Source organism: Trichoplusia ni, chromosome 6, assembly GCF_003590095.1.
Source record: "Trichoplusia ni isolate ovarian cell line Hi5 chromosome 6, tn1, whole genome shotgun sequence".
Taxonomy (NCBI): Eukaryota; Metazoa; Arthropoda; class Insecta; order Lepidoptera; family Noctuidae; genus Trichoplusia; species Trichoplusia ni.
Genome location: NC_039483.1, coordinates 6,846,550 through 6,990,728, shown reverse-complemented (window position 1 = coordinate 6,990,728; position 144,179 = coordinate 6,846,550). Strand labels below are relative to the sequence as shown.

Genomic DNA, 144,179 nt, shown 5'->3' with positions numbered 1-144,179 from the left:
CATGCAAACTACGGCTAAATTGTGTGTTATGCTTATAAAAATATCTACAATTTAGTATCAAATCATTGAAACACCCACAAGCGTAGCAGATCTTGTATCATGTGTACTAGAAAACTCATAAGTTATAAGTAAGGTATTGATATATTTATTTCTAATTCATACATATTTTGTATGAAAAAAGAGAGGCTCAGGACAAATACAATGTGTGCTTCTTAAGTGTGCTCTCGACCTAAACTTTTGTCCTGTTTGGCATTCGAACCCACAACCAAAAACAAGACCAAAAGTCATTCAGTTTTAGTTTGATCGTTGCCTCCTAATAATGACACGGCTTCATAACCAGAATGGCACTTCTCTCTTATCTAAATTTCATGTTGTCAATCTTGTAAGATCTATATCACACTTTGAAACGTAACAGGTGACTTTATTTATACGAGCAACACTTATTCACGATATTTTGATATTCTTTGGGGAACGATGTAAATTAAATATCGATTTGTTTACGCCATTTTGGGAGAATATAGTTGAAGAAATTCCTTTGAGAATGTCGACAGGGAAATGGGTTCGTAAAATTATTTACGTGGTTATTGGGACATTGATATTTTTGTATATATTTGGAGGTACGTATTGGGGTTGGTTGAAACCTGTAGATACCAACTTCTTCTAAAAAGGCTGATATTTCAAATTATCGTCCGATATCTAAAATTTGTTTGTTTTCCAAAATCCTTGAAAGACTGGTTTATAGTAATGTTTATGGTGCTATGAAATGTTCCTTTGGTGATGAACAACACGGTTTCCTAAGAAAACGCTCCACTACATCGAATTTGTTATTATCTCATGACTTTATATCGGATGGCATGGAACAACATGCACAAGTTGACGTGATCTATACTGATTATAGCAAATGCTTTGATCGTATTGATCATCGACTGCTTTTGAGGAAGCTCTTGGCATCCGGTATACATGGAGACTTATATAGATGGTTTTGTTCTTATATTGAGAATCGAACTCAGGCTGTGGTCCTTCAAGGATACACATCGGGTTGGAGCTCTGTGCCTTCAGGTGTACCTCAGGGATCTATTTTGGGACCTCTACTATTCATATTGTTTATTTCCGACGTAAAACATTGTTTTAAACATTCATATATTCTTCTTTATGCTGACGACATGAAAATTCACAAAGTTATTCGTAATATTAATGACACAATTTTATTACAAGACGATCTACATAGATTTGAAGAATATTGTTATAAAAATAAACTTCAATTAAATGTATCCAAATGCTTCTTCATTACTTATACACGTCAAAAAAATATAATTGCTTCTTCTTACACACTTAATAATCAAAACATTGACAAAGTTAATAACATAAGAGACCTTGGTGTAATACTAGACAGTAAGCTTCTTTTTCATCAACATATCGAGCATATTGTCAAAAAGGCATCTAGTGCATTGGGTTTCATTATGCGGCAATCAGCCTGTTTTCGTTCTCTTAAGCCTATAAAGATCTTATATTGTTCGTTCGTTCGCAGCCATTTAGAGTATGCATCACAAGTCTGGAACCCTCAATATGAGATTTACAAAACTCGTATTGAGGGGATCCAGAGGAAGTTTTTGCGATATCTTGATTATAAGGCGCAGCAGTACTCAGACAATTATATTCAACGTTGTAAAAGGTACCACTTTCTACCTCTTTATCAGAGACGTGAAATTAATGATATATGTTTTTTACTAAATATTGCAAATGGTTCTATTGACTGCCCTGAATTATTATCCAAATTAACACTACGTACCAATAAAATAGAACTTCGTCAACGACCATTATTAGATATACCTTTTGCAACGACCAATTATAGACACAATTCCTTCTTCTTGAGAAGTGCTAATAAGTTTAACAGATTGACGCGGGAACTTGATATCGACTTATTCTGTACTAAAATAAACACAGTGAGACGACTTTTGGCTGACTCATTTTTTGTATAACAGCACAAAAAAAAAAAAAATGTTGAAATATGGCACACAACGTTAAATATTATTCATTATTGTAATCGACGTGTGTCTATTATCTGCGGAGGCTTGTCATTAGCGATATGATTACTGTATATTGTTAACTATTTATTGTATTAGTCTGTAAGCCTTCCAAAAACTAAATAAATAAATAAATAAATAAATTTAGAAGTAGAAAGAAGGATCATTTATTAGTCAAACATGCGTGTACATAAACTGGCAAGGCAGAATAGGGATGATGACAATTTTTTTTTGCAGTGTCCGTCTTGTAGTTTTTTGTATAATAATGGATACGTATTTTTTAATTTGTCCCGCAAACATAAATTGACCAAATTACAGCGAATGAAACTTACACGTGACGTCACGATTGAGTATAAATTTTACCATATCGCTACGTCACAAGCCCCCTCTCCTAAATTTTAAAGCAGTTAGGTAATCTTTGTCAATTCTAGTTTTTCTGAAAAAGGTAAAAATACGGGTCTCATACTTTTCAATTATCTAACTGAGGGACTAATGAGATTTTTTCTCTTTATACCCAGTCATCATCCTATTGCAGGTATACAGATATTGATTTAATGAGAAGGTAAATAATTTTCAGCATACTTAAGTACCTAAAGCTGTGCTAAACAGAAGATTCCTCATTCTATGGGTTTACGATTTCGAAATTTTAAGTGACAGCTCACATAAAATTTCGAAAAAAAAATTCAATTGCGAATATTTTCGAAAATACAAGTTGTTCACTCAAACAGAATATCTTCAAGTAAAACAGTCTTTTTATAAATTAAATCAGTCATCAACATCAAAATCTATGATCAAATTACTGAAGAGACCAGTACTCAGGGAATTATGGCTAGCCTTTCAGCTCTCCGGAACCCGTACAGGGTAAAACACGTGGGAGCCTTATAGGGTAGGTAAAGGTGAATTTGATACTTTGGTTTCCCTAGTATCCTATTTCCTATAAACCATATTAATAATGGCCATTATTCGCTATAAAGCATGAAAAATGAAAAAACGATGACCGTAATGCGGTATTTCAACTGCCTAGCTACCACGGTTCATGGTGCCTTGTGATACGCGGCCAGACAAACAGACAGAGCCCCAACACTTTGAATACGAGATTCTTAAAACGACTAATATTTACCACCCCGTTTATTTTACAGTCTTGAGCCCGGGCCGACTCTCTCTATAAGAAAATCTGTACTAGTAGGGTTACGCTATACAGACTCAATCCGCCTCTCTGTATAAGAGGTTCTCCCACCACACGTGCACCTCCGTTCTGGGAGCCCCGAACAGCTGTGAAACCAGCCTAACGCTTCCAGACGGGATTTATACATTTTCCTAAAAGATACGACATATGTTTCTTTTCCCTTCCATTATACCGACACTGATACTTTATGTCGAAACAATAAATATGTGGTGGCTAAATACTGTTTCGGTAGCCCTTATGTTAAGGAAATAAGATTCATTTTGCAATCCTCAGAAGATGGCTGGAGATTTTGGTATGACTGAAATACTTTAAGTGGTTGTAGTTTCGTCTGTGAGGGGGCAATGTGTGAAAGGAGATATTTATGAAAAGAACTCAAGAATAACAAGTTGTTTTTGTTAAGCATCTTTGTAGTTTTGGTAACTAAACTCTTGTTCACATCCTCAATTCTTAAAATTCTTCCAATTCCCTTATTTTAATCTCCGCAGTAATTAGTTACTCATCTAATTGGACTTGCTAAACGATGACTCCGTATTAGCATTTAATTTAATTTCGTGGACTCTTTTCGTAAAAACTTCTTTGTGTTCTATAAAGAAAACGATTAACGCCGAAAGAAATTCCTCATGCTCAAGAGCGCCACGCTAATTAATTTTGTTTTGTCAGAGATTTTATTGTGAATCCGCTTCATCATAGTCAGATGCAGAGGGCAAAACGATTTTTTTTCAACACCAATCAAACACATAAACAATGCAGAAACGCGAAATCCTCTCAGGGTATATTTTGGTTATAGCGCGTCACATTGAACGCTTCTATTTTTCTTTTCCCTATAATTAAATATTTATATAGTTTAATACATATTCACATATACAATACGTCAATAAAGACCACCTCATACATATCTCCCAAACTGAGTTATAGGGCTTCAATCATGAAGTGTCGCTTTTGCCAGTACTGTTGAACATTTTCACAAACATACATTTCTCAAGCTAAAAATTTGTCTCTTGTATCTCAGACAAGAGATAAAGTAGATGATCAAAATCAGAAATTCAATACTAATGAACGGAGTTCACGGCAGACGTTTTTTGGGTTGTTCTGCGATAGCTGGTACTTCGGTTTACAAAATTTTAATTACTTCGACGCCACAACATCCTGATGCGAACTTCATTAATTAGTATTGAATTTCTGATTATTGTGTAATATGAACGATGATATATTCATTTACTGTAGAAAACTATTTTGAATTGAGGATGTGGACAAGAGCTAAATTACTAAATCCTAAACAGTATTTAGTAGTGTGTAAGGGCATGTGAAATCATCTAACAATATTGTAGTGAATTTTTGTGAGGAAAGCTTTTTCCTTAATTTAAGTAACATGTAGTTACCATGGCCTTATGATCATCATCAGGATAATAACACAATTCTCGTTAAATTGTCATTTAACTGAATTCATCTTGTTTAAATCACTGTGCACTTTCTAGCCATCGGGAAGGCTAAAGCTGTTTGCGTCAAAGCATGCGATCAGGTTAGCTATATAGATCTACTAGCTTTTCGCCCGCGGCTTCGCTCGCGTCGAGGTCGGTTATATTGCGTTTCCAAGAGAACTCTTAAAAAATCCGGGATAAAAACTATCCTATGTTCTTTCTCAAGGTCAACTCTATCTCTGTACCAAAATTTCATTTAAATCAGTTCAGTTGTTTAGACGTGAAAGCGTAACAAACAGTCAGATAGACAGACAGATAGACAGAGTTACTTTCGATTTTATAATATTAGTAGGGATTCTAAGATCCAAATCGGTGTTATTCTTTCCCATTATTGAGGTTTAGGGAGCTTGCCACCACCTCTTAAGACTAATATACTTGCATTTGTGGAAGTGAACACCAGTCTACTCCATTATCCACCTACTCGGTATCACAACTGAATAGTTTAACTTTAAGACACGCCAATGTATCTCCCGGCAATATACTCCTCCGTGGAGGAAGAGGGTAGCGTCATGCTCTTACTGATTAAACCTAAACTTTTTAGGTGTATGGTAATACTTAGTAATTTATCACCCCCGAATCTAGTAGTATCTTTATTAAATAATCAGGTCTAGTTAACGGTCACCCTAATGACTTAATTAGTTAGCTAATGGCCTCAAGTTGAGCTAATTCTGGTTACTTACTCGGATTAAACAAGATGACCATACTAATAACTTAAGAATGAAGTGTTTAAGTTCATCGTAGCGATTGTCTTGTAACACTTAATTGACCTGAGTGGGTCGTCTGAGACAATAAATGGGGTTTATGTTTCGTAGAATTGTGGAGGAATGGGTAAGTATTAGTGTAAGTACTGGTAGGGTTAGGAATTTGGTATTTCATGAAAGGCAAAGATAAAAGATGGCAGTGATCGAAGAAATATTTCAACGAGAGTAAATTCTTTTTTTTTATTAAATTCAAAGGTCTTTTTACATACAGCCACAAAACCGTGTAAAGGGTTTGACTTAAAGAAAGGAGTATCTTTGTTACAGTAATAATTGTCTGACGTACAGTATTTTTTTTTAATTCGGAACTTATTTGATTCTTAACTTATTTGACTCAGGTCAAATGTGATTCACGAAAGGACTAAGTGGTCACAATACTATTTTATTGTATTAAAGTCTTTAGATTTCTGCCTTTAATGGTGAAACCACAACACAGGTATCATATTATTGATGAAGAGATAGGAAGCATATAATCAATAAAGGAAGTAGGCAAGTTTTATTCAGATAGTTAACATCCAAACGGCAAAGTCGTGGACTAAAGCTCGTAGAAGATGAGTTATACTATATAGAAAGGATATTTTTATAATATCATCACAACCTACTTGAGGATCCCCAACAAGGAAAGTCAAGAAAAATAAGTTATTATTTTTTCAAATTAGACCAAATATTCAAAAGATTGCCAAGTAGTGCCAAGACACAATAAAAGTCTATTCAAAGGCTTTTAAGATTCCATTACCCATATAATTGAGAACAATGGCGGGAATATTCCAGAGATAATAATAGTAATTAATTCATGTTTATGATGGAGCAGTTCCATATGCTTTATGTAGCATTATAATATTAGTGTTTTGTTTAGGGTTGTGAGTTAGAAATGTGGTGAGAATTTTGTAGAACATCACTTTACGATCTGTAATTTATCTATACTTCTATACTAATATATAAAGCTGAAGAGTTTGTTTTTTTGATTGTTGAGTGCAAAAACGGGGAAAAATATGAATCTTCGAGTGCTTTCGTTCAACTCCTAACTTATATCTTCTAACCACGCGGACGAAGTCGCGGGCAACAGCTAGTCTTTCATATTTTACGACCTGTACTTACTTAATCTAACGGTTCACGATGTACAGTCTGGTGGCAGACTGGTAGTGGATCCTCAGTTATAAGGTTCCGTTTTTACCCTTTGGGTTCGGAACCCTAATAATGAGTGGAATATTATTATCGATAAGTAAAACGTATCAAAGTATTTTCAGACCCAAAAGCAAAACGAACATAATCAATAAATATTTATCTCCTTTTTTCTTTTTAATATCAGTCTTATTATTAAAACAAATAATTTTCAAATAATTATCTATCCCTACTAATATTATAAATGCGAAAGTAACTCTGTCTGTCTGTCAGTTTCGCTTTCACATCTAAACCAACCTGAACTGATTTTAATGAAATTTGGTACAGAGATGGAGTTGACCTTGAGAAAGAACAGGATAGTTTTTAACCCGGACTTTTGAAGAGTTCTCTTGGAAACGCGATATAACCGACATCGGTGCGGGCGAAACCGAGGGCGAAAAGCTAGTACTAATTATTTTTGTGTTGAATAGACCATTTATCAAGGAAGGCTATAGGCTATATAACAACACGCTGCGACTAATAGGAGCGAATACACATTGGAAAGTGTGAAAGAAAACGGGGAAAATTATTCATCTTTGGGGGCTTCCGTTGCGTGCGCTGCGAAAACAAGATCTCCTAACCACGTGGACGAAGTCGCAGGCAACAGCTAGTAATAAATACAATTTTAAACGATTATTGCAGCTAGTTAGAGGCAGCCCTAACCCCTATAATCTAGGACAAACCGGGGAATAAAGACGAGAGCATAATTTCGGTCATTTGGCCACGTTTGGTTACATTTGTAACTGTATAATTCCGCTAGTGTCACACTTAATTATTGGGACGTAGTATTTATTCTGATTTAAACGACCTTGTTGTTTTATTTAAGTGTATGAAAACTACGCAAATATCGTTGTTTGTGTGGTGTTGCCACTGAAAATGAGCAGTTTCAGTAGAAATAGTAATATGATCGGACACTGCGAAAGCATCTCTTACTTATCTTTACGGTTCTACAAACAATATGAAACAAAGAGAAATTAAAGGATTCAGTTTAGTTTAGAAATGTTCCGTTAGTCTTCTTTACTAGAGCTGGATTATTCCTACCTAACCTGTCCAGACGAAGTGGATTTATACCCAATAGAAAAAGCCATAGAACAAATGGAGTGGAAGTAGCAAAGGGTGGCCTTTGCCCTGCAGTAGGACATAATTAAACAGTTAAATAAAAAACAAAACTATACTGTAATATCAAAAAACCTTTCCTGAACAGACCGGTGTAGCAAAATCTTTGAATAGCTTATATATTATCTAAATAAAAATATCTGTTGAAAAATGAAACAAACCTTTTCCGAAATAAAGTGAACACATTTTTTGAAGTATGTAAGATTATTATTCTATCTTTTTTATTTCTGCTTGACAGTGTGTTGATAGATCCAACTGTTATTCACATCGCTTCTTATTAAACGAGGCGCCTAATCAAGCGAAATGCGCGGCAAAAACGCGTGACATTACAAAGACACAAATGCTTTGCAGACGGAAAGATGATTTATGATCATAATCTTCTAAAACAGAACTTACTAACTGGTGAGCTGCTTAAATAAAACTGAGAGACAAGAAGGATACAGAAAACAAAATTTGCAAATCTATTTGTTAACCATCAAATTTGTGACTTCACCATGAGTTGCTTAACCACGATTCCTACTGTCTAGCAATTACTCAATTTGAACAAAAAAATTACATGTTTGTCCTTGTTTACAATAATAAAAATAGAATTAATCATAACATAAAAATCAATAGTGAATATTATGAAATCTTATTAACTTCCATTTTAATGTGGCCTCTCAATTAATTTAATGTTAATAAGTTAAGATCATAATATAAAAGGCAAAGGTCTTTTGATAAAAAAAAAATGAGACACAGCCTGGAGATAGACGGACATACAGATGAACTGAAAGTGATGTCGTTGTTAATAAATTAAAAAGGGCTAAACAGATTAACGTAGGTTGTTTCCAATTTTCAGTTTCATGTGTCACTAAATGTTTTCATCGTGTGGAGTATAAGTATTGAAAAAAGAGTACCCCTCCCTTGTTGGAGCATGAAATATAAATTTCTAAGAATACGAAAACTTTAGGAGCTCAGATTGGCTATTTAAAAACTGGTCAACAGATCAAACTTGTTTTTCTCCAACACACAATTAGGTAACAAGTTTTAAAGTTTGTCTAAAGTAATTAGGTTAGATTGAGAGAGATAGTCCAAAGATTCATTAGCTAGTGTCAGCTAATTATTTCTTCTTCTCTTTTATTTATGATTATTTATGAGTTCATAATTTAAACAGTAGTAGAAGTCCAGTAAGTCTGGTTAACATAACAGCTTTGAGGTTAATTTCGTTAGAATGAAAATAAGTTGTTTGAAAATACTAGAGAGAGACAATCGAACATTAAAAACACATAAAATATTCAATCCTTTTAGAAACAAGAAAAGTAGATAAACTCGTTGGAATAAATAAAAAGTAATAAATTATAAACGTACACACGCACAACATTAAAAGCCAAAGCGTGTTTCCCGCTAATTTTAAAACAAGATGGCGGCACGTTGTTTCGTGATTCGATCATTTGTTACGATGACAGTCAATTACATGGCTGTCGTGTAGAATATAAAGAATATTTTGTAAGGAAACGCTTACAGATATTGTTAGTTTAATTACAAATAGCTACGCGAATGCTTTTGGTATTGCTTTTTTACTATGATAATGTTTATAAATGTTATTTCAGTAGATATTTGGGTATCATGCGACGTTGCTGATGCATCATCATTATCCTAGGCATTTTCCAAAACGGTTTGGGATTGGCTTCCATGGTTTTACAAGAAGCGACTGCCTATCTGATTTCAAGCCAGTTATCTACCTGGGCAATATGACAATCCTAGTAGGACCGATTGTCAATCTTTATAGCTTCTGACTACCGATAAAACTCGGAGGAAATCGTTACTGCTTAGATAGATAGTTACCCATGCATGAACGGATCGTATCAAGCGTAGCTTAACCTGTGATCAATCAACTTGTGCAGTTGCAGTTCAGCCAAAAGCTCCTCACTCATACAAAAGTAACATTCGTTAGCTGCAATTAATGCTGGTGCTGGGAAATTAGACGGCGTATTCCACGTCGTAAAGTGGCACCTCGGTTAAGGAGACGGGGAGCCCTTTAGTTCTCACTTATTCAGTTGTCATATGCTGGACAGGTACCATTAGTCCAGTGAAGCATTCGAGGCTTCGAGCCTTGAGGCTATCTGCGGCAGAACACCAATACAAAAGATCCATAGATTATTAAGACTCCCACATGACCTAGATGTGCTTAGTCCAATACTAAAATATAACACAGTTTAGTAAATGACTCAGTAGTTCAGTACGACAGTCACACATGGAGTGATGTCGTTTAGGAAGTTTATTATGCCATCATTTCTGCCCTGATTGTGACGCGAATTAGACTCGTCTGACCTTTGTTTTATACTTATTTTTGGCTGGGTTTTAGTGTGCGTAGATAATGTTTTTGTTTAACCGGATCTTTGAGTTTTCTACTTGAACGTTACTTTTGTTTTTTTTTAAACGATTCAGGAATTTAATCATTGTGTCGCGTTTCACAAACATTCTAGTCACATGCACAAAGACACCTAGACTTACATAAGCGGTTGTGGATCACGCAAATGCTTGTAATATGCGGGGATCTAACCCACAACATCGCATACAGTGGGTTTTCTTTGGTGACCTAACTTGGCTATCCGTGCAATGCATTTTTTCGAGAAATAGCAAAATGTGGTATAATCTTGCGAATGGGTAATTTAAAAGTCGATTGACTAATTAAGTAGTTATTACAACTAAAGTGTAGTTACCTGTAATGGATTACCAAAAACTTCGAAAATAGTTAATAATATATTTTTAAACTATTTTTTTAGCATATTAATGACCCTCAAGAACTCCTTAATATTACCCGATTGTTATCACAGGATGCCATTATTAAAATAGTTCTTTAATCTAGATTTGTATTCATAATTGTTATTTGTTTTGGATTTACATTAGGTTAAGTTTTGATAAAACATGCAATCTTGTCGTTAGCTAAAGGCAATGCTTAGACAAGTAAGTACCGTTTCGAATCCCTTAGAAAACGTTTGCAAAATTCCAATTCCAGACTTTTGAGATCAATTTCCATCATTTTTTAGGCCTGAGTTGTGTTGTGGTGGACTATGTGGTTAATTAAATCATTATAATATTCCAAAACGTTCACACAACTCCATCTAGTCTCAACTTAATCAAAGCTTGTAGTATAAGTAATACGGAACTGATAAAAATACTTACATATTCCTATGAATTGTGTAAATTACAACCAGACACACAATAAATGATTACATTACAAAAAATTATCCTAAGTGGGATTTGAACCCACGACCTCCGGTATAGCAGTTAGGGCCTGTAACCACTAGACCAACATGTAATTACGTTTTGACTGTTCTTTATTCGCTAAGAGTACAATTGCAACCTTTTTTCCTTTTATGTTTACTTCGGGTAACTGAACCCACGTCACAGTAGTTATTAAGTTCTTAATCCCGAGATACTTGTTACAATTACTAGGTTTATCGTTATCTTTATATCAATCCACCATGTGTGATCGGTGTCAAGTTTATTGGATAGATGATAGATAGTAAAGTAAATTGTTAAGATATCGAACTCCTCTCTTGTGATATTACTAGGAATGTAATAGATGACAGGTGCACTGAAAATAAAATTGTGTTGTTTTGTTGGACAAAATTTGTTCGACATTATTATAAGTTTTTTCACGTGCCTGCCCATTAACATAATATGTGTATTGTATATTATATTTATTAAATACTTCAAGCGTATTCTTGGTATCTATATGAAAAAAAAATCTTTAAAACATGACATTCTAAAAGCGCCATTAATTTTAAATAAGTCTAATTTCGAGACTTAGTACGAAAACATACAGTTGAAATCAGTATTTTTTTAACAATAAGTTATGAAGTGAAGACTTTATAAACTTATTTGACGCTATTCTATTTTGGTTGGTTTGAAAACATGGCAGCAAACGGAGCTTGGAAACCTCACGTTCGAAATTTGAAAACTTTTCCAGCCTGTGTTGTTCGTAAATAATATGTCTTTCTGACATTTGAAAGAGAGTGAAATATTGAAGTTGGTGTTTTCTTGTACAGATGGTTCAGAGCTGGAGAAACTTAAATAGATATTTAAAATAGAAAAATCTTTATTCGAATTTATTCAATTTTTTATAAATAAAATGTTCAGCCATCTATGAGTAGGGGAGAGCGGGGCTGAAAGTGCCGATTTTGACAAATCCTTTTAAGATTCGGATAAAACAAGTGCTATGTCTGAAAGTAGTGGTTCATCCTAAGCCGAATTTAATCTACTTTACGAATTTAACTTTAGATTTTGCACATTTTTAATAGTTTTTATGAAAATGCGATTTTTTTATACAGAGGCGGCAAGGCACTACCAACCCCAATCTGGGGCAAGTTGTGCCGTAGCTGAGGTCGGTTGTGCCGTTGATAATCCTGGGAGTTTTATATGAATGAAAATTAATTAGGAAATTAAAACACATCAGTTTTATAATAATATATTTATTCGTTATATTTTTTAATATAAATCAACAGTTTTTAAAGTTTAATTGTATAATACTAAGTATTATAATAAAAAAAAACAAGGAACCTTCTTATATAATTATTCAAACATAAAAACGTATTTTTAATCAATAGTTTGTACTTATTTTTATGCAAATGAGATCATTTATTAAAAATATCAGTCTATACGGACTAGTAAACTACCTGCTATAAACAGTAAAGATTTCTCTTTTATTACTATGTTCCAAAATTTTTAATCAGTCTCGAGTCTTTTTAAGAAATAAAAAATATACCAAAACTAGTTACTCTCCAGGTGATTGATCAGAATCACAATCAGGACATACAAATGCTTGGTTTTCTTCAATACATTGCAAATGGGCTAAATTCTTCTCTGCATTCAATCCATTGTTCTCCAGGGGCAGAGTTAGAATGGGCACCATAACAAATGATACAGAACCATTCTTGTTCGTCATCAGAACTGTCTTCATCTTGCAATACTCTTCTCTTAGCGGGGTTTTTAGTCGGCTTTTTTGTTTGTTTACCCTTTCCCTTGCATCTTCCCGTCCCTTTTCCCTTAACCTTCTTTTTAGTTTCGCTTTCTTTTTTTCTTCTTTTTACTAGCCTGTTCTTCTGCTAAAGCATTTTTCTCTGGAGTGTCCGTAAGAACAGCTGTCTTTCTTTTACGTGCTTTAGTATGTCCAATTAGTCGGGGAGGTGCTTTAGGCAGTGGTCTTATTAGCTCTGGTGACAAAACTGCTGCATTTTTATCTCCTGAGTTATTATCAACTGATTGAGGAGGCTGGAAACTGCAGCAAGGGATAGGTTCCGGAGAGCACTGACGTGTCTCTTGCTCTTGATTACCTGATGGTGCTCTTGTACACTCAACGCTGCAGTCGCTTGGCCCAGGACAACAATACTGAAACAATATAGGTTGATTAGGGGTTGGTTGTCCGCGGCACAAGCAGCCCCACATGAACGGCACATTTTACCCCGTTTATGATAGTGTGATATTTTGTCTCACATATAAAAATCACTGTACACAAAGCATTAAAATTACACTGCATAACAAACTAGGATAAATAACAAACATTTTACAAAAACTCACATATTAAAAGCACGAAAAATGCTAGCTTGAGACCAAAAAGTATTGAAACAAAAATATTTACTTACGTGGCGCTGGAGGACCCTCACATGCAGTGCGACTCGGTCCGCGTCGCTGATGCGACTAAAATGGCAGCCGCGTGTGCGCAACTGTTAGGCCTTACGCGACACAATACGATCGAATATCTATCTCTTTCCGTTTTTGAGATATTTGCGTCGGCACAATTTACCCCCGGCACTTTCAGCCCCGCTCTCCCCTATACGAACCATTGTTAACCACGATTTTGTTCCTTTTTGTTTTTATAATGGCAACAGAAATACAATAATAATAAAAACAATGGGTCATGGATATGGTACGAACAGAGTTTTAATAATCAGAATCCATTTTTAAACACATGACAAAAATGTTTATGCATCGTGAAAGTCGAACTCCTTGGTTGTCGTTCATAAAAATGTTGTTAAATTCGTATTGATGTAACCACTTAGTCCTTACAAAATATAAGGCAGGGCAACGTCCGGCTAAGGAGGTTCGTTAAACAACGCAGCTCTCAAAAGGACTAGATGTCAGGAAATGAAAGAGCTTGTTACTACATAGTGTCTACCAACATGTCTTAAAGTAATATTGTGATGGTTGGGGGAGTGTGACAGCGCAATACACGGTATAGAGCGCCATCTCTCTTTCACACGCAGGAATATTATTTTAAGATGTGGCGCTAGGCCGCCTGGTCACTGAAAAATGTTGAGCAGAAGGTTTGCTTAAAAAATCTCGTCAAATAAGAGTAGTTTAACGGTAAAGCCAGCCTAAATGCGATACGACTGCACGGATAGCCGAGTGATGAGATCATCACGCTAATCCCACTGAGCCCGACGTGTTGCGGGTTCGATCCCTAAAAATCTCCCCGTGACATAAGCATTAAATGCCTTGAAGGAGTCGTTTTAGTCGTGTGCTAGGCACACGCCTCTCAAAATTTAAGGAATCTTTTAGGCGTTGCTGGCTCACTGTAGGCTAGCGATTTCATATTAGAATATTTGGAGTAATGTTTTCCTCACGATGTTTTCCCTTTACCTTTGTGTGTTTCAACGTTTGTCTGTAGTGTCTTAGAATATTCAGTATCTTATAACTTTGGAAAAGTCGCATTGGTACTTGCTTGAGCCGGGTTTGAACCTGATCTGCGTGCATACAAATTTATACATTGAACTCTGATATGAAATTGTTCTACTTGAAGTATTATTTCAGATATGTGTTTGAACTACTTTCTCCAAAGAGGTAATATGTATTCGTAAAGTAAGTTGATGCAACGGTTTACTCAAGCGTTGTTATCGGGATTTGTTAGCTCATGATTAAGAACTCCGGTTTTGTCCAAACCTAGTCGGGCAATCCCGATAAATACGCGTGAGAATACCATTGCATCGTTAATTAGTAGTATTTGTCTGATTTCATCAGGTTAGGGATATACTTTGTTCGTTAACGCTATTGAGCGAGGGTTGAGATTTGAATGATTGTACAAATATTGGTGACATAAATTGGATTTGTCAAAGAACATGACATTAGATGAATTTTAATAAGATTTTACGAATAGAAGTCTTGTACCAGTAGTACGACTTTCAAAGACTTTTTATTTTCGTGAGCCTGGTAATAATATTTTCATAGACTTTTCGTTGTTTTTTTCGTGGACTTCTGCTAACTAATTTCAATGTGGCCGTATTTGCAATAGTACAAGTTTCAGTGCTGAAAATATAATTTCCTTTTGGGTAAACTTGCGGTTTCTTGCGAGAGTGGTTTAAATTTTTGTGTACTGTATAAAATATTTTTGATTCCGACTCTTACCCATAGTAGATAATAACCTTCCACTAAGGGTCTAATTATTGTCATACAATGACATATCTTGGTTTCTTAAACATAACACCAGATTGTAAACGTGCGGTTACATCCCATATGGAAAATAAACATTTTTTTTTTTTAAATTCGAATTCACTTTTTAACGAGTTTAAGAGAACGCATGTGTCGCGGTTCTATGAATAGATTTGTACGCACGGAGGTGTTGGTTCCATCGCCTACATTAGCCTACGTGGACTAATACATACGTCAGGTTTTCAAAATTATATGTACGTTGTTGATTATTATAAGTCACGACTAACAAAAGATTGTAAGAAGATTGTGAGTAGCAAAATATTGTAACAAAACCTGTATTCCAAATAAAGGTATTTGAAATCGCCAATCCGCACTGAAACAGTTTATGAATCCTGTCCACTGAATATTTGATCAACTGCAAAGATATCGACGAAAATTAACATATAAACGTCTCCAAATCTTCCCTAGCTCAAAAAGGACGAAGTGCCACTAACCTAGTTACAACAGCCAAGATCCCAATAAAAAAGATTAATAAGCCCTTCAAGGTCCACAAAGAATTTAATCAGAGGGTCCAGCGTCCAGTCTTATACGATCAAGGACCTCCTTTGTTGGCCACCATATTGGCTGTAAGTTAAGGCAATAAACTTGAGAAAAGGGTATGTAAATATATTGCGGTAATTTACCGCCACTAAATGATGCAAGTATTACTAATAAGGTGGCCTAAGATGTAAGGACTGTCGAATAAAAGTAGGGTTGGGAGTTTGTAGCGCTGTTTGTTCTCTATAGCTATTGAAGTTTTGTCGGGTCGATATCAGGGTGTTATCCACTGTAATCTTGTCGTAAATTCCAATTCGACATAACCTAATTTTCATCATTCCAAGACTTTTTTAAATAAGGATTTCAGTGATGGACTGTAGAACTGGTTCCTGGATTGAATCTGGGGATGTCAACCCCAAGGTAACATCGATAAAAAGGAGGAAATCGATATAAATTAATCAGCCTTTTCTTATCCTACTAATAATATACTTGCTGTTCCAGCAATCATTGTTGTGTCACACAAATGAGTTAGGAATAAAAAAAATGTGGGTATGAAAAATAGATGTTGTCCGATTTTCAGACTTATGAGCTGTTTCAGAGGAGTTCAATATATACTGTAGAGCTTCTAATGTATTTTATACATAAGATTACTATAACATATAATTTATTGCTTATACGTATTTACATAGCCACTTTTAGGGCATAAATTGTTGGTCTGTCTGACTATCCCGGTTTAGGAACTGCTGACAAAGGCACAAAAAGTTATGTGAGTATCTCATAGTATTTCGTGTTTTCCAGATCAGTAATTGTGTTGTTGACTTGTCCAAAGTTTAGGCTTATTTATTTGGTTTTGCTTGAGATAACTTTGTCTCGAGACGAGACGAAACCTAAACGAAATTTAGGTATGCTCATTTGAGTTATGATTTATGTACATATTTTTTTTCCAAAATGGGCTAGTGCTTTCATGGTATTAGATTTTCTATTTCGAAGGGGCTGCCACCATACAAGTCACATGCATACGACACCCAGACTCAGAACAAGCATACGTGGATCACACAAATGTTTTTCTAAGAAAACGAACTGATCGAAACTAAGACACGATGCGCATAGTGGGTTTGGCGTGATGACCTATACAACTTGACTATCTGTGCAATTTGTATATTGTAGCATTTTTACTTCAAAGTTATAAATAAAAAGCTAAATTGCTCCATCGCAAATCTTAGTTTGAAATCGTTCCTTTATCTGAGATCCAAATCTATTTCCAGTCAGTCCATTAATAAAACGAGACTTATTCAATGAATTCAAAAAAGTTTGAATAAAGAACAAACTTGGTTCTAGGGGACCTACTGTGACTTCTTAAAGTAAGACTGCATTTGTAGAAACAAGACACAACGATATACTTTGCATAGCGCTGTCCCGCTTCTTCTTCTGCAACAGTTTTACTTGTAAAGGTGGTGCTAAGTCACAGATCGGGTTCCGAACTTTCGATTGAGTGTGTTTGGTTAATTGGCTCCATAATGGAAAGCGTCGAGGGTGAAACTGGACCAAATGGGGCCTTACAAAAGTTTCCTAAGCGAATGAATAAAAGGGAAGTCGAATTGATCCTTCGATTTAGTTTGAGACATTGTTTTGGATTCGGGTTTAATGTTTGTATTATAAAAAAGACTTTCAGTTTAACAATAGTGATAGACTTTAAATAATCAGAGATTATAAGGTAAGCTATTGTGTCCAAATCTAAATATGAGAAGTAGAACCTAACCTCTTCGTCGCATTTAAATGCATGATTTTCTTAACAATTTAAAAACAACACTTTGGAGTATGTAAAAAATCTCATTAGCTTTTTGAATGCTAATTCATAAAATGTTATACCTAACTTGGAGTAAACTTATGGCTTCGTCGTGGACGACGAAATTAAAATTACGAACTATCTGCATGTAACACCTTTTACTCGCCATTAATTATTTGATACACTAGTCTTCCCGTTTTGTTTAAATAGGTGCTAGCGTATTGTAATTAAAATAAATGTTAGTAAATCAATTGCATAAAAATAAAACACGTATTTGACTCAAGAGCGACTTTCAGGAGTATTTGTCCAGAAGTTCCTTACTACATTTATTTGCTATTGTTTGTGAATTATAATTCGGCCAATAAAGATAGGATCTTGCTCCTGTCTCCAGGGTCACACTCCGCTGTCTGGACCAGCCTAATTAATCACTGGAAGTGTAGAGGCTGGCAGAATAAATAGATTTTCTCTTGTATCTAGGCTGTTGAATTTTCGTACACGGAATACTAAGTTTGGTAAACTGTTTTGATATTTTGGTTTTTTGTTGTTTGGAATGCATGATTTTTATTTATTGGTGAAATAAAACAACAAAAAAATGGTTTTTGATAGAAAATTGAAAGTTTCTTCCATGATTTTCATGGCATGAAATTCCATAGCATAGCATGCTCAATTCTCGAACCATCCCCACATGGAATGAGGCCTGTGCCCAACAGTGGGACAGTCAAAAGCAAGTAGGTACAAGACCGAAATACACAGATAAATCTACATTAACGCCTGTCAGTTTAATAAGCTACTAGCAACACAATAATCCTGTTTTCCTCTCCCAAATCCAAAAATAGTCCTCAACTATCTTGGAACGTTATCAATAAAACATAATCCGTTTATTGGCACCATTAGTCTTATTTATATCGCTTCGCTAATGCGACAAACAGGACGAGCAGCCATACATCATGGTACTAGACCGTAGATGTTATTCCTTCTAAGAATATAGCTTTGCTATCAACTGCTTTTTTAGGCTTTTGGGCTTTTCTTCTTTAAGTGTTTTGAGTGGTCGACAATTTATTTATATACATTTAGGAAGATTTATAATCGAAATTAATGAACCGTTTAACATTATGGAGGGAGCCGTAAAAACTAGTCGGGTAGTCCAGATAAATATGTGTGAGTAAATCTTAATTTAATAATTAATTACGGAGGGGGTTTTTGGTGTTACAGTATTTTTTTCTAATTTGGACTACATTTTCATAGAGTAAAGTTTTGAGATGTAAGGGCAATCTAATGACGTTAAAATTATACCTGTATTTAAAAGAGTTGAATCAAATATAATAAACATTTATAGGAAAAAAAATGCGGAAGAAGCTACCAAGTGCACGGTAGATGGGCGACCATCTATCCATCATAAGGAATTCCTCCTTGTTTCGGAAGGCACGTTAAATTGTCCTGGCTGTTATTTACACATCTTTAATAGTATTTACGGGTTGTCAGAAGCTAGAAAGTCTGATAAACAGATTTACTTAGTGGTAGCGTGTTGCCCAGGTAACTGGGTTGAGGAGGTCAGATAGGCAGTCGCTCCTTGAAATGCACTGGTAGAAAAATAACAAATGACTGTTAGGTCAAATGCAATCATTTGTTTTTATTAAGCTTGAGCATGATTCCGTTCTTTTTTTTATTTTTATTGTATTTTTTTATGTTTCAAATCTAAGATCTGTGGGACATTGGCACATTTCCCACTGACACACTGACTGTCAAACATACTAGTCGAAACAGATCGTGCCATATCATACAGAATTCTAATGTAAGAGGTATAAGTACCTAAGAGCAAATTCGTTGTCATCTGCAAACCGGCGTGAATGTTAACAAAAGCTCCTATTAATTATAGCAAGCCTACAGTGCCGCCAAATTAATGGTGTCTGGGTAAGACGCCAATCTCCTTCCCAAGAAAACTCTAGATATCTTGAATAAATTATGTTGTTAAAAAATCCTGTTTCATTGCTCTGATCCAAAAACAAAAAACACAAAGCAAATTAATTATTATTTAGAATAATGGTAAAAAAGTCAACAACCACAGATAAATAATTAAGGTGTACTCTGACATCCAATTGATAAAGTCACTATCTGACTTTATCAATTGGATGTCAGAGTCAATAATTAAATTCATGAACCTAGTACTACCAATTCAAAAAATCTCAAAAAATCTTTAACTTCATCACCTTAAACAAACCACGTCATCTCCTTTAAATAAATAAGACGTCCGAAGCTATACCCTAATAAGATATTTATAATTAAATATGTCCGCGAGAGAACATGACAAGTTCATTAAAATTCATCTTGAGGCACTCATCTCGTTGTTGATTTATCTTTAAGGAACGGTTCTGTGAGTAACGATCGGTGGCAGACGCGACAGTCTGGTGCTATTGTCACGTACGGCCTGAAGGAAAGACAGTTTTAATAGAGAATCAGCAAGACTCTTGAAAAAGACTTCTTAGCTTCGGTTAATGCGAAAAATTGTAGTGGTAATGGGATATGGAAATTCGATAATCAAGGTATAAATTACTACATCTCAATTTGTAATTCTGCTAAAGATGATTAATTTTCATCATTTCTCATTTTAATAGAAATTAAAATAGTGATACCGCCGTTGAAATTGATCAAATGTAAGGATGTTTCAAGTGACTTCATAGAAATAAAATGTAATTTCCATAGATTTTAGCTTCTGGGTAAGATTTTATACTTATGAGGAGCAGCTACATAGTGGTGAGGCCGCAGAACGGCCAAGTCAATCTCGAGTTCAATTTTAAGGCGGGAAACAACTTTTCAAAATATAACAAGTTCTGTGTTTCGGAAGGCAAAATGTGGCTCTTCGCCTGATGGCTTTCCGGTCGTTACTTATCGTCCCATTGGGCTATGAGAGTAAGGGAACAGAGGGTGCATATTATTGTCAATGTCTTGTCTCACTGCGATGCACGGAAACATACCTTTAAAGTCATTCAATCTCAGACACACGTCTGAGGTTAATTGTAAGGGATTTCAATTATTATTTTTGACCATCACTTTATAAAGATTGATTTATTTGTAAGGTATTGTTTTATGATTCTTGTCTTATCGGTACTACATTTCATTAATGTTCATTTTACGCTAAACAACTCAAACGGTTTCGATAAAACTTGACTTACATTAAGGTTGATATGCGAAAACATGCCAGTCGATTGCAAGTCGGACTCCCGACACTGAAAGACCGTAAAAATAGGCTAAAAGTGAGAATACTTGTGAAAATTGTAACTATCTGTTTTGCGTAAAAGGGTTGCCATAATAACCTTTTTGTTAATGTTGTTTTTTTTTTGGTGTAACGAATCCCCAACAGAAACAGAGAAGTAAAACTAGTATACCTGTATATTTGAATTGCGCAGACTTTGATCTAAAATAAGTTCATACAATAAGGTCCACGGCATTTGCATGAATCCTTTGTAAAGTTGTTGTGGGACATTTCAATATTTAAAAACTTTCAGTTTTGCTGAATAATACATGAACAGTACGAGACTTCAACATAACACCAGACTGTGAACAAGTTTCCGATACTGAGGGCGCTTTACAAATAGGCTAAGAAAAACAATTGGTTGTATTCGGCGGGTCATAAATTTTAAATTTACATTTTCTAAAACTTAATATACATACAAAATCAACAATGTACATAATTTATAGAGCGTCAAAAAAGACATCTTCATCCCTGCGAAAGTCGGGAAAAGTGCCCAGAAGGTGTTGTATGGCAAGGCTTATTAAAGGCCTTCTGATCATATGTAGAGTCGACCAAACGCTCTGCGAGATCTTTATAAAAAAGTCGTGTACCTGGTTCTCATGTCCCGAACGATTCAACCCCAAACGGCTCAAAAATATAATTACCAACAACGTTATTATATTTCCGCCGTTTTAGGGTTTCCGTGGCTCCAGCAGCAGCACAAGGCGAGACCGCTGAACTTAGAACATGGGATGGCGCGAGGGTGTCGACGGCACCGCGCGCCGGCCGGTTCTTGTCTTTAATGCTAACTTATTTGTACCTGTCTGTGTTGGTGCTCTCAAACTGACTATTTAACGTAGTACAAACGACTTAACCCACTAGTCAGTAGTTAGTGTTCACCTGCCATTGTTGTGGTAAGTTTCATTGAGCGTTTAATTGGCGCAGTAGCATTTAGAGTTAAGAATTCCATTGTATTGGGATGAAGACAATTTATTTATGTCCGTCAGTTTAATGTGTACTATGTTTGATACGGAATTTTTTTTGTCCCCCAAATATAAATTCATCAAATCATAGTGAATTGAACTAACATGTGACACATAGTCGTTACGAATCAAGCTCTACTTAATTAAAAAAAATCACACCCTCAACTTTTTAATAGGTTGTTATCAAAAATATCTAAGAAAACATACAAAACAAACTAAATTGAAATGAAAGACACAAATAGACACTGTGACAGGCAGACTGACAGACAGATAAACCGACGAACACGTTAACACACAACACCCTTCTTTTTACGTCGGGGGTAAATAAATCATTAGAATTTCGCCGACAAATATTTTATCAGAAATATATTGAAAAGACAGGCCGACTCTATATATTGTGTTTAATTAAACGACACGCTATAATAATATCAACACTTAATTAATAAAAAAACAAGCGTAGATATATCGCCAACAGCTGCTATTGTCATATTTAATATGGATTCATTTGTTTTGCGGATTCAGACATAATTGTCGTATTAATTAGTTCGTTATTTTTCATGTGTTGAGACACCTGTTTCAATAAATAAGCATTTTTTAAAAAACCAGCCAGAATTTACTTTAAGATTATTATTATTTATAACAATTTTCTTTAATTTAAGTATAAAGAAAATACACATTTTTATATAAAAAAAACTTATAAGTAGAGCACAACCATGATTAAGAATTCCAATTGGGTAAACCCCCGTTTTACGAAAGTGATTATAATAATCAATTACTTAGGGTTAACCCATAGTGGTGGAGCTTGCGAAAGCGGATCTAATTATTAAGAGATTAGGAAGCAATTTTACATATTCTGATTAATGGTCACAGAGTTAAAATTAAACAGTAATAGTCGTATCTTTCGTCTATCAGTAATGAGCGTGGATTTTTACGAAAATTCTTGAGATATTAAGTAAAAAGTACGTGATCATAAACGCAAATAAAACTGCACTAATACACAATTCGTGCAAAGATAATCACAACAGTTTGGACAATGCCAATTTGACGATCTTTGACAAACATCAGAGTTCCACAGTAATTGTCTATATCGTCACGACTTTATAATAATACTGGTTTCAGTTTGATACTTAAGATTTCATAAAAATCTAAATCTTGACCTAAGTATTCTATAGTAAGATTGGTTGTCAACTCACGAAATCGAAATTGTATTATCTTCTCAAAAATCACCAATAACTTTAATGACCTCCTTTTGGGGTGCCTTATGTGCCGTTACAAAAGGCTCAAAACCCTATTGTTTAGGGTAAGTTTAAATTATATGATTACTTATGCCTATAATAAATGTAAAAAATAGATTTGAAGCAAAGATTGGCTGTCAAAATTAGATGAGGAACTACATTCTTTGCTGAACGGGGTTCCTCTATCTAACCTATTCATCACGAGTCCGATTCGCACACGACCGAATTTTTAGCTTAAGTCGAAATTCTAACCTTAAATTACATAAAATACCTTCTAGCGAATAACTTGTTCAAGATTTTACTCGCGTTTAATGGAGAAAGAACATTAAAGCCAAAACTCTTACCTAGGAAACAGTTCGAAGTGCAGTCTTTAAACTTGTAAAACTTATATATTTTTCAAAGCTTGACCTGTTGAACTCCAACTAAGGTAAGTTTTACTTTTTCACATATTACTTACTCTGTTTTTGCTGGTATAACGTTTTTTGAATTGCACTTATGTAAGTACCTAACACAAAAAAGAGATCAAGAAGGTTTTTACAATTATGAGTTTAAATTAAAAAAAAGATTAAAAGACAATATTGTGTTTTTCAAAGTACTTATTTTCGAATTTCACATTCGGAATTCAAAAATATGAAGTGGCCAGTCACTTGCACGTTGCATTGTTCCCGACCAATTAAATGCACCAAAGCCATAAATTAAAAAAGCAAACTAGGTTAGTAAAAACCTAAAGCTTCCCATTCATCATGTCAGTTATCGCTGACAGCTTTACGACGTTCCCGACAAATTATGACAGGATTTTTTTTTAATTTCCTGAAATTAAACGCTCTAGTCCTATGGGGAAACGATGGGTGATTTATACAACATGATATATGATACGGAATTAGGCGGATTAGTGAGGATTTCGAAGGGTTTGCGGCTTAATGGCTGCCACGTAAATCAATGGAGAGGAAATTTATTCGTTTTCCGAACGCGCCAGCCAGTTGTGTTCTTAATTCAAAATGTTATACAAAGAGCTTTATCAAAGGGACTGTTACGGACTGGCGACTCTTTTTTTTCTTTTGTTTTTTTTTTAATGAATATTCGTAAAAGTTCAAAGATTCGTCGCATGTTTATTATTTTAGCAATTTGTCCTTGTCTAGTGAAGTAATTAGACAGGTTTTTGAATTTGCATTATTTAATAGAATTAGTTATAGTTGCATTTTTGCACAAAAGCGTTTGATTAAAAAAAATGCAATACTAAGTACCATTTTTGTCTGACAATACATGACATGATTGAACACGATATTAGCGTTATTATTTTCTTGCATTAACATGTTTTTAATCTGTGTTTATCTCTTTTACCAAAACGCCAGGATTCACAATTTAAATTACCTTCAGAAAAACAGAGGAACTCGTTATGACGTAAATGTCACTCTTCCACGGAGCTTTAGCTTAACCTGTGATCAACTTGTGCAGTTGTAGTCTAGTCACAATTTCCTCAAAAATAAAATAACAGCGTTGAACAACAAAAATGCAGTCCCCATATTTATAATCAAATCAATATTCTTTTTTTGCTTCGTATGATGAATATTAAGCAGACACCTTTGAATGTCAAGGGAAATCACGTATGACATGATTAAATAAAAACGAGGGAAAATACTGTTTTGTGGTCCTTTTGCAAGCTAACAATATGGCTTTTAGATTTTTATAGCTTAGGTAATAGGAATGACTGAAATGAAAACAGGTGATGGTATGTGAACAACTCTTGAGTGATATTTCTACAGGTTTAATATAATTCTAAGTAATGTATGGAAGAGACCAATTCCACGACTTATCAAAAGGTAATGTTGATTTAAGGTTCTGTAGCCAAAGGATAAATATAGAACCCTATTACAAAATCTGTCCTTCATTCATCAAATGACAGTTAAAATTTTCACCGAAGATCGATTTCTGTTGCCGCAATAACAACAATTTTTTTTTTTAATTATCTTTTCTTGAGTCTATTTGTACAAACCTCTCTGTGTCGGGAATTTAGCTTGCGGATGACCAGCTTTTCAACACGCTTTTTTAAAAATTCGTTTATCGACGTCTGATTTTCAAATTCCGAAATAAGTCGTGCGATCCCTATTAATAAGCGTGAAAACCGTTATAAAATATATGATTATGAATCAAAATATATTTAAATACTAGCTGCTGCCCGCGACTTCGTCCCCGTGGGTAAAAGATATAAGTTATGATTTATACCTGCCCTGTTTTTTTTCACATTTTCCATTGTATCTTCGCTCCTATTTCTTCTCCTACGCCTTCCTCGATGAATGGTCTATTCAATACAAAAATATTTTTTCAATTTGGACCAGTAGTTCCTGAGATTAGCGCGTTCAAACAAACAAACAAACAAACTCTTCAGCTTTATATATTAGTATAGATTATATTAGTTGTTCATCATTGAAATCAACTAATTCAGTTTTCTAACCAATGAAAACATACTAAGCTTACACTTTTATAACAGTGACAATGATAAATACCAGTCTGCTATAACAGTAATTTATACTAGCAGTTTAATGCGGTGTTACTTGATAAATCTATTATTTATTACCGTAAACAATAATAAATGTCGCTTCGTGTAATCTTCTATTTAAAAGAGAACGTCTTTTTATTGGTCGTTTGTCTTTCTACTGAATTTAAATAGGTTAATTCATAGTTCAGTGGTTATAAGCTGTTGAAGCCAGACTATTGGTGAGGTGGAAACGGGACAGCACCACTCGCTCTCACTTCCACAACGGCAATACTGATACTATTAATCTTTTGCAGGGGTACAGGTTAAGGTGATGTTTTAAATTTAGAACTACGAGTTTTTTTGTGTATGAAGTACTGATGAAGGTTGGGAAGAACAGGCTGATCGATTTCTCTCTTTACAATAATTCATTGGCCTAGCCTTTTCCCAACTATGTCGGGGCAGCTACCAGCCTAACCGGTTTCAGCTGAGTACCTGTGTTTTACAAGGAGCGACTGCCTATCTGACCTCCTCAACCCAGTTACCTGGGCAACACGATAGTTAGTTGGACTGGTTGTCAGACTTTTTTAAGCTTCTAACTACCTGTCACGACTGTCAAAGATGTAGGAATAACAGCCGGGACCCACAATATAACGTGCCTTCCGAAATACGGAGGAACTCGTTATGACAATGATGACCCATCTACGGACCAACCGCGTCAAGCATAGCTTAACCTGTGATCGATTCACTTATGCGGTTATAGCTTCTCCCTATACAACTGACTTCAAAACGAAGGAGGTCTGCAATTCGTCTATATTTTTTTTTACTTTGTTACATAAGAACTTCGGCCTGGATGAACCGATTTTGTTGATTCTTTTCTTTTTAATTTAACGTGAAAGTGCTCAAACTATCTGGTTCAAATTGTGGTTTTCGAATTAGATTCCATTCTAAAGTTACGCGTAGCATCGAAAATATTAAATTGATAAAAATCTTCACAAGATTATAAAACTTGTCTTATTTCAATATTTAATCAATGCTGGTACACATATGATTGTCTGTATTTTGATTTGATCGCTTCTTTATTTATCTAGTCCTCTGTATCCCACGGCTGGGCATAAGCCTCTCCCAAATACCTTCCACCATTCTCTACCCTGGGTCTCAGGGCACCAGCCCATGCGGTTAGCGTTTAGATCCGCTTTAATTTCATACGTACCTGTTACAAACTTCTCCCTAATAATTAATATTAAGCTCACCTTTTAGATCCAATTAACGCGCGAACCGCAGTAACCGCCAGTAATTGGGGAGATGACAGGATATGGTAACTAGTAACTACGGTTTTATTTAACTAAATTGTGCCCAAAGTACATGGGAGAGTACGTCAAGAATTAAACTCCTTAAAAAAACTACTCTTTAAAATAAGAAAGAAGAAAAATCTTACTATATATTTATTCCACGAATCATTTAACTCTATAATTATTATACTTTAAAACATTTAACTGTCTTATCCGACTTGATTAAATGGTAGTGTTTTTGTAGCTACATATGTGGCCGTATAAATATTAATTCTTAATGTAAAGTGTTTTACTATATAATCGGCCTTTATGTGAAAAGTAAACGAAAATATTTAAAAGTTTATAATTATAATTTACCTTGATTCAAACTTTATATCAGCCCTAATGATCGACACACGGTTTCATAAGTTTCGTAACACATGAAAGATTTATACAGCGTCCGCTATAAAGGTTTATAAACAAATCAAATGTTACAAAATAACGTTCAGTGAATGCAGACCTTAGAAGCGATAGATAGAACATCATACAAAAGTGATCGAGCAAAATCCTAATGAAAATTAATATTTTTACTTAAAAAAAAAAAAGTCCTGCATTACGAAATTTAATCCTTGTGTCGCGGGTGATAATAATTTACACAGTGACGTTTTGTCATAGACAGCTTTTATTCCAGAACACACATTAGTACAAACAGATCGCACTAGTCAAATATATTTATGGTTTGTTATCACATGCAATGCTAACAGCGGGGGCTTTCATAAACTTTCAAGACGTTTGCACGAGGACACCCAGACTCAGGACAAGTATTTATAGATCACACAAATGCTTGTAATACGCGGGGATCGAACTGGCGACATGTCGTGTTTAGTGTATTAACGTGGTGACCTCAACCACTCGGCTATCCGTGCCTGCAGTCGTGTATAATTGTTGTGTGTTACGTTCTTAAACGAATCTATTGATTTTAAATAAAATTTATAACGTCGTTAGCTTGACCTACAAAAACAGATCTCGGATTTTTTTTTTTTTTTACTATTAATTAAATTAAAGACTGTCGTTTTATAGAGGCAGGTCCTCCAGTACGTACCTGCAAATAACATTGGCAGATCTATTGGCAAAAAAGGCGGTTGCTTCGTTAAATATACATACGGCTGAAATCATAAGCATCTACTGCCTACCCTTACTTTATTTTCACACTAGCCAGATTATTTCACGTATATCTCTATACTTCTATAGGTCTATCATTTAATTACATAAGAAACAAGCAGCTGCTCTTTATCAACAGACGATAAAGTTATATTTCAGCCCTTTGAAGCGAATCAAAATATTATTGTTGCACCAATATTAGTTTTAGCCCTGATTTTCGATACTGTTCATGTTATAGATTAATGGTTGTTTTATTTCCGCCCAAAATGAGGTCAAACGTCTGATGTATTTAAAAAAGTTTGTAATATTGGTATTGTAACATTAGATTGTATTTTAGGGTTGTCACGTTTTATAAAGTTGTAAATAAAATGTTTTATCATGTACTACTAGGTGTTGCGCGCGACTTCGTTCAGGTGGTTATGAAGATATGACGCAATAATTTTTACATAGTTTTAAAGTTATCTTCTAATAGAAGTTATAAATGAATATAAAGTACAATTTATTGCAAACCGGCCTCGTTATGTCGCAACAACAATAATTATTTTGCTGCGGATTTATTTGAGTCTATTTGACTGAAACTATTTGATTTTTATTATAATGCTTAAAATGACACTCCTAAGTCAATAAATTAATCATTCATCATCATCATCATCTCAGCCTACAGCTGTCCACTTCTGGACATAGGCCTCTCCATACGTTCTCCAGCACGACCGGTTCATTGCCACCTGCATCCAACGGCTTTGCGAACTCAGCGGCTTTAACCAGATTAAACATTAGGAAAACACTATTTAACTCCTCTAAGTTCAGCGGTCTCGCCGGGCGCTGCTGCTGGAGCCGCGGAAGCCCTAAAACGGCGGAAATATAATAACCTTGTTGGTAATTATATTTTTTAGCCGGTCGAAACGTTCGGGACATGGGGACCAGGTGCACGAGTTCTTTATAAAGAACTCGCAAAGCGTTTGGTCGACTCTACACGTGATCAGAAGGCTGGACTATATTTTGCCCAAAGAATTACTGCATTGCCATACAACGTGGCAATGCAGCCAGCCTTCTGGGCACGTTTCCCGACTTTGTCAGGGATGAGGATGTCTTTTTTGACGCTTTGTAAATAATGTTTATTTTTCTTTTTATATTGATATAGTTTTAAAAATGTAAATATTAGTTTATGTTAATTTAATGGTATAGTGTATAATGGAATTGTATAATGCATGAAATACTTTAATCATGTAATGTATTTAAATTGATAAGGATATAATATTAGAAAAAAAAATTAAACCTTACTCAAAAATGTTAATGTAATTTTGTATTTACACATAGGAAATTGAAATAAAATTGTAAGTAAATTACAATCCGACATAGTTCACACTTCTAGTCTATCCAACAATTTGACCCTGTCAACAATTGTGAGAACTTTGTAAATCATGTTATTACTTCCACGATGTTCGGTTCGAGGTCAAGAAGGTTCCATCCCCAACGGATAATAGTATGTTATAAATAAAATGTCAACTTATTTGCCAAATAAAGTTATCTACAATAGTAGGCCAATATGAACTTGCGAGTTCAGAAGCTTGTGTGAAAGAACATGGAATGAAATTACAAAAATAAAGAAGGGGAGGATGCGGTATATTTCAATTTGTGTTTGAACGATGTTTTTTTTGTTTTGGGTAAATTGGTTTGTATAAAGACAGTCTTGTTGGTAAATAGTAGTTTATTTATGTATTTGTACTTTTTATGGATGTAAATATGAACGAAGGCGGACTTAGTGCCGCGTGGTAAAATGCCATGCTGCCACAATTGCTTACTTTGGGAGGTTCTGTTTTTTTTTATTAAACTGTTGTTTCTAGTTTCAATTAAAAATAAAAACCCCCAGCAGTAAAAACTTTGAACCCCTATAACTTTACTAATAATGTCTAAAAACACTTACAACTAATTCACCTTTAATATAAAAACAAACTAAATGAAATTCTTTAATTCGTTCGGGAACTACGATGTCACAGACAGACAGAGATGTCAAACTAATAACACCATTCATTTTGCGTCGGGGTTTAAAAAAATAGTTTTTATGGAGCGCGAATTCCTTTTGAATTTTTTTGGGATAGTCCATTTATCTATCGAGGTTCTTCTGCCATCCTATCCGGTATCAAATCCGTTACATGTATTTACCGAACGAACCTCATTCGCGACAGATTGAAGGCTTGTTTATTTAGTGTTACGGTAACCTTCGGTATAGTAAATATGTGTATCCTTCCGTATGTATTACTAAATTTATATATATAGTAAGACTTATACATATGTTTGTATAAGCGACTCAATAATGTTGTTATTGTGAGACAAGTTTATAAACAAAAGTTTTGGCGATGTTTCTATATTAAGGTAAATGAACTAGAACTAGAAGCTCTGACGTAGTCGGGTCTAGCCGACCCTACGACGTAAGAATCTAAATCAGTAGCGAAGTATCTACAATAATTATTATTTACGTACCTACAGCTACAATCATTTCTGTGATTCGAATAGACTAAAAAATCTAAACTTGCTTCAAGAACTATAATGTTCCTTTTAAATTAAATATTTTTTTTATCTAGCCCACTGTGCCCCAAGGCCTCCCCCAAATCTTTCCACGATTCTCTGTCCTGGGCCTGGTGGAATAAATAATAGGGTAAATAAAAATTGGCCCCAAGAAGTTACGTTCAAAATAGAACAATAGATAGTATCTGCCAATAAACGTTCCACTGCTGGGCTTAGGCCTCTTCCAATATAGGGAAGGTTTCAGCATTGATTGGCGATTTCAGATTCCAATATTTGGCAAATTTAATTTTTTACATGTTTTCTATCACTGTTTATTAGAGGAGTCTTAGTATAAGTAACTGGGAAATTACGAACAACCTTTGGAAAATTTGTTGTTGTTCAAGCAGAGGAAAAATTGCAACCAATAGTAAACAAATAAAGGGTGTGTTAACTTATTGGAACACTTTCAAACAGAGCACGGCTGACTGTAAAACTATCAAATATGACCCACTTGAGCGTGGCTCGACGTAGGATGTCTACAAAATGAAAATATACGCGGGGAAAGTCTGTCCATAACCGCCAATGAAACTTTACATCAAGTTTTTGTCATTCATTACTTATTTAACTTGAGAGCTGGATTCGCTCGATTTTGGTTTTACGCACGGATTTCTTTGCTATCTGACTAAGGGGTATCGTGTTGAATAGGAAACTGGGTTCAGGAGGTCAAATAACAAATAGCTGGTATTCAGCAAGCGGTTCTATGCTGCGTTCGGTCTGCATACTGTCCCTAATATAGTTGGGGAGGTCAGATCTACAATTTAACGTGCCTCTCGAACTCACTACCCACATCACCCATAAACGGTATGATCGTATCAAGCGTAGTTTAACCTGTGGTCGATCAACTTGTGCAGCTAAGTGGACCTCCTCTCATAAAAGCTTAAAGACATACACATATTTACTCTGTGCTGAAAAGCAGTGATGCGTCGTAAGACGGGCCTTGTACATCACCTACCTCTTTCCCCTACCACGACACACATTTAAAGCGGTTTCGCTCGCAATATTGTTCCGTATATTTTGCTCAAGTACCATAATACGTTGGTAGGGGAAGGCGTGGGCGATACTACATGTCATTTAGTTAGGTTAATGTAACCGGCTGCTGCAGTGCGTTTGTTCTTTTGAACCTAGTTATCATACGACGATCTCTAACGTACGTTTTTGAAGAGAATGGTTCTGTTTGGTTTATATTAGCAGAAGACGTTGTTATAGATCGAATGTTAATTCGGTGGAAAGTTTATGATACACGGGAAAAGGAATATTTGATTGTCGGTGTTAATGAGGTTGCTTTCTTTAGAGATGACCTGATGATTCGTTCGTTAATTTTTTGCTCGAATTAGGTGGGTAATGAGAGTGTAGCATGCAGCCTTATATGCCCTTCGAAGGCGACACCGACTGACAGTCACTTTTACTTGATGTTATAAGGTTATTAGGTCAAAAGGGATCTCCGTATTCCTGCTCATTGTAATGCAATTTTGCAACAAGTTTCAGATGCAGTTAATGGCTCAGCTGAAATTGACTAGTATAAAGACATTGTGAGTACAAATCGATCTCTTAATATATGATCACTATAATGTGTTTCTAAAAATACAAACCTATAACAGATTTGAAGTTAAACGTTCTAAAGCGAACGCTTAGTTTTTCTCATCCAGTATCACCACACTGACCCCGACACATGTAGCTAGCGAGAGATTAATGACGCTTCCGTTCCACTGCCTTTTTCATACGCCAACCTATTCTGAAAGAAATTTGTAAAATCATGCAAAGCATTTGGGAAATTGAAAACTGTTTTTGTCATGATTTTTTATTCAATTAGTAATATGGGGATATTACACTTAGGAATGAATAAGGCTGCCAGGCTTTTGCTTGTGTTGGTCCCGTTAAAAGCATGGACGGTTACTGTTGGGTAAATATCACCATATAATGGGAACCAGCTGATGGACGGCGACGCCGTTGTCAACCTGGTTTGGCTTGGGCCTGGTTCCACATCTTCCAGGATAGAGAATTGTGAAGAGATTTAGGCTACTGGCCTTTGTTCAGTAAACGGACGCCGTGAACTAGGTAAAAAAGCGTGAAAACATTTAACGATTTGCAAAATCATCATCGGCCTAGCCTTTTCACAACTATGTGGTGGTCGGCTTACAGTTCCGATTTGAAAAATATGATTGAAAATTTGGACAAAGTTATAGTTCAAAAGTTGTGATAGAGAAATTAAGTTGTATATCTTTAGTATTGTGTTTTATAATTCTTTGCTACTTTTGCCCGTTCCTAAAGTAACTACATAAGGATATAGCAGTAAGCAAGCAAGATAGAACATGCAATGAAATCCGAAAAATAAGCGTTGAAAAGGCCGTCACGGGTAGTGATTGGGTCGGACGTGGGATACTAAATATCCGGCGAACATTTAGGCCGGAGCGTCGAATATCCGGTTAGGAAAACCTACGAAAGAATTATATTAGGATACCACACGGCGCAAGACGTAGTATTATCAGCTCTGTTAACTAAAATCTACTACTATGAATATCTTGTAGACAATCATAGCAGTTACGGTCAAACAAGCCAACTTTGCCAATCAAGGTATCTTTGCCCCAAAAGCAATTTATAAGCAAATCCTCTAATATAAGAAACAATTTTAGTTTTATGGCAATATTTATTATTTGGGTGGAAAGTTGATTATAAATGTTACCATAAAACTAAAATTGATTCTTGAGTAACAGCTTTTTGGGTACATTTTTCTAGAAAAACTGTTTTTTTTTTTTAATTTGGTTGTTCAGAAGTCTCAGTATTGCGAGTTCGACTTACAGTTGACAGGTTTTTTTTAATAATATCTTGTCACTTAGTATTCAACATAATACCTATTCAATATGAAATTCAGACATTTTCATTTTAACTATTGTGAGAATGATTAAATATTAAATGATGCAACATAATTTAATAATTTAGATATCGAAAATAGATTCACATTTCATATTAATCCTGAAGTAAGCCCATTACAACTGTTTGTTCTTTAGACGAGGGTTATCGTTAACGATTCTAAGTGCTCATTGCTGTTGCGGTATAATAGGAGATGGTTTAATCCAAATCGTGACCTTTTCATTAGTTCCAGGATTATTTCTGATTTGAAATTATGCTGATACACGTCACAGATGACAGTGAATTTTAGGGCCTATTTAGACGACGCGAGATACATTGCTGGCGATCTTATACCACGTTAAATACCCGAGCTGCGTGCGTACACAATGTATTGCAACTAGCATGGTGTTTTTCGCATCGTCTAACTAGGCCCTTAGAATCGATAAGTATAACAATGGTAAGCATACTATTTTCCGATCAATCTCTACTTTTGATGAAGGGCTCGGTTTTAATTGATGCTGTAAAGATCTATTTCAAGATCAAGGACGAGGGTTATTGGTAAAAGGTGTTTTAGATTGTTTGTTATTTGTATTGTGAAGTAAAAGTCGTATGTTCAGGGTTTGTTTTTTATTTCTACGGATTGACGAGACTGCAAGGAAAGCTGAGTGGTTGAAGTCACAATGCTAAAGCCGCTCTATGCGTTGCGTGTTCGGTCCGAGCTTGTGTTATGAGTACTAGACCACTGATAAACATACTTCTAAATTATATAGTTCTAAATACACAGAACAAATGATCGTGATCATCACAAAAACATTTGTCCTGGGTGGGAATCGAAACCACGACCCTTGGTATAGCAGTCAGGGTCACTAACCACTTGACCAACAGGCTAGTCAAAATGCCCATGAGATACATAGATCTGTAGGTTCTATGTATCTCATGGGCCATGATTTTCCTACCACTAAACTAAAAAAGATAGATTAAATTGCTGCTAAAACATATTTCATTTAATCGCCTCTCAGAATACGGCCTCAAAAGTAATGGAGTAGAGAAGCCGACTAGATATTAAAACGCCTGTCATATCTAGAACATGTAACCGCACAGCTGGGCCCACAAAAATATTTACTATACATTGCCGATATTACTTCAATACTTCATAATGACACACGAAGGAACCGACCTATGTATTCGAGGCAAAGTTTTAGACAGTTATGAAGATTGATTAGTTTGCTCTTACAGTTTTATGGGAAAAATGTAAAATGCATAATAAGTGGAAAGTATAATTAAGTGATATTAACTTTTAAAATTGATTGTTTTAACTGGAATAGGGGGTGGTGGCAGGTTGTTTACTACCGAGCTCGCTGAGCTGGTTATAAGAGTGATCTATTGAGTATCTAATGATCTTTGTCCGGATCTAAGCTGGTTATTTATATAAGGAAATATGTCCAGGACTATATCAAACAGTGTGTACGAAATCTCAGCGAACCTCCTCAATGCAGTGACCTGGGCAACACGATAACCCTTAGTAAGACTGGTTGTCAGACTTTCTACCTACACTACCTACCTGTAGCGACTGCCAAAGTTGTATGAATATCATCCGGGAAGCACAATTTAACGTGCCTTGCCAAATACGGAGGAACTCTTTAAGACTTAGATGGTCACTCATCTACGAGAAGACAGTGTCAAGTTTAGCTTAACCTGTGATCAACTTGTATGCAGTTATAGCTTTACTATGGGTTCCTAACTACCGTATAACGAATAAACCAATTTAAACCATGAAAAGCTTGAACAAAAAGTTTTTAACACATACCAATAGTAAAATACGATGTAATATGACCCATCAGTATATTGACCTTTCTCCCTCATCCTTCATTTTAAATCTAGAATTTCATTTGCGTCATATTTTGCGTCAAACTGCAAATTGGACCTTTTATGACGCAAGCAATCTTTGAATGATGGCTCCGTTACAAGCTTCTGAGGGTGCACTCAACAAATTGAGTTATAGTTACAGATGAAGATATTCGTGAACTGGAACAGAATTGAAATTAAAATAATGAAATGTTTGATTTATATACGTGGAAAGACGGTGGAAGCAATCACTCTCGTTCAAAACTGCAACACTTTTCTTTGTCTCGCACTAAGTAATTTAATCCTTGTGTTTAGGGGGATTTCATTACATTCATTCATATGGGATATCATAACATTTCGTTATCAAACTGTATTATTTTTTATTAAACGTGTCAGGGCTCTATACGGCTGCAAAAAGCAGCAACTCTTTTATATAAATCCATAACACTAATATAAAAGGTTAACAGGTTAAGTTACAGGGCCCCAATACTGCCATTTACTATGGCAGATAAATGAATGAAAATATCTTTAAATTACACTTTTCGAATTCTCTTGGAAATAATAATGATTGGAAAATCAGTAAGGGACAGTACACTCACGGTCAATACAGTGAGTGAAATTTAAATTATTGTGATGGTAAAATGCTTAAGAGTATCGGAATTAATCCAATTGCCATTAATTTATCGGCCATTGTAAATAGCAGAATCGGGGAACAGGACTTTTGGAAAAAATCACTTCTACCACAAACATTCCAACCCTTTTTCTTAGACATATAAAAAGGGAACTACAACGAAATATACTAAAACTCACAAATCCACGTTCCGCGTATAGCTCGACGATGGCACATCGTTATTTCAACAATAACTTCTAAGAAAGCCATCAATACGCCAGCGCTCGCTTTCAGGAAAGACTTGGGATGTTTTAAATACGAGTTTATTATGATTGGACTATTTCTGAGTATTTAATTATGTTGGGGGACTCGTTTAGAGGCAATTGAATTGGTTTTATTTTTTATAATTGGGTCATTATCTATATCTATACTAATATATAAAGATGAAGAATTTGTTTGTTTGAACGCGCTAATCTCAGGAACTACTGGTTCAAATTGTGTTCAATAGACCATTCATAGAGGAAGGTTTTAGGCTATAAACCATCACGCTGCGACTAATAGGAGCGAAGATACAATGAAAAATGTGGAAAAAAAACAGGGCAGATATGAATCATAACTTATATCTTCTAACCACGCGGACGAAGTCGCGGGCAAAAGCTAGTTACATAATATATGGGTAATTAAAGCCAAAAGGTGCAAGGAAATAATTTAGTTCGGTTTTGTATTTTGCTTTTAATTCATTTGTTTAGGACAGAGATGCTTAGTAGATTTTTTAATTGTCATGCTGCATACATGTCTAGAAGTCGAGAATCGAGCGAAACTGATATAATGTATTTATGGTAGTATTGTTAATGCTTGCACTCTTTTTCTTTTGAATAAAAGAAGTACCTAGTTCTGTGTGACTAGCCTGCAAGCTCGAAAATACGTTTCTCTTTCCTACCTCCACTTGTCTCTCGCTTTCTCCCCTTTTTCCTTGTTTTTGGCTATATCTTCACTATGCATACATAATGATAAGCATATTGCATACAAAGACATAAAGACTTAGAATAAGTATTCGTGAATCACACAAATGCTTGTCCTACCTGCGACATGTCGCGCTCTGTTTGTTTGGCGTGCCTTAAAGTCTTGCTCATTACAAAAATATGCCTTAAATCTTAGTCTTAATTAAAAATCGTATTAAGATAGAGACTAATAACTTTCGAATAGAACAAAGCCATTATAAAAATTTACCCGATCGTTAGATTAACGATATTTTAATATATCCCTAATATAATTCAGTTCCAAAATAAACATCAATATAATTATAAATCAAATGAAATATTTTACGTAATGCGCGCATGATTTACGTTGGCCGCACTGAATAAATGAACGTCTACATTGTAATACTAAATGTGATATACAGAAGGTTCACTTTGGTTTGTTTTTAAAACTTAGGATATTTTATGACACACAACATAAGTCAGTTTTAGGAATTGTTGTATCTTGTATAAAACACTAGCTTCTCGTCCGCGGCTTCGCCCGCATCGAGGTCGGTTATATCGCGTTTCCAAGAGAACTCTTCAAAAGTCCGGGATAAAAACTATCCTATGTTCTTTCTCAAGGTCATCTCTATCTCTGTACCAAATTTCATTAAAACCAGTTCAGTGGTTTAAACGTGAAAGCGTAACAGACAGATGGACATAATTACTTTCACATTTTTAATATTAGTAGGGATAAATAAAATGAGCTCTTAATGTCTGTTTTTATCAGTACTGACTGACGATAAAGCGGAAAGGCTTTTTATCTGTTGGTGCAAACTGTATGTTTTATATCCACTACGTCTGTACCGTTATTAGTGTGATTTGTAATAGCGGATAGGCATCTCAGGCTTACTGTACTTTTTTATGATGGAGGATTATAAGTACCATCATTAATAATAACTTTGCAGAAATACTACATACCATTTATACATTAATATTTAAGAGGCTTAACTTTATAAATAAAGCTTCTACATGCCTTTTGTCAGAACAGAACATAAGCCTTTGTCAAAAGATATAGTCAACAAAACTCAATTCGTCAAAGTATTTTAGGTTCGACGAAAGAAATTAATCAATAATTTTTTACTACCTTTACAAAGTTGATCCTCTGATCTTATCTTCATTATAACAACGCGACCAGACATAGCGGCGGCAGGTGCGATAACTGTCTCAAACGGCCTAAAATCAACGAACAGGTGGCATAGACGCATAAAATACACAATACTCCCCCTTACGTCATCATCCATTGCCGTATACGTACCAGATTATTTAAATCTTTGAGCAACAAAAGCGGCAATGTAAAGCGAAGTGCGATAACAGTCGCCAATTGTTTTGTAGTAGGTGGGAAACCGCGGTCGGTGTACAAGCTCACGCGTTGGCACAGTTAACTATAATTCAAATATATTATTTATCGTACTGCCAAAATTATAAAGGTATGGCTTGCTGTATTTATAGTCTGTGATACGACTTTCGTCTTGAAATTAAAGTGTTATTATAGTAATAGTCATTTCTGAATAATTATGGATGCTATTAGTAGTAGCTAGTTTTTGTTACTTCAAACAAAAAGACCGAAAACATTAGAACGAATATTTGAATTGTGGTCAAAAGACAGAGACTAATGAATTCCATTTTTTTATTTTTTTTATAATTGCAAAATTCTGACAGGTGAAGTCTGAATACGGAAGGTGGAGGATCTGGTGTTGTTAGGCAACTTGGGGGAGGCCTCTGTCTCGATAGGCTGAATTGACTAATTAAATTATGAAAAACAAAGAGACCTTTATTAACCTCATGTATAAACATGTCTTTTATGTACAAAATAATAGAAAAACAGTTAACGTGCTAAGGTGTGACAATGCGTATTATTTTGCTAATTATTGAGATTATTTTATCTCAAACTTTATGTCTGTTTACTAATTTACCGTTTCAATCAAGCTATTGGTATAATGATAATCCTACATTATAGAAAAAAAACAGGCCAACCTCCGTAAATGACCCCTAATAAATTATAACAAATATTTATAACCGCCGCTTAACTCCCGTTGTCTCAGGAAAATAACAAATAAAAAATGTTGGCACTTACTTCCCTTTGTATTAAATATGCTCTGTTTTCCTTTAATCCATATATTTCTGCTGAATAACAACTTAATTTCCCGAGTCCAGAAGTAGGTGGTGTTTGTACTTTACATATTTTTCAGGGCATTGTTCTGCACCCAACTTGATGTCTCACTTCTGTACCAGGGCCCCGATTCTGCTATTTTACAATGGCGGGTGAATGATGAATGTCAATTGAATTAAATTTGAAATTATTCCTATTCTCTAAAGCATTTTACCAATACAATAATTGGAGTTCGATTGTATTAACCTTGAGTATAAAATGCTGCACTGAATTTCCAATTATTGTGTAGAAATATGCTTAAGAAAATACGAAAATTGACATTTTAAATCATCAAATTTTTGTTGTAAATAGCAGAATTGGCGCCCTGTTGTCAGCCTGCTTAATTTTGATTTGATCTTAAAATTGTACTACGTAACATTATTAACGTAGATGCATGTCAATGAAGTGCACTTCCAACTTCTGCCACTATGTGAATTAGCGCTAGTGTAGCGTTCCAGAGTATCAACTCGTTCTGAATGATTGAAACAGATCTAAATTCTCGTTAGTAAGCTTTTAGATTTGGGAAATAAATTAAATTCGTTGTGCAACATTGCTTTTTACCGTGTTTATTACTGTACTAAGTAGAAAACCTAACTGATGTAGCTAGGCATACTAAAGGCTGGTAGTTAGAATAGCCAATGAGGCATTCTTGATAATGTTCCCAGTTCAATCCAAGTAAGTGCAAAAGAACTGTTAGTGCTAAGAGTATTCTAGAAAGTATCGAGATGTAATAAAACTATTGACTGCACGGATAACCGAGTGGTTGAGGTCATCACGCCAAACCCATTGTGCGAGACGTGTCGCAGGTTCGATCTCCGCGTAGGACAAGCATTTGGGTGATTCACGAATGACTGTTCCGAGTCTGCGTGCCTTTATGCACGTGATTTGTAGGTTTTTGAAACCCTCGCTTTACATTGGATTCATTATTGAGAGAGCTGTTTTATAAAACAAAATTTAATGTATTGAAAAGGTTTTCAATACATTCAAATCTAATAAAATATCTGATTTTGTCGTTATACATTTCAAGGACCCGTGCTTATTAATCATAGACGAATATTGGTGTAAAGTCTTGTTAAATTCTATTGTTTCTAAACAGAATTGTAAGAAAAAGAGACGGGAAGAATCAAGATATTATCAATTTTCATCTTATTGAAATCCGATCAGCATCTTTACTGAATCAGGTTTCTGTCGCCATCTTTATTCAATTAGGATTATTGATTCTATTGGGGCTCGGGGCTAAAAGCTTAAATTTTGGTCGAGATTTTTATTTCCAAAGCGTATCAGTTTCGTCCTTAATTTTGATTGAATATTACCTTCGTGAAAAGGAACGATGGTCTGGTTTCTTGGCGATAGTGTTTCGAGACATTGTGTAAAATTATACAAATGTGATGATTTTCAATGGTCACTATCCGTGTTTTTTTTTATGTTCAGAAGTCTAAACATTAATTTAGACTTAGTTTTCACCTATTTTTTTAGCTTTTGTCTCTACATTGAAGGTTTGTCGTCGGATATGTAAAGTTGTTTTTAAAGTTTTATTGTTGCAGATTAGTATTTTTATCTGAGGCATCTATAGGTAAACATAAGTGGTAATAATCAATGCTCATTTATGCATTACAAAAGCAAGGAACTTTGCCTTAGATTCTACTTCCCGAAGTTTCGATACTTTTGCAGGTATCATCGGGCAGTCTGCCCGTGACCATGATATTATACATATAGTTTCATTTCAATGTCTAACATTCTCGTAAACCTAAGAAACCACTTTGCCATGTGAACTGAAATTATAATATTCTCCATAATATATGATTTCTCTCTTATGCCTCTCCTCTGCTGTCACCCACAACCAACACAATAACAATATGATCACATTAATCCAACTACCAAACAATAGCAATCCCAGAATCAAGTGTGACGTATAATTGTCGTCACGTATTTCAAACTTAATTAAATGCTACGTGACGCGATGTATTGTTTAATCGTGTTTGACCTACTAATGGCTTCCAATATAATTGTTAGAATAACGATCTTTACCGCTACTACGTAAGGGAGAGTCTTGTCGGTGTGGGAGGAGGGTAGCTTTCTACACTGTTGGTAGTGGCCTCTCGCTTGCACAATGATTTGCGCTCATAAAATTGTTTTAGCAACGAAAACAAGAAGCCTACTTCATATATATGTTTGTGAAACCCCACGTGATACAACTATTACATTTGTTTTTCTTACTGGGGGAGTCGTAAAAAGAAACTTCTGAGCCCAATTTGAAGTAATTTTTCATATATATAAGTTTGACGAATGGGTAATATATAATAATCTTACCCATTCGTCAAATAATCTATACTTCTATACTAATATATAAAGCTGAAGAGTTTGTTTGATTGTTTGTTTGAACGCGCTAATCTCAGGAACTACTGGCTCGAATTGAAAAATTCTTTTTGTGTTGAATAGACCATTAATCGAGGAAGGTTTTAGGCTATAAACCATCACGCTGCAACTAATAGGAGCGAAGATACAATGGAAAATGTGAAAAAAAAATAGGCCAGGTATAAATCATAACTTATATCTTCTACCCACGGGGACGAAGTCGCGGGCAACAGCTAGTTGCAGATATTTCGAGTCAAATGAAAAAAAGAAACAACAAAATCGGTTCATGCAGTCCGAAGTTCTGAGGTAACAAACAAAAAAAAGCGAATTTTGTTTTTCTTTTGTTTTTTTTTGGCGAATTGAGAACCTCCTCCAATTTAAAGTCGGTTGAAATGATCGTAGTACAGATAGTAATGGTGTTATTGGCACTATGGGAAACCCTCTTAATGTAAGTGATTTGCATAACCATTTTGATTAACGATGGCTGTAGTGTCCCTCAATCCATGGAAATGGCGAAGGGTAAATAGGGATGTACCTTTTTGGAGGGAATAGTGAAGGTCGTTAATGAAAACCTAACCTATTGTCTCTGCTAGTCGTTGCTGTTTATCTTGTGAACCGTAGTAGATAGGTATGTATGTATAGGGTTTAAATGAAAGTAAAGATACGTTAAATAGTAGGTAGGTTTTTTGAAGTTTGTTAAGATGTAATAGAGAGTTAGTTTCAGGCTAATTGAGTGACTTTATGTTTGTGATATTTTAAAATTGATGATCATGAATTCTTTCATGATCCCAAGGTGTTTTAGCAATACAGCGATTCCATGTTCGGCTATTAGCTAAAAGAAGTAGAATTTCTGGTTTTGTAAATCATTCTTTTTTTCCTTTAACACAATGCTTGTCTCAAACTACGCAAAGCTTGTATTATGAGTACTGATAAACATACTTATACACTGAATTTATAAAGACCTAAATTCTATATTACCGAATAATTACCAAAAACAGAAAAAAAAACAACGTTCTCATCACAATAACATTTGTCCTGGTTGGAATTTGAACCCACAACCTCCGGTATAGCAGTCAGGTCCTAAAGCCACTAGACCAACAGGCCAGTCAAAATTGTCTTACTTACCAAGTCTTGTGCAAAGAGTTCATATACGGATGTCTAATCACTAAAGTAATGCGAATTGGGATATCATTCGTAAACATTACGACTCATAAAATGTTTTTATTGTAACATTGACCCACAACTTTTATCTGCATTCGGAAACATTGTGGTATGCTTATGACGATTTTACTATAATAGAAAATGGAAATGCTAATGGTATCAATATTGTAGATAATAAATTAAATTAAGAATGAGTTATAAATAAAGAAAAAAGGATCTGAAATTAAATGTATTCTGCAAGAAGAACATATTATCGTCATTTTCAATGTTTTTTTTTGAGAACGCTGAAGTCGACATTTCCTATCAGACTACCCTGAAAAGAAATGTAACAAACTCATTAGTCACAGTCTCTTTTAAAGTCCAGACAATTTCAAAATGCGAGTGAAGTTTATAAAGTAATGCAGAATCTTTTTTCTAAACAGGAATGGCTCCTGTAGTGGAAAAGAAATGGCAAAAAGAAAAAATATAAGTGACGAAAAAAGTTGTAACTAAAATACAGTCCAGGAATAACGAAGAAAAACGAATGAGTACGAAGTTACACGAAAGAATCCGAAAAGGCACGATTAGCTCAACACTGAAGACATTTTCTTGCTTTTTCGATTAGCTTTTCTCAAACCATTTTATTGGCTTCCAGTACTACTATGTATATAAATAAATATTCATATAAATAAAAGCATTTTACATAGAATGTTTACAACGCACACTTTAAAAACACGATTTGAAACGAAATAAACCGATTATGCACGAAGTCTCAGGTTTTTTTTCAGTACGTACATAAATTTGAAATCTCGTCGAAGTTTTATTATGTTTTCATACAGTGCTCATAAAAAATATAAAGATTATAACAATAATGTAACGCAACCTACCACAATAAGAATTCATGCCAAGAATTTGTGTTACGATGAATGACCTAATTGAAACTTTTTGCGCGGCTGTAAAGTATATTTAAAAAGAATGCGTAGAGAGTATATTCAAAGCTTCTAAAAATAAAAATATAACAACCAATTCTGTTCTGCACCAATGCAAGCACAGTACGGAATAATATTTAACTTCCACGTAATTTATAACTTCTACAAATTCCATTCTATTTCTAAAAACTTGTAATTGTTTAACTTTTTTACTTTTTTCATCAGATATTCCCTAGAAGGAGTACATGGAAGAATAATTTGTGGAATGGACAAAGTATCAAAATAATACTTTATGACACAAAATCATAATAAAATATTTTCATTGATAATATAGACATTCAAAATGCTTTAAGGTAATGTAGCGTATTAGGGTTTGGAAGAATTTTATTGCATAAATTAATTTCAAAACCCAAGCACTTTAAAAGACAAAGTTCATATTTAATTCAAATATTTTCCATAATTTTTCGTAACTAAACAGTTTTACGATTATTAAAAACAAAATACTTCTAAATATTATCCTGATTAAAGTTATAATTTTGATATTGAATACATAATTAATAAAAATCTCAAGAAATAAACTATGTTTAGTTTGGACAGATTTACTTTGTTATATAAATAGTTATGGAAATAGAAAGGTTTACAGTTTTCTTAAGAAATGGTAGAAAATGATTTCACAGTTCTGGTTTGACAAGGAAAATATTTCACTGAGTTTTATAAGCTGATACTGACGAAAATCATGAATGTATTTTAGGCTTGCTACATACGATACTGCAGGCCGACAACTCTATAGCAAGTCTTTTATTTCAATTTTTTTTACTCGGAACAAGTCAATACAAATATACACGGTGATTTTTCGCGCGGTCCGAGCCTTGTAACAATGGTGAGGGGCGCGGGCGGCGGCAATTTTATCATTTTTAAGAGTATATTTCAGATTTCTCTTGTTTAATTTTCTTCGTATTTATTATCTTAGTTGATGATAAAAAAATTAAAATCGCGCCTAGGGGTATTTTACGTCGGATACATGAACTGGGCTGCTTTTGTAAGACGACTAAAAAATCACGGTGTATACAGAAGTAAAAAAGTGTTTAAATTAAATTAAATTTAAATCTGTTTGTTCCCATTAAAAAAAAGTAATTCTAATTAATACATAAGTAAGTAGCAAAAATCTATTACAACTAGATTGTAGGCCCTTATGGAGTCACAGTCTTATGAAAATATATTTTTAGTGTATTTTTACAAATAAAATAATATATTTCTTAGTAAATCTTCGTCCGGTCGCCTCTCCTTCAATTTAAAAAGGTACTTTATAGTTTTTAAATGAACAGTGTTATTCACAGATGTTATTAGTAGATCATGACTGATTTACCTTTTCAAACTACAAGCTTAACACAAATATGAACTGCTAAGTTTGTAAACAGCCTAAACAGGCCCAATTTTATGATCGTCTTAAAATAAAATGATTGATGTACGTACAAAACATTAGTTTTCAATATTAAACTGTGAATGAAGGGTAACATGAATACATATGTTATCAATATATTGAAGTTTTCTTTCAATTCGACCCACGGTCGTAGGCTAAATGATTTATTTTCTTGTTAATGGGTTTTCTCACACTGAAATATTTTTTGACCTTGACATATATTCCAATAATAGAACGACGAATAATTGAATTTTTTCATCGATATAGTAATAATAGACAAATAGTTCCTGTACTATGAGAAAGTAAAGAAGATCTCTTATGTCAAAAAGAGACGATCTCGTTCAAATAAATGCTTCGAGTGCTTATAATACACGTGTGAATTATTTTGTAACATCTTATTTTTATCAAGGTACATTATTTTTGTCGTAAAAGTCCATTTTATATTGTCGAGTGCGATGTATCCTGAATTTTTGAACGTCCTTTTCCATAATTTTGTTGATTTTGAAAACGTCTAGGGTTCTTCCAAATATTGTATGAAGGATTACAACGCATTGACATACAATGACACAAAAACGCGGATGACGTTACACGGCTGTTCAGGTTTAGTCACTAAGAGTCTGACACTAACCAATTCCTCCTCCGAGAGAGTGGGTGTCCATGAGGATTCAGCCGCGATACAAAAAAAGGGGTTCTACCAAAACCCCTTGAAGTAAGACGACTATTGCTACAGTGGAAGCAGGACGGGACTACATGGCGTTGAACGTTGTCTCTCTTTAACAACTACAACCTACTCACTATAAGATTTGTAAGTCCTCAGTAGAGTGTTGTAAAGCACACATCGTAACACCATATTACCCTACATTTTCAATCTATATGTAACTTTTTTATGCGTTTCTCTGCATTATCGACTGGTTTTACAGTTCTAGTTTCAAAGGTTGAAAATTAAAACCGATTGAGAAAACTATTTAGTTTCAGAAGCTTTTTAAATGTTTAAATTTAGATGTTTTTTTGTACTGTTGCATTAGCAATGATTGGAGATGCTCAATTGATTGCAATAGATTGATTTGTCATTGATACAACATTGCTATTTTATCAGATGTCAACACTTGTGGATATCCTGTACATAAATCACCTTTAGATATTGGAATGCACATTTTTGATGGAGTTTAAATGATTTTTCTTTAAGAAACATTGAAGAGGATTTTTTTTTCAGGGACTTCCAAAAGTAGTCAAGAAACATCCAGTTGCCCTTTTCATACTTTTCAACATTTACTAATTTACACAAGCGATTACCTACCTGATCTTCGTCACCCATTAACTGGTATACATTTTATTATTTGAACGCCGTTTCGAAAATCGGTCATGACATAATAACGTTCTCTCTAATTCCAATGAACAGATTCAGAAGTGGAAATACAAAAATACCTAGAACATAAACAACGTCCAAGGGAACTCCCACAAAAACTTCACTGCATCCAACATTTAAGTTAATTAAGTTAACAAGTCAGTTGGAACAGTTCAATAATAATCAATCACACTTGTTTGCCCGTAAACAGAATTAATCTACGCATCGATCAAGCTGATATGAACATCAACAAAAGATGTTGTGGGTACGTGTTACTTATGTACAGTTCAATGACTCTTGTAGTGGGGATAAGGAAAGTAAATGTTTTGAAAAGTTTGGTAATATGTATATGTTTAATAGCCGAGTGGGTGAGGTTACCACGCCATACCCACTGTGTGATGAGTCGCGGTTTCGATCCCCGCGTAATACAAGCATCTGTGGGATGGTTGTGAGTCTGGATGTCTTTATACATGTGAAGTCCGAAGATTACTCAACAAAAGTTCTTAATAATTGCTTCTACATGCATAATTATCAATAATCCTACATAATAATTGTAGTACAGAACCAGTTTGACAGGCTGTTTTTTCATTTACTTTGTCAAAAAGAAGTCTAAAATCGGAAAGTCGAGACTAAAAAGGAATTCTACTTCAATCCATGTAAATTTCAATGGTTTCTGCCAGTAAACATTATTTTTTAACAGCAAAACTTCAAGTAAACAATTGAAGCTAAAACAATAAACAAATTCCAGTAAAATCCAGTCCAGGCCAGTTTCATTCAGTTTGATCCGGTTCCGTTTTGACAAGTCTTTCTTTTGTCGTTTGAGTAAACAACTGTGGCCGAATTTATTTTTAATTTATACAAATGACATGTTTTGATGTGCTGATGGCCTAATAAATTTATGAATCAAATAGTACATAAACTATGTGGATTATTGTTGTATTTTTCTTGAAGTTCATGAATGAAATGGTTGAAAAAATATTTGTTTTCAGTTTGAATTTGGATCGACATTAATTTATTTGTGTATTTAGTTTTATTAATTAATTGTATATCCCTCAAAAAATCATTAGATTTGTTCTTTTACACACATATTATGCTGGCAGTTATTATGACTTGGCGAAGCTATGAATCTTCTAGTAAAAAGATATAAGTCCATCACGGGGAAACACTAAAAATGCCAACATTCACACAAAAATTAATACTATCAGGAAACTGTTACCAATAACACAACGTTTCGCGGTAACATCACACATTTATGTATGACAAGTATGATTCTAGGAAATGAAGAGGAAAAACATGTATGCGACGTCATCCGTGTTGTATGGTCGTTTGTATGACTTTCTTAGTAGTTACCCTTGACCCAATAAAACAATGAATGGAATTTTTATTGATGAGTTCGCGTGAAATTTTAAAGTGGTCGAGTATAATGAATGGATCTATTAAGTGTTTCTTTTTATAGAAGAAGAGTGGTCGTTGAGAATGCGGAAAATAACGTAAGCTTTTAAGTTTGCACAATTTTGTTGTTTTTGACGTTTTTGTCGAGTTTGTTTTTTTTTTGTATCAAAAAGTTCTACTCAAAGTTTAGTAAGAGGGTTAAAAGTTTAAAATAACTAATAATAATCAGTTTCAAGACAATTTTTTTTACAATAAATTAAACTAAACTAATATTTACATTAAAAAAAAATACATTACTTACAAAGCGTAAAGTTTTAAAAATGTAAATATTAATTGAGTTTAATTTATTGCAAATTTTTTGTCTTGAAACTGATTATTAAATATGAAATAATACAAAATTGCTCAGAGCTAACGAAAACCAAACTAGTCTAGTTTTAGGAGAAGTTAATTATGTTACATTATCTAAACGTACTTTTATACACAGTTTAACAAAAACAAAAAACATCTATCTACATAAATATTAAAAACTACGCGCGGTACACTATTTTACCGCCAATAATTAGATCTCCTTACAAACACTGAACGCGTCATAGACAATGTTCAACATTTATATCTCGAACGCGGCTTTCCCGCCCTCGACGCGTGATCCAAATGAAAACTCCGTGGGTGTGAAAATTCAGTAGGCCAGTCCGCTAGTTGTCGCGCAACCAGCGTCGAGTGCGGACGTCTCTACGCCGCTCCTCCTCAAGTTTCCCGCGCGAAAGTTTTATCGTAAATACAAGTGATAAATAAAATAATTAAAGAGTGGTTTATCAGTGTTCGTATTTTATTAATTTGTGTGAATGTGTGTTTTCGACGGATGAGCGGGCTTTCGATTTATGTAAGTTTTTTTTTTCGTTTATTTAATTGGTAGCCCTGAAAATAGGTTATTGGGGATGTAGGCAATGAGTGACTTTTAGATGATTTTATTTATTTCTATGGCTTTAATGATAATCTTCAAAGAGCAAAAGTGCCATAAATCCATGGATTTAGGAAGTACTCTAGTTAATGTCCGTGTGTCCGCAATAATGTCAAACAATTTTTTTTCCTAATTTTTATTGATCGCTTTGAAGAAAAATGTTTTACATGTCTAAAGCTCTTTAGCTTTATGTTTAATTTAAATTGTAGGGAATAAATTATTACCCATACATTTATTTTTTTATTTATTTAACACGATTCACTGATCAATTAAGTGCTTCGTCAAAGGTTTTAAATCTCCTCTCCCTTATGACATTTATGATATAAACCTATTTTGTTAAACTTACAATAATAACGTATGGGATAAAAATACCGATAATATAAAATATAAGAAAAATCTCTGATCCAGTAACCATGTATCTCTACATATCTTGTAACATATGTGTGAGTAATTAATTAGTGGAGTCCATATGTAAGTCCCTCTTTCCTTTTATTTTCGTACACACGACACGCCTCCTTTACTCAGAATTGGTATTTTTCTATGTGCCTACTTCGTCAATTTTGTACCTATTGATAGAGCTTTATAGATAAATAAAAAAAAAATAAGAGATTTTTTAATTATATTTATCTCACAATTTAATTCTAAGTAGCAAACTACGTCGCAGTACATTTCAGGAAATAAAAATTAAATATATTTTGATTCATATCACTTCACCATTGATGTGATTAAGAAATACAAGTGATTATTTCTACAAAAAATGTGATGCGTGACGCGTACCGTTTTTGTCTAACGCCGATAAAGAAGTTTCACTTCAAAGAGTCCTTTTGTCATTCATGAATTGACAAGTTTTTATCTGACTCTTCGGCATCTTAGGCCTATCATTGGGACAATGTTACTACCATATATAATACACAAGGTTATTAAGAATACAAAAGCTTGTGATCCGCAAAAAAGTACGATAATATATTTCAAATAATATAATAGAGACAAAAAATTGTTACGTCTGTGAGTCGTTCAAACTACATATTCAATTATTTCACAATAGGCTTGTATCTAAAACCAAATTAAGTCATACTCGATTTATAATAGTAGAACCTTTTTTGAATCAACAATAACAGCCACTAGAAAAAAAAAACAAATACAAAGTTGACATTTAATTTTAAAATGTATTCGCGCGGGTAAAACGATATGACTGGCATTGGCATTAAAAAAGTTTCGTTCAAAATTCAAACACAGTTCAAATTCGTATTTAATTAACGTACCTATTAATAATTACTATTAATGAGATTGATTAATAATTACTATTCATGAAATTGAAAATATTGTTGTTGACAAATACGATTTTATGTAATGTGTCAGTAGATAGAGAAAGCAAAATATTAATCTGGATTGCAGAAGTCACATAATAAAAAGACAAGTAGCAGTCTAGTAAGTCTTAAGAAAAAAGATATTTTTATTTCATTTTTATATTAAAATTATAATCCTTCATAGAGTCCGTAAATAAATTAGTTTTTTACTTTTTTAATCAGGTAATTAGGAAACTTAGAGATTTCGTGCCAATTAGCGTTATAAGGAAACTGGGTGACCCAGCGACGTTATTTTGCTACAAAAATATTTCTAGGGAATATATTTTGAAAGAAACATTACATACTAAAAAGAAAATCTTAGGTTTGTATTACCTCTGACATTTAGGGGTTTGACAAAAAGGTGTCCGATTCTCAGACTCATCCAAAGTCTCCCAGTCCAGTTCAGCCCTTTCCGAGGAGTTAACCTACAACCACGACAAATTTATATATTCGAGAGAGAGAGAAGCAGCGAATCCCAGCAATGTTAGCTAAATAAAAAAGCCCAGCAAAAATTTAAAGTACTATTATTAAAATGACGTATCGCAAATTCCGTATCGAAATTTGACAGCAATAATTGTACATTTGACGCTTAAATTCCTGTTGATTTAATTTTGTAAGACGCGAAATCCCACCCGATCTCGGTTCTCATTTCAAATTATCCGTCAATCAAAATTTGTGCCAGTGAGTCGAGACAAGATGCGATGAAAAATCATTGACCGCCTCAAATGTTTCAGATCAAAGGTATATAAAGAAATGTAGGAATAAAAAGTATTGTAGATAATCCATTACCGAAGGAATGGATTAATTTGATTGATGTACAGATCTTATTTCATAATTCTATAAATATGAGCAAGAATTTTATTATAATTTTGGCTTCGGTATTTTATTGAGTGTTACAAATGTCGGGCATTTTTTTTCTGGCTTGGACTTCTAAAATTATTTTACAATTATTATTCGTTCAGTTAAGGATAATAAGGGGACGAATTGGCTCATTAATTCACGTTAGTTATAAAATAATATCACTTAAACAAAAATATCTCATTAACTGTGGCGCATTCCCCTATTTAGCTTATTATTAAAAAAATCCTCTAGCTAAGATGGTTAAACAATCTCTATCTAGTTCGTGCAACAAACCCCTTAAATAGTTAAACTTAAAATGGAGTATTCCGTGACTTCTTCTCATACTTTTTTCACTAATTTAAGATTTTATCTTTACTATCTATTTATATAAATCCTATTTCAGTATTCATAGTTAATAGAGTTATGTAATCAATGTGGAATTTTTTATCCCATAAGTACTATAAAGACGACAGGATTATGTTAAGAGGGTAGCCGGATATTTCCTTATTTGTCTATTACAACACTCACGGGAGTACTTTCCTATTTATATAAATTTTTAGACTTCAAAAGTGTACACAGCTATACTGTTAGCTACTGTTTTAGGGATACAAAATCGATGTCGATTGTTTCCTTTCTTATAAGTATAAATATTTACATGTTATGTTAACAACTGCTTGAACTATTAAAAATATTCATTCCCGACGCAATACATTAATATTCTGACGTGTCTGTCTGCCTGTGGCATCATAGTTCCCGAACAGATTGATCGATTTTAATTTAGTTTGTTTTTGACATGTTTGATAAAAAACGGTTTATGCATTTAGATGAAAGTTTTGCAGTCTACTTGTTTTAAGGTATTTATCCTATGACACGACTAACGCGTTTAGCACATGATATACATATTTTCCTACTAATATTATAAACACAAAAGCTTTTTTATGTTTGGATGTTTGTTCCTCTTTCACGCAAAAACCGCTCAACGGATTTAAACGAAACTTGGTACAGTTGGTACACAGATAGTTCATAATCAGGATTAACACATAGGGTTTATTTAGGATAGGATTGATTTATTCCGATTTTATTTAACCATGGGATATAAAAGCACTCTTATGAAGTTAGCTTGGAGCTGTAAAAAATCTCAAATCTCTTCGTCAGCGCATCGCATCATGCGCCCGTTAGTGTCGCAATTCAAAATACGAGTATTAGATTACAATCAAAATGAACTATACTTTTTTTGTGCTACAGATCGCGAGTCCGACTAGCGCCTGCCCTATTTTTTACTTAGCCCTTACAACATGTGTTACAATGATTACAATTTGAAAGGCCTTGCAGCATTAAAACTTATATGAATGGAAATTGCTCGCCTTTTGATATTTTTAATTTAAGAGCTAGCCTTTTGTCGTAGTAATATTCATTTTTCGTCCATTTTTCTGATGAATAAAATGTTTTTACAGACCTTCGTGATATTTGTACGTTGTATGCGACCGTTAGTATTCGTAGTGGTAATTTTTTATTTTTTTCCTTTCTATCTTTCGATATTTTGCATTTTGCCAAGAGAACGTAATACATCTTTGCATCTGTGTCTCAATAAGAGTTATTTTGCGTCATTTTTAATAAAGTACTTCGTACTCGTATGTAACGTAATTCGTATGTTTGATACTGCTATTTTAAATGCTCGTAGGCCTCTAACTAGGTTTTAACACACCCTAGATTAATTTTAGCTTTACTGGTTAACTCATGGTGTTTTCCATCACCGTTTTAGCAACTGATATTTTCTTTGTAATGGGCACAGGAATTCGAAAACACATTGGTGCGTCTAAGGATCCAAACCTTGGACCTTGAAGTCGAAGGTTGTCGAAGGTTCAGAATTTACTTTAGCTTGTCGACTCCAGCGGGCTGGAAAAAAAAACAACACTTGTCATTAAAATGATAGACAATTAACCACTGAAAAAAAGATTTGGATCCTTGGTTGCCGAGGCTTGAAATCGATCTAAAGGTATATATAATATATATACTGTAGTTATTTTTCTTACAAAATCCTATTCCAATCGGTCTGCTCTTTTCTTTTCTGTCTGTATTAAAAGTAAACACAATACGGCCATTAAGTTAACGATAGTATTTTGTTTCACCGCGCCCGGCCACTCCACCGTATAGTTAGCTAACAGCACATGAGAGTTACTTGAGCATGAGTTACAGATCTACAGATTTGGACTACCTTTACACCACTTTAAGGGGTGATGGGGCTGACAAATATATACTCTAGGAAATGTTAAAAAAAAAACAAAAATAAAATTGTTTAAAATACTTATCAAAAATGAGGGAAAAATTAATATTCCCAGTACACAAATTACGTTACATTTTAAAGATGAGAAACTTCCTGTTGATAACTATTTCGATTTAGTTAGTGAGAATGAATTTTCTTTATCAATAGAGATATTTTATAAAATACTTAAGGGCCTTCTTTCAAAATCCGATTTCCAATTCTCTCCCATATACTTTATAAACAGCCCATGACCGTCACTTGAAGTATGAGTTACAGATATCTTCAGCCCATCCCAACCCATCTCCACTTCAGAGGCAGGCCTGTGATATGTTGGTTACAGTTATTGCTATCTTCTGAAGCTGGTAATAATATTATACTTTTTATGAGATGGTGAGATGTTATTGTTGCATTTTGTAAGGGTGTTTTTGCTTGGCATTTTCTTTGTTTTAGGAAAGAGGTTTTATCAAAGAGTATTGTATAGTAATGCCCTGGTGCTATTCGTTTTTGGGCTTTTGAGATCTGTCATGTCAATTTAAATTACGGTAAGATGTGAGGAGTCGAAGGGAAGGTTGCTACTGTCTAAAATTCTGCCGATTACCTTACTTTGGATTCTTGACCTTCAAAGTACGTTAAATAAAACTACTGTGCCTTTTAAATATTTTTTACCGATGAATACAAGTTTAATGATTCATGAATACATGTTACTCATATTTTAATAATCACAAAGAAAACAATTAATTTACAATAACGACAATTTAGTACTGTTCAGACATATACATTTTCTTACGAAACGCTCTTGAGATATTACAAAACCGGTAGCTGAATGACAGTAACGGCTATAATAAAACTCTATCATTTAAAATCGTTCATAAAGCATAACTCAAGCGCCATAACTGAATCATAATAAATAACTGACACCCTACCATGAACTTTTCGTAAGACTGGTGTTACTGTTGGAGCGAGACAGCGCTCTTCGCTTAGTAGAGCGCGAGTCTCTTTTATCACTATCTTACTATAGGAGGCAGTGGCCCCCCTTAGTGGAACAAATCCGTCGACGCGACGTCGCGTGGACAGTGCCCACATAAAAACTGACCCCCTCGATGTATCTTCGTTAAGATATCCCGAAACAAATGTTCTATAATGTGTTCGTTGCGGTGACCATGTTGACGGTGTTATGGGGATACGTTGTTTTGAAAATATTTATTTATCCTTAATCTTTTATGTGCCTACGTTATTAGTGCAGTGAGTGTTTGCTATAGAGCAATAATGAGATAATGCTTTGTAAACATGTTTTTGTTATTGGTTTTGAGGATTTTCAGATTTTTTTATGACGGAGAGATCGCCTCTAGATATCTCTGCATCACGCTTTGGTTGACTGGTAGAGAATGCCTCAGGCATTAAATCCGCCATTGTACATTGAATGTATAAAAGTGTAAATAAATAAATAAATAACCTCAAGCTATAAGATATTTTTGAAACGATGTCCGTCGCTTCAAAATACAGTCTGAAAAAAGTATTCAAACGCCATTCAATATGTAGAAAAACTACTCAAAGCCATTACGGCTCATAACTATACAAACGCTAAAAAAACTACTTCGAATAAAATGACTTACAAACTGATCATAAATCATTTTACGCAAACTTTTACCCGAAAAAGGGGGATCATACTAAAAGGATTGCCAGTGAAGAAAAACGCTAACATTCTTAAGGAAAATGTTGAATGAGATGCTTAAATGTGACCTTTTTTTGTAAGGGTAACTCTTGATGTTTGGGAAAACGTTGTTGATACGACTTTAGGAGTGACAGTTTCGTTTGATGTAAATGTTTTTGGACAAAAGAGTGACGTATGGAGCTGGTATTTTTATTAGTAACTTTAAGTGTACAAATAGAATTAGGGTTTTGTTAGGAAGGCCATGTTCAGGTTTCGTTAAATTATTTGCAGAAAAGAAAAAAATATTTAGTATGTTTAAAGAAAGAAATGATAATCAATTAATATATACATGTGTGCGTTTGTAAAGTAGCTTTCAAGCGTTTATAGAAAACGTTTTAATCTCATAATTAAACTCACTTACTGCAACAGACACATTTGAAAGTGCTGTAAAAATTATCACGCTCTTGCCATTATTACTATTACGCATAAATATACTTTTTTTTACTTAGACAGCCCACGTCAACATTATGTATCTATTTGGAATGGATCCAAAAAGCAATTTCTCTATAAAACCCACAAATTCGACTGATTTAAATGCCATTATGGATTCATAACGAGCTGTGAGTGAATCCTGTCTAGATCTACGGAAATTGAAAATGTGTCCAATTTGCAGCCATCTTTATTATTCATAAACATATTATCTGAAATGTATGAGGATAATTATATGTTAAAATATTTATTTCGGAAAAAATGTCTCTTTATTGTGGAATTTATGGCTACAATTATTTTTTTTGCTAACGAGATTGGTTAATACTGAGACGGATAGTCTAACTAGTTTGCGAGTAAGCAGAGGCAAACACATAAACCTATTTTCATGTAATGACTGCTAAATAAATAAGATATTGTAATAATTTATTCTGAATTTCGTTTAAGATACAATACCGAATGTTCACCTGAAATAACTTTTCAAACTAGTGTAATTTTATAAGTTAAATAAATCATAGTTTCATGTAGGTTTTCTTATAAAAAATTACACAGTTTAAAAATAATTTTAAATTTACGTGTTCTGTGAAATTTCCATGTTACCGTTTTCAAATACACACTAAATAAAAAAGTTTATTACACTAAACGTTAGTAAACAAGTAATTAAATAAATATAATTCACAACTAACAAGACATTTGTATAAGAAATATACAATTTTCATGTTATTTGCCAAAATATGAAGACTATAAAAACCTATATTAAATTACAGGAATCGTAAATCTATTCGTGTAAACAAGTCATTAAAAGTTAATCGACCAAGTTCTAGATTTTTCTAGAAATTTTTGTATTTGAAAAAAGAAACTACAACAGTACTTTAAGCTAAATTAGTACGAGCATTAAATAATAATAATCGTATAAAACGTTGTGAATAGAAAGACAGCATTATAAGTTATAAATAGTCGTTACTGTCACAAATAATGTTTTTCTTTTTTTAGTTCTTCATGTTATAGATGAAAATAAAAATATTTACCTATTTAGATCCATAAAAAGATCTTTTGACATTTTCCTATGCCGTGTTGGGTTCGATATTCAGTTTCATTTCATTCAGATGAAAATTCAGCTGAGTCCCGTTCATTAAAAAAATAGTGACGACCTCCGTGGTCGAGTGGCGTTTCAAGGTCTGAGGTCCCGGGTTCGATCTCCGGTCGGGTCACTGTAAAAAATCACATTTCTACATTGTCTCGGGTCTGGGTATTTGTACTACCTTCGTTGTATCTGAATTCCATAACACAAGTGCTTTAGCAACTTACTTTGGGTTCGGAACAATGTATGTGATGTTGTCCGCATTTATTTAGTTTTACAAGTAGAAGTGGTATCACAGAAAAAAAAAAAAAAACTTATCCCACCAAAATAAAGGTGTACCTACAAACGGATGGTTAGGCAACACCCTGTGCAGTGGAGACGATAAATCTCGCCAATTGAACACAAAATTGATACTAATCGCTTGAACAGATCCGTTTTATGTGGCCGAAGTACGGGAATAGCCTGGAGTTTAGTGTAGTAGTATACACAGTAGGGATGTTACGGAGCTCAGTATCTGAAAGGATATACGAATTGTGAATGTCCGCAACGAATGGATTTTCTAAATATGGATATCCTAAAAGAATTATTCGTAAACGTAGCTGATGTTAAACTTTCGGATAATTTCGGATTGTGCCGAATGACTTTTTATGAGCGGAACTGTGACCACAGTCGGGGGTCTGTGTAAAGAGGTTTTTTCTTTTACAATTCGTTATGAGAATCATCCTAAACTATTTACTATCGGAAGTAAACACGGTTAATTATCCGAAATTTAAAACAGTTTTCATTTACAATCGTATCCGAAATCGCACAACTATAACATCCCTACTATATAATAGTTAGGTGTGTAGGTTATCTAGAAAAAGTAGAACTCGGAATGGAAATGAATGGACGTTGTAAAAGTATGAAGGGAATTAAGATTTGCTAGAGCTATGTTATTATGAAATATCTTTGTTATGCGTACCCGAGACGTTCAAACATGTTTGATATGGCAAAGAAACTGAAATATTAAATAAATAAAAAAAAACATTTTATATGCTAAGTCCTCTGTACTCCTAGAAAAATAGCATTTAAGAACGATAACAATGCTAAAAATAACTTTACGAAGTGGGGCAATGAATTGTAGAGCCATATTGATTAGTTGAAGTTGTGTTTGTAATTGTGACAGGCTGCTTGCTTGATAGGGTGTTTGTTAGACACACTTGTAAGGGGGCTAGGCGTCTTGTAACTCACCTTCTTTGTTGTATGCACCTGAAAACTTTCTGGATATATAAAAACCTTCTGTGGTTGTAAATGTCATGTTGGAACCACCTTGATACATGAATATCTGAACCTGTTTCATATTTAAACATTAATAATAATAAATTGTGAAAGTATGTATATGTAAGTAAAGAACGTTATTGTCTGGTCTACGATAAAGAATATTATTCTATTCTATGTGTCGGCAAAAAGGCTGCCAGGCTAAAATGGGATTGGGCGGGGTACGTTAGCCGCATTTACAGCGATCGTTGGGCCAAAGTCACCACACTATGGGAGCCAACGGATGGACGGCGTCCTCGTGGGCGACCTAGGAAGCGGTGGCGAGACGACCTCAACGCTTACCAACCAGGCTGGTTCTATGCGGCCCAGAATGGAGTCGTGGAAGGATTTAGGGGAGGCCTTTGCCCAGCAGTGGGACACAGAAGGCTAGGAAAAAAAAATGTGTGAATGCTTTTTAATTCTTCACGCCCAAACTGCTGATTTTGATAAACTTTGGTATGGAGGTAGTTAACTTTGGAACACGTCAGTATGAGTTTTTATCCGTCCGTTCGTTAGCTACAGCCGATAACTAGTGACGAAACTTTTTCAGCCGGATTTCAGCTAGATTTCATAAAATGGACTTATAGCATGCGGACCAGATAGGTTTTAATACTGGTGTCTAACTATGAATACTTTTTTGCACTGTATAAGTTGACTTCATAAGCCAAATTAATAGCATGGAATACCATTTAAAGCCTCGTTGTGGCAACAAAATTAAATCAACAAAGGACGTTGTAACGGTTGCCATTGTAACGTACCTTCATATTCCTAATAAAAATAGGCTGATTACCGCAGACGTGTTAGTGTCTACGCTCATGTATACAATAAAATCAGTTCATTGAGATGTTAGCACCACAAACCTAGATTCTGGATCTAAAATCAAAAGCGCACAGGATTTGTAAACTAATAAAATTCAGTCATTAGCTAACATTGGCAATCGCATTGATTACAGCAATTTGATCAAAGATCTAAGGCCCATGGTCAGTGGTGTGTTCAAATAGTTTGTCTAGAATAGAATGTCAATAAGAAAGATGTTTTTTTTTGTAATAAATCTTTACCTGCCAGTATTTTAGGCCTGAAGAGTGTAAACGCGGTTAGTCAAGAAGTTGATTATAGTTCATAAAATCGGTCAAGTGTCAATCAGATTTGCGACACAGAGGATTCCGACCAAGTAGGGTAAAAAGTGTCAAACTGTGTGTTTAGTATTTATTGTTATAGCGGCTGAAACACACCATGGGGGCTATCTGGCCATCACGATTTATGACATATAGCCTTTTGACGTACAAGTAAACGGAGAGAACGCGGGCCTCAGGAATAATAAAAAAAAAATAAACAAATTACTAATGATAGTTTATTTCACAAAACAACAAAAGTTTTACAATTTCAAGATTTTTTATTACAAATTTCTTTAAAAAAGGAGCAATTTAATTAAAGTTCTATAGTTGGATATTTTAAAGCATGGTACACTAGACAACTGATTCATATCATAACTTTTAAACTTGACAATAAACAGGTTTTTGACCTTAAACATAAACAGATATTTTCCCTTGTACTGACAGCAACTAAAGCCAATTATCAAATCACATATATAAATTTATATATTCTATTTTCATTATTATATTCAATTCAAATTTCATGTTGTTTTAACTTCACTATAGGCATGTATTTTGTTACTTCTTTTGATATAAAATATAGGACAGTAATTTAAAAAGTCGGTTAAATATCTGTATGGCTTTGATGAAAGCGTGATGGCCGTATAGTAAGTCTTTTCTAAGGAACTTACCTTCTTTTAGAATAGATTAATTAATTTTAGAGTATGGCAAGATGAAATAGCAACAAAAATTATCAAGGCCATAGGTCAAAATATGTGTGCTCATTTAAGTTTTATACTCAACTTATGTAGAACGAATGGGATATTTCCAAGTAAATTAAAAATTGCAATTGTTAAACCACTGCATAAAAAAGACAGTAAAGAAGATATGAAGAATTATAGGCCAATCGCGCTATTATCTGTTATATCGAAAATATTCGAAAAGTACATTTATAATCAGATTTATGCATATTTAGAAAAAGCTGATATACTTTGCAGAGAACAGAAAGGATTCAGGCGTGAGACATCAATAAACTTAGCGATTTACGATTTTCTTCATAATGTAACAAAAAATATTGATGCTAGAATACCCACATGTGCTGTATATTGTGACATGACCGCGGCATTTGATCACGTAGATCACAAATTATTATTAGATAAACTCGAGCGTTACGGTCTGAGAGGAAATACTCTACAATTGTTAGAATCGTACTTGATTAATAGAAAGCAAAAAGTAACAATATCTGGAATAGATTTAAAAACTAAAACCGAAAATGTTTTCTACTCGGATGAAAAACTCATATCATTCGGGGTACCACAGGGGAGTGTGTTAGGGCCTCTTCTATTTTTATTATATATAAATGATCTTCCAAACTGTATAACTTGTCCAATTACTTTATTTGCTGACGACAGTACCTTAACAATATCATGTAAAAATCCTGAGCAATACTGTAAAGACATCAATAATTCAATAACTGCACTTGTTTCCTGGCTAGTAAATAACAACCTAAAAGTAAATTTAAATAAAACTAGTGTCATGCATTTTAGCCAGCGAATTGATACTCCGTCGCAAATAACTGTCAAATATGATGATACCGTAATAAACGAAGTAGATAGTACAAAATTTCTAGGGTTACAAATAGACAAAAAATTAAACTGGAAAAATCATATTGATGTTCTTTGTAAAAAAATAAGCAAATACTCATATGCACTATATAAACTTGCTCCAACTGTTAATACCGACACTCTGCTTATAGCGTATCATGGTCTAGTAGCTTCTGTTCTCAGATATGGGATTTTATTCTGGGGCAATTCAACAGTCCGCGAAATAATTTTTAAAATACAAAAACGTTGTATTCGCGCTATGTTTGGGCTCAAAGTCACTGACAGTTGTTTACCATTTTTCGTAAAACATAAAATATTTACACTACCATCGATGTACATTTTAGAAGTATGCCTTTTTATTAGACAAAATCCAGACTTATTTCCGCGATTATCAGACAAAGTACAAAGAAACAGACGAGATAACGATAAACTTTGTATAAACCGCGTCAAAACTGCTCTTATGTGGAAAAGTATATTTTGTATGTCGGTAAAAATATATAACAAAATCCCAAAAAGATATAAAGATTTAAAAAATAACTTGTTTAAAATAAAGCTTAAAGATATGTTAATAAAAAAGGGATACTACAGTGTTCAAGAATTCTTAGATGATGTGGATATATAACCATCTTAATTATGTTTGTATAAGTGCCTACTTTATTACTATGTAATCAATTAGTGTAAATTCAATTTTCAGTGTTAAACTAAAAATATTTGTATGCCGGTCCCGGCTAGACATAGCGGTCATTTCCATTGATGTAACACCTATTTACTACCTATGTTCTACGAATAAAGACTTTGTATTTGTATTTGTATTTAGTATATTTTCGCTATTATAGTATAGAGTATGTGTACATGCAGAGGTTCTCAAGATCCGCCTTAGTTAAGCCATTTTTGTTTTTAAAAGTACTTACGTAAGATATTTAAAAATGCTAAAAGTTAACATCTAGAGACGGCATTAGGCATTAAAATAAGGATATAGGCAGGTCAAGCACAGGCCTGAAATAAAATAGCAAAAAACATAAGCTTAGTAAAATGGTTATTAATTTAATTATTTAGTTTCACAAGTTTTACTTGTAATTCATACTTAGCCCAAGAGTTGCGTGTTTCAAAACATTTTAACAGCCGTTACTGATTGTTACACACAAGAAAACTATAAAACTTACTCTAAATATATTATTTAGAGCATAATAAAACGAAATAGTTATAAAACAAAACTCACTGAATTATAAGTTTGCTTAACCGAATATTTTGTAGAATTCATTATTTAGTTATGACGGAATGTCATTTTCTTTGTTATATTAAAACTACTTGACTGCGTATACATACATTTTATATTGATATCGTATTTCTTTTTGACAAAGTAAAGGTTTTTAAATATACCCATTTATATTTGTCGATGAGTTTTAACATTTTACAGGCACTAAGATTCTACTTAATCTCTAAAAGCAGGTTAAGCATGAGACGATCATATAAATTGTAGAGCGTTGTCCCCCTTTCACAATAGCAACTTATCTACGAAACATTCTGTATGAAGCATAACTCTGTCCTTCTCACCATTATATAAGAAAGTGTAAATAAAGTTTTATACATCATTTTCCGTACCGTTTTTACAGCCTTATTTTATGATAAGTCATCATCAGCTCAGCCTTTTCCCATTTATGTCGGCTTCCAATCTAACCCGATGCATCTAAGTACCAGTATTTCATTTCTCAAGGAGCGACTGTCTATCTCACTTCCTGAACCCAGTTACCTGGCCAACATGATAACCCTTACTGGTTGGCTTTCTAGCCTCTAACTATCCGTAACGATTGTTAAGGATGAGTAAATAACAGCCGGGACACACAATACAACGTGCCTTCCTAAACACGGAGGTCCTCGCTATGACATCGATGGTTACCCGTCCAAGGAACCATGGTATCAATCGTAAGCCTGTAATCGATCAGCTTGTGCAGTTGTAGGTAAGCCATGAGCTTTTTTCCTTCTTATTTTATGAATATATCGATACTACTAAGTCATCATCATCATCCACAGCCTTTATCCTCCCACTGCTGGGCATAGGCCTCCCCTTTCTCGTGCCAATTTCTACGGTCCTGTGCTAGCCTCATCCAGACTCGACCCGACTTGACTTTAAATTTTTAACATTTTTATACATATTGTACATATAATCGAAAATAACATCCGAGTAACATTTGCACAAAAACTCTGGGTTCATATAAAAGTACAGGTGCAGGCACATTTAGGATAAAATACTTAAAAAAACAAACCTGTTTGTTTTCGCACGTGTTCGAAAAACCTGTCGTAACTTCAAAAATATCTGATAAGGATTTAAAATTAGGGCGAATGTTTTTTGTTTTGTTTATTAAATAAGTTTGTAAATTGAATTACAGAGTGTATTCTTAAGATTATTGATAATCTGGCAGCAAAGGTGAGTTTTTCTTAATTACAATTAAAGCTTAAGATCACAATTTACAATTAAAATACACTCCTAGCCGTCAAATTTTAAATCCTTAACTTTGAATTTTATTCTACATAATACATAAAGATACTATATAAATACATACTAGAATAAATATCTATATATTCCAAAATATATTTGGGAAATACGACCTCTTACTACCGAAACTGATTTGCTTTCCTGAACCAGCAAACATTGCAAATCCTGGTTGTGCTCGCTCTCAAATCCGATTCAGAAACTACGTCACTATAAAGTAGGAAAAGACGACATGCTCGATTTTCTCTAACACATAACATAAACATATGAAACTTATTTTCTTTATGTAATAGAAATGTACTGTATCACAATGCTCACATTGCTCACACTATGATATCTAGCAAACTAAGTAAAGCCTGTATTTATAGTACAAGACAGCTCTTACTAAACGCTCGAAGAATGACGATTGGGTTTAAAAAGTAAAAATCCTTCACTCCCTTCCACTTCCTCACTTGAATAATTGAAAAATATTTTGATAGTAACTGTCGTGAGAATGATTCATTATTAAATGATGTAACGGTTTACTCACGCGTATTTATCGGGGTAGCCCGACTAGTTTCGAACCGATGAGTTCGACTCGCGATCCCGCCGCGTCTGCTCATGATTAAGGACTCCGGTTGGGTCCGAAACTAGCCGGGCTACCCCGATAAATACGCGTGAGTAAACACACGTATTATTTCCTTTTTCTGAAAACTAAAATTAACAAAGTTAAACTGCTTTTAAGTTTAGGAGAAGGGGCTTGTGATGCAAAGATATTGTAAGATTTATACACAATCGTGACGTCGACGCGTAAGTTTAATTCACTGCAATTTCACGAATTTAAATTTGCGGTACAAATTTAAAAAAAACGTATGCGTTTAAAAAATATCGTCATACCATATGGATGGTTTAGATTGGTGTCTTAAAGAGTAAATAATTAAAGAGATTGACATCGGAAAATATACGCATCAAGCATATACATTTACTAGCTGTTGCCCGCGACTTCGTCCTCGTGGGTAGAAGATATAAGTTATGATTTATACCTGCTTTTTTGCACATTTTCCATTGTATCTTCGCTCCTATTAGTCGCAGCGTGATGGTTTATAGCCTAAAGCCTTCCTCGATGAATGGTCTATTCAACACAAAAAGATATTTTCAATTTGGACCAGTAGTTCCTGAGATTAGCGCGTTCAAACAAACAAACAAACTCTTCAGCATTATATATTAGTATAGATAACCGCTAGCTGTTAAATTAATCCTAAGATTTTGTTCGCGATGATTTTAAACAACTTTAAAACCAAAAAGTGTTTAAAACTTCGGAAAGGAATGTTCAAAGAAAAAACTGACAAAAGGAATTCCGCTAGAATTTATGGCAAGTCTCCGGGTGTCAAAGTTTGTGAATCTAAAAAGTAATTTCAAGTTTTAAAACAGTTAATAACTGTAATTCCTCTGTCATCTGTGATTTCTTAAAATGTTGGATAGATTTTGTAACACTTTAATGTTGATTACAAGGCTTTTTTCGTTTCATTTTTTTCTTTTTATTTTGTTTCTTCATCACAACTAAAGCATTAGAAAACGGTGAAGGGTCGTGTGTATTTAAGGTTATTGTTTGACGCCCAAGAAGTCCTTGAATAAATTGTCGATTTTTAATCTGATTATTTACTTGAACATAGATTGAAGACATTCTATGGGTTCCAAAAAAAAACTTAATTGTGTTTTTTTTGGAATCCATAATTAAATTGGCGAATAATATACGGTATATGTAAATAAGAAGTTAAATAATTATAATTATTTGTGCCAATGTTGTAAACGACACATAAAATTTAACGCGTTGGGGCACAGGTGCTAAAAATATTGGATACTATACAAAATTTTAGAGGTAAACAAAATATAATGCCATAGTAAGTTAGTTCCTCGAAAACGTGGCCTCATAACATTTCAAAACATAATTTTTATCGTTTGCCAATAACCTTTTAAATAGTTTCAATAAATAAAAAGGTTCGATTGAAATTCAGGAGTATTTTTAACGCGTGTTAACCTCAAAAGTTACGTCAACCGCTGATTTGATCAGCCTAACTGTAAGCCCCGGTGTGAACGTGAAACTTTACGGTATTTTTGTCAGTAACTACGTGACGTGGCGTCGTTTTTAGGTTCCGTACCCAAGAGGTAAAATGGAACTATATTGCTGAGGCTCCGCTGTCCGTCCGTCCGCCCATCATCAGTCTGTTACTCATGAACCGTTATAGCTCGTTAAAATTATCACGGATGGTGCATGCCCGACTATTGTTTATCGTATTGTATTGTATATAGATTTTTTCTTTAGCAAATAAACTAAAGATAAAAATCTGTATACATGAACGAACCCTTTCCGCTCGCAAGTCCTACTTGCACTTGACCGGTTTTCGTTTTCATATGGTTGATGTACAACCTAGTGTCAGAGTGTCCTAGTGACACCATTGAAAAATGCATAGTTCAGCTGATTCATTCTTCGTTTTGTCTTTTGAGTTTGCAAATTAATTCGAAAAGATATTGATGCGATAGTATACAACCTTCTTGTTGGAAGATGTGTTGGAAGTGCAACGGTCATAACACCAGGCTATCACTACTTTATACGCGAAAAAAACTACCAACACCGCAGCGGCTAGTGTAAACGAAAAAGTACAAATGTATGGTAATACAATTAACTGTAACACTCGCTCACAGTCGACATACGTTCGGGTTAACGCAGCCTTATTCAAATAGTCACAGTTTGCGAGCCTTATGGCTATAACCGATGACCAATACCCATTGGCACTGCAATAACCGTCACTCAAATAGCGTGAGTTTATTTAACATGAGGCTCGTGCGTGTTAATGTGTTAAACTTTCAGTTTTAATGAAATAAAACTGTGACGTAATACAAATAAGTGTTTCGACGGATTTTTTGTGATAAGAGAGGCTGGGATTCAATTGAGTCCAAATCCGCGATCGAATAGACTAGGTATTAACTGTATTGATACTTAGATTAAATATATCCAACTCGGTAGCATAAAAAAGACAAGCCACGGCATAAGTTTTTTCACTGCATTCGGGTAAACTGAAGAACGGAAAGAATGGTTTCGTTCTTAAATTTAAATATTTATCAAAGAGGTTGAAATTAATTTATACATATATACATGGCAAACACTGTTCCACTCTACCAATAGGGATGACGACCATTTTTTTTTGCAGTGTCCGTCTTGTAGTTTTTTGTATAATAATGGATACGTATTTTTTAATTTGTCCCGCAAACATAAATTGACCAAATTACAGTGAATGAAATTTACGCGTGACGTCACGATTGTGTATAAATTTTACCATATCGTTACGTCACAAGCCCCCTCTCCTAAACTTTAAAACAGTTAATCTTTGTCAATTCTAGTTTTTCTGAAAAAGGAAAAAATACGTGTCTAATACTTTTCAATTATCTAACTGAGGGACTAATGAGATTTTTTCTTTTTATACCCAGTCGTCATCCCTAGGCTACATAAAAAATAAAAAGCTTCCTAACCTGTAAACCTTTCTAAACACAGAAACACTTGACGTTCTAAACTTAGCACAGTGTACGAAGAGCACAAGTTTTTAGCAGACAAAAGCTTAAAAATAGCTCTTAAAGTGTATTTTTAGCTGGCAACTTGCATTACCAGTTTTTTAGACTGGCAACATTATCCTTTAAGTCAAAGTCCGCTTGATCGCTACCGCAGGTGGTGCCCGGAGCGGTAAATGGGTGAAAAGATAACTTTATCTCTATGACTTTGCTCTGATGTCCTAGATCAATGGTCCATGGTAGAATAGATTATTTATACCTTTACGGATTGGTGATTTACCTATATATACATACATGTAGTATAGTTTGGATTCTGATGTAATTTTCCTGAAAGGAGATTGTATTAATTCACACAGCATGAATAGCCGAGTGGTTAAGACCACCACCACAAACCGATTGAGCGCGACGTGTCGCAGGTTCGATGCTGGCGTAAGAAAAGCTTTTGTGGGAAGCACGAATGATTGTCCTGAGTGTCTTTGTGCATGTGACTTGAATGTTTGTGAAACACCCCGTGATACATAGATTAACCTAAGTTCGCGAGTCTATTTCGTAAAAATAAGAAAAAAGAATCGTTTCGTTCATAATTTGTAGTAATTTGTCATATTTATATATTTTCCTTATAAAACTTCGCTAATTATACTACTGCAAATGATCTTTGCCTACATATTTAGGGAGAATAAAAATGGCAATATAATAAAATACAGCATGCAATTGTTGGATTATAACAACAACTTTTTAGACGCAATAAACTTTTAACATTCATGTCAAAACTTATGACATAAAATAATGTCAATCTGTTGTAGTTTTCTGTAAAGTTTTTTATTTTAACATTTAAATATAGTAACTACAATGGAATACTTGCTGATACTCCATGCGTACATGGCGATATGTTTACGTGAGTATCTAAACAAATATATTAAAACATTTGAAACACAAAATTTTACGAAGTACCAAGCATTATCTTTATTATTTGAATACGCAAAAAGCACTTCGAATTCGAGAATATTAGCATAAAATAAAATAAAATACAATTAAACAATACAAAAGGATGCCTTACCATAAACATGACTGCGCCGTCAAGAGTGTTAAGAAAGAGAGGAGTGAACATATATCATATAACACACCGTACATATAGCACATACATACTATACACATCAGAGAAAAGTCCGCATCTCTCAAAGCTAAGAAAAGTCTGACCTTTACGCTAAAGATAAGCTATTTCAGATTGATTCAATCCATACTTTCCAATGTTTTTCTTGCAATTCCACTAGTTCTAAGAATAACTGGGATCGCATAACTTTTAAAATAACATTGTGAATAGAGTTAATTGAACCAATTTTGAACACAGGCAAACAATTTTCATATCAAAATACTTGTAATCGTTCGAAGCTTTGTCACTCTATATATTATACTGGCTATTGCCCGCGACTTCGTCCGCCTTGTTGGAAGATATAAGTTATGATTTATACCTGCCCTGTTTTTTCACATTTTCCATTGTATCTTCCCTCCTATTAGTCGCAGCGTGATAGTTTATAGCCTACAACCTTCCTCGATGATTGGTCTATTCAACGCAAAAAGAATTTTTCAATTTGGACCAGTCGTTCCTGTTATTAGCGCGTTCAAACAAACAAACTCTTCAGCTTTATATATTAAGTATAGATAACTAGCTTATGACCGCGGGCCCGCGCGCTACAAATCGAAAAATTATCCTACGAAAACACAAAATCGGGATAAGAACAATCCCATGTGTTAATACAGGTTATAAACTATAATATTTGTATCAAATTTCGCCTAAATCCGTTCAGTGGTTTTTGCTTGAAAGACGTAAAAACATTCAGACATACAAACTTTCGCGTTAATAATATTAGTAGGATAATGATATTTCCGATTACGCAACGCACACAAAGCAACGTTAAAATATAATTAAAAAAAAAAACTCTTTTTGATAACTTTTCAGTGAAACTTTGATCCTTTTCGTTGTAGCGTTATCATATAAAGCATATAGCCTTCGTTAATTGTCCGCCAAGCCAAGTTAAGCGCATTCAATAAACCCAAAAGCAAATCATTCAAACGTCTGTATAAAGATTAACAATACAACTGAGACGAAAAACCTTCTAAACATACAAAAAAACATCTTAATATTCGTATAAGGCCACAAATATTGTAACGAATATAAATTTACATAATGATAATCCTCTTTTAAATAAATTATAAGCGTCGATCATTAGGTCAATGTCATTACGAAATGTTTGGCAAGAACGTTTCGTTTGTTTGCAAAATGATGTTCTTGATATTTGCTAATAAAATCTATTTTTGGACATCGAATGCGGTAGGGCGATACCCTTTTTAAGGTTCTGTAATCAACGTGTAAAAACGGAACTCTACTTCTAAGAGTAAGCTGTATGTTCGTTGTCTTCCAACAGGCTGTAATTTAAGAGCTGTGATAACAAGAGAACCTAAATTTCCATATGTGATCTATTTCCATAGGTGATATATTACTGTTGCAAAAGAACCAATACTAAAAATGAAGTTTAAACAACGGTAGGTACTTTCATAAACATGGTTGACCAATTTCCATGCAATTTTTTATCATTCCGGTTGTACGGAACCCTCAGTTTTGCGACTCCCATTCGCAGTGTACTGGTTTTACTTGTTTTACGACTTTAGAATTACATTTGGAAGCATAAAATAAACTATATTTTGGCACGGAAAAAAGTTGCTCTAAATGGGACGCTTAATGTTAAAAAATGGTACCTGTTTTTATTAACTGGAAGCACAGTAGTGTGTTAAATACTTTGTTATGTTAATCCTAATAATGATGTACTGGTGTACTGACTAAGCGAATATATTTTAGAGTTACTTACAAGTTTAATTAATCGTTACTTTAATCCTGTCTCTGTTTTAACATTGAATGAATGCTTTCACATAATAAAAATCATTTCACTTAGGTCAATTGAAATGCTTCACGACTTTTAAAACGCCTGGCAAAAGTTTGTCACTTTTGTCAGGCGAATATACTTTTTTTTTGAATCGTCTTTTAATTTCATTGAACGCCTCTTTCAAATGTGACTGATCCAAACACGCATATAGTTTGAGTCAAAAACTAGCCGTTGTGATTTTGAGTGAACGATTCCGTACTAAGGAATTTAATCTTGGTGTTATTTTATAAACATTGAAGTCACATGCACGAGACACCCAAACTCAGAGCAAGCTTCGTGGAACACACAAGGATCTCGTAATAATCGACGCGCGAAGTGGGTTTAAAGTATTCGAAAATTAGAGCGTTTATAATGTTTAGCATTTTGAAAATAATGTTGGTAAATACTTGTTATTGTTTTAAGCGGAATACGTGACAATTGCAGTAACAAAGTTGTGCAAACTATTCTCGTTCGTGTCTAGAACAATGACAACAAGGATTTGTGTAGCCTCAGAACATCGCTCGGTAAATGTTTTGTATAACAACATTTGTTTTTTTGTGATGTTATTTTTATTTGAAAAATGGATAAAGTTAAAATTGGATGTTCTGTACATACGTAATGAAAAATAATTACGAAAAAGTTAAGTATTTCTCCTTTTTTTAATGGTTTTTGCGGATTCAGGTATACACACATAACATACAAATTTAATATAGCCAGAATATAGTTTTTCTATTTTTTAAATTTGCCGTAGTTTTGTCTACCAGACAGGTACCTTGATGGTCCTTCAACAAACCCAGTAATACACTTATAAACTTAAACCTTATATTTTAATCACTTATAACAAAGACCAGTTTAAAAAAAAATCCTCTTTTTTGTTTTTTCTATCGTTTGGGGAACATGGTTTATAGCCCCAGCCTTTTCTAAGTTCATCAAACTTCTGTTTTTTATTGACTGCAAATTAAGAAGTTTCCGATAATTATCCGCTTAAAATAATGGCCGCTACCGAATTCTTGGCCCTGTATTTTTATGGCATTAGTTTAAATTGCTTGAATTAGTAAAGGATGGCTTTGATTTAAATAGATGTTTTCTTGGTAATAGTTCAAAGAAATGTCGTTAGATTTCCTTTTAAGCTGCATGCTGCTCATTAAGCAATGAGTTTTTGAAGTTGCTTGGAACATGTTTTGTATTGCTTTTTAGGACAAATAAATCAATACCTAACTGTTTCAAACGGATATTGTAGAAACAACAGCATATCGTAGATTACATGATGAGACAAATTCGACTCTTTGTAAGATTAATTTTAGATTGAAAATGCGCAAGCCTGCACGAAATGGATTAAAAAGGCGAAATGGATTTAACTCTTCAGTTGATTATGATTCGCCTTGATCAGACTAAAATGTTCCATTACGACCGATTTTTAACTTAAAACTCACACAAGCGAGATTAAATTTTTGGGTCAAACAGCTATTCCAGAAATCCTTAACGTTTTGGAAAAAAACACCATTATTCTTTTGTTACAATCCCATAAATTGGATTACAATGACACGATTTGCATCCAAATTGCAATGTTTTCCGGGACTTCCATACAACGCCCCATCTTCTTTTATGTTTTAGTCATCTATTTTTATCACAATGCGATTACGAATTATAATTCTCGTCTTTTGTTTTACTTCCGACAATCTTTCATATCCATCTTAATTTACTGTGAATAGAACTAGTTTATTTAGTACCATGTTAATATCGTTTAAGTCTAAATCTGGACAATAAACTTGTATACTATTATTATCAAAAGATTTATTACATATAAGAAATGTGTGCAGAATTTGTTTGATATCAAGTGCGGTTTATTAAAATTGACTTGCAATTTTGACTCGTATATGGCATGGCATTTAAATAAAAAAACGGACTATGTTCGTAACATTGGTTAATCCCTACTAATATTATTAATGGGAATGTAAGTTCGTTAAAAATACTAAACCGATAGTCAGGAAATTCTGTACACATATTCTTGGAGGGACTAGAAGTAACAGGGTTATGTCTTAGTCAACTTGAAAAAAGTAATAACAGAATAGTGCTGCAGCAATACTACTGTAATAAACTGTATCGGATTATCTCTAAAAATGTAGAGCTCACGGTAACTGTCCAGTTCTTTCCCATTTTAATTCATGACATAAATCCTCTTAGTTAATCTTTTTAGTTTTTAATAAGCTTGTGATATAAGGAGCAAAATGCCTCGGGACAGCAATTAACTGGGAGATTTCCCCTGACATCGGAGAATTTTATTATAAGCTCCGATGCAGAAAAATCTAAGAAGGGAGATCAAAGGCCTTATTAAAGTTGACCCAGTGGTCTTTTTGGATTTATATAAGATTGGAGCTGGATCTGTCTTGTCGAGTTGCTTACTATGTTTCCTTTTGCATTTGAATTGTTTATTCCATTCCCGAGAACTGGGATTAATTAATTTACTACAATTGTAGATTGATAGAAGAAAACTATTGGACATTTTTTATCGCTTAAAGAAGAAGACCATGTAGTGAGATGATATCTCTTGTGACTCCACTTACCTTACTTACCGACAAGTGACGTTACGACATATTTAATGCTTATTATCTGCATGTTTTTTCAAATGATCTCAAAGTTTCAAATACAATTCGATGCTTTTTGTGAATCAGATTAGTATTTTTTTCTGTCAAATACCCTGTTTGATGCCCATATCATTTTAAGACATTCTTGAGTGAAAGCAATATTTGTTCATGATATCTTCCGATTTCAATAACGTAATCTCGTAATAATCTTTGAGATTAGGTATGTTATAAATGTGAAAGTGACTCGTCTGCCTGTTAAGCTTGCACGGTAAAACCGTTAATCCAAATTTTACGAAACTTGGCAAAGAATAAGCTTGGATCCGAAGCAAAATAAAATTGTTACTTTCGAATGCGATTTCCGTCATGCACGTGGGAAAAGCCGCAAGTAAAGTTACTTGGATATCTGTATTTCGTAGCTTTATGGTTATTGACAAGCCGTGACATTCATTTGTTGAAATATTAGCGTATGATATAGTTATCTTTGCCATTTCGACAGTAGCCGACAGCGGTACTATTGAAATGTAAAACGTAGACGACTTGTATTTTTTCTCTCTTATCCGAAAAGAGATTTTAGGAATTTAATCCTTGTGTCGCGGGGTTTCACAAATATTCAAGTCATATACACATAGATTTAGGACAAATATTCTTGGAGCACACAAATGCTTGTATTACGCGGAGATCGAACACGCGACACGTCGCGTTGTGTATTTGACGAGGTGACCTCAACTAGTAAACCAGCGACATTTAAGAACAATTACACTTACGCAGTTCCTTCACATAAGCATAGTAGGAAAAGGAAATCCTCTAATAAAAGAAACTGACAATGGTTACAAAACCAGTCTCAAATCTAGAACCAAATTCCGCAATATCGAAACGAGATAGCACAATACTACGTCAGTACGAGACAATCACAATATCCTTTCAATATCGCTTACTGCCAATGCGCTTAAGGCTGTAAAAAACTTGTAAAACAGGTTATAACACGACTATCGATAAGAAATTGTTTTGTTATCAATGTATTACGTTTTGATGGGTGGTTAAGGACTCTTTACATAATGTCAATGATTATGGAGCCTTTCGTAACATCCTACTTACATATTAAGTGTAGTTGTTATGCAAGACTTAGCTACGCTTTATTATGGCTTGCTGTTTCTATAGTTTGTGGGTTTTTGTGCGTGTGAGGGAAGTCGAATATATTGTAATGCGGTGATGTTCGTGAGACACTATGCCAAAACTATGGGATCGCCCACTCACGTTTCAACATACTAACTCCACGCACAGAACAGCTGGTTCTGTATGTCTCCATCTTCTAAACCCACCCGAGCTGTGCTGACTTAGGTGCTGTACTTTACACACATCCCTTGTTACTATATTTTTTATTTTTTAACGACTCCCGCACTAAGGAATTTAATCCTTGTGTCGCGGGGGGTTTCACAACCATTCAAATCACATGCAGAAAGACACCCAGACCCAGGACAAGCATTCAAGATCACACAGATGCTTGTCATACGCGGGGATCGAACCAATCGGTGTGGCTTGGCGACCTCAACCGCTCAGCTATACGTGCAGTCATAATTTATTAAGATAGTGGAAGCGAAACAGCAATGTAAGGCGTAGAGCGGCATCCCTCTTCCACACCCACAACCACCCCGCTAGTGGCCAACCAATATATTTCAGAAACGCCGGAGAAGAAAATGAAAGTGAAATTTTTCTCCCGATCGATTTCACCAGCTCATTTAAGTCCTTAGCTGACGGGGTGTTATTCCGTCGCCTAGTCTTACGCAGGGACGTAATGTATTGTCTTTTCAGTACATTATGTTAATGTTTTCCTGTATATAGGCTGTAAACTGGCTGACAAAATTTGCCCATAATATTGGAAGGATCGTTACGGCCCATAAAAGTGTCTTGCCAAATATTATGTTCGGTATAATGTAATGATTTTTAAGAAATTCGAGGTCTTTACTGTTGTTATGGGAATATGTGTTACATTCTTATTTGGTTTGGTTTAAAATATGGGTTTGAGTTTCTAGTTTCAATGTGAGTAAATTGTACTTTGTTGAATTTCCAGATGTTGTTACTTCACTAGTCATAGTGAATTTAGCTAGTTCAATGGTATTGAATGACAAATTATTTAAGGTCGTCATGTCTTTTTTATATTTCCCTCTTTTCACACTTCTCTTAATTCCGTCGGAAACAACTCTAACTAAATTTTGGAGTAAAATATCAAGAATTTTAATTTAAAGAATAATATTAAGGTAAATCCATTCCACCATTCTTATCACCTATTGCAAATCTATATTAACATATACTGTTTACAATTATTCCTATTTCCAACCCTAAATATTATACTATTCAGCTGGGACCTTCCCAGTATTCTTCCTCTTATTTCTCTTTTAAGCAACGAGAGACAAGTTCTGAAAAACAACACCAGACACTTCAGCCACTCAGTTTGATTCTCCTTGATTCACCTGTCTACAAATCACTCATACATAATCTCTAAGTATTAGAACTACTCGTCCACTCAACAGGCACTCACACGGATCTAGCACCAGTGCATTATTCACTCCACTCGTGTAACCAATCGGTCCATTACCTATAAGGGGTTACACACACTATCGGCGTTGTACAAAATCTGTTCTCGGTTTAGTACTTGAGATAATTTTTATGTGAAGACACCATAAAATTGTCTGAAGGTAATCTGAATTAAAATGTGATAGAATATCATTGCTTCTGAGATTTAAGCAAAAGTTGGATATTAAAATGAAATTATTTTGAATGCCGAAAGTTGTCGACGTCTTATTATCTTTGCTGTATAATACCAGATGAAAATTATTGAAGTTAAGAGATAGGGTTATTCTAAAAATAAATGTAGCTCAAGTCTACATAATTTATTTTTAAATATAACAATTGCACATCACTTAAAAGATGTTTAGCCAAATTCTAGTTTTTCTAAAGGAAATATCATCTATGGATTAAGGATTCGCTTTACTTTAACCCGGGTAAAATCCATGGGGAAACTGTTCAATGGTTACAATGGAAGGGGAAATTAATCTTTAGATCCCATAGGGGCAGACGAATGATGGGATCTGGTTCACCAGTTTTGACTGACAAATAGGGGCGATTAAACTGGCGTTGTAGGGGTTGAATCTAATAAATCAGTTTATGTCTTCGCTGTCCCGTCAATTGGCAGGAGAGCAATGTTCAAATATGAATTATGGGTTACGAAAATGATTAAATTATGGAAAATATGTACCATATGTATGTATCACAGAACATTTTGTAATGTAATCAGAGGAGTCGGTTGGAAAACAAAAGATAAGCGTTCTATAGTTTTTTCCTATAGCTGTCAGATTTTTAAACCCGCTATTTTCTTTCTGTAGTTTCTTGCCGATGTTTCTCCATAAGAATGACATTTTGGAACCGTGCGGTTAGAGTCATTATTGTAACGCTTTGAAAGTTTAGGTACCGTTGAAAGTACAAACTTTCATGATTTCAATATTAATATGAAAACAGCCAGCTGTAGAATCGAAAGCCAATGATTATTCTATGATCCCTTACAAAAACAAAACATCCATATACTTATGAGCGTTAACAAACGTGAAGCCAAAACTAATTGAGCCTCATTTTTAAAACACAACAGAGAATCCCTCTTCATTTCAGCCAAGGTAATGGACCTTTCAAAAGTGGCTAATGCATTGTTTGGAAGGATCCGTTTACAAATTCGCTTGTGCTGCCGTTCAGCTAATTTATGATAGTGTTTACTGCTCAGAGTGCTTGTAAACTGTAATGATACTGTTTATGAAACTCTAGATGGAGTGGGATCATCGTTAGTACTTATTTGTTATGTGTAGGGCTCAATGGAAAGGTGTGGTGGTATATGGACTGCTGTTTCCTATTTCTCATCTTAATGTTTTAACCCATTGAAGCCTGGAACCTTGCCAATTGAAAGCAATTTTATCATTGTATTGGGAGAGGTTTTACAAAAATTCAAATGCACTGAAGAAACTCATACTTAAGACAAGCGTTCGTGGATCTCAGAAATGTTTGTCCTACTCGGGGATCGAGCTCGCGACACATTGTGTGTTGAGCGTGGTGACTTTTATCACTCGGTTGTCATGGAGGTCATACGCATTTTGTCAAGAGATTATAGACTAGTAACATTTGTCAGTCTAGCGACGTAATCAATTCTTTAGTCAATTGACTGCTAAAAGGTTATATTTTTTGAAAAATAGTTATCATTTCCTTATAAAATTAATTTATGATTGTTTATAAAATTAAAAACTGCCCTGTTCGTTTTCCAAATTTTGGTTTTAATACTAAAGCATACTGTGTCCATCTGTCTTCGCCCTTACATTTAAATATACAACATAAACAATCTCATAACATATACCTTTATCTTGGTTTCTATTACCGTCAGTAGGTCAGTGGTATTCCAAATGGGTTTTGACCATTGAACATTGAACAGTAAAAGGAAGTGGCAAAAAGGTAATGCGTATGTCATCATTAGTCATAACCTGCTTAGTGTATGATTTTGAATATTTTACGTTTTTGACTGACAGAATACGAATTAGTAAGCTCTATCACTCTAATTTCGCCTGTCAAAAATTTACATTTCCCCAAACGCTAACTGAGGCATGTCATTCCCTGCATTTAAGTCTTCTATCCGTGTTTTAACTTATGCGATGATATATTACCTATCTCGTTTTGCTACAATGGTAATGTTTAGGCACTTCTCTCGACCTTTATGATCAATGGTTTCAACTGACTGCGAAATGAAGAGGAATGGTTTCAAACCGTTTGTGTCATCTTATTGTGAAGTGAACGGATTTGGGTCCTCTGTATATGGTCAAAGTGTTTTAGTGGGTATTGAGTAATAGTAACTAATGCGTAAGAGGCTTTAATAGAGACGTTTCACTATTTTTTGGATTTTTATTTCGTAGTAACGCCATTTTTGTTGCGAATTTGTGTGTATGTTTGTAAATGGAGTTTTTATCTTGTCTGATTTCTTGGGATTACTCAAGGACATGTTTTGCGTTACTTTCAGTGGGATAGCGATGGACGTTAGAAATATTGTTTTGAATCAAGATAGTATTAGTGCTGATCTGTCAAAGAATATTGGTAGATGACCTTCAAATCCAAGTCAAAGACTTATTTGCATATAGATATGGTAGCAAAGGGTCTTAAAATGGTAGTAATTTTTAGTTGGTATGTTAGTCAAAATTAATTATAAAGAGACATAGCGGTCAAGAGAAGTTATTACAATTAAACCGCGTTTAGGAACGCTATGCACTTTTTTAATTTTGTTAGGAATATTATAATTAAGGTCACTAGACAGACAACTAAATTTATATGCCAATAAACAGCAGGCATAAGTCTAAAAACAGATAAAGATGTTTTTTTTTATTGTAATCTCTAGTTTGTCGTTAAATTCTATATTAAAGTACTAACTATAAAGTTGAGAAACTCCAGATATAGGGATGTAACGGCCATCGTTTGACTGCCCCATAAAACAATACTTGATAGCTGATAAGTGTCTGGACTATAAAAGCTACTGGAATAGTCTCAAGGATCAAACTGACGTAGGAATAGTCAGAAGAATTTAAGACTTAGATGCGTCTGAGACTAACGGCTTCAATGAACAACTAGCTGTTGCCCGCGGGCCCGCCAGCAACAAATCGACTATGAGCCAACGGGAGAATAAAATCTGGATAAAATTATCCTATGTGTTAATACATTATTTTATCTGTTTACCAAGTTTCTCCAGTGGTTTTCGCCTGAAATAGTAACAAACATATTTATTATAATGCAATGTAGGTTTATGCTATTGTTATTTATGAATAATTTTATTATGTTGCACACTGTTGACTGCCAATATCAACCACTTCTCCTACCGCGGATCTGCTGGTAGAGATTTTTTTAGAAATAAACAGCACCCTTGTAAATCCTATTTTGTAATGTTGTGGTTTCTTTTTTCTATTTTGTGTGTGCATACATTATTAAATAAACATACATAAACTTTCACGGTTTTGGACAAAATTTGGAACACAGTAACCAACATATACACAGGGAACAGCTAGTATGTACGTATGGCTTGAAAAACTCATGATTGTATCCTCATTGGACTTGTACCCTATCCGTCCTCTAAACCGTTAGGCTTCAACGCTCTTTTTACCACCTATTTTTATTAGAAACTCACTTTCTTGTTTGTATGTTTGCTGGTTTGTCGTTCCGGTTGAATTTTTGTAACTCAATTTTGAGGCACTTCCGAATAAGCTAGCAGGCTGAAATTTTCTGAGTAGCTTTAAACCCAATGAAAATGCGATTTACAACGATAAGAACAGCTTGACAGATTTTTAATAATTAGAATTTAGTGACAAGTAACGTGGGTATTAAATGTTTTAAATCTATTAATTTTATTTTATTTCATAAAAGATTTAACGATTGAAGAAGACGAATAGTGCCCATGTTTAACAAAAAGCTGTTTTGTGAAAGTAAGTGTTTTTGTCACGACCGACAATACAATTCGACAAAAGTATGAAGAAGTAATTTCGAAGTCAAATAAAATATGACATTGTGTGAACGCTTATGTGAAACTTTGTGTAATAAGTTTGCAAAGCGTATAAACTGTTTTGTTTCTCTTCCCATGATATATGAAGGTTTATTTATTTGAGTATAGCGTGACGAAATTGATATAATAGTAGTTTTTTCTTATTGCATATAAATTTTTGAAATTCATAAAAGGAAATCATTAAAATGTTTATAACAATACATAACGCGCACATAGTCGCCAATCCCACGCACTCTAGCTGTGCTTAATAATCTCTTGGATCTTAATCCAACAGCTGATCTGTTTGCGGATGTATGGCCGAAGATTTTGTCGGTATGCCTGAAGTACTGTGAGATAAATTTATGAAAGTGTTTTGTTTTTATGTTTTTTTTTTATTTACATTCTAATTTGTTTAATGTTTAAATTTGTATAATGTATATTTTTTAATTGCTGTAATTGGTTTTTCACCGTTGTAATTGATTAAAATAAATTGTAATAACCTGTTAAGAATTCTTAATAATTTTTTAGCATATTTTGTTAATACTTTTTATCAAATATGTCTAAGAACTCTAAGAACATTAACTTTAACCACTCAGCAGACTAAATTGAAATCGATCAATCTGTTACGGAGCTAAAATTCCACAGACAGTCACGTCAAACTCATAACAACCCTCCTTTTCGGTCGAAGTTAAAAAAAAACACCAACGTCAATTTTATTACCAGGTTATCAGATGCAATGTCCAGATTATCGCTTATATGGTACATAAATATATCTATACATATAATAAAATTGTAGAAAAGTGAAAACTGTACATTGAATATTTTTTTTAAAGAATAATTGCAGGGTGGTCTACGAACGATTCCGATGCCGAAAATATGATTTTTAGAATTTTTGTCTGTTTGTCTGTTTGTCTGTTTGTGTGTATGTATGTCCGGAAAGATCTCGGAAAGTACTGGATAGATTTGATTCAAATTTTCAGAGAATATCAACAAGAGGCCCGGTCAACATACTTTTTACTTATTATCTCGCTTTTCGATACAGGGGGTGAGCAGGAGCCTTTTATATCTATAAACAAATATCAAATTATCTCATAAACTACTGAATATATTACGTTCAAATTTTGCATGAACCTTATCGAAAACATGATACAACAAATATACAAAAACCATAACGCTACTATGGAAGGGGCATGAGCAGTCAAGTTTTAAATTTTTGGACTCATCCGTAACATCGTGTAATACAATTATGAGGTGTATTTTCAACCCATTGAGTAGTAGGCAGCACGGTCATCAATTTACACAAAAACATCAAGCTATTTATCTTAAGACTTTTGGCAGAGTAATAATAGGATTTTTTTAAAAATAAATCCTTTTCACAAAATTAGTCATTTTATTCTCTTTCAAGTCTGATATAGACCTACCGCGACTATTTCACAAGTAAATAAAAGAAACATAAACTAATACGTTTTTTTTATGCAATTGTTACCGTAATCGGTACATTCTTGAAAGAAAGGAACAAAGAAGAATCAAAACATTCGTAGTGACACTCAACCCAAAGTTGCATGTAGTTCACATTGATCTCTAGATCTATAATTATGCATAACAAAAAATTACTGAACGACACAGTTAATTATTACCTTGGTTCATCTGTAACAACTAGCAACAATTTTTTTTCTTAAATTTGCAACATTACATAGGCCAAAAGTATTTCGGATAAAAAAGCCCAGAAAACTTGCATAAAAACTGCATAATAGGTATGTGACACATCTATAAGACCAAAGCTATCAATGAATATACATTATGTATCTATTGATAGAATAATGTCTACTGATACCTGGGATTTTTCAATATTTTAACGATTTGATCGGTCTACATCCGCCATTATAGAGACCGCACACGTGGTCCTTCCAAAAATTCCTTAAACAATTTATTGTATTCTCTACTTATTTAAAATTTTCTTCTTTCGTAGCCTGGTAAAAACAGGGGAAGGCATGAGATTGAATAAGTCTCTGAGATCCCTAAGCCGACGAGGATTAGGAACATATTTATGGAAATTTCCTCAATAAGCCTGATAATAGCGTGTAGCTATCAGCACTTACATCCGTCATACAATGTCTAGAAAATTCATTTTGGCTGTCGGTATCGACGCGTAACCTCATAACCAACCTCATGTAGTCTTTATTTAAGTTCCATTTATGCAGTAGGGATGACGGCAGGTATTTTACTTCAATGATCGTCAGGTATGTTAACGAATAAAATACGTATTTTTTCTTTGTAAATTGGTACAGTAAATCATGCACATGAAGTCACTTTTATGTTCATATTTTGCTTTGTCGTAACAGCACAAATTACACATATCCTATACTTTAGATTTTTGTCATTGTCAATTTAAAAAAAAGGGGTGGCTGATATTTTTTTATTATAACTCTATTTATTTATCAGCAATTTAAAGGCAAATCATGATCAAAACACCAGGAGGTATAACACGTTTACCAACTTTTTTATTTTGGAAATATTCCTAATGTTTGTGAGGAAGATCAGTTTTAATATTAAGAGGACAATCAAACATAACGTGTTTCAGGAAACCGTTTATATGGGTGCAATTTTGCAAAATCTTATATCTTATGACACTATGTAAAATCCACAGTTACCGAGCCCGACTCTCACTTCACCAGCTCCGTCCACAAAAATAATTTGACATCTTCTTTATATCGTCAGAAAACATCGTGTGTGAAAATAACAACTGTCTGGCTATCACTGTTCCTGAGAAACAGCCAGGTGACAGATAGACAAACGGACACCGGGGCCTCAGTAATATGGTTCTGTTTTACCTCTTTGGTTACAGTACAATAATAATTTCATGTTACGTCATAATCACTGTCATAATCCGTCTAGCAATTTAAGGTGTAGGCCGTCCCAAGAACAGATCTACTCGAAAATCATAACCCACCCAATTAGTAAATGGAAAATTTCGAAAGTAAATCATTTTTAGCAGAAGTGCTAAAACTGAGTTATACCTTCTGTTCCTACTTGCACCCCATTTTTAAACGGCTCGATTTGTCAAACATGTCTAAACGAACACTCGCACATAATTCACGTTTAAATTAAAATAGTTCAATTCGTTCGGAAGCTATGATGTCACAGACAGACAGGCAGGCAGATATGTCAAAGTTATAAACCCGTCTTTTTGGGATTAAATAAGAAAAAATCATTAAAACAGCTGTGAAATATTTGACACCAGGATAGTATCGTAAACGATGAAATGTGTTTGATTCAAACATTTGATCGTTTTTGGGCCGCTCAAGATTCATTATAATTTAGAAATAAAAAAGCGAGCTTAAAATATAAAAAAAGTGTTTCATTTTCAATATTGCATTACATTTTTGAGATGATCGTTATTATTAAACTTCATAGTTTTTCACATCTTGAGAATCATGCAGACAAAGTCGCGGGCACCAGCTAGTCTTCTATAGATGTAGATATATCCCTATACCGGTAACGACCACCCATTTAACGTTTATCATACAAAGCTCATGTATTAATGGAATATTAAGTACGTAATACCGAGGTACGTAAGAAAACTCTGTATCCAAACAGTCGTAAATAACGACCTGTGTAAGAAATAAATCATGTAAACCGATACATTTTCATGTTTCGAAATGTATAGAAAAATCCTCGCAGGGAGTTCTTTGCATTATGTGTTGGATAAATAAACTCCAAACGAATACTGAGTTGCTATTTAATTTAGGAGATGTTTCTAAAATTTGTTTTTTTTTGTATAAGTATCTTCCCTCATTAACTATCGTGAGAATGATTCATTATTAAATGAGTAGCATCATGGATTAGTCACACGCACAGAAATCTAAATATGTTATTTAGATTTCTATGGTCACACGTATTTCTCGGGATCAAAACAAGTCGGGCAAACCCGATAAATACACCACTTAATAATGATATAAGTATTTCTTGTATCAGATCAAATAGTATGTGTAAATTTTCTAATAGTCCTTTGTATAAATAATTCATTTTACAATTAAATTTTATACCATTGCATTGTTAAGATTGCATTTTGTCTAACAATCTCCGTTTTGCGATACACAAATCATAGAAGTAGGTTGGACGTTCTAGAGCTAAAGTAAAGCCCAATAAACCTCTATTTGATCTATTTTCGGCCTCATACAACTTCATGTAAAGCTAAATGGTTGATGTATGTTGAGTGAAACTTGAATGCTCAATAAATGTATGCGAAGCACGACTCTATCGTGATACTGGAACTATTGCTTTGTATCTGGGTTTGTAAAGGTTGGGACTAGGTGGGAGAGAGAGCGTTTTTCAGTGAATTGAAAAACCTAATATTTTTTTTAATAACTTTTAAACTTCTTTCATTAATTCTATTATTATATGCTTTTAATTGATTCTAGTACACTTGTATTCCGGTTTATTTAGTTTCTGCATTACGCAGGAAATTCAAAATCAATATACCTATGGTAATATAAATTTATTCCTAATTCCAATAAAATATTTGTTGTTGGTTTTCATTGAATTTTCATTTTACAAGCCCTATGTATTATTTTTGTTAAAAATTTAAAAGGATATGTTTTACTGTGACGCTATCAAGACTATAATAAAATACCGAGACCGATTTCAAGACAAAAAGTAGTACAACCTTTTGTTTCAATTTCACACAATTTCACAACAATATCTTTAAAAAATATATATCTATTTATTTAAAAAAAAAAAATACCAGTCACTACACAAGAACTCTAAAAACCGCTCCCGCTCCCGCTACCGCCTGCCATTCCGAACAACCTTACCTAGAATACACGAAACTACTTTGATTTTGTCTCCAAGAGCCATTGCACCGGCTTATCCGTCATCTGCATCGGTTTCGTGCATTTATATTTACTGCTATAGTTCGTTTGACGTGCCACCTTCAAGTTTTGACGTTAAACTGAGCTTGTCTCTTTTGTTTTGGGCTACCTACTTTTGCTAGTGAAAGTTGCTGGCATAGTCTTCAAGTAATATTATCATAATTATGTCGTAAGCGTATGCACGGTGAAGAGCGGCATTTCTCTACCACGACCGCAAAAATATTACTTTAAGACGTCTAAGTAGACGCTAGTCCAAAAGATACGGAAAAATCAACCTATTTATTTTAAATTCGGTTCATATTTTATGTCAACCATAAAAACCATGTAGTTTTATAATTTAAGGTGCCGTATATTCGTTCGACAAGGAACAACAGCAAATTTATTTATATTTTATCGGTTGAAATTATGAAAAACTTTTTTTTCCAATCTGAATCCCATTTATTTTCTATTTTAACTATTTAATATATTTCTTTGGCCACAACGTCGTTCCAATCCACTTAACCACAAAAATATAACAATCACAATACAGGGAAGGCCCCAGTTTTGGCTAGATTAGCGAATCGGCGACATCAAAGCGTTGGCCGATCGCCAGTCTGTACACTCGCGCACGATCGCTATCAGAGGAAACGAAAAAACTATATATTTCAATGAAAGTACAGTCGCGATAAAAATGTGTCTTCTAGCACGAACTAAACGGTGTGCAAAGGTCGAGAGATTTTCGATAGCACTTCCTTTGATCTTGCTTAGATGACAAGATTCGAGTTTTTTTTATTATTTTTTGTTGAACACGTTTATTTTTGAACACAATGTGTTTGTAACATTTTAATGACACCTTTTTACTGTTAGTGTACGATATCGTCAGATGTTTTTTTTTCGCTTGTTTTTTTTTGTGATGGATAAAAACATGTATTAGGTACTGTGTTGTTTTTTATGTACTTGTTGCCTGAATCTAGCTTAGAGTAGTCTATTTACAAAATAACTGATTTATAAGCATGATCTATCGGTATGATCTGTTATGCCTGTGTTTTAAGCAAGGTTATGGTTAGGTCAAGCAATATGTTAGCGGCGGGTTTAGTTTGAACAACTAATTGAACGGTTCTATCATAGAAACAGTAAATATTTGTCTAAGACTAAAAAACTGTTTCTTTATTTCTTACTAACTGTTGCCCGAATGTCCGCTCACTACAAATCGAGAATGACCCCACGGGAACAATAATCCTGATTATGAACTATTTGTTCACTAAGTTTCGTCTAAATATGCTCAGTAGTTTTCGCGTGAGTAAGGAACAAACGTACACACACAAACAATCTTTCGCGTATGTAAGTATAAAATTAATTGTCTGTAATAACTCACGTTTTCTGGACCTAACTGTCAATATGTCAACAACTACATGAAAATAATGGCACAATTTGCAGAACAGTAATATGTACTAACAATATTATGATACATTGTAATTCTGCACTAAATTTTATTAAATACGTTAACATGAAAAAAAGTAAATAATAAATTTATCAACAAGTGTTCAAGAAATTATTTTAACGTTGTTCATTTCAAATATAAAACACATTGATAGATGCGACATTTGTAAAGAATTAGTTAAGATAATTCAAACGTAACACTCAAATTATACGGGTTGGTGGCGCCCAGTGAGCAGTTCCCAGTTAAGTCCAACTATGATTCAATTTGGCTATGTTGTAACTGTGGTGACCTTGGGATCCTAATAAAAGGAACCCTTAGCTGAAACGTTAAACCTTACCGTTAAACCGTAAACGTAACTTTAAACCACGTCATATGTGTACAACACTAAGTTGACTTTGACACTGATGTTGGGACCTTAGAACTAAAAAAAAAGTCATATACGAGCACAAAGCCTAAAAGTTTTGGTTTGAAACACTATTCTACTGCATCGAAATCAAATTCATAAAAACCTTAGACATAAATTACATACTTAGATATCTAAAATGAATACTACTTCCAGCCAAGTAAATAAATAACAAAAACAATCTTGAAACCGAAAACTGACAGCAAAAATTGGAACGTAAATTATTGCCAACACTTTTGCTTTGACCTGTACGCCACAGTCCATTAAAACTTATACATCTTATAAATATTAGAGGTGACATATATATGTTGTCTAGACGGTTGTACGCGACTGTACATAAGATTATAATTGTCATCTTTGTATGGGTCTTTATTTAGGCTATGAACATTTTATAATAAATAGTAGATTATTCTTTTACTGCGTATGTGAGGTTTATTGGGCATTATGTGTGTTTATGACTGATTGGTCTTGGATAAGAGCTGCAGAGCTTTTAATGTATGTTCTAAGATGTATCTTTCAGTAAGGTCTGGATGTGTGTTAGAATTTGATGTACTTATCTTTACGAAGTTATTTTGTTTTAGCTGACTGTTGCTTCTTTTTTGCTCTTCGTCAACCCTGTAATGCCTGAATTGATTCATAAATGGATTTTATTGTTCGATCTAGCAAATGTTTTTGTAAACTGAAATAAGTGGAGTTTGGATGGATTAATCTTTATTTCATAATAGATTGTTAGTTTTTGTGACAGTTGTTAATTACTGTACAGACTGCTCGACTAGCCGTATAACATCACGACAAATCAAATACGCGACGTGTCATGCGCTCAATCCCCGGGGAAGCCTAGCATGTGTGTGATTCACGATTCCTTGTCCTGAGTCTGGGTGTCTTTGTGCATGTTACTTGAATGTTTCTGAAACCCCTGCGAGTCCGCGATACGGGGAATTAATTCCTTAGTGTGGTGTCGTTATTGCAACAAAAGAAAAAATACTATTATACACTTGAGTCTAACTTTTATATTCAATTTGATCCATTTTATTTTAGTACTTAACAATTTTTGATGTTTTAAAATGTTGATAGGAATGATAAAAAAAAACATCTTCTATTTATCTTGTTAACATTTCCGACACGGCTTTTCTAGATATGTAGCTGAACCATTTCCTGCTGTCATGTTTGTCAGTCTGTCACACATGAAATAGTTTTGCTACATTCACGATCAGTATCAACTTTGCTCATAAATGATTGATATATTAATGTTTTAAACTGGTATTTAGGTCAGTAGACTTTTGTGGTTATTGTTCCCGGTATTGTGTTGATTAGAAAGAAACTAGGAAAAAGTACTTGACAGTCAAAGGCGTAGACATGTCATGTCATCTTATTTTTAACCCCCGACGCAAAAAGAAGATTGTTATTAGTTGATGTGTCTGTCTGTTTGTGGTATCATAGCTACCGAACAGATTGACCGATTTCAATTTAGTTTGTATTGTATTGAAGGCGAATTTATAAACAGACTTAGTGTCGCTGAGTTTTAGTTTTATCTTGTTAAAAAAATAATTAAACTAGAAGTAGCCGATCTAATAAAAAACATCACCAGTCAGTAACAAAGAAAAAACTTTACCTACTTTAAATGCTGTCAAAGTATAAGTCGGTGCTAAACTACTTTAATTATGACCTCTATTGTGCGATCCCACTAACATTTCGTGTAGCAAGTTTAAATACTAAACAGTTCGTTCAAGAATGGTATATTTAGCCAAGAATTTCGCTATATTTAAACAACTTTAAGGATGTAATATGTTACATGTCATTTAAAAATTTAAAGCAGTATATAAGACTTGACATCGGTTTATTTTTGTTCTGTCACTTGTCATTTTTTCTAATCATCGTGTTAACGTCCTAACCTTTTTTTAAAACACCAATTTGCTCGGCGGTCTTTTTGCCAAAACATCAATCAGAATGTCTGCGCCTCGTAAAATTTCGTTCGACGCTACGTATTGACCAGTAGCAATAAGTAACATTTTAATAAAAATAATTTATCGGCAACCATCTTGAAGAGTTGACAGCGTTTTGAATTTCGAATTCATTGTTACAATGAGACTTGGAACGATATTCTTTTTATATTTTCTTATAACATTGGTTTTAAAAAAGAATACTTTCATAGATATATATAGATTTTATTCGTTTTTTTTTCGATCTGTGGTGTTGAGGACTTTGATATCTGGTAAGTTGGTAACTGTAGTATGAACGATGTCTGAATAAATAAAGAGATTGAGTGTTAAAGAGTCTTATCACGTATCTCTGTTATGCCTCCCATCGGAAACAGTGTGAAGTTGTGTGTTTGACACTTCGACATTGAACTTGGTAAGAGTAACGGGCGTAACGGCATTAAAAACTTTTTGTTTACTTGTTCTGAAATATTACAAGTTGTGTTTTTCTTAGTTTCGTTTAGAAATGTTGCTGTTTTGTCATTTGTGATTTTCTTTACTAAGGCTACGCTGTTTGTCTGTCTGGTCCTTTAGTCCGTTTGTCACAAGGCTGTATCTAATAAACCGTAACTTATAAGCTAGGCTATAGCTAGGCAGTTCACAATTCAAAGATGAATATTGCTGTTGCCGATACGACACAAATAATAAAATAAAAATCGGTGCCCGTAGCAACGGTTGGTAAGGTCATAAATATGATTGACGATCAATTTTCCCTACAAAACTGTTTATATTCAGTCTTTTTGTTCGGAGCCATCGGTATCGCAATTCCGACTTGCACTTGACTTATAATAATAAACATGCTTCAGAACAATTAATAAATACGTAAAGTAACCTTTTACAACCGTTACAGCAAAGATTCAAAATTTAATTTAAATTCAAACAATAAATATTCCAGTTAATATTACTTCAGCCTACATATTCTTAGAATAGAGGGATAAAATACTATCTCCGTTTAAAAACCAAGATAAATATTTATATTCTACTGTTCTACAAATTAAATATACTGTTTGAACTATAATTTAGTGCTGATTATACACGGTCTGATTTACAAAATGTAAATTTTTTGTATCATTGTTGTTCTAAGAATGATGAAAATACATTTTCAGGAAAATGTACGGAAAATCACATGACGATAGTCTAAATAGTCTGCAACACTATTAATGTCGTTAAAAGACTTTTATCTTTGAATACAAAGACTTTGTTTACTTTGAAAAAATGTAAATCATAGCTGTGTGATTTTGTTTTGGGTTATAATATGTCAGTAAATTATATTAATAGGCCGTTAAATAGGATAAATATTGATTAAAAATGTGTGTTTTTTTATTTTGTTAGACTAAAGATATTATTAAATCGATTGATTAAGAGATGTTTCACAAAGAAATATGTAGTTCCATGGCAATGGATTGTTAAATTATTAGGCTCAGTAATTAAAAAAATAATAAAGATTTTCTTAAATAAATACTTTAAAACGCGAAGGTTTGCTTGGAATGTCTTATCAAATGCTTACTAAATAATTAATATCATTGCGTTAATATATTAACCTAAACACAAACTGACCTCATAACTTCATTTAAAGCTTTAAATATTACGAACATTTTAACCTAAACACCTAATACTACTACTGATAACTTCACTGAGACTTATTATCCCACAAACTGTTAATGTTTGGATAATCTCACTTCGCTAATCGCCATGACTGCATAAAGTTTGTATATTAAAATAAATTACATCAATTAAGTAGTGTTCTAATGTGTTTAGTCCAATGGGAATCATTTAAAACTATCAGGGACTCAGTGACTCTTATCACTGTTGTAATTTTAAGATAAAGGTATATTTAGATGAAAAAGGCGAGCCTTTGGACAAAGCATATAATTTTAACTGTGTAAACCATTAGAATTCGACACTCAAAGTTTTGTATAAATGGAGAAAAAACGAATTCACAGCCCTTGATAGACGGACGGACAGAAGCAAAGCCTCAGTTATAGAATTTGTAACCTTTGGACACGAAACGATATCAAAGCCTTAGTAATTTTCGTTCATACCTTTGGACACAAAACTTCAAAGACATATAATATCCAGTCAAAACAAAAACCAACCACAATTCCGACAGAATGAGACACCAATATCCTCTTACTCTTTCTCCACTGTTACCGTGTAAGTTGTTATAGTTAAGTGCGTTATTGTGTCCATAGAGTTTGCTTATAAACGTGTCAACATTTTCGGAAGCACTCAAACATTTTGATAAATGCTTTGTTTGATTTTGTGACAGCTACCAAATAATTATAAATCAATGTTAATTATAATTGTGTATTGCAGTAACGGAGTTTGGTACTTTATATACCAAACACCTTTACCTGACCATTTAGCGAAGTTGCTATCCTTAAACTGTTAAAACTATTTTTTTCTATTTATCAAATACCAAATCGTTGGGCAGTCAAACCATTATAAGGTTGATTCGTAACACCTTTCGTACTCATTAGTGTGATTCACAAATGCTTGTCCATAGTTTGGGTGTTTTTGTGCATGACACCTGAGTATGAGTGAAACCCGCCGCGACAGAAGTAATGAATTCCCGAATGCGGAGCCGTTACTTAAAAATAATAGTAATAAATGAATCTGATCTTGAGTACTTCAGTGAAAAAAGCTCCAAAAACTGATTGGTACTGTATTTTTTTTATGCATTTTCACTTGACCTTTACCTCAATAACTGTCTAATATTACTTTATTAATGTTTCACAAGTCAATGTACCTACTGTCTGACTATACATCATAAAATTATTGATCTTAATTGTAAGTCGTAAAGTAATTTAGTTTCTTATTGTTTTATGGTGATGGCAACACTAAAAATATTAAGACTTTTCGTCTGGCGTCGATCGCACTCTCCAACTTGCTCATTACTTTGTTTGTCATTTGTTAAAACAAAAATAAACGCAGAATTTCCTTTGTATTTTTGGAATACATCTTAAAGTGCTGTTGAATAGATTTTCTAGATTTATAGTTCCTAAGAATGTTCGCCGTGTCCCTTTGGATTTATACTATGATTAGGGTATTTGACAAAAGGCCGAATTTTCAATCATCATTTAACTTCTCATAGCTCTCATCATCATCGGGCTACCCTTTTCCCAACTATGTTGGGGTCGGCTTTCAGTCTAACCGGATTCAGCTAAGTACCAGTGTTTTACAAGGAGCGACTGCCTATCTGACCTCCTCAACCCAGTTACCTGGGCAACACGATACTACTTGGATAGACTGGATGTCAGACTTTCAAGCTATCACAGATCATGAGATACACTAGTCACTAGTAATCACTAACAGACATAAGACCAGAAAGATGAACAGCGAAGCGCTTCAGTGGGGTTTCGCTTTTACCCTTTCCATACGATACCCTAAAAAACGGTAAGAAAATTACATGAAATATACCTGTCAACGCGAAAATACACAACATCCAAGAAACAAATGTACTACGAAGATATGAATTCATGAATAATAAATCTTTTGAATAACAAAATAAAGTCGCGAAGCGCCATATATAACTCGAGCGGAGATTATTTGTTCACACGACACTTTCATTTAAGACTTTTTTTCTATTAAACAGAGTGTTTGATATAAATGTATAATTTATTGAACTTTTGTGGGTCTCGTTTAAATGTTTTATTAAATTTGAGTTCAACTTTAATGTATGGATACTATGGATGGATATATGCATATATTCCTAGATAGGTATGTATTCATGTAAGTAAATAGTTTTTCATGAAATGTTCTTGAGTTGTATTGAATTGTGGTGGCACATCGTTGACTTGACTGGATGCCAGAGCACATAGTTGTATCTGATTGTGGCGTTTGTCTGTCTGTCTGTCAGTCTGTCCGTTACCAGGCTCTATCTCATAAACTGTGAGTGCTGGAAGGTTAAATTTTCCACTGATGCTAAATTTCTGCTGTTGCTATAAAAAAAATAAGGCAAGGACCGATAAATTTAAGAGTGGGAACCAAAAAAAATGATTTGTTACCCAAACAATCTGTTTGTTTTTAGCCACTTGGTACGGACCCCCAATGTCGCACTTGACCGGTATTATTTAATTAAGGGTCCTACTTAGTCATTCAATTAATTCCGTTAGCAAATCTGGATTAATACAAGGAATTTAAAACCTCCAATCCTCCTTTAGTAACATGGATTTGCCCATCAGTGGGATAACTACCGACATCAACCAAAGGTACACTAACAACAATCTTCAAGTTTAGAATAATTCAAATTCTCCAACCAGAATAACAAAACAAGTATCATTATAAAATTGTAAACGAACGAAAACTTCTAAAAATGTCTAGAAAAAAGGTTCTTGAAAAGTAGTCTTAAGTACCTACTCAAGACATTGCCGAGGACAACTATTTTATTCCTCCCATTCATTCTTTGGATGGCTGAAACACAATTTAACTTTTCTAGGGATAAACTATTTCATTGTGTCTTGTTATTTTTGTCACCCCTGTCTTGTGGCTCAGATGGGAAACGTTTTAAAAGAATTGCTTAGACATTGTGGTAAAGCGAATTGTGGAATTTGTAGGGTTGTCACACATACATAGATATATATTTTACGAAAGTTTGCAGAGAATTGAATATGTGAAGTGCGAGGAACATTGATAGTACAATGGGCTAAAGATAAAAATTACCGTAACAGACATTGCTAAACATCGATTTTCATTACTGTTATTTTGTTGTTATAGCGGCAACATCATCTGTGAAAATGTCTAACTGTAATTGTAAAGCCTAGCAATTCACGGACAGACTCAGACTCAATCACTCCATTCCAAAGGAGTGATCTTTTGTTTGTTTTAAAAATGGACTACCGCACTAAGAAAGTTGATGGCTGTACCGCGGGGATTTCACGAACATTAAAACGAGACACCTAGACCCTGAATGGATTGATGGTTCTTATGCAAAAGACTTAAAAAAGAAATCAATGAAGAAGACAAACTCCACATATTAACCTTTTTACTGATCTCGGCGTAAACGAAGCAACCAACCAAGCAAAATTATCTTATGCCATACCTATACTAATATATAAAGCTGAAGAGTTTGTTTGTTTGTTTGAACGCCCTAATCTCAGGAACTACTGGTTCGATTTGAAAAATTCTTTTTGTGTTGAATAGACCATTTATCAAGGAAGGCTATAGGCTATATAACATCACGCTGCGACTAATAGAAGCGAAGATATAATGGAAAATGTGGAAAAGACGGGGATAATTCTAACCACGTGGACAAAGTCGCGGGCAACAGCTAGTTACTTAATTTTACACATCGTCCTCTCAAGCAAAGATTTAGCTTAAAATAACCACGACTAACCCGAATATGTAAACTAGTTCTATTTAAGTGATGAATACGTATTTCATGAGTAAATACTATCAGATTTGATAACTGTTTACCTTTCGTTAATAGTTCTGAGTGATTGTGATGAGCTAGTCACAACAAATGTTCCGAATTATCTATACTAATATATAAACCTGAAGAGTTTGTTTGTTTGTTTGTTTGTTTGTTTGAACGCGCTAATCTCAGGAACTACTGGTCCAAATTGAAAAATTCTTTTTGTGTTGAGTAGACAATTAATCGAGGAAGGCTTTAGGCTATAAACCATCACGCTGCGACTAATAGGAGCGAAGATACATATGGGATATATATGGAAAATGTGAAAAAAAACAGGACGGGTATAAATCATAACTTACATCTTCTTCTACCCACGGGAACGAAGTCGCGGGCAACAGCTAGTTTAGTATAAAGTAGTATTTATCTCAGAATAGATCGCCTATTCTAACGCTGAGTTAAATACGATTTTTTCATACCAGACTACTAGCAGTTAGAGTTTGATAAGTGCTTTCATGCTGGAGCGAGCAGCCGAAGTTAGATCTCGAAGGCGTGCAATTGAGGGCCTATGAACAGCAGTGAACGAATATGGGATGATGATAATTAAGTGCATTCAAAAAAACTCCTCAGGTCATGTTAATTTAATTAGACGGTTTTAATTAGAGGTGTGTTTCAATTGATAAAGATTTTTTTAAAGAACGGTTTATAAGGATAATAATGTAACCTACACCTTATACTGTCATTCTAAGTAATTTTCATCATGAGATATAAAAAAAACACAATACGAAATCGTTAAAACGTTATTTAATCCTTTAGCTAAAAATAAAATGATTTCATAAATTCCCTCGCAAGTTAAAAATAATATTACAAATAAGCAACATCTCTGAACCGTTTATAAATCATGTGTGTCAAATGTAAATGGAAGAGACGTGTTCTTACAACGCGCGATCAGCCCTGTGTCATCGTGCTGGTAACACCAGGGCCCAAGGCCCCGATTCTGCTATTTACAAACAATGCCCGATGAATTAATGGCAATGGGATTAAATTTGAAAATATTCCTATTCTCTTAAGCATTTTGCCAAAAGAATAATTGGAAATTCACTGTATTGACCGTGGCTTTCTGCTCCGTACTGAATTTTACCTTTAATGTGTTTGGAAAAACGCTTGGAATAATACAACTAGTGCCCATTTAATCCAATTTCCATTTATTCATCGGCCATTGTAAATAGCAGAATTGGGGCCCAGGAACCTAACAGCTCTTAAAGACTGTTCTGTGTGGGAGTGAGGCGCCACTGTATGCTATGTAGCCTGCCGTCTCGTCTTCCACAAAATAAATAGTCTCAGTACTCGCAGTTATGGGTCATGAAGACTGATGCCGTTAATACTTAATAAAGTTGTATTTAACCCCCAGACGAAAAAAGAGGGATGTCAGACAGAAAAACAGATCAATAACTAGACTGTTTTTTTTTCTGACTTGTTAAGTCTCAATAAATTTCTTTTAAAATAACTATTACTGTCTTTGTTTTATCAATTTTGCCAAAAAAGGAATCGTTGAATCTATTAACATGTCACTCTTTACAAAACGACATATATCATCATAAGTATATCAATTTGAGTATCTTGCAAAATACGTAGTACGCACAGACAAATTGTTACTAGCCTTTAGGCACAAAAAGCCCTAAACCCTTGATATGAGACTCTTAAGTTAAGTCCTAGTTCGTCAACCCTCTTAGGGAAACGACTCGTTACCGGTAAAACGAAGGCTGTACGTGTCGCCATTAAAATAAGGATAATCTAGAGAAAAGGGATATAAGGGAGGAAGAAAGTCGATAGCTTAGGCCTTAATAAGCTTCAAAAATTACAATGTGTTTAGATTAACAGAGCTTAATTTCAAATACTGTATTTATGTAGGGAACACTTTTGCTAAGAATCAATCATTACTCATCAAAGTAATTAAGGAATGTTCTAGAAAAAAGTCACTATCGTGAGACTGATTCATTATTAAATGATGTAACGGTTTACTCACGCGTATTTATCGGGGGTGCCCGACTAGTTTCAGCTCATGATTAAGGACTCCGGTTGGGTCCGAAACTAGTCGAGTAAACCACATCATTTAATAAAAAGTAATCTGTCTGCAACGCCTGATCTTCTTTACATAGTTCTCATAAACCTAGCATTTTCATTTCGTTAGGTCTTAAATCTTGGCATCTTACCAGTTACAATATAACCAACGCCTTAGTTTGTTATTTTCTCCTCTTTTGTGAAACACTAATTCGTTGATTTCAAGATAATATGTATTTAATATAAAATGGCGATTTGCCAGAGAATTTCAATTAAAGATTGAAAGCGCAAGAACAAACGTTAGTACGGAGTACAACAAGTGGGGCATAAGATGTAGAAAATTTTGAATGTTTGGATAAGGTATTATTAAACCTTTTGCCTGTAAAAGACTTCACTGTACAGATAGCCAAGTGGCTGAGGTCACCACGCCAAACCCACTGATCGCGCCGTGTCTTGAGTTCGATCCCTAGGACAAGTGTCTGTGTGATCCACGAATGCTTGTCCTGAGTCTGGGTGTCTTTATGCACGTGACATGTGAATGTTTATCAAAACCCCCGCGACATAAGTATTAAATTCCTAAATGCAAAATCGTCTTTTGTAATTGACCCTGATTAGGGACCGATAGTTAAATGCAATTTTCTTGTAAAAGTCTAATAGACGTACAATATACTTTTGTTAAAACGTTTATTTTAGTTTAGTTTACTTCAGGGCGCTTACAATTCATGACACACGTACACATATGATGACTTCTGGTACTAAAACTATAGAACACTCAATAATTGTTTTATTTTCAGTTGTTTTTCCACCTCCAAACTTTAGTACATCGTCACCAAAACATATTAATTAAAGCAAACGTCTGCAGTTAACATCTCCGTTGCATTTGTGCTACAAAATATAAATAACGACTCACTTCATGGCTTGGCGTGTATTAATGCGGAGTTCTGAAATTGTTTCGTATTGTAAGACCGGTCCGTTTCAGGAATTTTCGTTGTTGAAATTCTGTTTCGTTAAGAGGCCCTATTTTTTACTCTCACTAGACTAAACATAAACAGACTAATGGTATTATAGTTAAATATGTATCTATTTAACACGTATTGGAAGAACCGACATGTTTAATTTGAACAAGCTCGTATCCTATAAAAAATAGGCAAAAGTATTTAATAGTATAATATTATCTGTATTGATGACAATAAGGATTTATATGGCGCCGATATTCATTTTTTACACGAATGTAGTATATATTCATGAGACTGTTTTTATGGATATTTTACAGTACTATCAACTAAGATTACAATACATTACAGTGTAACGATACTAATCAGTCCACCGAGCCATCTTTAGTAAGATTTATGACAAAATATCACAGTTTAACCTCTTTGCGAAACTTAAAGCTATTAACATTTTGGAGCTAAAATCCACTAAAACCCGGTAGATGAAACCAATCTCATTAGGATTATCCGAGGAGAAGCAAAATTAGATAGTTCCTGTACACGACGCTGCGCTGACTGCAGGAGGGATACCATCAGCTTTGTACAAAGGATGTTGGTGTGTTGCGAGCGGGATGCCGCACTACGCCGTTAATGCTGTCCCTTTTTCTCTAGTGCATCGGTCCTCTTTCATGGGGCAGTGGTAGACCCCCTGTCCTGTGGCTTAGCGATGCCATTTTATTTGATTACTGGCCTGACTCTACTTACATAGCTTTAAGCTTTTCGAGTTCAAAATATGGTCGAAACCTTGTTATAAGATTTTGGTTAATAATTAAGGCTGCTGGTCTTCGATTTTATATCCCAAAACTAAAACCCAAGCAATATAGTTGAGAATGTGGCTGGATTTTTCTATACAATTAATATCTGAATTTCCTCGCAAATAAGAGAAAACACAATTACAATTTACTTTCGTCGTCCACAAATTATTTACAGATGAAAACAGCGAGTATTGATAAATTTTATTTCTACAAGCGTTGACTTGTGTTAGTAGACATTTTGAACTTAAAATTCCTCTTTAATGACTTGTAATTTTTTATTTATTCCAACGATTTCATAAACACACTTCTATTAAAAAGGTTTCTACAGTTATCAGAAATAAAATTCAATTCTTCTTAAACACCAAAACACCACGATTATTCAATTCACTCCGACTACCAAAAGATACAGCTGAAAACTTATGAGTAACGAGTTCATTTACTTGTGACGCAAGAGGTCATGTTTTAAATTAAACCTTCTGTTTACTATTCATACCTTAATATCGTGTGAAGTCGTAAAATGTTTACCGGTGTTTCGGTGTTATTGACATTCTTGCTCTTAATTATTACGTGATGCAGTCCAAAAATATATATACAGAGTATTGTTTGTTTTTCCTTACCTATTTCTATTAGAATTTTGAAAAGTACTCAAAAAGGGTTCGACCCTGCATCGTCACAAACAAATCCGTTCGTCAAACGACAACTCCTACTACTCAGATATTTTTATTGTGTATGCCTATTCTCTTAATAAACATAATCTTGTTTTTCTACCTTTAAATCTTAAGGAACTACAATATTGTCTCAGTAATATGATAAAAGAAATATCCACTAAGATTAAACTGTTCACTAGTCCGTTCATTTATATGAAGTTATTCCACAATTAACCACACCTTCTTTAAAGTTTTATTAAAAGTTGCAGATGTATAATCCAATAGAATTAAGTTCTAATTAAAACAGCTCTGGTATAAAAATGGTTATAAACTCGTAACATTACTTAAAGAAAGAGATAACGCTATATGAAAATATACTTTTATCTCACTCTAATAGTGATAAAAGTAAACTAAACGTATTACGGCTTTCGTGCTGCGAGTAAATGTTTTTTAATCCGTTTCATTTTTAATCTAGTGTTTGAAAGTTTCCTCTGATTGTTAAACTGGTTTGATCTGGTTTCTTGAATTGAGTTTGTTTTACTTGACATAATCAAATTCAAGATATGGTGGAGATAATTGTGAGAAAGGTAAGTTAGGGAGTTCATTAATAAAGATTACCTGGTAATCGTCTGGGCCCCGATTCTGTTATTTACAATGGCCGATGAATTAATGAAAATTGATCAAGTTCCTTATGCGGGAGTCGTTTAAAAAAAACTATATTTCAGACTTAAAATCACAAACGCAACATAAAATTGTATCTAAATTAATAAACAGGATTCTGGCATACAAATACAATCTTCGCAAAAATAAAGTTTATCTAAATTACCTAAGTTGATAAATTACGCGAGTTTATTCGTCATAAAGTTAACTATACACAAACTTATTGCCTTCCTCTCGATAAAAGACACATTTTAAGTCATAGTGTTGCCGAAACTACTACTATACCATTTGTAGACCAGCTATATTTATAGACTGAGTCTAGACAACTCGCCTACGCATTCCTCCATGGAGATGGTTAATATTTGATAGCCAATTCGATTTAAATTAAAATCAGCTTCTTATAGACTGCTTTTACAGTCTTCTTCAATTCATTGCTTTGGAGGGGAGTAAATCGTCTGTCTTCGAAAGTTCTTTAAGAATTGAATCTGGGAGAATTGGTTTTGTATTGGTAGTTGTTGTAAGGACTCTACGGTAGAATATTCCTTATTGTATGACATAGAATTACGGCTGTGATAATTACGAATGTGCGCTTGCACGCCAGTGTAAGAGCACAGTGGCAATTTAATTGCTAATTGCGATACTTTCAGAGCACCTTTATATGAACAGAAAAATAAACTGACAAGATAAAAATTTAATTTAAAGGACACGACAACATATTTCGTAACGCTTACCCATTTTACCCATATTACGAAGTAAGCCCAACTTCCTCCGTCTACTTTCTTATAAAACTTACCACGTGTGTCGGGATGACCGGGGCATCTTTGTATTAGTCCCTTGATCGAGTGATTTACGACCACCCGCGGGGACGCCCGGGTTACTCGGAACATTTAGATATATGTATTACGTTAACACGCCACTCCATAAGGAATTGTGTATTCTTATTTGGTGATATAGGGGATGTTGGGGCAAATTGGGTCACCTACTTATTTTCATGTTGTTTTATTGGCTGCAATATTTTTTGATGCTTTATTTTTAATAGCGGCGGTGCAGCGTGAAAACTTTTTTATGAGAATATTTTGTTTTAAAAATATGCCTCACAAAGGGTCTCTGGAAATTGAAATACAACGAAACGTAATTAAAATTTAGTTTTTACTGACATGAAACTCAGTCTATTTTGAAAGTACATCGAAAAAGTAAGAAAGTTTTTTTAATACGATTAAAAAAGCAGTGTTTTACGCATAACCGAAAGTTCCAAAAGTCCTGTCTTAATAAAGATAAGAAAGATACGCGGCTTAGTTAAAAGTTATCAAAGAAACTTCAACTTATATCAATTCTTTCATAATAAAAGTTACAATTTAAAAACTTAAGAATTTAATAAAAGAACGCGAAGTTTTAATGGGCTATCATTAACAGCCGGTTTTTAAATTCGAGTTTGGAAAACGAATCTTAGATTAAACCTCTTTGGTAAAATGACTAAGTATTTTTTTTCAGATTGTTTTAAAAGATGTGCATTAGAGTGTGTGTATTTTTATGTTCGTCAACTGTTCTGGAAGTGTTTAGACTAATTGTAATTAAGTTTGCTTCTTTTCATAGACTGTTGATCAATGTCATTTGTCTCATTTTGTCAGATAAGTTCTCAACCATGCTGACAGTATTATCGGTGGCGTTTGTCCAAGTGTATGGACACCAGGGCCAGCTAATTAAATATGCCCATTTGATAAAAAGATATTGTAAAAAAAAGTATTATAGCCGTTATAATCCCGACACTGACCGACGATGAGTTATCGAATTCACGTGCGTATTAGACAATTGCTAAAAATGGTGAAAGAAATAGTTGTTGGACAATAGAGGCTTACCAAACTCGGGCTGTAACACTGAAAAGGTTGTAAATCACCTAAATTAAATTTGATGTGGAGAGCAAGGTTTAAACCTTGAAGAGAAAAAATGAGCTACGTTTTCACTGCAAACAATACTACAGGAAACATTATGTGTAGCAAGTAAACAAATAAAATTTAAGTGAAAGCTTGTAGACAACCTATCAAACTTCAGACAAAAACCCCTTGTTCAACGAAGGATATCGTGTAACACTAAATACATAAATCTCATGAGCACACAACCCCAGACATTGTTCAAATGTCTGGAACTCTGAAGACGAATTAAACTAATATTAATGGTACTGTGGAAGCGTGACAGAGCACTACACGTCATAGAGCGCCATCTCTCTCCCACATCTATAACATGGTAGGCACTCTAAAGGCCCATACAAATATTTGTTTCGTAAGAACGAAGCAAGATTGCCGATAGTTCATGTTGAGGAAAAAACATTTGACGATATCAGATCGTGGGGAAAGGTTACCGACCTCGTAGGAGAGTTGGATTTGGAACGAAAATGGGAATAAAATGAGATGTGACTGTCGTTGCATCTCCTACATGTTTGGGGTGGCGGTTATTTTGCTTTCCCGCCTAGACATGTCATACTTTTACAAGTGTTGACGATGATAAAATCCTTTTTTGAATTGCCAAGTTAAAGTCACGTAACCTATCTTGAAGAATTCGATCGATTTTATTAGCGATAAAGCCTATAAACATGTCCTGTGTCTTTTTAATTTAATTAAATGCGCGTTATCATCGGGATCGTCCGATTACTTTTTAAAGGATTCCAGCACTTGGTATTTGATCTTTTTGTCGCGTGGGGGTTTCACAAACATTAAAGTCTGCATGTGACTTGAATAAAAAGACACCCAGGCTTAGGACAAGCATGTTAAATCAAACTTTACACGTCATACATGGCTTTGACATGGTGACCTCAACCACTCGGCTATTCGTTCATGATAGACTAGTTTATTCATGGACTGACGCGGTGGTATCTGAAGAAAGACGCCTGTATAAACCATATTTTACATTACATTCATTTCACAAAAAAAATATTAATAGCTTAAAATAAAAAAGTGGATTCTTTTAATTGTTATTGGGTATCTTAAGGCTGTTCCCTATTACTCCCTTGTTTTTTGATTTTAATGAAAACAAATCTTGATATTGAACTTACACACGTTTTGTTTAGTGTTTAACATACGATTTTAGCAAGTTAGTAAGTTAATGCTATCAACAGCGGTGTCAAATCAAACGACAATCTTGCACCCGTTCCTAAACGAGCTTAATTTATTTGTTTTGCTCTTATTTTTTAACTTCAAGTTCCTTCAACTCAATAAGAATGTATTTTTATTCTATTTTGAAAAGACTCTTGTTAGACGTCATAGCTCTCGAACTTTTGTTTAAAAACAAAAAAGTACGGTTGTTTTTGTAAATGTAAATAACAAAGAAACGGTATAACTGACAGTCCAATTATTTTTACAGTGATCCAATGTTCTCGTTTGTACTATTGGTGGAAAATGTTGAGTGCCTTGTTGACAATTGGGTATTTGACTAAAATAATTTAATTTTAGATAGACTTCCATAAAATACTGAATATGTTTATTTTTATCGCATAAACAATTTAATTACTTGAAATCCTGTGTTTGACATTATTAGCCCCTACTTCTGTACCATCTTTAATGTGTTCAAAATATGCATTTTTTTATTGATTAAAATTAAATAACAACAAAAACATACAACCAACTTCAAATAAAACTACAGCTACAGAGCCAAAGTTGAGGAAAAAAATTATAGGACCAAATGACAGCTATTCCGCGTTAAACGAAAGAAGATCCTATAGAATCGGTTCATCCATTACGAAGTTTTGAGGCAGCAAAGATGAAAAAAGGACGAATATAGAACCCCCTTATGTAAGTCGGTTGTCAAAACTCACAAAATAATTTGACGGAGATAGTTGTATAGTAAAGTTAAGGTAACTAAATAGTAAAAAGGAGACAGAGAAATTAGGAATAAGGACCATGCCAAGGAAAACAAAGGAGCATCAGAGTTACAAAACGATGAAATTTGTATGATCAGCGATCTCAATTGAAACCATATCAATTGTGCTGTTTACGTAACAAATACTTTACCTATTCATAATCGCAATCAAAAGTCATTTATTCGAATTAGGCTACAAAGTAGCACTTTTTGAAGGTCAGATTACATTTGACAGCACCCAGTTTTGCCCACCCATCACCGCTTCCTAAGTGCTATTGCTGTGAGAGAAGAAACGGCGCAACAAACTTCCCAGTGCCACACTGTCTTGATTGTGTTCGTCCTACAAGACTATTCAAATGCACGTGTGACTTATCCAGATCTGGTTTGGAGGTTGAGAACTCTTAACACTATTAAGCGCAATCAAGGATCCTTGCGAGTTACCTTCAGTCTGAAGACTAAGTTCAGAAGCTATAGAATATGTTAGAGCTATACAGAAGATAAGCAAGTCGTTTGCATACTTAATACTCGAGTAATTCATTTTGATAGCGAGTGGTTGTGATTATCACGTCAAATCTGCTGTACGCACACTTTGCTGTACTGCTGTGACGTGTTGCGGGTTGGATCCCTACGTTAGATAAAGCTTTTTGTGATCTACGAATACTTATCCTACGTCTGGGTGTTTTGAGTCTCTCTGAAAAACATTTGCAAGTGTCTTGAATATTTGTGAAACCCCGCGATACACAAATTAAATTTCTTGGTGCAGGAGTTTTATAACAATAAATGCAAAAACAAAATTGATCAAAATAACATTAAAGATTTTGATCAATTTTGTTTTTGCATTTTAGGTACGTAAGGGACGTACCTACATACAATGTTAAAAATGACGACAATAGATTACAACACAGGGAGGAAAAATAACTCTTTAGTCAAATGAAATTAATTTGAGTGCAGAAAAAAGATATAATTGAAACTCCATTTAACATCGAAAATCATCTTTCTTTTCCTAAACATAAACCAGACAAAAGATCAGGAGAAACGTTAACCAAAATAATATTTTTTATGTAAGTAGTTGCAACGCACATTCTATATTCGCCTTCAGATAAAACGACTCTCGAAAATAGACATAAATAAAGACTTATTCTCAGAGTCACTGAAAATAGAGTAGTCAGTAGCGATTCATAATAAATCAACCATGACCAGTGACCACACGCGGCTGACTGGACAAACTTTGTTTTCTCGCAAATAGGAATAAATTAGCCTCAAATATATCTTACTGTTGACTCGGAAAGGGGACGAGACGATTGCCTGCGATTTATTGAGCAAATCAAGTAGAAAATAAAGTGTTTTTACTCGGCAAAGGGTAGGAATTTGTTGTAAGGAGTAGTTTGAGAAATCCGAATGATTAACCTTAATTAACGAAATCCATTGTAATATTGGTATCTGAAAGTATAATATTGATTTTTCTGAATATTGAGAATTTTAGGCCAGATTATAGTATTTAAATATTCATCCCTGCCATAGTCAGGAAAAGTGCCTAGAAGACTGGCAGCATAGCCACGTTGAATAGAAATGCTAATTCTTTGAGCAAAAAACATACCAGCCTTCCTGATCACGGGTAGAGCCGACCAAACGCTATTCGAGTATTTTTTAAATAACTCTTGCTCTTGGTCCCCATGTTATTATTATATATTTTATTGATGAAATAATTACATTGATTTCCGTAAATAATTTTTTGCTTCGGATCTCTTCCACAGTTCACTTAAGCATTTCTCCAGATTTCGCAACGTTTTTCTCCATCTATTTAGTAAGATGCGCTTAATAAATGAGTTTTCCTGTTACATCAAGTAGATTTACTATGTTTTCCTCATAGTTCCTGGTGTTATTTACTACGAGTATGTTATACCCGGTACGCATATATTTAACGGAATCCTCTACGCCTTATGGGCGTGGTAGTAGAATTAATATGCTGTCTGGCCCAGGTAGCAATTCTTTCATGAATTATAATAAACCTTTTTTTATGTAAATATTAGATGAAAATAGTTGGTGCTTTTGTTTTGTAACATGAAACTATATAGAAATTTCTTGTCTACTTAGGCATGCTCTGTATTTCATTTAAACACCTCAAGTCCCTAACGACTGCAAAAATACAGCAAGAACTGTTATTTACATTTTTTTAATTATTAGTCGCGTAATATTTTTGTAGGATGGAAACAGGATTTATGTATTAATGAATTAGAATCAAAGTTATCTCAACGCCATCTTCTGCTGAGATTTATCTTCAGACATGATATTTTTTACATATAACGGGAAGTACATCAAACACCATAAAACTTCATGAAAAGGGACCTTATGCCTTTGAAATAAAGACGTCGTCTACAAAAAGTATAACTTGTCTGTTGGAGGCTGTCATTAAGATAGTCTAATCAAATGTCCTCAGATCGTGCTAATTGTCCGGACATCCCGGAAGAGTCACCAGATAGAGATAACAGTCTTAACGTTAGTTGTCATTTGACACAGACTAATTGTTTTCGCAAAATTTTGAAGGTATTTTTTACTGGTACTAGATTCAAATTACAATCATATTAAAAAGAGAATTAAAAAAATACTAATCGTACAAATCACTTGTATCACAAAAAAAAAAAAATATGAAAACTTTTAGTGTAGGAAACATTCGCTTCCATTTTCATTTTGTAATCGTCTCTGTACTAAACAAACACTTCGTCCAGTATAGACAAATCAAATTTAAATTCCCCTATTCATGACTTCACTAAAACGATCAAACATTGTTTATTCCTAGATTCCAGGAATACTAAACAAACAAACTAATTACAACAAGACATCCTAACTGGCCTACAAGACCGCTTATTGCCAGACAAACTCAGAACAAGACATGTTAACCAGGCGAGTTTGCGGCCACGAATATGTCATCTAAATGAGTTAGGAACAACAACCTACCACCACACCTTAAAGTAATATTATTTTAATTGTTGAAGGGAGATAGCAATACACAGCTTAGAGCGGCGTCTCTATTTTACATTAGATAGGTATGTTACATTAGGGAATGATAGTACGTAGGTGCTCCCATACTCCTAAAGAAGTCAAATTATACAAGTTTTGTCGTGAAGGCTTGTGAGTTTGTGTTGGTCATTTTGGAAGGTCGCATAATTCGTGATGTCAATATAGTGAGAGGAAATTGGGGCTTTTGATTCCAAATCTCTCTTGGGAAAATTTATTATGTTGAACCATAGGTCTAAATAGATTAATGATTTTTTTATTTTTTAAAGTAAATAAACTGAATATATTTCATAGTCTTAAATTTGACTATAGTAGCTATTTACTAGGTACTTTTTTTAATCGCAGATTAATAAACACGCGACGATACAAAAAAAACTTTTATTAAATCTAATTAATATCGGAATATTACGGAGAATCAAAGATACTTAAGTGCTATTTACTTATTTTTAGTACAGATTAAATTGAGTATCTTAATAGGTATTATGTTGCTGCCAATTTTGGAACCGAAATTGATATTCATCAATAAACAGCAAGAGATCGAATTTAGCGTAATTGTTGCTTCAAATAAACCCACGCATTTGATCTAAAATTACAATAGAGAGTTAATTCAAAATTATACAGTCATGAATAAGACCGAAATACGTCCGGTGACGTCACGACTGAATCATCCAAGGACACTTACCAATATAGCAGTTCTATAGCAACAGGAGCGAGATAGCGTGTCACGGGGTTTAGAACGGTATCTCACTTCCTCAAAAGTACTAGTTTAAGGCTGCGTTTTCACTAGAGATGTGCGATCCTCGCAGGCGTAGCGAAGGATAATTTTGTTAACAACCAATAGAATCGCTTCATTTACCTCGCTTAGGCCAGCACAGCTCTGGTCAAAACGGCTCAGCGGACATCCTCGTACGACACATTTCCATTGTATGTCTCTGGTGGAAACGCAGCCTTATTCTAAGATGTGATGGTAATCCCCCGGTTCTATTAGCAGGATGAATTTCACCATCATAATGTGTTAAATTCTCAAACTAATTTGTATGATAACGTTACGCCGTTATTTTGGGGTTCTACTGTAATTTACTTTTCTAATTTACGGTAGAATTTTGTAATGTAAACAGTTAAGATAAGTAATTTTGTTTTAGGTGGGGTTTAACGCGGAATTTTACGTGATCTCTGTTAGATTTTAACTTAGATATTTTGATGAGCTGGCGTGAATTTGCATAACAGGTTCATCTTAATAAATTAACGAATTAAAGCGAATATTGTCATTTTCTTCAATACGTCGATAACTTAGACAACCATAGTAAAATAATAATTTGAAAACTATTAACTAGATTTATGTTACAATTATGCGAAAAATTATTTAAATTTAATACAGATGATTAACGTATCTTGTTTTTGTTACAGATACCAATGCCCTGAAAATGCCGCCATCATAACCAGAAAAAAAAACAAAAAAGAATAATGTGAAAATATGAATTGACACACATGATTTCAACAACCAACTTCACACACACACCGTCAGATGTGAACACACTACCGTACGACTGCAGAAATATAACATTCAACTACAAAAATGCAACACAGAACTGCACTTACGAAGTATCGGATGATTACGAGAATTCGGGTTTCGGGAAGACGAATTTCACAAACGCGACGTACACGATGTCAAATGACAATTTTACGGAGTACGTTGAGATCCCGTATTACATAAAGGCGACGTCAATGACATTTTGTATTGTGATAATGTGTCTTGGGGTGATTGGGAATGTGATGGTGCCAATAGTAATACTAAAGACTAAGGATATGAGGAACTCGACGAATATATTTCTGGTGAACTTGAGCATAGCGGATCTGATGGTGTTGCTGGTGTGTACGCCGACTGTGCTGGTCGAGGTCAACTCGAAGCCGGAGACCTGGGTGCTGGGAAAGGAATTGTGTAAGTGATTTTGATAACTACTTCAATTTTATACTTTCTTTTCGTGTTGCGGCTGAACAATATAAAAGAATCAGAACACTTTCTATGCATATAGGAACCAGACTTGAAATAATTACTGACGTAATACTAATGTTTGTTGTAAATCGTGTCCTTGACTTGGATAAACCTTTTGATAAGCACTTTGATGACGCATGACATTATTCTTTTATTTATTCGAAGTGTAGTCATATTCGTGTAACGGAATTATTGATTTAGGTTTCGTATTAAGACATACTTATGATTTGTATAGGATTCAGTACAATTACATTACAGTTGATATAAAAGGAGTTCCCCTGGGTCGTATTCTTCGCCCTCTTTTATTTTACCCTAAATCACAAGTATTTTGGTATGACAAAATGTAGCGACGCTAAAACGAGTTTGACTTTTGCAAAGTGAATGATATCTTAATGTTCTGTGCAACTGAAACGCACTCAACAGGTTTGATAATAAACAATATTGAACTTGTTGCACTGTTGTTTGTAAATTTTACTCGTAATTAGTGTTCATGTACGCGTTTGTTGCGTGCTGACGTATTCGCTTCAGATTATTATTTTGTTGTGACATTTGTGGAAGTTTGTAATATCGGTGAATAATATTTAGCTAACTCGATCAATTTGATATTTTGGTTCAGTTTGATTCAAAATCTTAAGCTATACTTAACTTCATTCCCTGCACTGTTTTCCAAATTCTTCGTGATTAAATTCATAAAGATTCAAGAATGAGAGATCACTGCTCGATTTTGTAACTACATTTTTTCGTAAAGCTCTGTCTAGTAAATAAGTGAACACACCTAAGCTTTGTAAATTATAGAATATAAAAGCCCCATATATTTTGCAACTCAGATAGCTGATAGCTATAATGGGCACTTTCAGCTTCCATTTTTGAATACATATGAGTGTGGTACGAGATATGCAGGAATATATCATGCCGTTCGCGAAACTCTATCCTCCTTGGAGATTTTGATACGTAATATTTATTGAGAACAGTTTAGGTAAACTTAAGTGTTCGAGACCTAGCCTGTGTAGATCTTATCATTCGATTATTTGCTGTCTTTGTCACTGTCAAGCGGTGTCATCGAGATGGCATGACATCATTGTAATTTCTATCATATTTAGAGACTCTTTTTGGTAAAGGTTATGAATATGTTGATGCGGAATAGTTGCTGAGTGGTGAGGATTTTATGAATCTAATCCAAGCAAACGTTGTGGATTACAATATGTACCTAAGTATGATTGACATTTGCCACATAAGTTATAGGAAAGGTTCAGTTGCAAAAATAAAAACTGTTTTAAAATATCTTTACAGTTAGATACATTTTTGATGAATATTAACTGAAACTGTTTGAAAAAGGCAACATTAAACCGCTGATTGATTTTAATAATTTCCTACTAGTGGTTTTTTGGTGTCCATGTGCTGTATTAAAAACAATTTCGACTGGCCTTCGGCTTTCGATTGGTCTATTAGTTAGTGGCCTTGACTGCTATACCGTAGATTGTGGGTACCACCCAGGAATAAAAGTTTAAGAAATGTGCACTTTTTTGTGTCTGGATGTAACCGATCTATAAGTATTACAATAAGAAAATATATTAGTATCATTATCAGTTGTCTTGCACTCATAAAACAAGTTTTACTTTAGTTTCAGACTTAATGGCGTTGTGTGAAAGTAATAGAATATTATTTTCAAGTAAAAGTGTTTCTCTTCTTCATTGATGGTCATTTATTTTTTTGTTGAGTGCATTCCATTTTTATTTTGTCTCGTGCCATTCAGAATCAGTACGATTCGATCTCTCGATAATATCAGCTCTCTTTATTTGTCATAACATTTTGGACGCACTTAATATAACGGTGCAAGGCATGTTTAAATTCAATTTCGTATGCTCGTTGTGTATAATGAAATATACATTATTGAATCTCGATTTAGAGGGAATTTGATATTCAATTGTGGATTTTAGGTACAGACAACGCATGACAATATACAAGTAAGGATACCGACCGGCATGATGATCCTGTTTTGAATGAAATTGGGGATCATTTATGTAATCAAGATCTTCTGTTTGCGTTAAAGCAGCTATTTGTCAGATGTAGTATAAAGCGAACGGCTTTATAAAGTGCGGATTCCGTACAAATAAGTCAGAAAAATAACGGCAACAAAAATAGATCATCTGTGAAGCATCAAATAGCAATAGTCTATGTATTATGGTTCTTGAGATACAGTTTTATAAAAGACGGACGGCCTCATTAATAGGTTTCCGTTATTACTCTATGAACAATAAAAAGGATTAGGCTTTTCAGAAATGAATGGTTCGGTTGAAGCATATTACGTTAATTTTAATACGCAGGAATAGATGTTAAGACGTTAACAAAATGAATTTTCTTTTAAAGATATCTATAATTGTTTAATTATTTAAGAGGAAATATCCCGTTTATAATCAGGTCTCAGTTGCAATAAGATTCAAGATAAAAATCTAAGCTGCTCTTAATTAAAAAAAAAAAAAAAGAATGAAATCGTAAGCTTCAATTCTTAGAATGAGCAGAAACATCTTTGAAAGAGGTCTACTATGATAATGTTAATGTGGTAATACTGATGGAGTAATGTAAGTACGAGATGCCACTACCAAATGTATGGTACCATCTCGCTTCTACAAAAGCGACAATCTTTGAAACGTGGTACCTACGCATATATTATCGTTGAAACTCAAAAAAGGTTTCTTATACCTATATATTAAAAATTCCACCGTAAATGTATGATTTTATTTCTTTTAAACATTAAATAACCGTTTAAGGGCTGACTTAATTATGAGTTTTGTGTTAATCGCACTCTCAATTTGATCTTTCCTTTTTAAATCAGTTGTAGCGTTCTGAGATATTTTGGCTCGCTTTAATGGTCAACAGTTATGTGCCATCAAGATTTCGTTTATGGCCGGCGATGTTTTAAAAATATCATTTTGGTTAAAATAATGTTTGATAATTCTTGTGGGCAGAAATTGAATATTGAATTGATTGAGGTAGTTTGATACTGTTTTTGTATGTATTTCCAAAATTATAGGTACTTAGAATTTACCCAAACAGCATGTAGCAGGTGCTTCCCGTCTGTTTAGGTAGGTCCATCGATGGGTGACGATCGACATCATAACGAGTTGCTTCCTCCTTATTTCGAAAGACATGTTAATATTGTATCGTGTTGCCTAGGTAACTGAGGACACAGCCGCTCCTTGCAAAACACTGTTAATTAATTAACACCGATGAGACAAAAGCCGACCCCATCATAGTTAGGAAAAGACTAGGATAATGAAGATGAGTAAATAGCGTTAAAACCTCTTTACTACATTAATCATTTAAGCCAAATAAATATATCTTTGTTTTTATAGCTAAAACAAAAATGCCTGATATAAAAGTTGTCGAAAAATTGAGGTTATCACTCCAAAAAACATTTCCCAATAAAAATATTATCTCAAATCAAATATTTGTCCTAAAAACCAGTAGCCGGAATGCAAAATCAAAACCACAAACCATTTAGGTCATAAATAATTCGAATGAAGCACTTAAAATATATTATCTACGGACTTCATTAAGTGCACTTGTATTGATAAACTTTGATAAAAAAGTTTCAATAAAAGAGGTTATATGGATGACTTGATAGTTACCGAGGGTTCAACTCATCTGTGCGCGCGGCGCTATGTGTGCGTGCGATTGTGTGATTTGTGTGTGACACTAGCACACAAATGAAATCTCTATCAGTATACTATATCGCTTTACATTAACAAGGGTTACCCACACATAGCGTCATACGCAAAGATGAGTTGTATTGACTATATTCTATTGTTTTTACGATTGCCGAATTGACATTTAGAATGAAAGTAGGTTGTATTGTTTTTATGTGTTCCGCTTTAGTATTTAGGTTATCTATTTATTACTGTTACCTATATAGGTGAACAGTATAGCCGGGTAGATGAATCTGTGTAATACGAATCAACAAGAATAGATTTTCTAAGCATGTAGCAACCTATATTATGGAGTAGTCCGTATCAATCCAAACTTTTTAAGAAAATTTAATTGAAGGATACGATAAGACAATTAATCTGATTTTGTTCTGAATTTCGTCTCTGTTCGTATTATAGAAATATCACAGACCAAAAATGACAACATAATAATAAAAAAATACATAAAGTCTACCATAATTCCACTAACTACCTCACCGATGCCAAAACTATTATTAAATCCTAAAACAATACCATTATAAATAGCGAGACAAACAGAAACTGAGATGTGTACGGAACCATTGTGCTCCCTGCCAAGCCGTAACATTGACACTATTGTCCCTGTTTCTTATTGGCACAAGATATCTGGTAGCACTGGGTATTATATTGAAGTATAGTAAATAATTCTAGTGAATTTAGGCTAAATATTGTTAAAAATGACGATATTTTTATGAAATAAATATCGTTACATCCCACTTGTTTTCGTGTGAAGTAGTTAAGCGGGAAATCGGCACGAAAAAGCGGAGGCCTATGTCCAGCAGTGGGAGGACAAAGGCTGTGGATGATGATGAGGATGAGTTAAGCGTTTAATTCATTACTCAACGCATCTGTCAGAAAATTGTTTACTTATATTGACGGCTCATACACCTTTTCATTCGATGACGAAAATTTAAACTCATCTATTCAAGTTTGGGATGAATAAATCAGGTTATCAGTAGGTACCTCGTATCGCATCCTTTTCAGGCGTAAACCTTCTTCGTTGGTATACTAAGAAAAAGACAAACATCATTCGCGATTGTCCCCCACATGCGTCCCTCAAATCTGAATAGATCATTGCTCCTGCTTCGTCGCGTACAACCTTAATGACGATGCCTTTCCGCTTTGGTCCAGTGGGTGACGATCTTTGCCCATAGGTACTTCTGCATTCGCGTGACATGACCAGCCCCCTCCCACTTTAGCCTGGCGTTTTCTTCCTCCCACATCCATTACTCAGAATAAGGAGCATAGATGTTTCTATCTAATATAACTGACTGGCCTGTTGGTCTAGTGGTTAGTGGCCGTGACTGCTATACCGGAGGTCGTGGTTTCGATTCCCACCCAGGACAAATGTTTGTGTGATGGGCACGATCATTTATTCTGTGTCTGGGTGTAAGTTATCTATAATATGTATGTATTTAGAAATATATAAGTATGTTTATTAGTTGTCTAGTACTCATAATACAAGCTTTGCTTAGTTTGAGACTAGATAGCGTTGTGTGAGAGTTTAAAAAGTAATAACTCTAACAGATTCTCATTTTTCCATAGATACGTACTCAAAACAACGGAACGTAACAAACCAAGTCTCCACTAAGCAATATGCTTTACATAAGTTCAGTAGTATAACAAAGCGATTGAACTTTGTATTGGAGTAAGTATTGGTGCAGCTGTAGCCGTATCGATGAATATGTTCATAGATACAGATTGCAGCGGGATTGTGTTGGAGCCCGCGATTTACACGTAGTTGTGGGGTGCCACTGTTAGCGGGGTCCATTAGGTAGACGGAGAGAAATGTATATTGATGATGTTGTAACTTTTGAAAGGCGGATTCATAGTTATTTTACCGGGATAGCCTGATTAGTTTCGCATGCAAACGGAGCCGATAGACCCGGCGATGGGTTCGAGAAATACGGGTAAGTGAACCGCTGTTAAATAAATCATAATACTTGAATATCGTATGTTAACGGGACGCTAAAAATGCACTTGTTGATTTAATTGCTCGTTGGTATTTATAAACAAAACATAATATTTCTTCAAACCTTACATTTATATTCAAAATGATATGGTTAACTGGCGTTTAGGTGAAATAATTGGGAAGGATTCGATCAAAAGATCGCGAGAAAAAGGCTTATGGAACGAGCTTCTTAATGAATTTTGTGTATCTGGGTATCTTTGCGCATATACCTTGAATGATTGTGAAACAGAACCGACCGACTATTCCTAAAATAGTTACAAAAAATACTTAAAAAACTACACCTATCGCTTGCAATAGATACCCACTAAATAGGTGACCATTCACAGCACATGCCGACTTGTATTAAACGACCGATACAAACAATAAAACAACGAATTTCATCCTTGTCCCGCTGGACATAAGATTTAAATTCTTTTATCATCTAACTGGAAGTAGAAACCACGGTACGCCCCAATTAAGTGTTATAAAGTTCTTTGTAAAGATTGCTTGGGCTTTTTGCTACGTATGTGATTTATAAATCAGTGGTTTTTATGGAATCCTTTTGTGAATATCTAATCCCACCAAAAACATTAAATGTAAAAAAATGCCAAGTCTCTCGATGCAGTCTTTCCATCGTAAAAAGTTTTGAGATCTCATAGAAGCCAAGTCCTATTCAAAATATTTTGTAGTTATAAATCAACATTTAGTAATTGTATCAATAGTTTTCTTTATATTATAATTATAGTGACTTGGCAATGAGCACAAGAAGAAACAAATAAAACGGCATATTTGTAGGAGTTGAAAGTTACACACACCGCATGCGTAAACATTAATATCACAAAATTAATTTTCTTTTGGTTTATCCGTGTCGTCCCAACCGAATTTCGGCAACGGCAGTCAGTCTTAGTGTACTCTCGATTCATTTACTTTCATAAAGCGATGGCCCGTAAAGTATTCTTAATTATTGTATTGGAGCATGTAGTCGGTAGTGACCATCATGATTCACACATAACAAATAATCTGATCACTGGTCTCGTCAGTAACATTTGCACATAATTCCAGGCATCAAGCAGCTTTTAATTTGTGCTCATTGCCAAGTCACTATAATTATAATATAAAGAAAACTATTGATACAATTACTAAATGTTGATTTATAACTACAAAATATTTTGAATAGGACTTGGCTTCTATGAGATCTCAAAACTTTTTACGATGGAAAGACTGCATCGAGAGACTTGGCATTTTTTTACATTTAATGTTTTTGGTGGGATCTCATTTATTTTTTGTAAGTGTATTTCTTTCTTTTTTTTTAGGTGTCATAATTTCTAGGACTTCAGCTACTGCTTTGCTTAGAACCCATTCTCTATCTCTATCTCTTTTGTTTCTTCTCTGAGACTTCGTTACTTCTAATGTAAACAAGCTTAAACTTATATATATATGCATATATATATCTACTAACTTACAAACTATAGCTAAACTAAACTAAATAACACGTAAAGTTCTCCGAATATCAATTATCACTACAATATTTTTTAGTTTCGAAATGGTTTTTCATAGACAGGTGGCGCTATCAAATGAAAATTATCGAATTATTCTGAAGTACTACTTAGACTGCGCTTTGTAACGAAACCATAGCGCGATTCAGACACGTACAACGCCATCTATCGAGCGCGCATACAATATTTATCGCAATACAATGGAGTTTTAGCTTTATTAATTTAATGAATTATGAATTTTATGTATTAATTTGTATTAATGATAGTCTGTGTATTACATTTATATTATTCTTTTCTATTCTATGTATGTATTCATCCAATTGAATAGGTACTTAAACAACGAACAAAGTTAACAATGCAGTCAAAATCCATACATAATGTTCTTGTCAAACCGCAAATATAAAATTGTTTTCTATGGCATATTATTTTTTAATGTTTTTATAATTTTTCCTTTATATGTGGCTAAGGACCTATCTTGGTGCAAAATTTGAAGTTTCTAAGTCTGCTAGAAGTACCTTAGATTTTTGATGATCTGTCAGTGAGTCAGTGAGTCAGTGAGTCAGTGAGTGACAAAATGGTGTAACTTTGATCGACCGTAACTCCTAAACCATTAATTCAATTGGCATGTAATTTCGAACTTAAGCTTGTTCTAATGCCTACTATTATTCCCCGAAAAGCTAAACTCCTAGCTTTGTCCACGTCGAAGATACAGGGGGGGCGAAACAGCCGCGAATCGCTTCGAGAAAAGATGGTACGGCCGTGCCCGTTTTGCTCGAGACTTGGCAGGGGCACTGCCGTGCCCTCAGATGCATTGGTTTACTATTCAGGTATTTTTAGCAGGGACCGGACAACCCCACTTTAGAGTTAAGCCGTTTGACAGGGTAACCCGTACACGGGGTAACTCATATCGCAGTGTTACCTTTTGTTCGAGTTACAGCCTCGAAACCCAGCGAAATGGTTAACACCTTCATTATGGTAACCACGTGAAGGGGTTAACCCCTTCAATAACTTAACCCTTTGAAGTGGTTACCTTCACGAAAGGCTTTTATTCGTGTTACCCTGAATTACCCACTAAACTTGAGCTGCATACTTGCACCCTAGCGGCCCCTCATTGCTTTACTAAGACTACAGCTGATTTTCTTCTATCGCCGACGCGTCGCGCCTCTCGGACAAACTACCTACGCGCGAAACGTCATATAGGTAACTAGCTGTTGCCCGCGACTTCGTCCGCGTGGTTAGAAGATATAAGTTAGGAATTTTTGAACGAAAGCCCTCGAAGATTAATATTTTTCCCCGTATTTGCCACATTTTCCATTAAATCTTCGCTCCTATTAGTTGCAGCGTAATTTGATATACCTAGCCTAAAACCTTCCTCGATTATTGGTCTATTGAACACAAAATGAGATCAAATTTTTTAGATGAAATTATTTATAATAATTTAAAAAAAAATCGATTACAAGTTTTTTTTCATTTTTTGCATTTTCTGAGAAGATTTGACGGGTGAATTTTCGATTGAAAATTAGAGTGTTTTTATTTTAAATCAAATAAATTACAGCGTATTTGGGACACAAAAAAGTAAGTTTTCACCAAATTTCGTTACAAAAATAATTTTTTGTAAAAGATAAAAATAAAAAACCACAATCTTGGTTTTTTAGATTTTTCACATAAATTTTGAGGTTATGTGAAAAAAATGTAAACACAAAAGTTTTAGATCTTTTTCTTTTAGAACTTTGTCATTTGACTTTTTTCGAATTCGAATTTTAGTTTTGCCGGAAATTGATAAAAACCGTTTTTTACTCTTCAAACGTCACTCCCACCCCCTTCCCGACCTCAGATCACCCGTAAATTATTTTTCCTTTCATTTTTATAATATTCCCCTCCTTTTCTAATGGGTTTCATCCTACTATTTTTTAATTTGGTTTTAAAAATTATCGACCCTGGTCTACAAGTATAGACACGAAAAATATATATCACAACGTTTGAAAAGTGCGACAAGCAAAATTAAACTGTAAGATCATATCCACAATGATTTTTATTCCATGTTTACAAGTCGCTCGGTAAATGCAACAATGGCGCCGCTGGGCGGTAAGATGTCACGTGCGCTCGTGGTTAGACTATTTTCAAACTAATGTCTATGATAAAGAGTGCATATTGCATTGTCTTAGGTTGGAGTGGGTTACCCTGTTACAGTGTTACAGGGTAGTAAAGGGTAACCTGTTCGGAACAGGGTTCCAGTAATCCGTTCGAAGGTGTAACATATGTCATAGGGTTTTTTCTTGAAGCGCTTAAAAAAACCCCTTCAAAAACCCTTTCAATGAGTATCCGGCCGGTCCCTGATTTTTAGTGGTATATTTATGCGCTGTGTCTTAGCTGCTTCGATGAGCGTATATTTTCGTATATTAGAGCAAGTTTTTTTTTTCAATGTATCAGTATGTTGACAATCAGGGACAAAAAGCTTTGTGAGAAAACCTTGTTAGACGAATGCTCATATGTATCCCGATAAAATGGTCGTTGCCCAGCATTTTAAGAATTTGAAAAAATACTTGAGTTATTTGTTTAGACAAAATTATTATTACAGAATCGAACGGTTGTTTTAAATTAAAGCAACAATTCTGCTGTTTACAATGGCAGAAAAAAAATTATGAGAATTCATAAATGAAAAGAATTCTTAAAATTTTTGGAACACAAACATTGCAAATGAAGTACGGGGCAGAACACTTACGGTCAATACATGCTTAAGAGAATAGGAAAAGTTTTAAATTTAATCCAGTTGCCATTCATTTATCGGTTTTGTAAATAGCAGAATCGGGGCCCAGGCTTTAAGGGACACTTAAAGACAAATCGCGCAACACTTCCTGAACTACAGTCATACTGTAAAACCACTAACACCCTTTAGTACTACGAACATAAATCTAAACTCAGATATCTGAACTACTGCCGACGTATCACGTATTAGGTATAAGTAACAATCATTGGCATGCCAGCGCCACTTATATTAAAAACGTGGCTGGAGAACGCGCCAAACACTTTAGCACTGCTAGAATATTGTACTATAAATCTGGTTTGCAGTTTGATATTTGATATTTGGTGAGCGGAAATATTGGTGGTTGGTATTAGGTTGTATAATAATTAAAAATTATGGAAATATTGTTTTACTGTTGCTATGAATCGGTTAAGTGCGAGTCGGTCATGCGATACTGAGGGTTCCGTACTAATAGACTTAATGAAAACAAGTTTGTTCGTTAAAATATAATATTGAGGGTGGGTTTTCACAAGCTTTTGTTATGGCGGCAACAGAAATACACCACCGTTTCTGTTTCAAGTTTGTTTCTCATTCACTTTTCTTTAAAAAGATATAAGTATGTAAATAATGAAATTTATTTTCATATAGGGGTACAACAAATCAAAATAATTGCGAAAACAAGCATCCTTGAATAGTCCAAATCCAACCGAACTAAAAATTTTACAGTTTTGATAGCAAAAATAACCCAATATCATGTGAATCGGATCAAACGGATTTCAGATCGCATAAATTCAATTTTAGTTGTTCCTCTACAGCTTTTTCATCCGTTTGTCATAACTTTCACATCAAAATATGATTCGCATATTTCATAAAAACGGAACAAACGACTGCAAAAACGCAGTAGGCAAAAAAGATAACGACAGAACAAATCTGTATACCTATATATGTACATGTACATAAAATTGAAGTGTATTTTTGTAGTATTGAAATAACAGCATTATATTATGGTTTATATGGTACATACACCATGTCTATGTATCTGTTTCGTTCCAGCTAAACCTTAAAATGGCTGGACCGATTTTGACGGGAAAGCCGATGTGATGAGAAGTAATGATAGCGGCTTTTATTTAAAATAAATAATCATTTGTTAAACTCCACGAGGACGAAGTCGCGGGTACAGCCAGTCCTGTTATAAAAAAAATATCCGAAAGCAACTTTTAAAACCGATCCAGTGCGAGTCTACTACAATGGTTCAAAGCATCAAACCTCATCCCACCATTATTAAAAACTTGTTATTATAAGTACATCAAGGAAGGGGTGTTACATGCCAACCATAAATACCCACTACGGCAATACTTTAAGAGCCTCCATATATTTGTCATTTTATGTTCCAATAACATGTTATGAGGACTTTACATTTGAATTACTCTTAAAGAGCATTTACGTCCATCAGAATTGAGATTTCCAAATAGGTACTTTGGTAACTATGTATTATCATATGATAAAAAAACATTGAAAATTAGTCATATATATTACGGTATACCACAGATCTATTTAACAGGAAAACCGCACAACTTACAAACCTTAAAACTTTTCACCTGTACAGGGAAACTGAAATGTTTGCCTGCAGAACTGAACTACTACCACACGCATACGTTTCGGATTGTCTGCCTCTCTAATCAAGTGACAGATATTTCTACACTCGTTAACGTCAATAGAAATCATTCATATAAATTTAGTTGACAGGTGTTAATAACGTAAGGGTAGCTCCATGCCTGATCAGGACCAGGCTCGAGCTGAACGGCGCGTTTGTGTTCAACACGCGCATCAAAGCGAAGTCTGCAAACTCCGTCTCTGTGAAGTCAGCAAGCCCATAAGGGTAATGTCTACCAGGCCAGCGGGATAGTCCGAAAGGATTACCGTGGCATCAATACCTTCACAAAGGGTAGACCTAGAAATATGGGGTTTACCCAAAGCGTAGATACGAATGACGTCTTTAGATGATTTTCCATCCAAAAAAAAGTGTGTCTTCAACATACATTGAAAGTTTCTTGACTATAACCATTGCCGAATCGTCACTCATCTATATACATATATCTGTACACTTGAACGATACGAGAAAATCTCCGAGAATTTACAAACATACACACATACATAAGGACTAGCTATACTTACATATGATGAAGTGCTCACTGAATCGAAAAGGACGTGATATATCAAAATATTATCGTCAAAGAAATGAGACCGTCTGTCTGTACTCAATAACCCAATGCCTATTAATCAATACATTTGGGTCTCAGTATTAGTTTATAGCCCGATTTATATTCTTGATAGCTCAAATATAGGCTTCGTTATGTTTGTTCAGATCTTAATTAATATGTTATGATGACTAATTTGTTTTGTGAACTGGTCTTGTTCAGGGTGGTGACCAATTTATTGATGATGTTACTACTATCAGGCACCTATGTTAAATTAAAGTATTATAATATTCAACATTTTTTTTTTTAGAAATCATTGTTTTACTCTGAACAAATAGTCTAAAATACAGTCTGAAAGTCAAGTAGGCGACGATGGTTTTATAAATAAACGTCCATGCTTTGGTTTTTTAAAAACACCCAAATATATGTCACACCTACAATATATGAGTGGATTTTATTCAGGCCGTTAATTAAATTAAATTAAAAAATAATATCATATTTTCAAATCCCGAAACTAAATTCGAATCATAATAGCGACTTGTTGCTAACAAAATGCCTTCAGATCGTTAAGTTAACGATAATACGCCAAAATCCGCTTTCAAATGAGTTATTATTATCACTACAGCTGAACATTATAATGGCCACTTAATGAAACGGTCGTAAAGCCGCTTTGGGTTTTCAAGGAAATTTCTTTTAATTCGGCCATATGGCTTCAGTTTTGGAAACACTTTATTGCTACTGTGTATAGAAGCAAGAGAAATGGCAAGTGATGAAGCATTTGCTTTCATAATATAGCATACATCCGACTTCATATTAAAAACTACTGAGCAAAAGTTGATGTGATATGATGAGACGCTAATTTACAATGTGCACGCGTGGTGATCAATGCTTATAACTGCACAATATGTGCAGATGATTTGTGCACAATATCTGCATCTTTGAACAGCGGTGAAAACTGAGTACTAGTAATTATTTACTCAGTGTGAAGAAATTAATAACAATGGAATACCAGCATATCAATGTGCCACGTCTGGTCAAAGTTCTCTTTCAACATATTTAATTACAATAGTCACATTAGTAACCAAATCGTTTAATAAGCTTAAATCGAAATAACTTTATCAAATTCATTTTATTTATTGTATGTTATTAACTTGTGTATAAATAAAAGATTAACAGTTTCAAGTTTCGGTTTCCATAGATACTTCTCGGCTTATCTACGCAGCGCCAGACCCAGGTGCTATAACGTTGACAGCTTGCGGTAACGAGAAAATTAAATACGATTTTGGAAAAGTCAAGGCTTTTGTCCTCGATTTGTGGTATGGAGAAATAAGTATTAACTTATTTTCAACTGAAAGACTATGAAAGTAATATTTTTTTAAGCGCATATATATCGTAATCGGTGTTTTAGAACTTCGGTTGAGTCCGTAGCGGTTTTGGAGAACCGGTCAAATATGCCTGAGCAATTTTCCCTTAAACAATGATGGATCCATCTTTCAAAAGTTATTATCATAATACTACAATGTCACATATTATTAAGAAGTCTCGAAATATTTCCAAGTTTCATCATCATCATCATATTTTTAACCGACTTCAAAAAAAGAAGGAGGTTCTCAATTCGACTGTATTTTTTTTTTAATGTTTCTTACCTTACTTAGGTAACAAACATTAAAAAATTGCGATTGCGATTGGGTGAACCGTTTTTTTTGAAAGCTTGTGCTTCCCGTGTGGTCCCTCACACCTCCCATCACCATTTCATTTGAAGTCGGTTTTTTTTGTGAAAATTGTATTATCTTTTAATAAAACCGTGGTAGGAAACTTATAGAGTATCTTGCCGTCCCTATGGGAATTATATTTTGGAACTGCACCAGAGGTACATACCAGTTCTGCAATTTAACGTTTCTGTTGGAGTTTTCGTTGTTTGTGATATAATTATAGTATAATCGGCACTCACAGCGTTCTCTGAACATTTACCAATAGTTTCTTAAGCTGTTTTTGTAGGCCTACAATAAATAACAATATTTTGGTTCTGGTTTAACTTTCAATATCAATTACCTCATTCAAGAATCATCTGAAAATTGATCTTAGAAATCATATTGGAAAAGTCCTGTAACCTCTTTCATTCTTCACCTTAAATTCTATTCCTTTTCAAATATTTCATATCCCTTTGTACAATATCTTGTGACACAGCATCTTATAACGATGCTATTACAACAATAACGAAGGCAAAAGGCTTACCGTTGGTAACACACCATATTTCTTTAGACGACCTAATAAGTATGCGAAGAGTATTAAATTTCGTCCTCTGTTGAGTTGGTTCAAAAAGGAAATCTTTTTTATCAAAGAATTTGTTCTATTTAGCAGTTTTTGTAGGTATAAAGTTACGACTACTTTCTAAAGGGGTGGATGAAGTAACCACTTTTTTATGGACTGGACTGGAAACTGGATATGCTTTTCAAAACGATTATACTTTAAAGGTTTCGATAGACACAAAAAACCACGCGTCTAACTGTGATGTAACTATTTCAGCCCAATATTTTCAGTCCACATTTCCTCGTGACGTTTTCCTTCACAATTTTTCGAATTATAACTAAGAAATAACATCCAACTGCAAAAAAATGACTAACTTTTTGGATCTGACCTGATTTCACCTGATGCGCAAAAACACCACGACGAAAAAGAAGAAGTTCTTTTAGTACATAGACTGATGTAGGCCGTATTTCTGACCATGGCTATGTAGCAAGGAAAGTGTTTTCGCCACCAATGAGCGTCCTTTCACCTGAGTACGATATTTATAATCATCAAGCGCTATTTATAATACCTGATAAACCAAGCCATCATCACTGCCCTTTAACTCATTGGAGAAGCTCAACTACCATTTTAGAGAAACCAGTATAACAGTGATTTGTCTCTTTTTTGCATCAAAACACCATAATCGCATTCTAAAATCGCACTTATGTCACCCAGAAGAAAATTGTTTATTCCTTTCTGCTTTTTTGTACTTTTGGCTGCAGTTAACACCACTTCAAATCAAATATCGTTATTTAATTTTTAGCTTAATCAATACTTGGCACTCGGCAATTTAGCACGCTGCCAAGCCTCACAAAAAGGCGTCATTCCTCTTTGCATAGTCAAATGTGCGGTAAAGCTAAGTACTGACTGCAGTGGACGGTTATAGGTATGTTTACACTTGCGGTTTGCCTAGGGTTGTCAACGAGTTTTTGAAAGGTAATTTGTTAATTGTTTGTGTTATAATTTTATGTGAAGAGTGCCTATTGTTTATATGCAAGACTCTTTAGACGTCATAAGGAAGAAAATAAAACATGCTATAATATTTGCACTTACCTACAGATTAAAAAAATGTCTTTATATCAGTCCTAGTTATATTAGCACTACTTTATCACATCTGATTTAAGTCCATCTTGTATCTTAAATACAAAGAGTTTTAAGTTAATATGATCTAACGGCTATTATAAACTGGATCGATGATAGCCGAGATAAATCGACTATTAAGCCTGTATTTATAGTAAAACTAACTGACCCAGCAAAAGTTGCCATGGTGCAGAAAAATAAACATTATATACGTAATAAAGACAGATTGCCCAAAATTTCATGAGAATTGGTGAAGCTGTTTCGAAAGGATTTAATTTAGAGTAGAGATACATTTTTTTTAATAAAACCCAAATAATTCTAAGCCGCATCTAGAAATCCATCTAACTACGTGCTCTCCCAGCATGCATTGCACCCATGTATCTCACAAAGCAATATTGTCCGCCATAGTTCTAGCAAACCGGAACGTTTGGCAATATCGAGATATTTGCCTACATTAATGTCGCCTGTAACAAACTATTGTTTCAGCATTCAATTGAGAGAAACAACGATGATATATTATGTTGTTTTATGTCCCAAAATATGTTTTGGCGGTATTACAAAAAATACATATTAAAACTGTATAAAGCTGAAATAAGAAAATGCTGCTTAGCATAGAACAAATAACACATTTCTTTAAAAGTCCTTTTTTGGTAGATTCAATACTTTGCTAATAAAATGTCACCAGTTGACAAAAATAGCGCGTTTTTTGTCGGCGATATTCGTTTCGCCCTAACCAATTAGCGAAAACCAAAGAGGTACTAATCTTTAAAATAATTAACTAAAATTAACAGATGATCATTGAACACAATGTAGTAAGCTTGATATGTGGTCCGGCTTCGAATTTCATCAGATGAAGCTAACTACCAGTGTTCTAGAAGGCGATAGATAGACCTTTTGAATGGTTGTCAGACTTTCCAGCTTCCAAATAACCCTAACCCGAAACGACTGTCCAAGGATGTATAAAAAGCAGCGGAGGAACATGTTAGGTGATTAGGACATAGATCAGACCCATCGGTCTGACTGTACCAGCGTAGATTAAAGTGTGATCGATCAACTTGTGCAGTGGTAGCATAGCAACAAACTCCTCTAAACATTTAGATATAAAATTAAGAAAAAAAACTACAAAGACAAAATGGTACAATAAACTTCTTTGTAGATTTTCTCCCCAAAAACCTATTCTAGGTATCTAATCCCAATGGAGCAATGAACTAGATATTTAAACATCTAGACTACAATTATACATTTCAATTCCTTTAGACTTTATCTTAAAGGGTTTTAGAAAATTAATTTAGCATTTCATTTACTTTGAGTAAATGAATTTAGGATTCCAAAGTAAGTCTAAGGAGATTTCACTAAGAAATACTTGACATGTCTCATTTCAATTTATTTTAGGTTCAAATAGACGTCATGTAGGTCTTATATAATATTCGATAATGTTACATACTGCTTGAAGAATTTTAATCTGCCTTATATTACTGATGTCATTACAACCAATTCATTTTGAATAGGGGTGATGGGTGGGTATTAAAATGTTAAATCTATGTAGTCACAAATTAACAAAACTGCTATTAAGTTTAGAATAGGGTTCTTGAGACGTAGCAATTTCATAAAATTTATCCACAATCGTGACGTCACGCGTTGGTGTATTCACTGTAATTTGATCAGTTTATGTTTGCGGGATAAATGAAACTAACTACGTAATTACAAGACGGCTTCTTCAAAAATAAATAATAATTGTCATCATCCTTATTGTAAGTAATTTAATTTTAAAGAATTGAAAGGGAAAAGAAAAGAAAAGAAATCCCGCAGTTTGATAGGGATATCCTGCTTAGTTATTATTGGCGACCACATTCCTATAAATAATTAGAAGCGCGCACTTATACCTCCCCTGTCTATGTGAACTTCAAGCACTTGTATACCCTCTGTTGGCGAATTTACGAATTTTTTATGACATAAAGTACGAGTACCCCGTTTCAAAATAATTTAAACCGTTCCGTATATATTTTTCGCTGTTTAAAGCTCCGTACTTTGTCTTCCTCTCCTGATCCCAATTTATGTTCTTATAAAATATATGGGGTTTGTCTTTTTACCATTCTCCCTTATTCGTCCTTTTCTGCAAATCTGACTGCTACAAAATCCAAAAGCTACAATTACAACTTGCACAGTAAAAAAAAACTAGAATATAAAAGAAAACCATTATTTAATTTGGGGTTAGTAGTCGATTCACCCGAATTTGATTCCCCTGAATCGGGCGAATCGGTTAATTTTAATTTTGAATATTTTTTAGGGGCAGATTCACCCGAGACAAATTTAACAGCGGGCAAATCCGGTCCACCAAATTTTTGTAATGAACTATTCTCCCGAAACTAAAATATTACAGAAAAAAAATAAGTAGTACAACAATAGTTTTGAACGATTCATTAACCATTCAAATACCGCAACAGAAGAACTTTCCACAGAAAAAAAACATTAATTTCCTTAAAAACTTGTATGCAAAACAGACACCACAGTCATTAAGTCAACAACCGTATATCTTCAACAATAAATCACGGCAGAGCCTCTATTTAAGAGATAATGTGAAAACTATTAGTACCGAATACGGGCTAGATTTATTACCCCCGTATCAAAGTAGTTTGGGGTCATTTAAAAACTATTTTGTCGGTTTCCCGGTATTGTTAGGATGATTTGAATTAAATGTACTTGTAGTAATGTTTTTGGCTTGTTTGTGTCTTTGTTGCAGATATTATGAAAATTATTTTTTATGGTTCCGTAGCCAAAGAGTATAAGCAAAACCCTATTGCTAAGGTTAAAAAGAGAACATGTTCTTTTTTTGTCTTTTTGTTCCTAATCTCTGAAATGACTGGACCGATTTTGACGGGACTTTTATTGGCAAGTACATATTAAATGATACTGATATTAAAGTACCAATGTGGAATCGCAGCAATGTTTATCCAAAATTTCATTTTACAAAACCCACTTTCTGCCACAACACTTGATAAACGCAACAAATAGATAACGCATAACCTTAAACATTTCTGTCTCTTTCCATTACATAGTTAATGTCAAGGACGGAATACACATTTAGAATAACATTTGTAAATGTCAGTTGTGTATGTATTTCTGGTGAAAACGTTTGGAATACATAATATTATATTGTTATTGTGTGTGGGTGGAAGTTACCGGCGGCTTAATTAGCTTTTTGATGGCTTTTCTCTGATTCTGCCGCAAGTAGCTTGAACTATGTAATACTAAGTAGTTCTTTCCTGTGGTTACGCCTGCGTGGACATCAATTATTTTAAGTAAAAACATGTCTATCGTTTTAAGAACAAAAATATACAACTGAATTTAAATAAGCACAAAATTGATTAAACAGTTTGTCAGTGAAAGAGTTAAAAACAAAAAAAAATGCTTTATATTAAATTATAAATTTAACAGAATGCGGTAATCATAGTACCATATTAGAAATATTGTTGGAAAAAGTTGTGAAATGAATAACTATTGCTTACCTATTCAAAATAGACCCCACATTTATCACAAAACCAATCACGGTCCCGCTATAAAAATATTATCACAACTCAAAACAGCTCTTTCAATTTGCGGCTACCACACCTTGTGAACCGCGGAGAAAAGGACCGAAAGCTGTTTGCCGACATTTTCTTTTTACGATGTCCTTTGGCGCCATCGTCTAGGCAGTAAACGCCAAGTTTTTCTAACCAGTGCTAGTAGTCACAGGCCTAGTAAAATACAAATCTTTTATACCTGGCACGCACTGTGACATACGCCCTGTGTTTTTTTGAGTGACTTACTGACTTGAGACAATGTCCAAGTATTTTATTTTAAAATAATGTTACTATCACGTAACTCGTTCATCAAAACAAGACGGCGTACCTTTCTGTCACTGGATGCTATTGCTATATCCAAAAAAGACCCAAACCTAAGTACTCCTGACCTAAGAATAAATATGAAAAAATCCGAATCTACGAGTAAAGGTTTAAATAGAACTATTTGTCTCGTGTCAATAATACAAAACGAGGTTATACATTTTTTGAGTGACCGATCTTTTTGGTTATTTCTTTTCTTTACGCTATTTGTTTAGAACCATCAAGTTGACGAAACATAATTATTGAACGGTGTTTTTAAACGTCTAGCTTTTTATTAACACTGTATCGCACGATAATACATCACTATACTGAAGTATTTCTCTTTCTATTGTATTTCCTGAAGTCAGTAACTGGGCACTACTGTTTATGGTTCACGGACTTCCATATCTGGTGCCTATATGTCGTTTATTAATATTTTCCCTCAAGTTATGAGTCATGCGAATGTTTCAGAGAAACTGTTGTTATTGTTGTTTTGTTATTAATCAATTTTATATATTTGTATCGGGTGGGTTTTTGATTTAGATTGTGTGATGTGGAATTTATTCCGCTTTTTATTTGATTACTCTTTTGTTCTTATAACTGGATTTGTGATTTACTATTTTATCGTAGGCAGGAGTGCAAAATTAATTGATTTTTTGTATTAGTTTCTTTGTCTATTGTTACCGTTACTTTTTTAAGTCAAACATACTGTTAGTATATTTGACTTAAAATATGCTTAGTTCGTCAGATGTTTCAATAATAATACCAACCTAGATAAGTCTCATTGCTTGGATGAGGCCTCTTCCCATATAAAAAATTTGAGCATTGATTAATTTATATAGAAATTTGCAAGGCCACTAGGACACATGTACAATACAAAAAAAATACTCATATACGTAACATGAATATCACACGAGATACTTGCGTGGGTAAGTCCGGTGCAAATGACACACTACTATAAACGACATGCACTTAAACCAAGAACGAAAAATATTAAAATTACTTTTCCATAAGATATACGTATGCAAGAAGGTTGCACTCAATGACGTCACTAGCTTGTTTAGAAAGATCCTTCAGACTCACATCCCACACCTTTAAAGTGTGTGGGAGGGCTCATCAGCGAAACATAGAGCACCCTGTACAGTATTACTTTAGCATAATATTCACAATTTATGCACTTCAAGGCCAGACACAGGCTTTCTTGTTTAAAGTAAGAAAAGACGTACTTACAGCAGTTATATCCTAGGGCCGAGACCGACGAACTGCCTAGTCAAAGATCTGTGTACCGAATTTCGTCCAAATATGTTCAATGGTTTTTGCGTGAAAGTGTAACAAACACCCATCCATACTTACAAATGTTGACACAAATGTTGTTTATAATATTGCATGACCAGTACATGAATCTCGAATGCACAATAATTACTTTTATAAATCTAGATAATACAACGTTAGTTTTATGCCAATACGAATACAGTTTACAAATATTGCACTAAAATTGTTAAGGTGGAAAAGGTGGGAAAAATTGTAGAGATATTCGTTCAGTGCAGGCATTAGAAGGAGTTGGGCCGCCTTAACAGAAAAAAGCCACTAGTAGGACTCCTAGTCGAATTTTATCAAAATCAGATTATAAGTGGCATAAGATTTAATTAACTGTATTTTTTCGTAACGTCTAAAATGCGAAACTAGAATACGTTCTTGAAGATAACTTAATCAAAATTCTTTGTCACCAGGTCTTGCAGTACCATTTGTAGAGTTGACCGTAACTCACGCGTCAGTGCTGACCATCCTAGCGATCAGCTTCGAGCGGTACTACGCTATCTGCGAGCCATTGCGCGCCGGGTACGTCTGCACAAAAACCAGAGCAACGCTCATCTGCGCGCTAGTGTGGTTTTTCGCCGCGCTGTTCACCAGGTACTTTTTAGGGACACTTGAACAAATAAGTTATTTTTTGAATTTCGTTTTAATATCATTCCAGGGCACTAAAGAGGAATTGTGATTTTTGAAATTGTTTGGTTGATAAAATTGCGATCAGCAAAACCCGTTTTCAGCATTATCGCATTTAACAGCTATTTTGTGAATCGTGAAGCCTTCAGTGATTAACAGAGGCGTTTGACCGCCGGACAGCGGCAGATGCTAAATAGTGTCGGCTTGTTAACAAATTTCGACTCTAAAGCTATTAATATAACGCCCAAAATGGACTGTGGGTGTCAGCTGCTTTCAGCTAAAGACTTATGGAATAACAATTTCGTGTAATATAAATTGGTTTCAAAACTGATATTCGAAGGCAATTTATCATTTTGAAAGCGAGGATCCTTTTCGCGCATCTGAGGACTAAGGACGGCCGTGGTTATCTAAAATAGAGTTTTTTTCATACCGTTTAGGGTAAAAACACATTATTCATACGTCGATCATTGTGAAGGGAGCTTGCCACGTCATGTGGATGCGTACTAAGGCTAATACAGTTTCCCTGTCTTCTTAAATTCTAAATCTTTAATAAATCATGATTATACAAGTAGACCGGAGTTTTTTGGAGGAACGCAAGGCTATTTTTCTTATATGACTGTGGAAGTAAGACGCTGTATAACACTAAACGGAAATAAGTTTCGCTTACAAAAACCGAATGAGTCCTGGTTGATAATCATAGTAACCGCATTTTGAAGTAAAAAACTGTTGGTCAATTATTAATACAATGGAAGTTCTAATTGCTAATCAAACTTTACTCAAAAACTGAATTACCATCTCCACTATATTTAGGTATAAGTAAGTGGGTTAAATCAAACGTACATTTACATTGTGAAAAAAAAACAATTATAAGTTGTTGAACATAGAAATTGGTTTCTACAGATAAAAACCTCCATGTTTTGAGGCCAATCAATATTATTTAAGTTAAATGAAAATCAACGTAATTCAGTAAAACAGTTTATTAGTCTACTGCGCTCTTTAAAACAAAGTTTTACTTTCAAAATTCCTGACAAAATCCACTAAAAGTAATAAACTTTCAACTTTTTCGAACTGAAATTCTTCACCAGCTCAGTGAGAAAAATGGATGCCTTCGTTTCATATCCTTGAGTGTCACAAAGCTTGCTCCATATTTGATTCGTCCATCCCACCAACATATTTATTGGAAGATTTTGCTCCCGGCTTCTCAATAAACCCTATAAAATATTTAGGTTTAGGTGTGCTACTACGATTTTATGTTGGAGTCGATGTACATGTATAACATGTACTAATTTAGATCAAGACTTAGCACTACGAAATCCAAAATTGTTATTCGTCCCAAACTATTAGGACGACACAAGATTATGTGGACTGTCCAATGAGAAGCTGAATCAATCTAAAGCTGCACTCAAGATAGCAAAAAGGGTAGGTCATTAATAATTTTAACTAAATCCTCATGCTCTAGAATAAAACGTTGGCAAGCATTATTTTTTTCCCATCTAGGCGTTTGTAATACATTTTTTAATATAGTAAAAATCTTAATTACATAATTTATTTTCTTAGATGCTAATTCAAATCAATTATGACATCATATGATTAAATTGCTTCATAATATCGTCAACATCCGTTGCCTCACACGGTTGAAATAACATAACTGATGTCTCCGTCCGTCACTAAAGATATTAAAGATGTCGAAAGTAGGAAAACAGTAATCATTGACTTTCAAAACAAGATTCGAGGCTCTGAAGCTCTAATTTTAGCTCTGTATTAATATTAATAATACATTAATTTATTCCCTCATTAATAAAGAATCAAAGTAGCCAGTTATAATCTTAAGACTGATGAAAGAGGTTATACTTTACCATTACTAATTAGTAAATGTTGCCGTTAGTGTCTTAACGCTGGACAAGGAACTTCCCTTCTTCGATTTATCTTGGTCTATGACTAACAGGGGTTTATTTTGGGTGTAACATTAGAGCTCATTCCACCATCTCTTTTTGTTTTTCCAATATAATTATGTACGCTGTTGCCCGTAGGTTTGCTGCTATTAATCGAAAATGATCCCAAGGGAACATTAAAACTGCTGATTCCTGAGATTTACGTGGAGAGAGGCAAGACTTACACCTTCTTGGTGGAAGGTGGAGACGACAGGACCAACCCAGCCAAGTATGTCACAAAAGAGTAAACATAATCGTAAAAAGAAAGACTGACTAAGGTCGGCTTGCAGCAAATTCTCTAAAATCTCGATTTTACTAACGCTAGATTTTGCTCTTTTGCTCTCTTAAGGTTTCGATCGAGTCTACCGTACCCCTTCACGAAATTATTAATATATCTAATTTATAATAATTTCAGATCATCTGTCATTATTAAAATACTAGAATAGAACTACACGCCGGTTTAAATCGAGGAAGTCACTTTAAATCGAGGTTCTAAAGCTATATCTGTAATGAGGAAGACGTCAATCAGATTTTGACCTAAAACAAGATTTTTGATCCAGTAAATCTCGCTTTAAAGTGTTCCTGCAAGTGGCCCTAAGCTTAAAATGTGGGAAACATAATTTTATATATTTCTATTTCCCTAACATTTCCCATACTTTGACTTAGACTTTGTATTATAAGATGATAATACCGACACACTGTCGACTGTATTTTCAGATTCCACCCGTTCTACATCAGCGACTCCTCGGAGGGTGGCTTCGGGCAGAAGAAGGAGGAAGACCAGAGGAAGCAACGCGTGTTCGCCGGGGTAGCGTATGATAACGAGGGGTACCTATCCCTATCCTACCGCCGGTAAGATACGCTTACTTTCATGTATTACTAGGTTCTTATACACCGTGATTTCTTAGTCGTCTTACAAAAGCAGCCCAGTTCATGTATCCAATGACTAGAACATGTTTATGATATTTTTATTCAATATGATGATGCAATTCGTAGTTTTTTAGAAACACAGCTCTGTTGCGAGCGCGGTCCAACCCTTGTAATAATGGTGAGGGGCGCGGGCGGCGGCGTTTATCATTTTCAAGAGTATATTTCAGATTTCTCTTGTTTAATTTTACTTATTATCTTAGCTGATGATAAAAAGAAAAATCGCGCCTGGGGGTATTTTACGTCGGATACATGAACTAGGCTGCTTTTGTAAGACGACTAAAAAATCACCGTGTAGACCAGAGGTTTATGCGTACGCATCCTTCTTACACCACAGCAGATATCTGTAGGAGGAGCTCGTGGCTAAACTATAACCGCATAAGTGAATCGATCACAGGTTAAGCTACGCTTGACGCGGTTGGTCCTTAGATGAGTCCTTGGTTGGTCCTTAGACCATCTTCGTCATAACGAGTTTCTCCGTGTTTCGGAAGGCACGTTAACTTGTGGGTCCCGGCTGTTATTCCTACATCTTTTACAGTCGTTACTTGTATTCAGTCAGAAGTTTGAAAATTCTGACAACCAGTCTGACCAAGGTGTATCGTGCTGCCCAGGTAACCAGGTTGAGGAGATCAGATAGGCAGTCGCTCTTTGTAAAACACTGATACTTAGGTGAATCCGGTTAGACTGGAAGCCGACCCCAACATAGTTGGGAAAAGGCTAGGCCGATGATGGATATCTATTTGGCTAAACGTTGTGTCACATGTATAATTTTGTTATGCGACACTCGTTTTAATGACTACGGGCTTGGATGACTATGAACATTGCAGTGGGCCGCTACTGCGAGTGGACGCACAAGACGATCGACCAGGCGGCCGCCTCCGAGACGTTCGAGGACTACATGAAGACGCTGCAGCTGGAGTGCCACGACGGAGAGCCCGCCGTCCTCAACTGGACCGTGGCCACGAGACGCCGGACCTACTCTACTACCAGGTACACTTCCCTCTTCATACAACACGAGAAATGACCCTCTGGCCCGCACTACTGGCCGGTGGAAGCCAGCGGTCGGTGAATGAAGGATTTCAACGCATTGCCATCCACCGACACAAAAACATCGATGACAGATACAGCGGTACAGGTTTAGTCAGTAAGAGTCTGACACTCCCCATATCCTCCCCCGTGGAGTGGGGTCCATGAGGGTTCCCCCCGCTAACGAGCGTGTTTGTCTTGCAGTGCTACACGCACAACAACCTGGGCTGGAAGATCCACGTGCTGGACGCGGGCGCGCCGTGCCGCCCGCCGGGGCCCCGGGCCCGCGCGCCGGGGCCCCGGGCCCGCGCGCCGGGGCCCCGCGCGGCCCCGCCGCGGGCCCGCTGGCCGCCGCGCTGGCCCTGGCCGCGCTCGCTCGCAGCTAATGTCCCACTCACACGGTGTCCCGCACCTACTCACACATCGACGCGAACATATTTTTCTTACATTTTTTTACAACTTTACTACTGTTTTTATACTTCAAATACACATCTAATGTTAGCCTAGTTTTACAAAGTCTGCAAACAATTTGAAGACAATAATTTTGAATATGGACCGTAATGGTAGTTTGTTATCTATATTGACGATGAAGTAGACAATAATTTTGAATCTGTATTCAAATGTGACAATAAAGTAGGATACGCAAATAATATACACATTAATTTACATTTTTACATTGTTAAACTAATAAAACTACATTATACAACCTATTATAGTAAGTTGTTTTATAGTTAAAGAAAATTATGTACATTGTACATTGGCTTATATCACCTATATATTATGTATACAAAATAGTTGATACAAATTCAAAACTAATGTACACGTTCGTTCAACGGTATCGGTGTTTTGTTTTTAAATGAAAGTGATAATTTTTTACCTCTAACAAATTCGCGTCGATTTTTCCGAGTAAAGATTGTGATATTGTTGGACGAATTTAGAATGTTAAGAGTATGGAATTCGCCAGTTTGTACAGATATTTATAAAGAAAATGGGTAAATAATGTCAATCTACGTACATAATATCAATTTCATATCAAATGTGGAGCGCGCAAGTGCATTTTTACAAATTAGGATTTTGACGATATCTCTAGTAGCCCTTATAAGTAAGAACCCCTAACTTTGAACTCTTTAAGTCCGTTCAAGGTATCATGTCGGCCTATGTACTTAAATATTAATCGTAATTTGGGTTTATCCTTAGTGGAAACCATTTTTTACGAATCGTATAGCATTTTAATGTAAGAGGATAAAATACTTTCTCAATGTAATAAAATGTGATTCTTCTTTCTCGGAATACTAAACAGACATGCTTCAAACATTTTCTCACTACAACTATCGTTAATATAAAGTATGTATTATCACAGTTGGCATCGAACACTCACCTTCGTGGTAATAACTGTGAATTCGATTTACTCGAACATATTCAAAATTCTTAAATTTGGTAACTTTAAATAATTACTGAATGACGACTATTGACCATAGGTAACGAGATACTATAAATATATAACTAATATAGGTATATTCCATATTTACTGAATTTTAAACCTGGTTTATGCGACAATTTTGAATTCAAATGAATAACCATAAGTAAATGGTTTCCATATAAATTGAAAACATTGACAATAAAAGATTACATCTACAATTATTCTTTAGAAACGTTTATTTTTAAGTATATTATTATATAATATTATGATTATAATGTCGTGTGCTTGACAATAACAAATAGACTAAGCCATTTTATATATATTAAATAAAAACAAATATTTAGCGTGAATAATTCTTTAGAGATTTTGAAAATTTGGAATGTCGGACAATAAAATATCTTCTATAATAATAATAATTTTAGTATAATGTATGAAAATGATTTTAAATTCATTAGCTTTCCAAGTGGATTTTATTATTCGACAATAAATTAATAGTAAATAACTTTTTGGGCTGTTTACATGATGTAATGCGTAAGTAGAGTACCTAATGGTTCTGATTGAATAACGAAGGACAATAATCTCGTCTAAATAATAAGATTGCGGCCAAGCCTGGATCACACTTGTGCACTACAGATAACATATAAATACTTTAATTTGTGAGTTTTATTAAAACCCGCTTACCAAAGCCCACAATTGTACACGAAGACGTCGGAGACAATAATCTTCGTTTAACCATCAGGGCCCCAATTCTGCGACTAACAATGGCCGATGAATTCATGGAAATTGGATTAAATTGGCACTTTTCGAAATTCTAAGCATCTTTCCGAATTTCAGTACGGAGGGGAACACTCACGGTCAAATTGTCTTGGCCAAGGGTTAAGAGAATAGGAATACTTTCAAATTCATAAATCGGTCAATGTACGAATAAATAGCAGAATCGCGGCCCAGTCGCTTTTTCAAATAATGTAATACTTTTTCAAATTCTAATACTTATGTTTTGTTTTATAAGTATCCATGCAGTAGGTAAAGCAGTAACAGGGTGGTATCTGCTGTATACCTTTTAATAAAAAAATAGAACTTGCTTGACACAAGACTTTAACTATTGGCAAAACGGCCAACGGGGTGAATATAGGTATTTTTGTGATGGATAGAGTCAGTTTTTGTTAGGATTTGGACGTTTAACAAGGCAAAATATTAAGATCATATGAATATTCTCGAGCAGTTCACAAAATAAAAACACTATTTTCTATTTAATTCTTGAAACTCTATTCACCTCGTTTTGCTAGAACATATTGTGCAAAAATTTTGCAATAACATTTTGACACCAATATTAATGACAGATTCTGCTACATTTATTAATAAGTGCGTTTTTTTTTAATTATATTTATTTCCAAATCCAATGCTAACACCTAAATTCTATTTTTCACGTATCTTATTGTTAGCCCTTTATGTAGCTATGTAGAGCTTGTAAAGATATCAGAGCTATCTCTTCTTCGAGCTATCGCTACTAAATAATAATTTTAAACCTAGACTTGGTCTACTTAAGTTACCAGCACTCATTGCCGCAAGGGTTATATATCTTCTGTATACTTAATTGTTAAACCTATGTTACAACTGCATTGCCAAACAGAATATGTATAGATATTATTTTCCATTTGACAGAACATTTTACTGTAGCTGTGCCAGTAAGATCTACGAGACGCGGTAACCTTTGTGATTTCGTGACAAGATAAAAAATATTCATCAAAAATCGACAGGGATTGCGTCGCATTTCAAGATGGTATTATTAGAGAGCTTTTATGTAGCTTGTGAACCAATACCAATGAAATAATCGGTACAAGACGAATGAAAATATCAAGTAATAATAAGATTTAGTTATCATTTTTTACAGGATTTTTTTGCAGACCGTTGTTATTGTTGCAAGATATGAATAATTCATGTCAAAACATGTCAACAATAATTATTGTTGATATGTTTAAATGTTACCATAAAAAAATAAAAGACCTTGGTAGAATTTAAAACTTTTATGTTACCAATGCAATAAAGTCCTTATATAATATAATAAAGTGTTTTAGCCTCAGAGGCAACTTGTTACGTCACATACAAACATGTTGGCTTTTTCACTGCTGTTCTCTATATTATAATACCTATTTCTCATGGTATATTATTTTAATACAGTTATGACTATTTTATTTACCTTTTACTCGTATTGTATATTAGATAGAAAAGAACCTAGTAAGTAATTTAAATCGTTTTACACTATGTAGTTGTAGATGTTGATGCACAATTTTTTGTTAAACGTAAGAGTTTTATTGATGGTTAATTATTGTAAAATTATAGATAAACTTATACAAATTTATACAGTGCAATTAAATATAAAAGCCTGCTACGTTGTGTGTATATTAATCTAAAACTCTTTTGATGATAGAATTTAGGACGTATAAATAATCTCTTTATAATTGAGATAATGTCAAATCACGGATATATCTACAGCTTTCTGTAGCGTTTCTCATTTCTTTCAGCCAAAATAAAAATCAAAAATAAACATATCTGCCTATCATACATTTTGAAGAAACACTCTATCTGGAATTGGAAGAATTCATTCATTCTTATCGCTTTACTATTATTTTATGTCAAATGAAGTTATATGTTTTACTGTTCCTCGTATGCTAGTGGTGCTAGCTGGTCAACACACCTAACTTTAGTTTATATCAACGAAGGGCATGAATATTTAGTACCTATTCAAAAATAACACCCTAGCTCTATTTTAACATACATCTTCGTACCATTGGGATAAGGAATGGAGCATATTTTTTGTTACATGTATACATATACATACATTAAGTTGGCTTAAAAAATGTACGATACAAATTATTTTTCTATTGTTAATTTTTATATTGTTTCCACACAAATGGAAAAAAATATTCATCAAAATTTTAATGAAAATTCATATTGTAATGTGACAATAAATTTAATAATACATTTAGAATATAAAGTCGACAATGTAAAACTGTGTCGTAACTTACAAATTTTAATATTATAAGTTTGTTTAACTTTCACAGATTGCACAGTTTTGGTGCAAAAGTAATAATTGTAAAGCTTCTTTCAGGTACCTTCCTTGTACATATCTATGAACCACATCAGTCACATTCGAATTTGAGAACTCAACGTTACATACTATTATTATTGACTATAATATTGCTGTTAATATTGTGTAATTTAATATAAACTTTGACAATAAAGACCTTTTCCTAAACTAAATATTATGTTATTTATTTAAAATTCCTTCTATATGTTATGAATAGGTTACTATAATATATATAACTTAACCTTTGACTAAGGTCAACATTAATTTAACTATTAAAGCCTTAATTTAGAATTTATAACTAATTTTATTTATTATAGTATTTAGTAGATCAGCGTAACAATCGCATTCATTGAGAATGCGATTGTTACGCTGATCTACTAATTTAGTAGTCTGTAGTAGAAAGTGCGTAACATTGTGGTAGAAACAAAAGTTAAAAGTGGTCGCTACTTATGCGGTCAGTGACTCACGCTTCTTGACATATATTTTTATTTTATTTTCAAATAATTCAGTGTAATTCACGTTATCGATAAGTATAAGTTGTATAGTTGAGTTTCTAAAATGTTTGTTTTATAATATAAGGAAAGATATATATGTGAACACGTGAATGTGTGTTTATTGTGCGTGAACAACACAAAAGTTACTATGGCCGAAAAGGTGAGGTTTAACAATATTATACTCGTTCAAAGTAAATAAATACCCTAGGCTAAAGTTTTATGGTTATTTCGTATCATTTGTTCCAATTTCACTTAGCTTGAATTCTAATAATCTTCTCGATTGACTTGACGTTTGAAATGAACACACATTGCGTTTGTTCACTATGGCTATGCATTCAACCTTTCTGCAGCTGTTAACGCGTTAGACTATAAAAAAAAAAACAGCACCTGTCTTGTCTGTGTCATGTAGGTATTCATTTTGGCGTATAACATGAAATTTTAAGTATATTTTACTCATGTAATCAATAAAAAAATAATCTTTTTGCTATAAATTACGCTTGTAACATACTATAGAAAAATTATGGTGTTTTTTATCGCATTATCAAATTAAACAATGCATAGTCTACGAAGGGTTAGTGTTTAGTATAGTACTAAGAATCTATGATTTTTGTTAGTATCTATCAAGTTTTAATATTTCTTGTTAATTCCATCAAATAAATTTCATTAAAAAAAAATTCAAAACTACAACTTGGGACTATGCACTTTAAAGTTTAAAATATTAGGTATATTCCAAAGTATTGCTGTATATGAGACATAATAAAATAATTATAACAAGCTTCTTAAGCTTAATGTAAAATAATTGTATTTACACAGTTTCTATGTGGGCAAATGTACACCGCTATATAACACTTTTATCATTTACCCCTTGAAACTCTTCCTTATTTAATATAACTCCCAATCAAATACAATATTAAATATACAATTGCACAAGAAACATTTCTATTTGCACAGAAAATTCAAGAAAACCCACTACCGGAAGAGCAACCTGCAGAAAATGCAGACAAGCCAAAAGACACAGCACCAATACCAGTGGTGGACAAAACAAGCACAGCGGTCCCATTGCCAGCAGTACCACCCTCCGGAGTGGCGCCGAGGCTGTCAATACCAATGTTTACAAAGACTTCTCCTAATGATCTGTACCGCAGACTGCTGCCGGCGATGCTGTTTGTCTTGACTTTCGTGACTGTTATGACTATGCTGCTTATTTACATGGATACTGTTGGTAAGTAAACATAAGCTTTAGTTATTACTTATACCAAGTGACTTTGACCACACGGATAGCTGAGTGGTTGGTTGTCTTTGTGCATGTGGCTTGAACGTGTTGTGAAACCCCTGCTACACAAGGATTCAATTCCTTACTACCGGAGAGGTTTAAAAAATGCTTTCATTTCAGTTTTTAATTAAGAATAATAAAATTCCTTAAAGAAGATTATACTTGACTTGTCTAGTTTTTTCATCAGACATATCACAAACATTTGTCCTGGGTTAGAATCAAACCGCACATAGTCGCACTGTTAAAGCGCACATAGTCGCACTGTTAAAGTAAAGTAAACTAAAGTATGTAAGTTAATTTAAAGTAATTTTGACTACTTACGAATACTCAGGTTTTTTGTTTTCATCGCTCATTAGATCTCCATTCTTTTTTCGGCGAAGCCTACAGCCAAGTATAATATTTGTATTGAACTTGGCTCTCCTTTTTTACATTTATGATCATCATCATCGGCCTAGCCTTTTTCCCGATGATGATTTTTACATTTATGATATTGGTGGGATATACATATACTTACGTTGTAATGTAGTTACCGGTACAGATGTTGAGCGCTGACCTTCACCTGGGCAGAGGTGATTTTTGTATCCCTTTTGCGGTATGAAGTTAGGCGCGGGGCGGACTCAAGAGCAGTGATTGTCCCGCAGCGCATCGCGTCAGAGCCGTCATGAGGGATTCGTTCTTTGGTGCAGTTGCATGCACCTCAATACGATGAGTACGGCACAAATTGATTGGCGTTTTATTTGCGCTAAGCGATCCCAATCTTCCGCCGAGCGCTCAAGATCCTTACCGGTAACTATACTTACCCAACGCATAATGTAATAATGTGTTACAGCACTGGGCGCCCAGAAGTTCCGCGCGAACATGTCCCGCGACTACGAGCTGGCCAGCATCGCGCAGGGCTCGGCGCGCTGGTGGCCTTCGTGCAGCAGCTGCACCTGGCGCCGCCGCACGCCGCGCTCGCGCCCGCGCCGCCGCCCGCCGCCTCGCCGCAAGTGCTGCTCATGGACAGCCTCTATGGCGAGATTGTGAGTGCTATTCACTATAGTAGACCAGGCAGGCAAAGTTATAGGTAATAAAAAGATCTAAAACTTTTGTATTGTCACTTTTTCACATAACCGCAAAATTTATGTAAAATTTGATTTAAAAATCGGAACGTCCCGCCAAAATCGGGACGTCTGGCAACGCTGCCCATTGTACCTATACAAAATTTACTTACCGCTACTGAAAAGGGAATCACTGATTGCACACTTGGACCAGACTGTATCGTATATTTGTAGCAAAGAGATGAATTACATTCAAGGAAGAAATGGCTTCCCATGACTTTTTTATAGTTTATTTGTTGTTACTAAATGACCGTTCTTAGGCGATATTTTTTTTTTTCGTATGATTATGTAGTATTTGTTAAGTATCTATATCAGTTTTGTAATCTGCGGATAGCGTCGTGGGTAGTCATCATCGCCTAGCCTTTTCCCAACTATGTTGGGGTCGGTTTCCAGTCTAAACCGGATTCAGCTAAGTATCGTGTTTTACAAGGAGTGATAGGAGTTCACTTCCTCAACTCAGTTACCTGGGTAACATGATACCCCTTGGTTAGACTGGTTGTCAGACTTTCAAGATCTGACTACCTGTACGGACGGTCAAAGATGTAGGAATAACAACAGCCGGGACCCATAATTTATAGGGCCTTCTGAAACACGGAGGAACTGGTTATGACAAAGATGGTCACCCATCAAGGGACCAACCGCGTTAAGCGTAGCCAGCTCCTCAGCGTTGTGGGTACATAGTGAATGTAAAGTTAACATAGTGGTGTTGTCGGTGTGTAGTACAACGGCACGTTCGTGGAGTTCGTCCCGTGCGGCGGGCGCTCGGCCACGTCGTCGTACCTGGAGGCGGCGCGGCAGTGGCGCGGCGTGCTGGTGCGCGGCGGCGGCGCGCGACTTCCTGGCGCTGCGGGGGCGCGCGCGCGCGCTGCACGCCTGCCTCAGCCCGCGCCGCACCCGCGCGAGTGGCGTGGCCCGGCGCCGCCGCCTTCCGCGCGCGCGTGCTGTGCCTGCCGCTGCTCACCGTGCTGCTGGCGGCCGACGCGCCCGCCGCGCAGTACGTGCTGCTGGGCGGCCGCAACGCGCTGCCCGCGCTCACGCACCTGCCCTACGACGACCCGCGCGTGCATCTGCAGGTGACAAACCACTGACAAACATATCCTAAACGATATAAAAGCCCCATTTTAAAAAAAAACTTCGCATATTAACCCTGCCTTGCCGCCTCTCATATTTAAAAATTGTAATTTCTCACAAAAATATCCTCACTCTTATACTAAAAAATTGACATGAAAATAGACTTAACGCATGCACTTCACAATTAAAGTACATTTCTCGTGTCATATACAACCAACTTTCCGCGTTTTTTCCCATCCTCTTGATAATGCCACTGGTGGTTGTTTGTGTGTCGGGTTGTGAGACACCCTAAAAAATTGTTGAACTTTATGAGCTGATGCTGATGCTGACGCTGTGCGCTTGCTGGCACAGAGTTGCTCAGATCGATCTGGTACTATTCTCAAAAGAAAATTGCGAAGAAATACTGTGCATTACTTTATACATTCATACTCGCATTTTTAAATTGTTTGGTCTTCAAAAATGACTGCGAGCCCTGAGTTTGTTCCAGTCATAGTTCAAACGTCAGCATTATGTTTAGGTCCGACAAACAAACAATATATAAGCGAAATGTCAAAGCCGTAGTCCATTTCAAAAGAAATTACATAAAATCTTGGACCCCATTATCTACAACCCGTTTCCAGTTTAAAAGTAACCTTAAATAAAATCAAAATTTAGTATTTTAGATATCGACCTTACGAAAACAAGGCGAAGTGGTGTTCACGGTGTTGCCTGAGGACCAAAAAACACTGCAGTTCCGAAATAATTAATTTCTACTCTTTTTTACTTATTTTTCTGTCAAAATCCAGGTGATCGAAGTCCAATTCAACAACGATACGATCCGCAACGAGACAACCAACTTCCTCATGTCTAAGAACTATACAGTGGCCGGCACGTTCGAGAGCAGCGTCATGTACGCGCTCAAGGACGACCTGTGAGCGACTGTCAGCGGCCGGCGAAACGCGAGGTGAGTGGCGCTAGCGGAGCTTCGGGAGCCCAATGCTGCCACTTGAAAAACATACGTGGTAGAATTGTGTACCTGTCGATTTAATGGTAAATACATTATTTTGTTTGGTTAAAAAAAAAACAAATTCTAGATATCGTGGTTTAATACGTATTGTTTTAACAAAAAATGTTTAATAGAATTTTGGTGTTGTAAAGTCGTATTGTCATGTTTTCAAATTTTCTTTTTGTACATGTTCAAAGACAACTAACGCCATCTGCCGCTAGGTTAGATCGAGCACAAAATATAACAAACAAACAGTCCGATCCATCTTTAATAATAATTTTATATTAATTTTATCAATTCTCAGTGAATGCCGTACTTTGAATATTAATTTAATATGTGATTTAATTAAGTAATAATGTTAAGTGATTTTAATACAATTAAATTATTAATTTAATTACTCAACTTATTATTGATTGTGAATACAAATAATGTGAAGGGTTGCCCTTTCGTCAAACCCAAGTCATAACATACTTGTGTTTAGTATATAATCTGATGTTATGTGAAAGTTTTATGATGTAATTTAGTCTGTTACACAGTTTCGGTTCCGTAGACAGAATATTACTGATATTAACACAATTATTTCAAAAATACGATGATTTATGATAATTGCATGCTACGGAACCAGATCGTAACGTAGTTTTAATAGATATATGATCAAAGTGCCTTAAACACTGTTGATTTCAACACTCATTGCTCATGTTTCCTTAGATCCTGCACTGTTTTTAACAAAATTGATAGATTGTAATTTCTAGATACGACAGACCATGAATAGTGTATTTTTGAAACAAGTTGAAAACTAGTTTAAGCTAAAATCGCTCTGGCTGAAGTTAATGCTTTTAGAACTTATTCGTAAGTTGCTTTCACCACTTTTTTCAAAATGGAAGATTATCATTTCATCTTGTGTCAGTTTTGCTGTTGGGCAGACAACTAACAGTCACTAGAACTAAAATGACAGAACAAATTAAATGCACAGAAGTTAATCATGTATGTAATATTAATGTTTTGAATCTCAAAGAAATATTAATTTCCATTGGTGGTCCACTCAACAGACTAATTACTATGCGCTTAGAGCCATAATACAATCGTATTTAATAGCTTGCATTAAAATAACGATAAATGATTACTGTAATAAACTATACGACAGGCTAATGTGAACCAGTGATATATATATATACTTGTAACAATTATGAAGTAACTCAGTGAAAATACAAGGTTTGTAAGGGTATGGTTGTTGTAGAGCGCACCACACCGCGACTTAGATAGTTACTATTAAATAATTCGCCCCTTGGTTTATTCATTCAGTAAGTTTTATTGAGGCCGTGACAAATCAACGCAAGTGGACTACTTGTTGCAGTTTGACTGCGGGTTTTAAATTTTGAGCGGTCAGTCGCTCACGCAGTCTATGGGCTACCTTACGTATTTGTATACGAAAAGTATATTATTATAGTCACCTTAGTGATTAAATATAACCTGACAACGAATTATATTAATGTTATTTACAATTTACTCAATGAATAAATCAAAAGGTCATTCACACAAAATCTGAGCGTTTTATGTCTGGTTTTTTACTGCCATTTTGTATTAGCCGTTGAAGTACCTCTTAGTTGATCTAAATTATTTCAATAACATCCGATGATGTTGATATATTTTTATAACAATACTTGGTTAATGTATTTATCGAATATTGATGTAATAATGTCCGTTATGATAAGCTCTTCGAATTCTGTTTTTAAGTCATTGGGATTTTCAGTTGCTGCCTTTTATAAATGATATTAATTTCTAATTTACGGTAATGATTAATGAGTCATTCCATATGTTTCTATTTAATTTAATTTTTAATTTAATTATTAATAAGACTGAATAATATCGAATATTTTTTTTTAATCTCAATAATAATTTAACGTCATTTCAATGAATTACATCTGAAATTAAGTGAATTTTTCAACAATTTGTAATAATTTTAGCGTTCATAGTTAATTTAAGTATATTTTTGTTTAGACTTAGTTTAAATGCGCTCAATTTTCACGAATAAAATTTAATGGCTTTAATTATTTTGTTGTTTGATTTCTGATACTCCCGAAAGCTACGGATTGAATATTGTTTGTTCAGATGAATTTGGTGACACTGAAAAGGTAATCGATCAAAGTAAATACATTACTTTTGTAATATATAAGTTTTATTTAATACATTTTATTCATACAAATCTTTGTTATTTCTATTTCGTGCCGTGACACGCGCCGCCAACTCGAGCCAACAACCCAAAGAGCTCAACAAATATTACAGAAGCGGGCTTGTTCGTGGTTCATGAAGCCCGCCAGCCACGCAAGTGGGTTACTAATAAAATAAACTTTTCAATAATAATTATATTATTACACTAAAATAAAATATTTAATTATCATGATAATTGTGCGAATAATCGTAGTAATGACACTCAACACATAATTATACATTGTTACAGTAAACATTCTAAATTAATATACCATTAAAACTAATAAAATTCGTTACTATCGATAAATTACGAACAAATGAGTTTTATACAATAATTATTGCTTCATTTATCCATAATTTTGAAACCAGTGGAAGAACTCTGAAAATAATGTAGATATTTATATTTACATATTATGTCCACCAGATTGATGACATCACAAGATTAATTTCATTAACTATTATTTTCAAACAGCAACCATGCGTCGCCGAACCATTAATATAACGATTACTATTAAACCACAAAAACAACTAAATGAATCGTCGATATTAAATATAAAGAAAAATCTGATCTCAACATTTTCGCACCTCTGTAATCCGTGATGCCTCAGTCGTTCGGAAACAACTATAATACAATAATATGGAAAAACTTAATTAAACAACGCACCAAAATTACAGAAGCACTCTAAAAATATTGATATAGGCCCATTACATTGCTAGCTCAATAATGTAGTAATAGACGCCTTTCTATGTAATATCTTTGCCAGTATGTTTTCATTTGTAATGTTTTGTTTTGCTTTTTCACAGGACTAAACCAAACTACATGAATCGCAATAATGCCCTCACTAGTCCGGTTAAATTAAATTTTGATGCTTTGGTCCCAATTGCGATTAATATTTTTGATCATACGCATTATACACAACTTGATAATTAAATACAAATATAATAAACTATTTTTTTTATAAAGTAACATTAACTCTTATTGCGATAAAACCATGTGTTTGTCAATAATCATTGTTTAAAGAATATTTAGCTGCCTTAGCACAACACAAGTAAAAACTGAATGAATTAAATGCATAGATAACACAGTGCTTAGAAACTTGGAAAATTACGATACATATAAACAACAAGAATTAACAAATGTTAAGTACAAATGACTGATATATAACTCGCGGTATCCTACTTGTATTCAATTTCTTCATGTTTTGCTCGCAACGTACCATTCTGTAACATGTTACAAACCGAGCTACGTTCAGACAA

The 144,179-nt window shown here is 34.4% G+C and overlaps 2 protein-coding genes and 1 long non-coding RNA gene across 4 annotated transcripts; 2 read left to right on the top strand and 1 right to left on the bottom strand.

Moving 5' to 3' along the window:
* Nucleotides 1-12,811: 12,811 nt before the first annotated feature.
* On the bottom strand, nt 12,812-13,471 carry LOC113495207. The gene is made up of 2 exons (XR_003400703.1): nt 13,351-13,471; nt 12,812-13,096 (listed from the first exon to the last, which is right to left on the bottom strand). It is a non-coding gene; the product is annotated as an uncharacterized LOC113495207 (long non-coding RNA).
* Nucleotides 13,472-47,957: 34,486 nt separating this feature from the next.
* LOC113495495 (QRFP-like peptide receptor) lies at nt 47,958-128,016 on the top strand. 2 transcript variants are annotated; one of them, XM_026874277.1, is made up of 3 exons: nt 47,958-48,307; nt 105,531-106,062; nt 127,186-128,016. In XM_026874277.1, exons 2-3 carry the CDS (start codon nt 105,612-105,614, stop codon nt 127,449-127,451), a joined length of 717 nt encoding a protein of 238 aa, XP_026730078.1. In that variant the 5' UTR covers nt 47,958-48,307; nt 105,531-105,611; the 3' UTR covers nt 127,452-128,016. The 2 variants fall into 2 exon arrangements, with proteins under 2 accessions (XP_026730078.1, XP_026730079.1); XM_026874278.1 differs by lacking the exon at nt 47,958-48,307 and having other exon boundaries at nt 105,152-106,062.
* An 8,162-nt stretch (nt 128,017-136,178) lies between these two features.
* Nucleotides 136,179-141,024, top strand: LOC113495494 (protein Star-like). The gene is given in 8 exon segments (XM_026874276.1): nt 136,179-136,445; nt 137,237-137,507; nt 138,388-138,456; nt 138,459-138,580; nt 139,379-139,477; nt 139,479-139,549; nt 139,551-139,731; nt 140,515-141,024. Coding segments are annotated over 8 exon segments (954 nt in total). The 5' UTR covers nt 136,179-136,433; the 3' UTR covers nt 140,644-141,024.
* Nucleotides 141,025-144,179: the final 3,155 nt, after the last annotated feature.

Excerpts from the sequence above, each read along its gene's own strand:
- LOC113495495 (XM_026874277.1), top strand. The coding sequence starts at position 105,612 with ATGATTTCAACAACCAACTTCACACACACACCGTCAGATGTGAACACA. Across the intron at positions 106,063-127,185 it reads GGTGCTGGGAAAGGAATTGT|GTCTTGCAGTACCATTTGTA; the intron begins GTAAGTGATTTT and ends CTTTGTCACCAG.